The sequence below is a fragment of the Salmo trutta genome, chromosome 15 (genome assembly GCF_901001165.1).
Source record: "Salmo trutta chromosome 15, fSalTru1.1, whole genome shotgun sequence".
Taxonomy (NCBI): domain Eukaryota; kingdom Metazoa; phylum Chordata; class Actinopteri; order Salmoniformes; family Salmonidae; genus Salmo; species Salmo trutta.
In genome coordinates, this window is record NC_042971.1 from 40,051,445 (window position 1) to 40,162,832 (window position 111,388).

Here is a 111,388-nt window from a genome sequence, read left to right on the forward strand (position 1 = left end):
CATTTCTATTTCGAGGTTGGACATTAGCAAGTTAGCATGTAGGGCGCACCTCGTTAGTCAGTATGTGTTACACTTGTGTTGGTTGCCATCGCGTTAGTGGGAAGGTGTTTCACCTGTGCTGGCCTTTAGTTGGCGTGCCCCATTTTATGTTTTCGAGAAAAACAACCCTTTGTCTGAGCTTTGTTTTCTTTTTGCACCACCATTTTGGTTTGTTTTCTGTGAGTTTTTATTTTGCTTGCCTCTTCTTTAGTGGGCGGCTTTTAGGTTTCAGTAGTTGCTAGTCAACTTTCAGTGGACAACCCCATGAGTGTCTTTCAGAACCCTTCCTGTTGAGTTTTGGTTGTATGGTAGAACAATTACAAGATTGTTTTAATACTGTTTATGCATCAAATTAAGTTTGATGTGTACCCTCTCATCTGTGGGACTGGGTTGGGCTTCTGGGGCTTGATGATATAACCTAAAGCCTGCATTCCATAGAATGAGTTGGTTTGAATACTGGGAGGTGCCAGGGAGGAGATGTCTCTGGTGTGGATGGCTGATGGGAGGAATCTTGTCTTAGGTGCCAAACCCTGGTTGTTATACAATTGGAACAGTCTTCACAGTAAATGCTATCTGGCTGGGGGATACTCCTTTCTCACATACAAATCGTAACTTTTTGACCTATTCCAGACATCTGTTGTTTGTCACATATTCAGGAGGATGTGTCTTAACTATAAAATACTGTGGCTCGGTTCTGCTCCTTGAGCTCTTGGCATCACACTTCAGAGTGTGGGATCGACCAGCTTCATTATTGCAATAATTAATCGATATTAAATAAAGATGCTTGTTTGAAGAAAGTCTCTCTCACTTGATTAGAATATTCCACAACATTTGTTAGTCAGTCTTAGTTTCCCCTTCTGTTTGAGTGACATTTTTGGTTTTCTTGCTGGGGAATGTAACCGCACTGGTCCTGTAGTGCTGTAGTATAATTAAAGATAGTGGCTCAATGAAGACATCCCGCTTTTCTTTTCTGCTCCCCAATTTCATGATATCAAATTGGTAGTTAGTCTTGTCCCATTGCTGCAACTCCCATACGGACTCGGGAGAGGCAAAGCTTGAGAGCCATGCGTCCTCCGAAACACGACCCTGCCAAGCCACACTGCTTCTTGACACACTGCTCGCTTAACCCGGAAGCCAGACGCACCAATGTGTCAGAGGGAACGTGGTACAACTGGCGACCGTGTCAGCGTGCATGCACCCGGCCTGCCACCGGAGTCGCAAGATGGGACAAGGACATCCCAGCTGGCCAAACCCTCCCCTAACCCGGACGACGCTGGGCCAATTGTGCACCGCCTCATGGGTCTCCCGGTCGCGGCTTGGAGAACCCGGCTCTGTAGTGATGCCTCCAGCACTGCGATGCAGTGCCTTAGACCACTACGCCACTCAGGAGGCCCACCGCTTAGGCTGTTAAATGTTTGTTTTTAATGGTCACAGTTCTGGTCTGCTTAAAGGGCTACTGCACTTCCTGATTTGGCCTTGTTTTAGATTTGGTTTATTAAGAAATGCTAGCGGCCGTGACTAAATTCAAACGTGAGTTGGTTTCGGGGTGTGGTTTGATGTAGGTGTCTCGTGTGTTTGCAGGTGGGAAAAGTTAGCTAAATTATTGCGCCAATTTGCTTCAGTTGTGGAAGAGTTGGTTAGACTATCCAAAGGCTAACCATCTCCGAGGTTAGTTGGGAACTGTCAATTTACACAATGTAAATGAAAATTTATAGATGCTTTGAGGTTTATTAAGTCATTGAAATTTGGAGCTATTGGGATTTTTATATTGGCCGATGTGCATTGTGTAATTTAATGATGGTCCATAACTAGCCCCATAGAGATCCAAAGTCAACCCACATTTATCACAGGCATTACAATAGGATCTTGTGCAGCTGCACTTCAAATTGATGATTTAAAGCCAATTTATGCTTGATCTGAAAATGTGGTGGAGGCTTCATATGGAGAGTGTGACACAATTGCAGAGGCCAAAACAAGCTCCGTACTGCATTGCCGTGCACCTCTCAAATTTTGTAGTAATATGGAGGGCTCTGCATTGACATGATTGGTTGGAGGGGGTGGGAGGTCCTGTATAAACACACTCACTTCCTTCACAACGGTTTTGTGATGTGCAAAAAGTATGTTTGTTCTAACTTCTGTGGATGTCAGATTGACCATGCAGAGCTTTTTACTTGTGTGCTGCCAGCTGTGGGCTGGATTGAAACAAATCCAATCTTCAGTTACATTGTGATGCAGTCACGATCACAAAACTCTGTTTTGTACAAGACTGACTTTATCACCAAAATTATCCTATTTACACATTGTAGGACATTTTGACAGAATAATAAATGTTTGACTCATACTGTAGATGCCACACCTGGTTTTCTAAATGAGAAGTTGTTTTTTTTAGGGGTAGTTTCTCTTTAAAGGTTGGCTCTTGCACCAATATGAGGGAGGTATTTTACACTGGCCTGGTATTTAAATCCGGGCTCGTCACGTCATCGGGCGAAAGCGGGGAGGGAGGAGCACCCTTCTCAAATCAAACAGTAATCTGCACCAGTTGGTCATGTTGTCAACAAGCATGCTGCATCGTCCAGAATCTCTTTTCCATTAAATAAATGTGAGAATTTAAGCTAGTTTTCATTGGGAAGACAGTGTTTTTATAAAAAAATGTATCCTATTTACTGCATATGCTTAATTACTTTTGTTTTGAGACTACTTTTCTGTCGGACGGAGCAGGCACCTGGATCAAGCCCAGGAGGCAGCCCGGTTCCAAATGAAATGCAATCAAATTTCAGATGATGCAAAACACACACACAGGCGTGATTAATCAAACCCCCTCATTAGCAGCTGGGTCTGGCCTGCTTAGCTAATTGACTGTATATGAACCAATAAAAAAGGAGCGAGTGAGATGTCTCGCTTCGTCTTCCGCCACTGGTATTATCCTGGCCAGGGCGCCAAAAAAATCCTGATTCCACTAATCACCTCACCTCCTTACACCAAACCAATTAGCTGATTAGCTAAGGTCCTGCCCTGACTGCTGATTGGTCACATGAAGTGGTTGTGAGAGTAATGGCATTGTGGCATCTGTCTGTTTGAAGGCTACTTTCTAGAGCTTGGCAGAAGCCCCAGCTGACTCTGGAGAGAAGCTGATAGAGAGAACATCAGGGCTGAGTGAGGACAGCTTGGTGGGCACATTGTAAGATATGAGAACAGAACATAGTGTGTTTCACTCTACAAGTGTGTATATATTGAAAAATATAGATTTTCATAAATGTTAGTTTAAGATAGTTTTTCTACTGTTGAGCCCATATGCCCCCCTCCCTTTAGATTCACATACACTACTTTTAAGGGCACCAAGCCCATACATTTAGATCTGTCTCGAGGTGAGTTAAAACAGATTGCTGTACATTGCCTGGAGTACCACATCATACTGTAGCCTGTGTACTATTATTATTAGTAGTAGTAGTAGTAGTGACAAATAGGAGAGGAACCTTTTTTTAAAATACTTTTTTTTACAACTGACTTCTTTACCTGTCCTCACCTCTCTCACACCGGTGGCTCTGATCATGCCTCAACGCCAGATTATGGTGGACCGGAGGGACCAAGGAAACTAGAGGTCTAAGAAGATGACCCCTATCACTGTGTGTTGTGTACTGTTCACACTGGGGATATTGGCTGTGGGTGCTTACTTCAGTATTTCTCCCCTCCATCTCATGTCTCCAAACCTTTAACTACAATTAAAGTCTGGAGTTTCTCTAAGTCATATTCCTGTTGTAATGTCGCCTGTAGAATTGCACCTTCAGATTCTCTTTTCCCCTTTCATCCTCTCTACCTTTCTCCATTCTATATCTTCCACTCGTCTCCTCCAGTCTGGCATCTTGTCGACAGCAAGTTCTTCTTCTGCTCCCAGTCATTGAAGTTCATCAACGGCGACGGCGTGTTATGGGAAAGCAGACTGCGCCGGTAAAGAGGCTGAGCTCACCTGTGTCCAGCCAAACAGCCAATGCCACCTTCCCAAGCAAAACCAACAGCACCCACTCCACTGTCTGTTTTACCTTCTCTCTATCATCATTCTCTCGTCTCACCATACCTCTGTCTGCCTCTACTTTCCCTTAAAGGGGCAATCTGCAGTTGCTACATACATTTTTGGACTTATAAATGAATGATATATATATATATATATACATACACACACCCATTGATTCTTACATTACATTCTTTATCAATGCCTCGTAAACTGAGTTTAACTGTTGTACCCCATCTGAGCATAATATACTTTGTTGACAAAGATTAAGCTTGTTTTAAGCCAAAGTAAATATACACAAACATATAGTCTTAACATGGTTCAAAATACAATTATGATATCATGGAGGTCAGCCCCATCCCTCAGCTTTTTACTGAAATGGGTGGGGATTTGGCTTTGTTATTGTTTCAACTGCCGATTGCCTCTAACTCATCCTCTTTCTCTCTCTCGGCTCAGTGTGGTTGGTGGAGGGCAAAGTGGACACGTGTCAGGTAAAGCTCCTCCACCATTACACACAGGCCTACAAAACGTCTACCTTCAGTAAGTTTGCTAGACTATCACACTGGCAATGTAGTCATACTTCGCATTGATCTGTCTTCTAATGCCATTTCTTTCACTCTCACTCCCTCTTTCTCTCCCTCTCTCCCAGGGTGACAGTGAGGGTCCCCTCGTGTTCCTATCCAGGTTTTGGCAGCTGGTGGGGGTGGTGAGCTGGGGGGTGGGCTGTGCCCGCCGGGGAACCCTGGGGTCTACTGCAGAGTATGTGATGGATAACAGATACCTCATTGTGTTGCATTCCCACTTTTACAGGTGTCGTTGAAGTTCCTTACCTGATATGATTTGGTTCTCTCTTTTTTTTCCCAGAAGTACTAATGAAAATCCAGTTTCTCTCAGCGGTAACTACTGTAAACTGACTGGTATTCTCTCTCAATGAGCGCTGAGTGGTTCTGGAAAACATTCACACAGTCAAAGGACATACACATGGCACTGACTCACAATACTGACCTGTAAAGTTTTTGTATTGTTATTTTATATTATCTCAGAGATGTAAGTACTGTATGAGTTATGTATTTAAAATGTGTTAAATATTTTATGGTTGATTGATAATGATTTGTCCAATTTTGACAGGCAAAAAAAAAAAAGACAACGTACTGTTGTATTCAAAAGTTTATTGGATTCTTGTGGCTTTTTATAATAAATCAAATTTGAGCGGATATGCATGATGGAGAGATTACATGGGAGGCATCATTTGAGGGAATAGGAGAAATATGGCTGTACATTCATATTAGTTGGAAGAAGAATATGGGACTAAGGGGTCAGTAATGTCTGGGTACATTATAGATTCAAACATTCTGTTGTCTTAAGTGCAATAATGGATGAGGTCACTATTTCCGCTACTACAACTTGGTACAACAAAGTGTTCTCAGAATTTCCAAACCACAAAGATTGAACTTTTGCTTCACCTATCCAGTTTTCAGTACAGTTGTCAAAATAAAGGGAACAAAGAAGACAGTTGGTACTAGGTCATCCAGAGCTGTGTAAGGGCATTTTAACAGAACATGTGAGTCACTTTCACAGTTCGGCTTTGTTTAGAGGTTATACATGTAACATTTCCACCTGCAACTAGTGCCAAATGTCAATGGATAGATATCACAAGAATAAAATCTACTTTTTAGAATGCTGCGTGACGCTGCAAATTAGTTGTGTACAACTTCCTGTATTACGATTGGTTCTCGTTTGTGAGGTTGACAACAATAGCAAGAACATTAGCAGTACAAAACTTATTCGTCCTTGTAACAATCTTTTTTGTATTGTGATAAGGTAAGCTGAACTATGTCATTTTTAAGCAGTCTCCTTAAAAAAAAAACATGATGTAATTCGATTTATGGCTTAAATCTTACATGTTGCTCCTTTAAATTACACTGTATATTGCATAGCTCCATAGGTTCTAACATTCAGGAACCTTTGAAGGTCTTTTCACACATCGCAACAGACCTAAACTAGACATGAGAAAAGACACCACTATGTGCCTTCCAAACATTGACAAAAGGGCCACATACTGTAGTAACAGAAAAAAAGAGGCTAGCTTCCCAGAGTGAGAAGGGGAAGCTTATACATCAGTGCATTACAGGCAAAATAAGTATTCAAATCTGAGCAGCGAGGTCTGCACTATGTACTTCTCCTTTGTACTTAATTGATTGGCCAGAATCTCTTTACAGGTGATTTCACAGGTCTGAACCAGACAGCCTCCGTTTAAAAACAATGAAAACTAGCAGTGCCGCAGCCCAAGGACTGAATACCCTTGCACTATAAGCCTATGTTTCCTCATCTACCCTGGATCAACTCCATTTCCCATATGCCACTTTGATTACTGTTGCTCTTGTCATTTTTATTGCTTAAATTATCACAGTAAAAGGAACTCAAAATGGTTTATTGGAATCCTGCAGTAGCTACAGTATAGTCATGTTGCTGTGATGTCAGGGCAGCTTTAAGAAAGCAAATCCCATTGAGGGAACTGCAGCAGCCTGTCCTACAGTGCGTGGATGTCTTCCTCTCAGTAGTGGTGTTTGTGTTTGCATAGTATCACTGTTATCTTAGGAGAGTATGAATCAGCCAGGGATTCAGTGCCACAAGCTCAAAGCCATGTCCAACCAGAGATAGTACATGTACTACTGTCGATGGCCTAACCATGGTGTCGGTCTGTTCTCATCTAAGACAGCAAAGGTCATTCATTCAACTTTACCCTCATGTTAAATATACATTTAGGTTCATTCACTCACTGCTCCACCGATACAACACATCTGTTTACACACATGTCTAGCACAGCCGAAGAATATACATATCTAAGGTAAAGTGCCCAAAATATCCTCCTGCTATTGCTACAAGCCAGTGCATTTATTTGAAGGGCTATGCTATGGGAACAGCAACACCAGGGGTTGTCCACATTAGAAACAGGTTCAGCAAGTGATTGAGGGAGGTATATTTGTTATGTTTATACAATGACAGATTCAGCAAGTTCCTGGACAATGGACATAGACGTGAACTTCTTCCCTGAACATGGTTTTCCCTCAATTCTGTCACACACTGGAAGTATATTCAAAACAAGACATTCAGTGTGTTAAAAACACCACTATTGTATCTTGACATTGTAGTTCACTAGCAATGGGTTTCCATAGTAACCCAATGACATTCCATTCCTGATCAGATATGGGTTTCTCAGGGTTATCCCAGTCCATTCCTGATCAGATGTGGGTTTCTCAGGGTTATCCCAGTCCATTCCTGATCAGATGTGGGTTTCTCAGGGTTATCCCAGTCCATTCCTGATCAGATGTGGGTTTCTCAGGGTTATCCCAGTCCATTCCTGATCAGATGTGGGTTTCTCAGGGTTATCCCAGTCCATTCCTGATCAGATGTGGGTTTCTCAGGGTTATCCCAGTCCATTCCTGATCAGATGTGGGTTTCTCAGGGTTATCCCAGTCCATTCCTGATCGGATGTGGGTTTCTCAGGGTTATCCCAGTCCATTCCTGATCGGATGTGGGTTTCTCAGGGTTATCCCAGTCCATTCCTGATCAGATGTGGGTTTCTCAGGGTTATCCCAGTCCATTCCTGATCAGATGTGGGTTTCTCAGGGTTATCCCAGTCCATTCCTGATCAGACGTGGGTTTCTCAGGGTTATCCCAGTCCATTCCTGATCAGACGTGGGTTTCTCAGGGTTATCCCAGTCCATTCCTGATCAGACGTGGGTTTCTCAGGGTTATCCCAGTTTGGCAAAATAATTGGGCTGAATATGGGATATTAGTTATGTGTCTATTCTACACTGTCCAGTAAAGATCTGTTCCAGTCTTTCACTCTACCTGCAACTTAACTGCTGCCCCATGCATCTCTTTATGGTATAGTTAGTGGAGGTATCCGTAATGACTGTAGCTGATCGATATCTGTTTTTTGCAGATGGTGAATTTGTGTTGAATCATGAGCCATGAATGAACCATCATAAATTCTGCTGAGTACTTATTGCAGTGTGTAAAAACATGAATGTGTGTGAATGTGCTCTGTACAGCAAAGAGAGATCCATTTGTAAATAACTTACTATAAGAAATGTGGCAGATATTTCTGTTGGGGGGGGGGTTAATGTTCATGCCAGAAGACCCACTTTACCAAATAGTGTGCATAGCCTTGGCACACTGGATGTAGCAGGGGTTGGCATGATATGAGGAGATTTAGATCCAGGTTCAAAGCAGACAGAACTTACCACATTACATGTGGTTAAATCTTGTATTCCCGGAAAAGAACACAAGAGAGAGTACATGTCTATTGTCAAGCATTGTGCCTCTAAATCTGCCCTGGGGTTTCACATGCTTATAAATGCATTAAAAAGGTTATTTGTCTTAAAAGCAGCATTATTAGAGGTTCATTTTTTCTAGGGGGTTGGTTTCAAGGGATTGTCTATAATTTCATTCATCAGCTTGCAGTATTATTCTCTTGCGTTTTTCTGCGTTTGGTAAATGGTTTTGCAGTATTTAGTCTTCCTATCAGCAGAGGAAGATAGAAGCGCTAACAGGCACCAGTGCTTTATATCAAGCAAAGAAAGTGTATTACGTTCTGAACTGGATCCTTTCTCATGTCTCACCACAGCCTCACCCTTTTAAAGACCTTTGTTTCTAAATATTATAAAATAGGCTAAATTAATCACTTTTGGATAGGCAGAGTTAATATCATTGTATTCTATCTAAACAACACTAAACTCAACTCTATGTGAATCAGAGCATTACTGAATCAGCTGAATCTGAAGTGGCAAAATGTCACTGGAAATTGAATTAGACTGTGTGTTTCCACAAAGCACAATATTTGAATTTGTAGACAGTTTCAGTTAAGCCCAGGGTAGTGCGGTTGGTGAAGAGAGGAGCAGGATCCAGCACAGTTTTAACAACATTATTACATTGCGTTATTCCCTGTCTCAAGCGTATATTCAATTAATCTATTTTTCTTTTTTTTATTATCATATGAAAAACAGTCCTAGGTTTAAGATTTTTTTTAAAACAATATATCAACTTAAACATATGGGGGAGGTTTCCCGGACACAGCCTAAGCTTATTGGACTAACAAACACTTTCAATGAAGACTCTCCATCAGACGTGCTTCTCAGTCCAAAAAACCTGCCCAAGAAACCTGCCCATGGAGTCACATGTGTGCATACACATGTTTGTGCATATAAATATATGCATAGATATAACTGTATATTTATATATGGTTGTACATACATGCAAGTACTCTCATTTCTTCTTTGGTGTCGTTGGTTTCGAAGTTTTGGATCCTGAGACATTGTTTGTTTCATCTGCTGAGGAAGATTGTACAAGGCACTCGATCTTTCTGTGGACGGGAAGAGTAGAGGGGAGAGGAGGGTTAAAAGAGACACCTGCGTTTTCTACGTATTTGACATTGTAGCCCGACTTTATTGATGCTTTACTACAGTTTGGACGCACCAAGATGAGCTAAAGGTGTTTCTCTGTGTGGATGGCCAGTTGGCTACTCTCTGTGGCCCTATCGGTCTTACTCACTTCTTCTCCTCGATTTTGAAGAGAACGAAGAGGATGAAGTTCTTCACCAGCATGAAAGTCATCAGCAGGGCGATGGCTCCGCCCACTGCAGAAGCAATTATGATGGTGAGAGTGTTGTCCACCACTCGTACTGCCGAGAAGGAACCAGGAAGAGGAGAAGGTGGAGGCTGATCAGACAAACAGTACCTATCTACAGTGCATCGTCTACAGCACAACACATCTAGACGTTGTGGTCCATATAGTATCCGCCCTGCCCATTGGCAGCACCAGAGGACCTACAGTATATGATCTGCCTGCAGTAAAGCAAAGAGAACGCTAGTTAATACTCACACTCGTCCACCACGACAAGGGTAAAGATAGCGCTGTGGTTCTTGCCCTTCTCTTTGGGGTTGCGTCCGAAGCAGGTGTACTGGCCCTCGTCCTCAAAGGTGATGTTCCAAAGCAGGATAGAGATGTTGTTGTGATCACCGGTGCCGATAAAATCCACCCGATCCCGGTAGATACTCACTGGATGGGGATCCATCCCGTCTAACGGAATCACAGACTCACACACCTGAGAGGACCAGGCAGTCGACAATCATCTGACACTCACAATATCTGACCACAACTCCAATCAACACTCACATTAGAGATATCACTTACTGATGCAGAAAAACCATTGGGTCTTCACCACAAATTAGAACACTTGAAAATATGATCTCCCCACACTGACTTTGAATATCCCTGCCGCTATCTGTGTGAGATCTGGGCAGCTCTGACCCACCTTCTGCATAGTGCCGTTGTCATTGTACTGCCAGTTGAAGTAGAGGTTTTTGATGCCGATACAGCTGGCGTAGGTGCAGGGTAGAAGCACAGTACTGCCGTTCAACGCCTCCAGGAACGGGACCTTCCCTGTGGACATCTCCAGGCCCTGAGCAGACCACACACCTGGGAGGGAGGGGGCAGGGGGAAATTAAAAAGGTAGTACACAATACTACTTAGAATTACAGAAAGGGAAAAGACAACACACACCTGAGTGAGAAATGAAAGTACACAGTCTACTCATGTGGTTTCAACATTTCAATGGATACTGTTTCCAGAATTAAATCCTTCCCGAAATATAATCTATTTTACTTAACAAGTGTATAACAAGCCAGCTCCTCTCTTTTACAATCCTGTCAAATTATGCTGCATTTTGTGTGAGAGAGAGATGTACTCATCCCTGGCCCATTCCCAGGTTACTATAGCTCATCCATTGACATACTGTAGAGCTGTCAAAGAATGAATGATTGATGTCTATTGTAATCCCCTCTACCCCTATCCCTTCTTAACTGATCCTGCCAACTATCAGGGATTTGAAGACTACGGGCTCTATTCAACCTGCATCGCTGAAGGAAATGTAAAAGTAAATTTCCTATTGAGCCGACATCTGCAGCGTTTACCGTGAATGCAGTCCCCGCTAATGAGGGAACATTGCCTTTAAATTTCAATCACGCTGTAACACTGAATAGCAATACGGATTAAATAGAGCCCTACGTCTGACCTAAACTGAGGGTCAATATCATATCTGGTTCTGATGTCTTCCCTTTGACCTTAACCCAGATAGTTGCTGACAGAAGGATAGGAACAGCAATATATAAACAATAACCCATTTTACTAATGAAACATACACTTAGTTTTTTTCAATCGCTAATATGCATTGGTCAAAACTGAAGTCACATTGTCAAAACTCTTCACAGTCAGTGAAACAGAAGTGTATGTGGACCAAACTGTGAATCATTTTCATTGCTTTCACACAAAATGCATTCAATAACCACATTCTCCGAAATCAATGAACTCTTTTCTCAATCATACTCCACCACCTGCAAAACAAAACATTTGCAGCACGTTTTCAAATGCTAACACACTGTTTCCAAAACTGTTAAAAAAACATTCAAAACAGAATGATGGCAAATGTCATGCATTTCTGCAGTAACCAGATTGAAATATATAGAACATCTCAGCAGAATATTTAATCATTCCAAAACACAGCTTATTGCAATTTCAGCTGAAAGTCTACCCAAGTGTCCTGTTTTTAGTCTCATTACCAAAACAGACAAAAGAGGACGGCTTCGGAATGATTTAGTTTGGAAACATGGATCAAGGTAGACAGGTTGGTGGGGAAAGAAGAGTGTCAGGGAGAGGGAGAATGCGTGGAAGACAAAGGAGAGGAAGACCAAGAGCAGTGGTCTCTGATGAGATAAGAGCCACAATTATTGATCATGTTGTTGTAAACCATGGTCTCACTTTGAGAGAGGCCGGTTTAAGGGTGCTGTCAAGCCCTGATCTGTTTCACCTGTCCTTGTGCTTGTCTCTACCCCTTCCAGGTGTCGCCCATCTTCCCCACTTATCCTCTGGATATTTATACCTGTGTTGTCTGTCTGTGCCAGTTCGTCTTGTTTGTCAAGTCAACCAGCGGTTTTGTGTCTTAGTGCCTGCTTTACCCAGTCTCTCTTTTTGTCGCCCTCCTGGTTTTGACCCTTGCCTGTCCTGACTCTGAGCCTGCCTGCCTGACCCTGAGCCTGCCTGCCGACCTGTACCTTTGCTCCACCTCTGGATTATTGACCCCTGCCTTCCTTGACCTGTCGTTTGCCTGCCCCTGTTACAGTAAACATCGTTATTTCACACAGTCTGCACTTGGGTCTTACCTTGATACCTGATAGTACGAACTGGCCATGACTGACCCAGCAGACTTGAACCAGCTCCACAATGCCATCTCCTCCCAAGGAGCCACAATTGGTAGGCACGAGGAGTTGCTTCGCGGTCTGATGGAAGGGTTCCAGACCGTGGCGTAACGTCACAACCTAGCCTTGCTGGAGCAATTCCGTGGGTTGCCTACTAGGCAGCCTACCATGACGGTAACCTCCCAGACCCTCTGTAGCCCGGCTGGTAGCAGCGCCGTCACCCCGGTTTCCCGGGAACCCCACTTACATCCCCCAGAGCGCTACGATGGAGACTCCAGAATCTGTCGGGTCTTTCTCTCCCAGTGTTCCCTCATTTTCGAACTGCAGCCTTCTTCGTTCCCCTCGAAGATAGCGTACATTATTACGCTGATGTCCAGGAGGGCACTCACTTGGGCCAGGGCGGTGTTGGAGCAAGAATCTGCCGTCTGCCTCAGTCTGGAGGTATACGTGGCGGAGGGGAGAAAAGTTTGAGGCTCCGGTGTCCGAAGGGGGGCCGACCGGAAGTTACTCCAGCTTCGGCAGGACACCCTCAGTGTGGCAGACTATGCGGTGGAGTTCCACACGCTAGCAGCAGAGGGTACCTGGAACCCGGAAGCGCTGTTCAACACATTCCTGCCGGCTTATCGGAGGAGGTAAAGGATGACCTGGCAGCTACCGACGAATTTCGACTCACTTATCGCTTTTACAATCCGGATCGATGGTCGGCTACGGGAACATAGGAGGGAGAAGCGGTCCGATTGGGGTCCCAATCACTCACTCAGGGATCCCAACTTGCAGCTGATGAACTCTGGAACTCTTCGGCGTCTACGTCCCTGAGAGGATCCGCGCTTACCCGAGTCCCTTCAAGAGCCTCCGGAGACTGCCGATTCACCTCTTCCCAAGCCGATGCAGCTCGGCAGGGCTGTCTCCAGCCGAACGCATACGCAGACTTGAGACCAGAGTTGTCTGTATTGCGGTACTACCGGTCATTTTGTGTCTACCTGTTCCTTCAAGAGATCTAGCTCATTCGTTGGAGTGAGTACACTGGTGGGTCTTAAAGATAGTTGTTCTTCTCCCCTTACTCGCCCCCCTCTCCATGCCACCCTGCTGTGGGGTGACCAGTCCAAGTCTCTTGTCATGACGTTGCCCTCTTTGGGTTTTCTATGTACCATCCCCCTACCTCCCCCTACTCATGCCCTGTGAGCGAGGTCGTAAATTCCTAAGAAAATGTCCCGCCTCATGGTCACAGTATACAGAGAGAGTGGGTTTCATAGAAAGGACCCAGGAATTCTTCCACCTCACAGGACTGGAGAACCGAACAACATTTATGTTCTGGAGAAGGTATAAAAGATCGGTGAAGAATCCAGCTACGAACTGGTCCGTTTGGTACAATTTTGTGAATCTCATGAGAGACAATATGGCCACATTACCATGGCTCTGTTTATATCATAGCCTCAGTTGTGAGACTTACGTCTAATGGTTGTATAAAATTAATGAATAAGGATAAAGCTATTTGGAATATGTTGGGATGCTTGTAAGATGTTAATGTGAGAGAATTGTATTTTCTGTTTAAAGTTTTACCAAGTCATCGGCACGCCTCCATGAACAGACGGGACCTGGCGTCATGAGACAGCCTTTTTCTGTCATTCCGAATATAACCCCCACCCAGGGTTTCTATCACCAGACCAGCTTACCTCTAGAACAAGAGGGCCAAGGTTTGACCATGCATTCCTCGTTCTGAACTTTAACCATACCATGTGGTTAAACTCTTAGACTATTGATACCGACAGAATAATAACAAGTCTTTGATATTAATTACTAGTCTGCAGCTAGGAATTCGGTATCATTGAACGCGAAGACCGACGAAAACATCTGTCCTATAACGACATTAATGAATGTCACTTTGAAATATCCAATCTAATAGAGAGAGAGAGAGAGAGAGAGAGAGAGAGAGAGAGAGAGAATGCGAGGACAAAACTCTCCAACAGAACCGAACTGTTCAACAAAGATCCCAACGACACACTGAGCGTAAATATATATATTGATTGCAATTGTTCCCGAATGAGTGAGCGTTCATGTGCAAAGGATTAGCATTTCAATTGTTAATATTTATCAACTCTGTAGTGCCTTCTCAGCTGACCCACACTCGCCTTTTGTCTAACACGCCGCCATGCCGGTTTAGGCCACTAGGGCACATTCCTTTATCATTTCTTTGTAACGATACCTACTGTTTGTTATGCATTTCTGTGAATTACTTAGATTAGTAAATAAATGATTTTAAGACAATTGATGTATGGATGACTCATAGCGAAGACTGGGTTCGTGCAGATGACCAACAATTTATGACGTTTGGAATGAGACTGACGAGGTAAATAACACATCATTAATCAGGAGACTAATCGATCAGATATTATAATATCTGAAAGTTATATTAGGTAAATTATAACTTTGTAATTTGAATATTTTCCTTGGTTCCCCGATCTCCTAGTTAATTACAGTTACACGATTAATCAGTTTAATCGTGTAATAATAATTACAGAGAGTTATTTGATAAACATGTCTTCCGTTTTAATGATGCCAAAGACACGACACTCTCCAGGTACTCATCGACTTGGGGGCCGATGTGAGTCTCATGGATGTTACCCTGGCGTCCAAGCTGGGCATCCCCACTCAACCCCTCCATTCCTATGGGTGTTAGAGCGCTGGACGGGTGCTCTATAGGCCGGGTCACCCACCAGACAACTCCCGTCAACCTACGAGTGTCGGGGAACCACAGCGAGATGATCCAATTCCTTCTGGTTGAGTCTCCGCAGGTTCCCGTGGTATTGAGATTCTCTTGGCTCCAACGATACAATCCCTCCATTGACTGGGCTACTGGTGCCATCGTGGGCTGGAGTCCGTCCTGCCACGCACATTACCTGAAGTCAATTTTGCCTGCCCCGGGACGTCTTCCTGGTGGGCTTGGAAATTTCCCCGGACCGCTCCGCAGAGTACCAGAACCTCCGGGAGGGGTTCAGTAAGGCCTGGGCCACTTCGCTTCCGCAGCACCGACCGGTATCCAAGAAGGTCAAGCCTGAGGCGCTGGCACGCCGCTATATTTCCACGGCTACACCCCCAGATGCCAAGACCTTTCCCCCCTGCTCCAAGATCATTAGCCCCTCTGCTGTTCGTCCTCTGTAAGCCCCGTACCCTCTGTATTCTTCCTACCATTTGTGTCTAGAGTCAAAACCTTGTCTGACTGCCCCTTGTTCTCTGTTTCTAGGCCCATCCCTCCCCCCGTGTCATCGATGGCGAGCCAGCGTGCACGGTGAGATGCCTCCTTGACCATGTTGTAAACCATGGTCTCTCTTTGAGAGGTCGGTTTAAGGGTGCTGTCAAACCCTGATCTGTTTCACCTGTCCTTGTGCTTTTCTCCACCCCCTCCAGGTGTCGCCCATCTTCCCCACTTATCCTCTGGGTAGTTATACCTGTGTTTTCTGTCTGTCTGTCTGTGCCAGGTTGTCTTGTTTGTCAACTCAACCAGCATTTTTGTCTCAGCTCCTGCTTCAAATCAAATTTTATTGGTCACATACACATGGTTAGCAGATGTTAATGCGAGTGTAGCGAAATGCTTGTGCTTCTAGTTCCGACCATATCTAACAAGTAATTAACAATTTCACAACAACTACCTTATACACAAGTGTAAAGGAACTAATAAGAATATGTACATATAAATATATGGATGAGCGATGGCCGAACGGCATAGGCAAGATGCAATAGATTGTATAGAGTACAGTATATACATATGAGATGAGTAATGTAGGGTATGTAAACATTATATAAAGTGACACTGTTTAAAGTGACCAGTGATACATTTATTACATACAACTTTTTATTATTAAAGTGGCTAGAGATTTGAGTCAGTATGTTGGCAGCAGCCACTCAATGCTAGTGATGGCTGTTTAACAGTCTGATGGCCTTGAGATAGAAGCTGTTTTTCAGTCTCTCGGTCCCAGCTTTGAGGCACCTATACTGACCTCGCCTTCTGGATGATAACGGGGTGAACAGGCAGTGGCTTGGGTGGTTGTTGTCCTTGATGATCTTTTTGGCCTTCCTGTGACATCGGGTGGTGTAGGTGTCCTGGAGGGCAGGTAGTTTGCCCCCGGTGATGTGTTGTGCAGACCTCACTGCCCTACCAGGCGGTGATACAGCCCGACAGGATGCTCTCGATTGTGCATCTGTAAAAAAGTTTGAGTGTTTTTGGTGACAAGACAAATTTCTTCAGCCTCCTGAGGTTGAAGAGGCGCTGTTGCGCTTTCTTCACCACGCTGTCTGTGTCGGTGGACCATTTCAGTTTGTCCGTGATGTGAACGCAGAGGAACTTATAACTTTCTACCTTCTCAACTACTGTCCCGTCGATGTGGATAGGGGGGTGCTCCCTCTGCTGTTTCCTGAAGTCAACGATCATCTCCTTTTGTTGATGTTGAGTGCAATGTTATTTTCCTGACACCACGCTCCGAGGGCCCTCACCTCCTCCCTGTAGGCCGTCTCGTCGTTGTTGGTAATCAAGCCTACCACTGTAGTGTCGACTGCAAACTTGATGATTGAGTTGGAGGCATGCATGGCCACGCAGTCATGGGTGAACAGGGAGTACAGGGAAGGGCTGAGAACGCACCCTTGTAGGGCCCCAGTGTTGAGGATCAGCGGGGTGGAGATGTTTCCTACCCTATCCACCTGGGGCGACCCGTCACAAAGTCCAGGACCCAGTTGCACAGGGCGGGGTCGAGACCCAGGGCCTCGAGCGTAATGGTGAGTTGAGGGTACTATGGTGTTAAATGCTGAGCTGTAATCGATGAACAGCATTCTTACATTTACATTTAAGTCATTTAGCAGACGCTCTTATCCAGAGCGACTTACAAATTGGTGCATTCACCTTATGATATCCAGTGGAACAACCACTTTACAATAGTGCATCTAAATCTTTTAGGGGGGGGTTTAGAAGGATTACTTTATCCTATCCCAGGTATTCCTTAAAGAGGTGGGGTTTCAGGTGTCTCCTGAAGGTGGTGATTGACTCCGCTGTCCTGGCGTCGTGAGGGAGCTTGTTCCACCATAGGGGTGCCAGAGCAGCGAACAGTTTTGACTGGGCTGAGCGGGAACTGTGCTTCCTCAGAGGTAGGGGGGCCAGCAGACCAGAGGTGGATGAGCGCAGTGCCCTCGTTTGGGTGTAGGGACTGATCAGAGCCTGAAGGTACGGAGGTGCCGTTCCCCTAACGGCTCCGTAGGCAAGCACCATGGTCTTGTAGCGGATGCGAGCTTCAACTGGAAGCCAGTGGAGAGAGCGGAGGAGCGGGGTGACGTGAGAGAACTTGGGAAGGTTGAACACCAGACGGGCTGCGGCGTTCTGGATGAGTTGTAGGGGTTTAATGGCACAGGCAGGGAGCCCAGCCAACAGCGAGTTGCAGTAATCCAGACGGGAGATGACAAGTGCCTGGATTAGGACCTGCGCCGCTTCCTGTGTGAGGCAGGGTCGTACTCTGCGAATGTTGTAGAGCATGAACCTACAGGATCGGGTCACCGCCTTGATGTTAGTGGAGAACGACAGGGTGTTGTCCAGGGTCACGCCAAGGTTCTTAGCACTCTGGGAGGAGGACAATGGAGTTGTCAACCGTGATGGCGAGATCATGGAACGGGCAGTCCTTCCCCGGGAGGAAAAGCAGCTCCGTCTTGCCGAGGTTCAGCTTGAGGTGGTGATCCGTCATCCACACTGATATGTCTGCCAGACATGCAGAGATGCGATTCGCCACCTGGTTATCAGAAGGGGGAAAGGAGAAGATGAATTGTGTGTCGTCTGCATAGCAATGATAGGAGAGACCATGTGAGGAATGACAGAGCCAAGTGACTTGGTGTATAGCGAGAATAGGAGAGGGCCTAGAACAGAGCCCTGGGGGACACCAGTGGTGAGAGCACATGGTGCGGAGACAGATTCTCGCCACGCCACCTGGTAGGAGCGACCTGTCAGGTAGGACGCAATCCAAGCGTGGGCTGCGCCGGAGATGCCCAACTCGGAGAGGGTGGAGAGGAGGATCTGGTGGTTCACAGTATCAAAGGCAGCAGATAGGTCTAGAAGGATGAGAGCAGAGGAGAGAGAGTTAGCTTTAGCAGTGCGGAGAGCCTCCGTGACACAGAGAAGAGCAGTCTCAGTTGAATGACCAGTCTTGAAACCTGACTGATTTGGATCAAGAAGGTCATTCTGAGAGAGATAGCAAGAGAGCTGGCCAAGGACGGCACGTTCAAGAGTTTTGGAGAGAAAAGAAAGAAGGGATACTGGTCTGTAGTTGTTGACATCGGAGGGATCGAGTGTAGGTTTTTTCAGAAGGGGTGCAACTCTCGCTCTCTTGAAGACGGAAGGGACGTAGCCAGCGGTCAAGGATGAGTTGATGAGCGAGGTGAGGTAAGGGAGAAGGTCTCCGGAAATGGTCTGGAGAAGAGAGGAGGGGATAGGGTCAAGCGGGCAGGTTGTTGGGCGGCCGGCCATCACAAGACACGAGATTTCATCTGGAGAGAGAGGGGAGAAAGAGGTCAAAGCACAGGGTAGGGCAGTGTGAGCAGGACCAGCGGTGTCGTTTGACTTAACAAACGAGGATCGGATGTCGTCGACCTTCTTTTCAAAATGGTTGACGAAGTCATCCGCAGAGAGGGAGGAGGGGGGGGGAGGGGAGGAGGATTCAGGAGGGAGGAGAAGGTGGCAAAGAGCTTCCTAGGGTTAGAGGCAGATGCTTGGAATTTAGAGTGGTAGAAAGTGGCTTTAGCAGCAGAAACAGAAGAGGAAAATGTAGAGAGGAGGGAGTGAAAGGATGCCAGGTCCGCAGGGAGGCGAGTTTTCCTCCATTTCCGCTCGGCTGCCCGGAGCCCTGTTCTGTGAGCTCGCAATGAGTCGTCGAGCCACGGAGCAGGATGCGAGGACCGAGCCGGCCTGGAGGATAGGGGACATAGAGAGTCAAAGGATGCAGAAAGGGAGGAGAGGAGGGTTGAGGAGGCAGAATCAGGAGATAGGTTGGAGAAGGTTTGAGCAGAGGGAAGAGATGATAGGATGGAAGAGGAGAGAGTAGCGGGAGAGAGAGAGCGAAGGTTGCGACGGCACAATACCATCCGAGTAGGGGCAGAGTGAGAAGTGTTGGAGGAGAGCGAGAGGGAAAAGGATACAAGGTAGTGGTCGGAGTCTTGGAGGGGAGTTGCAATGAGATTAGTGGAAGAACAGCATCTAGTAAAGATGAGGTCAAGCGTATTGCCTGCCTTGTGAGTAGGGGGGAGGTGAGAGGGTGAGGTCAAAAGAGGAATCAGTCAAAGGTAGACGTGGGGAGGTTAAAGTCACCCAGAACTGTGAGAGGTGAGCCATCCTCAGGAAAGGAACTTATCAAGGCGTCAAGCTCATTGATGAACTCTCCAAGGGAACCTGGAGGGTGATAAATGATAAGGATGTTAAGCTTGAAAGGGCTGGTAACTGTGACAGCATGGAATTCAAAGGAGGCGATAGACAGATGGGTCAGGGGAGAAAGAGAGAATGTCCACTTGGGAGAGATGAGAATTCCAGTGCCACCACCCCGCTGGCCAGATGCTCTCAGGGTATGCGAGAACACGTGGGCAGACGAGGAGAGAGCAGTAGGAGTAGCAGTGTTATCTGTGGTAATCCATGTTTCCGTCAGCGCCAAGAAGTCGAGGGACTGGAGGGTAGCATAGGCTGAGATGAACTCTGGAACAGGAACAATGGTGGCCCTCTTGAAGTATGTGGGAACAGCGGACTGGGATAGGGATTGATTGAATATGTCCGTAAACACACCAAACAGCTGGTCTGCACATGCTCTGAGGACCCGGCTAGGGATGCCGTCTGGGCCGGCAGCCTTGCGATGGTTAACACATTTAAATGTTTCTCACGTTGGCTGTGGTGAAGGAGAGCCCGCAGGTTTTGGTAGCGGGCCGTGTCAGTGGCACTGTATTGTCCTCAAAGCGAGCAAAGAAGTTTAGTTTGTCTGGGAGCAAGACATCGGTGTCCGCAACGGGGCTGGTTTCCTTTTTGTAATCCGTGATTGACTGTAGACCCTGCCACATACTTCTCGTGTCTGAGCCGTTGAATTGCGATTTTACTTTGTCTCTATACTGACGCTTAGCTTGTTTGATTGCCTTGCGGAGGGAATAGCTACACTGTTTGTATTCGGTCATGTTTCTGGTCGCCTTGCCATGATTAAAAGCAGTGGTTCGCGCTTCCAGTTTTGCGCAAATGCTGCCATCAATCCACGGTTTCTGGTTGGGGAAGGTTTTAATAGATGTTGTCTGAGGCTATCCGGAACATATCCCAGTCCACGTGATCGAAGAAATCTTGAAGAGTGGAATCAGATTGGTCGGACCAGCGTTGAACAGACCTGAGTACGGGCGTTTCCTGTTTTAGTTTCTGTCTATAGGCTGGGAGCAACAAAATGGAGTCGTGGTCAGATTTGCCGAATGGAGGGCATTGTATGCTTCGTGGAAGTTAGAGTAGCAATGATCCAGAATTTTGTCAGCCCGGGTCGCGCATTCGATATGCTGATAAAATTTAGGGAGCCTTGTTTTCAGATTAGCCTTGTTAAAATCCCCAGCTACAATAAATGCAGCCTCAGGATATGTGGTTTCCAGTTTACATAGAGTCCAATGAAGTTCTTTCAGGGCCGTCGAGGTGTCTGCTTAGAGTGGATATACACGGCTGTGATTATAATCAAAGAGAATTCTCTTGGTAGATAATGCGGTCGGCATTTGATTGTAAGGAATTCTAAGTCAGGTGAACAAAAGGAATTGAGGTCCTGTATGTTATGATCACACCAAGACTTGTTAATCATAAGGCATACACCCCCGCCCTTCTTCTTACCAGAGAGATGTTTGTTTCTGTCGGCGCGATGCGTGAAGAAACCAGGTAGCTGTACCGACTAACGTATCCTGAGTGAGCTATGTTTCCGTGAAACAGAGAATGTTACAATCTCTGTCTCTCTGGGAGGCAACCCTTGCTCGAATTTCATCTATCTTGTTGTCAAGAGACTGGACATTGGCGAGTAGTATACTCGGGAGCAGTGAGCGATATGCCCGTCTACGGAGCCTGACCAGAAGACCGCTCCGTCTGCGCCATTGTTTTGGATCACCTACTGGGATCCGATCCATTGTCCTTGGTGGTGGTCCAAACAGAGGATCCGCTTCGGGAAAGTCATATTCCTGGTCGGAATGTTGTTAAGTTGACGTTGCTCTTATATCCAATAGTTCCTCCCGGCTGTATGTAATAAGACTTAAGGTTTCCTGGGGTAACAATGTAAGAAATAATACATTAAAAAAAACAATACTGCATAGTTTCCTAAGAACACGAAGTGAGGCGACCATCTCTATCGGTGCCATCACAGTCTGCCCTCCTGCTTTTCCCAGTCTCTCTTTTTTCACCCTCCTGGTTTTGACCCTTGCCTGTCCTGACTCTGAGCCTGCCTGCCTGACCACTCTGCCTGCCCCTGACCCTGCCTGCCGACCTGTACCTTTGCGCCACCTCTGGATTACTGAACTCTGCCTGAGTCTGCCTGCCGTCCTGTACCTTTGCTCCTACTCTGGATTATCGACCCCTGCCTGCCTTGACCTGTCATTTGCCTGCCCCTGTTACAATAAACATTATTATTTCACACAGTCTGCACTTGGGTCTTACCTTGATACCTGATCTGCAGCGTTCAATAGTACGAATTTTCCAGCAAAACAGCAGGTGAGATGTGCATCCTTCAATAATAATTTAACTACATATTACAGTACAACATTTAGAAATATGCTGATTGTTGTGTTTTTCAGTAGGTTCCAAAAGGTTGCCTCCCACAGGAGGGAGAGGCAGAATACTATCAGATGAGCAGGAAATTGCCATTGTTGACATGGTAATTGGCAACGATGCAATAAAACTGCGGGAAATTCGGGACAGAGTGCTGGCAGACAATATCACTTTTGGGAATGTGAATACGGTCAGCACAACGACAATTGCAAGAGTCCTAGAGAAACATAAAATAAGGATGAAGCAGTTGTACACTGTACCCTTTGAGAGAAACAGTGAACGTGTGAAAGAACTCTGGTATCAATATGTCCAGGTAAGATGTCTGTTCAATAACCAAAGAGGGTACATACACAGCTATGCATAATGTAAAGTACTGTAAACCTGTGTAATGGAAATGGAAGTAATGGAGATGGAAGTCAGGCAAACTTCACATGCATTCTTCGTTGTGGATGAAGCTGGATTCAACCTGGCAAAAACATGCTGCAGAGGAATGAAATTTGATTAAACAGATCAACCGTATTTGTCCCAGGCCAGAGAGGAGCTAACATCACAATATGTGCAGCACTATCTGTTACACAAACCACTCATTGGCCCCTACAATACAGAGAGGCTCATTTATTTTCTGGATGACCTGAATAATTGACTTGTGCCAGTGGAGGAAAGAAGGGCAAGAAACTCCCCTACCTTCGTTGTTGTGTGGGATAATGTGGCATTCCACCAAACTGCTGCAGTCAGACTGGTTTACTGCACATCCCAGGATGTCAGTACTATTCCTGCCTCCATACTCCCCCTTCCTAAACCCCATAGAGGAGTTTCTCTGTGTGGAGGTGGAAGGTTAATGACCACCGTCCACATGACCAGATGTCCTTACTGGATGTCATGAATGCGGGGTGTGGAGACACTTCTCCTGAAGACTGCCAGGGTGTGGAGACACTTCTCCTGAAGACTGCCAGGGTGTGGAGACACTTCTCCTGAAGACTGCCAGGGTGTGGAGACACTTCTCCTGAAGACCGCCAGGGTGTGGAGACACTTCTCCTGAAGACCGCCAGGGTGTGGAGACACTTCTCCTGAAGACCGCCAGGGTGTGGAGACACTTCTCCTGAAGACTGCCAGGGTGTGGAGACACTTCTCCTGAAGACCGCCAGGGTGTGGAGACACTTCTCCTGAAGACCGCCAGGGTGTGGAGACACTTCTCCTGAAGACCGCCAGGGTGTGGAGACACTTCTCCTGAAGACCGCCAGGGTGTGGAGACACTTCTCCTGAAGACCGCCAGGGTGTGGAGACACTTCTCCTGAAGACTGCCAGGGTGTGGAGACACTTCTCCTGAAGACCGGCAGGGTGTGGAGACACTTCTCCTGAAGACCGCCAGGGTGTGGAGACACTTCTCCTGAAGACCGCCAGGGTGTGGAGACACTTCTCCTGAAGACTGCCAGGGTTAGATTAGACATTCCAGAAGATACTTTCCAAGATCGCCAGAGAAGACAAGATGTGATGTTGATGAGAACTTGTGGCCAAATGCAGGAGAGAGGGAGAACTAGAACCCTCACAGTACTGTACAATGAGTGATTATACATGTTTTTATTATTATTGCAGCCCTGGAATTTCAGGAATGTTTTTTGTTTCAACTTATTTTTAAGTAAATTACTATATGCAAAGATATAGAAAAAATAAAGGCTATTGACGCAAATTGCGGCATTTCTGATTCATTCTTGTTACATAAACTTTAGTACAGTCAAAGTGAAAATGTGTTATTCTTATTCTATAATGAAATATTGATTTATGTGAAATCATTCAAAGAGAAAAGTTAATTTATGTAATGCTCCGTGTTAGTGTTTTTAAGGTTAGTGTGTTATGAGTGACAATGTATGCTTTCTGAGTGAGAATTGTTGCCAGTTATGGTCGAACAAGCTTTTTTGAGACATGTACAGTATGAAGTGTTTTGAATTTTGGAGGTGAGATTAACTGTTTGGCCAAGATTCATGTTGGTAATGCAGACTGTAGAGTTTTGAAGTGGCTTCAGTATTGACCGACGCTTCTTAGCAATTGAAAAAAAACTGCACGCTTAACTATTGTACAGAAAATGTGCATATTGCAATAAGACAGGACAAGTATATACACTTCCGTACTTTCATTTCGCATACACATCTGCCACAAACGCACGCACGCTGGCACACACAATTCACAGACCACACACACTTAGGTCTGTAGTACTCTTATGGCACAGACCCCCAGTCTAGAGGTAGTGAGAGGGAGGGTGAAAGAGAAGGGGAAAGAAGAGCTATTCCTACATATTACAGATGTAGGATCTTCATTTGATCACCCTGTTGCAGGAGAACTCAAGTTAATGTTACAGTGAAATGCCTTTCTTGCAAGCTCTCAACCCAACAATGTAATACTAAAAATAACATAAGCAGGAAATGTTTAACTTGTGAGGTTTAAAAAAGGCGTCTAAAGTTTGTAATTTCCCCTTTGAAATAAAAGTATCAACCCCTACAAAAATGTCCATTAATTATTATCCACATCATTTACATTTCCTGTTGCTGCAGGATTATTTTCCTGCTATAGAAAACTTGCACAAATTAAGATCCTACATCTGTATGTACAGTTATTGTGTGTGTGTAGTATTTTATTACAGTGTTTGGGATGTTGTGAGGCCATTTAACTCAATGCAGGCTCATTAAACTCAGTAATTAGCAAATTACTTCAGGCTCATCTCCCCTTTAAGGGAATCCAAATAACGCAGGTCCCACCACCTCTTTAACACAATCCAGATAATGCCGACACCAACACTTCTCAAGTGGACCTAAAAATGATGGATGGTTAGTCTGGTTACATGCCATCACTGGGACTATACAGTAATGCTGCTCACATACTTTCCACCTCTGCCCAGTCTGTCCTCTCCTCAAATTCACTAAACAATAGTATTAACTGTCCTGGCTGTCCCTTTCTATCCAATTTTCTCTTGCTCTGTTTGTCCCTTTGCAGCCCCCATTCCTAAACATTTTTCCTCCCTCTCCGTTTTTACATCACACCTCAGCTGTGTGACACATCATCAATAACCGACTCAAGGTCAGGTTTAGACAAGCAGTTTGGGATAATACATGGCTGTAAACTCCAGGGAGGGCTGCACAGGGAGCAAAATGACTCCTTCACTCAGATTCCTTCCCTCTTTTTCTTTCTCTCTCTCTCTCTCACACACACACACACACACACACACACACACACACACACACACACACACACACACACACACACACACACACACACACACTGTCCCAATGCAGCACAGTGATGCTGCAGAAACTCACACACACATCTCAGATTGTTCTGAAATTGTTTCTGTTGTTAGATTAGCATTTTTGCAACATTGTTTTGTTGACATGAGGAATCCAAAGAAATGGCCAAAAGCCATCTCCCACAACCCACGCCAATCCCACCCAAACAAAAATAATATAGTATCAGTTCTCTATGTCTGACAAGTAGTATGGGGCAGCAATATTGAGAATTGTTTCTTCATCCTCTGTAATCTATACCCAATGAATTTGATGTATTTGAAGCTGTTAGGTTTACGTCCCATCCTACATCCTGATATTACTAGGTTTAGATTAGATTATGTTTGCCTCCCGTGTGGCGCAGCGGTCTAAGGCACTGCATCGTAGTGCTTGAGGCATCACTACAGACCCGGATTCGATCCCAGGCTATGTCCAACCGGCTGTGACAGGGAGTTCCATAGGGTGGCGCACAATTGGCCCAGCTTCGTCCGGGTTAGGGGAGGATTTGGCTGGGTGGGCTTTACTTGGCTCATCACGCTCTAGAAACCCTTGTGTGGCAGGAGTTGCAGGCTGACTTCAATCATCAGTTTAACAGTGTTTCCTCCGAAACATTTGTGTGGCTGGCTTCCAGGTGAAGGGGGCGGGTGTTAAGAGGCGAGGTTTAGCGGATCATGTTTCGGAGGACACATGATTCAACATTTGCCTTTCTCGAGCGCGTTGGGGAGTTGCAGCGATTAGACAAGATCGCAATTGGGGAGAAAAAGCAGGTAAAATACAAAAATAATAATAATAACATTAGAGTTTGTTAAGTAGTGACATCTACAGGGACGCAGATGCTCCAGGCTCCAACAGTGCAGGTACTTTAAAACAAATATATATAACTGAAGCATGCTGACACCTTTACAGGATAAGGAAACTAATATGTAATTTTGTAATTTGGGTGAACTATCCCTTTAACATTGAGGGTGGGGGGGAACAGCACCATCTAGTGGTTAGAACCTGATAATATCAGGATGTACACCACCATTCAAAAGTTTGGGGTCACTTAGAAATGTCCTTGTTTTTGAAAAAGCAAATTTTTTGTCTATTAAATTAACATAAAATTGAGCAGAAATACAGTGTAGACATTTTTTATGTTGTAAATGACTATTGTAGCTGGAAACGGCTGGCAGCTTCATTAAATAGTACCCACAAAACACCAGTCTCAACGTCAACAGTGAAGAGGCAACTCTGGGATGCTGGCCTTCTAGGCAGAGTTCCTCTGTCCAGTGTCTGTGTTCTTATGCCCATCTTAATCTTTTCTTTTTTATTGGCCAGTCTGAGATATGGCTTTTTCTTTAAAACTCTGCCTAGAAGGCCAGCATCCCGGAGTTGCCTCTTCGCTGTTGACGTTGAGACTGGTGTTTTGCGGGTACTATTTAACGAAGCTGCCAGTTGAGGACCTGCGAGGCATCTGTTTCTCAAACTAGACACTCTAATGTACTTGTCCTCTTGATCAGTTGTGCACTGTGGCCTCGCACTCCTCTTTCTATTCTGGTTAGAACCAGTTTGCACTGTTCTGTGAAGGCAGTAGTACACAGCGTTGTACGAGATCTAAAGTTTCTTGGCAATTTCTCGCATGGAATAGCCTTAATTTCTCAGAACAAGAAGACTGACGAGTTTCAGAAGAAAGATCTTTGTTTCTGGCCATTTTGAGCCTGTAATTGAACCCACAAATGCTGATGCTCCAGATACTCAACTAGTCTAAAGAAGGCAAGTTTTATTGCTTCTTTAAAATCAGCACAACGGTTCAGCTAACATAACTGCAAACGGGTTTTCTAATGATCAATTAGCCTTTTAAAATAATAAACTTGGAATAGCTAACAACACGCCATTGGAACACAGGAGTGATGGTTGCTGATAATGGGCCACTGTACACCTACTGTAACTTCAATGACTAATTTCTCTGAAGGAGGGGCGGGGCAACAAATTCACTGAACACATTGCCTAGGATGAAGAAACAATACTCAGAGCTGCAGCTCCATACTACTTGTCAGACAGAGAAATTATTACTGTATACTCATTGTTAGGGTGGGATTGGTGTGGGGTGTGGGGGGTCCGTGGCTGGCTTTTGACAATATCTTTAGATTCCTCATGTTTTACTCATTGTTAGAGTAATGTTAGGTACTATATTTATTGAATATTATATGAATCCTATACATTTAAATGGCCAATTTGGATGCAATCAATTAGCTTACATGGTCAGAGTTCAAATTATTTTTAATTAAAATAATGTTGCAGGAATGCTAATCTTATTTGTTTCTAACTACAGAAATTATTTCAGAATAATCAGAGATAGTGGGTGTCATGACTTGCTGAAATGAAATGGAACGACCCACAGGGCAGATGCACCGCTCGCTCTCTCTCTCTCTCTCCACTTTTCATTTCTTTCACTGTTATTTGGTCCGCTCTCCTTTTTCCTCGCTCGTTGTCTTTCTCTGTAACTCTGCATTGTGATTCTGCATCTGGTTTTAAACTAGATACCACAGCCACAAAATCAGATTCCACAGCTTAGTCAAAATTGGCTACAAAAATGTGCTTTTTGGTCTTAATTTAAGGTTATGGTAAGGTTTAAAATCAGATTTTAAAAAGATAAAATTGTAGAAGGAGTTTAGTCATAATTATGACTTTGTGGCTGTGGAAACTAGTGACAACCCTGCATCTGTCTGTCTATATATTTTCTCTGCTGTTTGGTGACCATTGATATATAGTTGTAACTGAAGATAGTGCAGGTTCTACAGGATATGGCCATTAACTTTAATGGAAAAATAACAAGGTAAGAGACAAATCCAGTAAGGTTGACATAATCCAGCAAACACTCAGCCTCATAGCCTCATACCAAATCCCAATCAGAGCCAAACCAGGACATCATACCCCAGGACACTTCACATGGTGATTGTCCCAGAAAAATAAAGGCACCCTAACCCTAGACCCTCCTATGGATTCTGTCAGAAGCAGTCTCCACTGGGTTGCTTATGTAATTACTTTGTTTCCAAACTGTCATTTGTAAGGCTCTCCCTTGTGCTAGGCTTCTAACTGGAACAGTGATGCTCTACTTTCTAACCTACATGTGTCTCTTTCAAGAACAGTTCTATCATGAAACCTCATAGACCTACCTGTACAACTATACCATCCATAGAACCAGAACTGAGCACAAATCATGAACACTATCAACATTTTAGACAAAATTGTTGATCGACTAAGAAAATCGTCTAAACTATGAGCCTACAGTATTTCCTAAATGACCCAGCAATTGTGTGGACATTCAATAGTTTAATTGCAGACACCGAGGCATAATTTGGCTGGAGGGGAGGGACGGGGTGGACTTGTCTTGCAGTCCTGTTGGCTCAGAGCGTGAGAACCTCAGAGCCTGAACCTGAGCCTGACTGAGCCTGGCTGACAGCTCCTGGTCTGTCTAGCTGTTAATACTATGACCATGATATTTCACATAGCAGATGCTGCTGTCTTGATGCCATCCCTCACTTCATCTCAGACCTGTCCCCATTACCCCACTACACGTCCACTGATACCAGCCAACTGCATTGTTACTCTATTAACCTGGGTCTACAGAGGAGCTTCTCATCACACTGAAATGTTGTTAACCGGAATAAAATTGACTCAGAGTTAAAAGCTAAAGAAAAATCAATACAGTAACTCAATGTTGCACAGAAGCTCTTGGTTTTGTGTTTACTGTAAAGGCAAAATAAAATGTGTTAAACTGGTAATGTCTAATATCAATAAAGTACTTACAGTGCATTCAGAAAGTATTCAGCCCCTTGACTTTTTCCACATTTTGTTACCCTTACAGCCTTATTCTAAAATGATTTAAATAGTTTTTTTCCCCTCATCTACCTACACCCAATTCCCCATAATGACAAAGCAAAAACTGTTTTTTAGAATGTTTTGCAAACGTATAAGAAATAAAAATCTGAAATATTACATTTACATAAGTATTCAGACCCCTTACTCAGTACTTTGTTGAAGCACCTTTGGCAGCGATTACAGCCTCGAGTCTTCTTGGGTATGAAGCTACAAGCTTGCCACACCTGTATTTGGGGAGTTTCTCCCATTCTTCACTGCAGATCCTCTCATGCTCTGTCATGTTGGATGGGGAGCTTTGCTGCACAGCTATTTTCAAATACCTCCAGAGATGTTCGATCAGGTTCAAGTCCGGGCTCTGGCTGGGCCACTCAAGGACATTCAGAGACGTGTCCCGAAGCCACTCCTGTGTTGTCTTGGCTGTGTGCTTAGTGTCGTTGTCCTGTTGGAAGGTGAACCTTCGCCCCAGTCCGAGGTCCTGAGCGCTCAGGAGCAGGTTTTCATCAAGGATCTCTGTACTTTGCTCTCTTCATCTTTCCCTCGATTCCAGTCCCTGCCACTGAAAAACATCCTCACAACATGATGCTGCCACCACCATGCTTCACAGTAGGGATGGTGTCGACACAATCCTGTCGTGGAGCTCTACGGACAATTCCTTCAAACTCATGACTTGGTTTTTACTCTGACATGCACTGTCAACTGTGGGACCTCATATAGACAGGTGTGTGCCTTCCCAAATCATGTCCAATCCATTTAATTTACCACAGGTAGACTCCAATCAAGTTGTAGACACATCAAGGAATGCACCGGAGCTCATAGCAAACGGTCTGAATACTTATGTAAATAAGGTATCTGTTTTTTATTTGTAATAGATTTGCACACAAAAAAAATCTGTTTCCGCTTTGTCATTATGGGTTATTGTGTGTAGATGGATGAAGAAAAAAAAATTGATTTAACCCATTTTAGAATAAGGCTGTAACGTTACAAAATGTGGAAAAAGTCAAGGGGTCTGAATACTTCCCGAATGCACTATATATTCTTTTAGTCCTTTTAATTCTTATGAATACTATTGCTATGATAGAATGCTTGTGCAATAGGCTGCCACTGATAGGTCCTGCATAATAATACTCTGGATGACGTATTTAGTGACAAACCTCTGAACTCGGATTCAGGTTATGTACACTGAGATGATAAAAATCACCATTCTATATGGTGACGTATGCTTAGTTATCCATCAAACATACTTCAGCATGCAAACTGACAGCAGTTTCTAGCCACCACACAAATGAAACTGATAACATTTCACCAATCAATCCACACAATGAAAAGCCAACTGCCACAATGTTGCCTACAATTCTGAAGTGAGAGCAAGATTTTAACTGTAATGAGTCTATTCTATGGAACTGGAGAATCTGCAAAATGACATCCGATCGCAAATGCAGTACATGTTTCATAGCACACTACAGGGCAGTTGGGGTTGCGGAATTGGGGAAATTGTTAAAACTTTACTCAACAGAAAGAGAGCGAGGACAACCTGGGAGTGAGAGGTGCAGAGAGGGATTGGATGAAAGAGAAGTGATATATGACTGAGACAGAAAGTCTTACTGAGCAGCAAAGTGATGATCAGGCTGGTCCGGGGCCAGGTGGTGTGTGAGGACAACAGATACTTGGACCTGGGCTCCTCAGGCCCATTCCCCTGAACCTCCATGGCACTATGATCCCGTCCAAAACACCCCCTGCTGTGGGATCCAGCCCAGGGTCCGTTGGGCTGGAGTTATCCCCTCAGAAACTGGTCAGGTCTGTGTAAACCTGAATCCCCCTGGTCTGGTTGTTTGTTGTGCCTGGGCGACTGATCTGGTCCCAACCGAGGCACCACGTCCCACTGTGTTGTTATCCAGTCCTGGTAGCGATGCGTCTGCCTGCCAGCCCCGACACTCCTGTTAAAGACTGTAGGTTAGACAGAGGGCGAGCAGGAGGGGAGAAAGAGGGAGCATGTGTGTGTGTGGGGGGGGGGGGTAAGGGAAGAGGGTACAGACTTAAAAACAAACTCAAGACGAACTAAGTCAATCAGCTATAATCCTTCAGTAAGAGAGCACTCCTAAACTGAGAGAAAGACGAGCAGAAATAGTGAGGATTTAAGAGATAGAGAGAAGAGACACGAGAGAGACAGAGAGAGAGGAAGAGAGGAGAGAGAGAGGAGAGAGTAAAGGGGATGTAAAACAGTGTACGCAGTGTGAGACAGTACTGCACCGTACCTCTTCCTGTGGCTGTGTTCCCTGAGAAGCCGGACCAGCAGGCTGACTACACAGCACAGCTGAGTCAGAACACACGGCAGAGCAGAGGAGCTGAGCCAGGGGAGAATCACTGCGCACAGCCAGTCAGGGTGCAGTCAAGGAGATTCCACCAGCCAGCGATTCCTCTGCAGAGAAAGGCACGATGCAGTCCCAGTCAGAGAGAAAGAGAGAGAGGGAGAGAGAGAGAGCAAGCGAGAAAGAAGAGAGAGGGAGAAGAGAGAGAGCGAGAGAGAAGAGAAAGAAGAGAGAGAGAGAGAGAGAGAGAGAGAGAGAGAAAGAGGAGGGGGGAGAGAATGAGAGAAGAGAGCGAAGAGAGAACAAGATAGAGAATGGACAGGAGGAGCGCTGCTGCAGTAACCCTGGTGGCTGGTGACTGCTGGTTCGGACGGTCCTTTCTCTTCTTCCTGGATAGCAGAGCCCCAGTTTCTTCTTCCCTTTCTTTGCCTGCAAGCCTGCCCCTCTGGCTCGCTCTCAACTTTCCCCTGCACCCTCTCTCTTTGCTCAGTGCCTGCCTGTCCCTCTCTCTTTCTCTCCCTCCCTCCCCCACCCTCTCTCTCTTTCTTAGCCTTCTCCTCCTCTTTACCCCCCTCCCTGTCTGCCTTCCTCTCTCTCTCCCCCCTCCCCTCTCCTGACTGTGAATGCAGACGCAGGCACTTTTGCCATAGTGCTTGTGGAGATCAGAGAAAGTTCTGCAGTGCAGGTTGGAGGGGGTTCTGTAACAGAGCGCCAGGGACACGCCAGCCTCTACGCACTACCTTGTATTTATAAACATCCTGGATGTAGAAATAGATATGACATGTTCTAACATTGATATACGGTATGTGACAATGTCCTGGTAATAAAAAACTATACGTTCGTCAATCACTCCCTTGAGTTACACTGCATAGCTTCAAATCACAGAATTCAGAGTGAGGATGTTTGCTGTTAAATGTGAACATATTTTACTCCCGTTATATCTGACGTCTATACCTGAATAAATGAGGGTGTGTGTTTATCTGCAATGTGAATGTGACTTTGAGAGCTCTCCCACTCTCTCCTCCCTCCCAGTCTCTGTCTGTACTCATCCTTACACTATGACAGAGTTGAGTTTCCTCTGACTGCATTTCTCTCCCCTCCTCTTCCCTGCCTTCTCTCTCCTTCCCAGGTTTTCACATGATGATATGGATATGGTGTTGGTGGTGGGGTCTGGATTAGTTGCTGTCCCCAGCCCTGCCTGGCCAAAGCAGGTCTAACGACAGTGTCATATTCCCCTACATCAGGATAATTAGCATCTATAACCATGAGTACACCATCTGGCAATCAAGGAGCCAGGGAGTATGTGTGAGGGATGGGATGTGTGCCTCAGAAGGTCAAACCGGTGAACATAGTGTCACTGCAGAGTTATGAGAACATTATGCTAACGTATTGTGGCTGGCAGTGCAAAGATGAGACGGTGTGAAAAAACATGGTGCCCCCCCCCCCCAATAATCCTCTCATGTTGACACCCCTGACAATCCTATGATAGATGTACCCAACAGATGCCAATGAGAGAGGACCACTGGTGCCTGACTGAATGTACTTGGGAGTCATTACACTCTAGAAAACTGCTTGCCACTGCGTTCTCCGATTCGATCCTTCCTTTTATCACTGATTAGTCAGCAACTTGTAAAAGTAGAGGGATCACTACATTATTTTCATAAACGTATTACAGAATACCATTACAGCTTTCAGACACCCCCCATTATGTGCTATTAGACTGTCAGGACTTGTTCATTTGTGGCAAACTAAAAATTAAGCAATAAGATAATCTATTCTAAATTATTAAAACCTGAGAATAGCCCTTTATGGAATTAACAAGGTATCGATATTGAGATGTAGAGAGAGAGAGAAGCATTCTTACAACAGTGAGGAGAAATTAGATGAAGCAAAAAACAAAAACCAGGCCACCTGAGCCGGTCTACAGTTACAGTAGAAGAGAAGACACACAGCTAAAGATCAGAGAGAGCTACCCCCCCTCTCTCTTTTATACACATCCTTACTCTGTCTTTTTTCTCTCTCATTCCTTTGCCTGCCCTCTCTCTCTCCCATTATGTTCCTGTACTTTTTGGATTGCAGTGTGGAGAGTCAGTACAAGTCTGGACCTCACAGCTCATGTCAGGAATCAGGAGTGGACCTACAGGTCTCTACTCTTCTACTTCAGCTGCTTGGCTCAATTGGACCTTTCTTATTGTAATTATTAGCTAACCGGATGGGTACCTGACTGACCTTACTTTGAAAATAGTGTCTGGACTTTCAAAAGTAGGCAGCTGCAGGTAATGGCCAGTACTGCATATTTCTGCTTCTGTTGCAATTTAGTTGCATTGTGATCTATTATTCATTAGGAATGTTATTTCCTGCGTCATGAACTATTTATGGAAAGTCTTTAGGAGGGGGTGTGGAGAACTTTTCATTAGCCATCTACACATTTCTCTTTCGGATTAAATATATTAGACACGAGGTACTGTATGTACATGTTTTTTGCCTTTCATCTGTCAGTTAAGTACTTTCTGCTTTTGGTCTAAATCTTCTGCTAAGTGTATGTTCTGAAAAGTTTTCAAGAAGTACTGGGACACTTATCAGTGTGTTGGGACTGGGCCAAGTAGATGTGGTCTAAGGTGCAGTGGATAGAGCAGAGAGATGTGTACTTTAACATTAACTTCATCCCAGTTAAAAGCATGATCAATGCAATAGGAAGTGGAGTGAATTGAAGTGTGTGTGTGTGTGTGTGTGTGTGTGTGTGTGTGTGTGTGTGTGTGTGTGTGTGTGTTCTGCTGTCCGGTCTCCTCCCCAGAGAATAACTGCAGCAGTGCTGGGAACGCTTCCAGAACTGAGAAAAATAAATAATATTTTACTGCAGAAAGAGAAGGGTGCTGCAGATCTCAGCCTGGGTCTACAGTCATCAGATATGCACGCATGCACACACTCACATGCACCACATTTATCACTCATACCGTATAAATTCAACATACTTATTTCACAACCATGCAGCCTCAAGAGGCACTCTCAGTCTAAAACACACACACCCTTGGATGAGTAGGTGTCCTCTGCCGTTACTGCAGCACGGTGTCTGCTCCAGAGGGAGGAGATGAGCACACACTGATTTACTGCAGCCAAAGAGCACGCACAAACACGTATACACTCACATACACACACACCCTCATATATACACATGCACTATTATAAGCACATTCTAGATGCCTACTTACAAATACGAAGTATATCACTTTGGGCTTAGGGCATGCAACTGCAAACCAGGCATTCCATCTTGAGGACACACACACACACATGCACAGCTGCACACGCATAGACTTTAGCATTAGTACCGACAACATTAGCATTACTAGCTAAGTACCTGCAACGTTAACATTAAAGTAAGTGTAAGCCATTAACAGACTGTGACAAGTATGATTCAAGACCCTCACAAGATGAATGCATGACCTAAAGTGTTGCATCAGATCACTGATTCCCTCCTTCCTCCCACTTTTCCTCGCTCCGTCTCTCGCTCCCTCTTCCTCTCTTTGCCCTTTACTCAAGGTCAAGGTCACTGACTAGAATAAATATTCAAAGAATTGTGTCTCATTTGCTTCTACTTTATAAATTATTTAGTTCTCAACAAAAAAACACAAGAACCTACACAGTGTAACTTACAATATCAGGAAAAGCATATTTCACAGTATATCAAGCACATAAGATCTTTAAAAAGTATATTCAGTGTAGACTGATTAAAATACTGTATCTTGATGGCTTCCTGTGTAATGTATTTATAATGATGTATAAATGTATTTCTGAGTGTGTACTGTATGTAAAAGGTAAATCAAAGTTTATGGCAGGGTTGCCCAACTGGCAGCCTGCGAGATGAATTTGGCACACAGTTGGTTTTATTTGCTTGTGGCGTGTAGTCATGGATGCCAAAGGAAGCCAGGTTTCCCTAAAAAAAAATGTACCAAGAAGTAAATAACAAAAAACATATAAAATCATTTGTCTTTCATCTCTCTGTGTTTTCATAATTTTCTTTCACTTCGCAAGAGGCTGATTGTTTCTGACTGGAGAAAGCATCCAAGTGAGCGAAACAGTGCCCCTCTGTCTCTGTATGTTTAGACCATCTATCTGATAATGTTTGGTCATAAAGAGTATGACATTGTTGCCGCCTGTAGTATTTTTTATTACCTTTATTTAACTAGGCAAGTCAGTTAAGAACAAATTCTTATTTTCAATGACAGCCTAGGAACAGTGGGCTAACTGCCTTGTTCAGGGGCAGAACGACAGACTTTTACCTTGTCAGCTCGGGGATTTGATCTTATAAGGGAGTGTCCTTAAAGTTACTGCATCAGCTTAGCCGGTATTTATAGGGTAGTGTTCATAATGTAACCTCATCAGCATAGCAGGTATTTATAGGGTAGTGTTCATAATGTAACCTCATTAGCATAGCAGGTATTTATAGGGTAGTGTTCATAATGTAACCTCATCAGCATAGCAGGTATTTATAGGGTAGTGCTCATAATGTAACCTCATCAGCATAGCAGGTATTTATAGGGTAGTGCTCATAATGTAACCTCATCAGCATAGCAGGTATTTATAGGGTAGTGTTCATAATGTAACCTCATCAGCATAGCAGGTATTTATAGGGTAGTGTTCATAATGTAACCTCATCAGCATAGCAGGTATTTATAAGGGAGTGTTCATAATGTAACCTCATCAGCATAGCAGGTATTTATTTGGTAGCATTTATAGTGTTACCTCTTAAGCATTGAAGGGATCTATCGTAATGTTTATAATGTTACCCTTATCAGCATAGCAGGTATTTATATGATAGTGTCATGTTCTCATTCACATAGCATCACACATTATTATTAGCAAATGTGCTGACTGTCACACACCTATTAACTTCAGCCTATAAGCACGGCACACTAAGGCAACTTCACCATTCTTGCTGATTAACCTATGGGCTCACTCATGCAATAAACACTTTCCTTTCTTTCAACCAATGGGCATAAATCTGGGGGGGTATATGTCAACTCAAACCTTGAGTCCAACACTCTAACCACTAGGCTACCTGCCGCCCCGGGATTGAATACAAGCATTTGGCCTCCCTTGATAAATAAGTACAAAATAATAGCCAATCAGAGTTGAGCAAACAGAGGTTGCTCTCTAGTTTTGTGATGAAATAAAGGTGTGGTTGAATTTTTTCTGCCACTGTGTCTTATTGTCTAAGCCTTAGGCCTATATATCACGGTCGCAATAAGGTATATGAATTAACAGGTTATAGAGCAAACAACGCAATTATCACAACACAGAGTGTAATAAAGTAGGGCATTTTTTTCTTGGCTTCCCCAGTGATTTTACCCACGCACCGCTACTGATTTTTTTGAAACATTTGAATTTTTTGGAATTTATTGTTGGACATAAAATACTGTAAAATAAATCAGAAATCAGCTCCAAGTGATTATAATTTTGGAAATCTGTTCTCAAGTATTCCCACGCATAATAGAGATGCAAGTGATCGTATGCAAATGTAAGCAAGGTTTAAAATTATTATATTTTAGAGAAATATATTTGTTTAGGGTTCTTGCGGTCAATTTGCGGTCTACAAATGATTTGTAATTATGTTCCGGCCCCCCGACCATCCACCCAAGAACAAAATCGGCCCGCGGCTGAATCTACTTGATGATCCCTGGTTTATGGTGTTGTGTGAATAGAATCTTCTATTCCACCCCCAGTGTGTGAAGTGTCTACTGAATCAGAGTGAGTATCAATTGGCGACAGCCTTTATTTCAGCTCAACAAAGGCCTGCAGTCACAGAGCCAGTAGCAGGTCCTCATGTCACTGGGCTAGTCCAAGACACACTTACCCAGCTTTTCTCCACATTCCTCGCCATTACACAACACCTGCTTGCTGACACAACCAAGCCTGGCCTGAACCCAGTTTGTTGATGCGGTTGTCTCTACAACAGGAAAGCTACACACATAAAAGATGTGTACAGTAAACAGTAAACATTATACTTCTGGTGGTGTTTAAAATGGCACGCAACATGACACAAGGGGGCGCCCTCTTTCAGAAAACTGATCATTATCGACAGTGTACAGGTCTCCATCACTACATTAACACACCCACTGCCTTGAATGTTTATATGCCTTAAAATCCTGCACCATACTGCAGGAAGTGACATTGCTCAATCCGTCTCCAAGGTTAACAGTAGTGTAGCGTGTCATTGTTGCCATTCATTATTGTGTTTTCTGGTTTAGGAAGTTAGATCTGAGTGAATGAGTGACACACAGTCAGGTAGGATTCTGTGGGTGGAAGGTGACATGGTGTGGGGCAATGATAGGCAGCCAATGTTCTGAAGTGATAGGATCAACCATGGCTTATACTCCCTTTGTATCACTGTCATCTCTCCCTTTAATGCTTAGTCTGTCTTTAATGCCCCAATTTCTATACTGTATCTATCTTGTTAAAACAAATGTATGTTACGAAAGTTCAATGAAGAAGGCTGGTCTGAATGGCTTGTCACTAGTAAAAATAATAATTCACATTGCTTCCTAACTCATCAGCATAGCAGGTATTTATAAGGGAGTGTTCATAATGTAACCTCATCAGCATAGCAGGTATTTATAGGGTAGTGTTCATAATGTAACCTCATCAGCATAGCAGGTATTTATAAGGGAGTGTTCATAATGTAACCTCATCAGCATAGCAGGTATTTATAGGGTAGTGTTCATAATGTAACCTCATCAGCATAGCAGGTATTTATTTGGTAGCATTTATAGTGTTACCTCTTAAGCATTGAAGGGATTTATTGTAATGTTTATAATGTTACCCTTATCAGCATAGCAGGTATTTATATGATAGTGTCATGTTCTCATTCACATAGCATCACACATTATTATTAGCAAATGTGCTGACTGTCACACACCTATTCACTTCAGCCTATAAGCACGGCACACTAAGGCAACTTCACCATTCTTGCTGATTAACCTATGGGCTCACTCATGCAATAAACACTTTCCTTTCTTTCAACCAATGGGCATAAATCTAGGGGGGTATATGTCAACTCAAACCTTGAGTCTCCCACTTGTTTTGCAGCAACAATCTTCCAACGACCTTCCACCTCCACCAACTGAAGGCCCGTAATCAGATCCCCGTTCTCCCAGTGGGGGAGGCAACCAGTCATCAGCATCTGGCTCTGAGGCGCACTTCTCAGAGACGAGGCCTACCCCAAACTATTCAATAAAATTCCATATTGTATTTATTCCGTCTCTGTTGTCATTCAGTTAAGCCTGTGCTTAATTGTACTTCATAGTCTTACAGGCAAGTCTGATTTACACCGTATATATACACTGAACAAAAATATAAAGCACGTGAAATGTTGGTCCTGTTTCATGAGTTGAAATAAAAGACCCCGAACTTTTCCATACACACAAAAGGCTTATTTCTTTCAAATTTTGTGTGCAAATTTGTTTACATTCCTGTTTTCTCCATTGCCAAGATAACCCATCCACCTGACAGGTGTTGCATATCAAGAAGCTGATTAAACAGCATGATTATTACACAGGTGCACCTTGTGCTGGGAACAATAAAAGGCCACTCGAAAATTGTGCAGTTTTGTCACACAACACAATGCTACAGATATCTCATGTTTTGAAGGAGCATGCAATTGGCATGTTTACTGCAGGAATGTCCACCAGAGCTGTTGCCAGATAATTTAATGTTAATTTCCTTACTATAAGCCGCCTCCAACATCATTTTAGAGAATTTGGCAGTACGTCAAACTGGCCTAACAAACGCAGATGGTGTGTATGGTGTCGTGTGGGCGAGCGGTTTTCTGAGTGCCCCATGGTGGCAGTGGGGTTGTGGTATGGGCAGGCATAAGCTAAGGACAACGAACCCAATTGCATTTCATCGATTGCAATTAGAATTCATAAAAATACCGTGACGAGATCCTGAGGCCCAATGTGAGGCCCATCTTTTGTGACCAACAAATACATATCTGTATTCCCAGTCATGTGAAATCCATAGATTAGGGCCAAATTCATTTATTTCAATTGACCAATTTCCTTATATGAACTGTAACTCCGTAAAATCTATGAAATTGTTGCATGTTGCGTTTATATTTGGTGCAAATAATACAATTAAAAATATACATTATTGAAAATGTTAGTAAATAAAATAAATCTCTACCTTATAAGATGAAATGTGTTTACATGTACATGTATGATATACATCTATAGGCCTGATCACCAATGATGATGAGACAGCCTATAGGGAGGAGGTCAGTGACCTAGCAGTGTGGTGCCAGGACAACAACCTTTCCCTCAACATCAGCAAGACAAAGGAGCTGCTCGTGGACTACAGGAAACGAAGCACGAGCACGCCCCTATCCACATCGATGGGGCTGTAGTGGAGCGGGTCAAGAGCTTCAAGTTTCTCGATGTCCACATCACTAAGGAATTAACATGGTCCACACACACAAACGCAGTCGTGTTTGGGCCAGTGACATCTTCATGTTTCTCCTAAACTGAAAGCCATACTTGTGTGTACTGTAGGAGTGAGCGGCAGGCTCCACTGGGTAGGACCATATGACCATCTCTCAAACACTGTTAGGAGTGTTCGCTCTCTCTCTCTCAGCACAGTGGGATATAACATGGCCATCACAGTCACAATCCATGTCTATGTGCATCAGATGAGGAAGATTCAAACATAATACAGCCTTGACCTCCAGTGTCATTCAGAATCACATAGCTCTTCCAGTCTCATCAGTAGGTGAAGACGCATGATCGATTTAACCACCAAAATCAATAGCTACGTCATTATGATGAAAATAAAAGGATCGAGTACTATACACTCATTGATCCTGACAATACTGATATTTGGTCTAATTGTGGCCAATAAAAGCTTTACTGCTAACATTCCACCCTCTTTGCTCGAGGCTTTTCCAGCCCTATCTATACCTAGCTTAGTCATCCTCTACACACACACACACACAAACACACACACACACACACACACACACACACACACACACACACAATAGTGTATTGATTTGGACAGCAGCGAGGGTCCTGCATTGATGTACCAGATTTCCATAGGCAGAGTAAGAAAGAGGGGGAAACCTTTGAGACCACAACACCCATGATCCTCAGCATGGACCCAGAAAGAGACAGATGGAACGGCTTCCTTCAATGGACACATCAGATCACAAAAACTACATAACACATGGAAAACAGGCTTCTTGGAATTGTGGGGTTCTTCTTCTGCATTCAAAGGTGTATGACAGTTACTTTTTATGTCCAGCAGTAATAGGCAGTCATTTATACTGTCATTGTTGCAGGAAGCAGGAGTGGGTTAGTCACTGAAAGCTCCTGGCCCAGGAAAGCTTCCACCAGCCCTATTGCCCTTTCCCTTACCTTGAGCTTAGCCCTTAGCCACCCCTAGTACAGGGCTTCCACCAGCACTAGCCCTTACCGTAGCCTACCCCAGATACCACAGGTTTAAAAAAAATTAAAAAGGGTTTCACTGACTAAATTCACAACAGGACCTTAATCATAAAACACACTCACAAATCTGCTGCCAGATACACATACATTCATTTGGGAATAATGCAAATGTATGGGCCATTAGCTCAGTTATAATGTTGATTATTCAAGTGTTAAAATAATTCTGTAAATTAATTTAGAACAAATGGCTACCAAACCAAATGTAAAGAAACAGATGACACCACACCAAGAGACTGCTGCTGGTGTCATTTCAGCCATATCTAATAAGAGTAGTCATCATACTACATAGTCAAAATACAATCACATAGTAGGATTTGGCGGTACGCCGTATATACAATCACATAGTAGGATTTGGCGGTACGCCGTATATACCGTATCCCGGGGTATTTCGAAACAACATCAGTATGGTTTCCCAATACTGTCAATAATGTTTTTTGTTTTTATACATTTGAATATTAGTACTTTTTAAATAAATAGCTGCAGTCAACTTGTGCACTAGGTAATAGATAAAGCAGACCGCGCATTATGAAGCTTACCAGTACTAGTTCCCAAAACAGCTGTTTGAGCAAGTAGTGTTTGTTTACAAAGATAGACAATGAGCACAATGGGAGCTTCATGAGGTGAGTCACCCCGACAGTGCAACTTAAGTGAGGGGATCAAGTTACAGCTGTTTGCCAGCTATGCATCTTATAACTATTAAGTTAATTTATTTGGTACATCTAAGATGGTTATCTCCAGCTGGGTTCTACTACTTTACTAATGCCAGCTAAGTGGCTAACATTAGCTTGCAAGATCAAGCTTCTTGGTAACAGCAGCAGACACGATCCCGTCCTGAAATAAGATCCCTGCTGTCTAATTTATTTTGTGCATGCTGCGTTTCGAGATGCTTGCATAACTTTAGGAGCTGGGTTGTTAATAGTAAAATGTTCACAAGCGTTCGTTAGCATTTACCTAGCATCCGCTATGGGGATTCCTCAGTACTTTTTTGCATTTTGTTAGCATTCTAGTGATGTTTTTTTTGGAGGGGGGGGCGTTACATCCTAGGATGGCACAGGCACAGTGAACCCAATCACATAGTTGTCTGTAAAAAACATTAAGTGCATAAAACAGTACCTGACAACTAGTGGAATGTACAGAGATCCCTAATACTCATAGTGAGGGAGGGTAGAAGAAGGGACACCGAACAAAAAAAAGCATTAGTCCCTCCCAAATTGTGGTCCTGGACTGGCCAGCCCCTCCAGTCAGAGACCAGTCTGTCCAGACAGAACACCTCCCCACACCAGTCAGCAGAGGTAGGGAGGGAGACACACCCCATCACCACACTGTAGGGTCCTTACGCTCCTTCTCACTGGCCTTCAGCTTTTTCTCCTGTAGGATGTTGGCCTGCAACTCTCTCTCCTGCAGCTCTCTGGTTTCCTGCAGTTTGCTCCCCTGCAGCTCCATGTCTGTCTTGGCATGGCGGTTGCAGTACTTGTACACCATGAAGAGACCCAGCAGCACCAGGACTATGGCGATGGTTCCCCCGATGGCTGCAGCCAGGATGCCTATATCTGAGATGGAGACTGGAAGGAGCAGCACAGCCAGCACACACACACAAACAACAATACATTAGTCCATGTTAAGGTTTCTATGCAACACACCAGTGTGAGTGAATGACTGACTGACCTTTGTGGACAACCCTGAGGGTGACCTCTCCGTTGATGCCGTGGACGTCGGGCAGGTTGCGGACCTGGCAGGTGTAGGTGCCGTTGAAGGTGAAGGGGACTTCATGCAGGCTGATGGAGGCGTCCTGTCTCATGATGTCCCCTGACCACACTGCATGGCCCTTAAACCGCCCCTCTGTAGGGGGGTACGCCGTCTCCTGGTAGTAAAACACCTGACACACACACACACACACACACACACACACACACACACACACACACACACACACACACACACACAGTTATGCGCTGCTCTAAAATGTTGATGTTTTACATAATACTCTGCTCAAAAAAGCCTCCATGTCCATCCAGTAGCCAAGCTGGTTTACGACGCTAACCCAGTCTCCCTCCTAATTCAGACACCTTCCTTGTATGGCAAGTGTTAGTTCTGCTTCCAGTGTGGAAAGGTCACCCACCGACTCCTCAGCTCCCTGGCTCAGGGGACGGAAGTTCCAGGAGACAGCCACAGAGGAGTGGGACACTGGGTGTTTGGACTTAAAGGTGCACTTCAATCTCACTTCTGTCCCGTTCAACGCCTCCACTTCATTGGATGTGAAAATCTCCATTCCAACGACTCGCAGCACACCTGACACACAGAGTAGACCCAATGAGACACGTAAGCACAGCTATATACACTACATTATATACACAATAACCCTGAGAGTAGCATGAGCCAGCACCTTATCAAAGTCCTTACAGAACTTTTAGAGCACACTATTAAAGACAGAAAACTGTATTTCACAGCCTCATGTGTACACATGATGACCATGAGAAGGTTGATAGCGGTTTTAGCAACAACCGTGTCTGTTTACACATCTTCAGTCTAAACTCGGTCCGCTCTCTTCAGTAAACGCAGCCTCGACTTCCAAAAAGTCAAGTGGTTCGTTGACTACACTTTTCAAATCCCTGGAGCTATAGCGTAGCCCAGTACTACGTGTACCCTCCCTCAAACGCTTCAACCTGTACTCAGTCAAACCCTTCAAGCATGTTCTCTCCTACAGTACTTTGTGCGGTCCAGTGTGGACCGACCACCATAGAGCTGAGCTAGAGTTATAAATCACAACCGAGTCAAACACAAACTGAATTTATATATAAAAACTATCAAATTAGAAAGCAGGTGGAGTGGCCCTGTATTGATTCACTCAGCATTAAGTCTTCACAGGTCCAACAGACCCGAAATTCAGAGATTCGGCCCGGGTTGGGTACGGGTCCTAAATTCAGACTTTTGTCTCTGATCTGGGTTGGGTCAAATATAATTTCCATGGGTCTTAATTTACTATTAAAATTGCCTACTGGACCCGATTGGACTCGTCCTCCGTTAATGGAATGTGTGTGAGGTGATGAGAACTGCGCAAGCTTGTTATCTGTGTCAGCAATTTGCAACTCAATAAAACGTATATCTTATGTCCAGCTGAAACTGGTTCTGGCTGCTCACCTAACATGTGCCTGCTGCTGAGGAGGGAGAGAGAGCGAGTGAAAGGAGCCTTGGCTACTGTTGATTGAGAAGATGGCAGCATTTTTTATTGAATTAAAACAAAAGTAAGAGGAGAAAGGGTATAGTGAAAAGAAAACTCGGAGACAAGTTTTACTTGTATTGTTTTTTAAATGTAATATTTAATTTGATATTTTATAAACAATACAAAACATACACATGACATCATACAAATATCAACTACGTCACACCTGCCCAGACCCACTAGCACCCCCCATCTCCAGCGTCCACATCACTGTACGCCACATGGCCTCAAACTGTACCATTTTGTTGTTTCTCTCCGTAGCCCACACACTTTCAATTTTTAGATAAAGCATTTGGCTTTTCCATTGTGTGAATGACGGAGGATTGGTTGATTCACAGTTAAGTATATATATATATATATACATGTTGTTTTTAGATGATTGACGAGATAAGCATCGTCCAACCCATCAGGTATCTCACTTCACCCTCATATGCCAGGTCTTGAAATGCATACAGGCGGATTAAAAGTCAATTGACATTGTAAAAATGTAACAACAATATTTCCTTCTGACAGCCAACTTTATAACTCCGCTCATAACTTTTGGACTTTATAACATTCCCTGACGGCATGGATTATTGAGTCCTTATTAGTTTTACAGTTTTCATATTGTAGTAGACAAAGATGAGAAGACCGTTGGCATGGCCAAATGGACCGCGTGCAACTCACTATTAAGGTTAGAAGCAATTGAACTTATTTTCGTATTCATTATAATGATTATTATTAGAGGTCGACCGATTAAAATCGGCATGGCCGATTAATTAGGCCCATTTCAAGTTTTCATAACAAAACGGTATTCTGCATTTTTGGACGCTGATTATGGCCGATTACATTGCACTCCACAAGGAGACCGCGTGGCAGGCTGACCACCTGTTACGCGAGTGCAGCAAGTAGCCAAGGTAAGTTGCTAGCTAGCATTAAACTTATCTTATAAAGAAAACAAACATAACTTTAACTAGTTTAACTAGCTTGTCCTGCGTTGCAAATAATCAATGCGGTGCCTGTTAATTTGTCATCGAATCACAGCCTACTTTGCCAAATGGGTGATTTAACAAGCGCATTCGCAAAAAAAAGCACTGTTGTTGCACCAATGTACCTAACCATAAACATCAATGCCTTTCTTAAAATCAATACACAAGTATATATTTTAAAATCTGCATATTTAGTTAAAAGAAATTAATGTTAGCAGGCAATATTAACTAGGGAAATTGTGTCAATTCTCTTGCGTTATGTGCAAGCAGAGTCAGGGTATATGCAGCACTTTGGGTCGCCTGGCTCGTTGCGAACTGTGTGAAAACCATTTCTTCCTAACAAAGACCGTAATTAATTTGCCAGAATTTTACATAATTATGACATAACATTGAAGGTTGTGCAATGTAACACCAATATTTAGACGGATGCCACCCGTTAGATAAAATATGGAATGGTTCCGTATTTCACTGAAAAAATAAACGTTTTGTTTTCAAAATGATAGTTTCCGGATTTGACCATATTTTTTTTATTTTTTTTTAACCTTTATTTAACCAGGAAGGGCTCATTGAGATTTAAAATCTCTTTTTCAAGAGCGTCCTGGCCAAGATAGGCAGCGCCAAGTCATTACAAAAATTACAGACAAACAACATGAAAAACTACAAGTAATCTAGTAAAAACCATAGAATTAACAAAGAATATAACAAAATCAAAAACAGCAAATTAAAAACATTGACATGTCAGGGAATCAGTCTCAAGATCATTCATCAGTGATTTAAAAATACCAATCGGGACAAGTTCTTCCAGTTTAAAAGTATTTTGTAAGGCGTTCCAAGACGATGGCGTAGAGTACATAAAAGCCCTTTTACCAAATTCAGTTCGGACATTTGGAACAGTTAGCAAGATAAAGTCCCGCGAACGAAGAGAGTACCCACCACATTTCTGAACAATAAAAATGCCCAAATAAAAAGGTAGTAAACCCAAAATGGCTTTGTAAATAAAAGTGTACCAGTGACTGAGCCTACGAGTGACTAGAGAAGGCCAGCCAACCCTGGTATACAAAGTGCAGTGGTGCGTAAGGGTTTTGCAATTTAAAATAAATCTCAAAGTGCCATGGTAAAGGGTGTCAATTGATCTCAAACACTGAGCGGAAGCATTCATATATAAAATATCCCCATAGTCTAGTAAAGGCATAAATGTAGCTGATACTAGCCTCCTTCTGGCTTCAAAAGAAAAACAAGCCTTATTCCTAAAATAAAATCCTAATTTCAGCTTCAATTTTTTTGTAAGTTGTTGAATATGCATTTTAAAAGAGAGGCCATCATCAATCAAAATTCCAAGATATTTATATGAGGTTACAACCTCAATCTCCTTGCCCTGACAGGTAGTAATAGGTGAAAGGTTCAGAGGTCTATTTCTTGCTTTAGAAAACACCAGTAGTTTAGTTTTGTCAGTATTGAGGATAAGCTTCAATTGAGACAAGGTATGTTGAACAGTATTAAAAGCAGTTTGCAAGTTCTGGAAAGCTTTTGTAAGAGATGAAGCACAACAGTAAATAACAGTATCATCAGCATAAAAATGAAGTTGTGCATTTTGGACATTTTTGTCTAAATTATTTATATAGTGAATAAGAGAGGACCAAGTACAGAGCCTTGGGGCACACCATTTAAGACAGACAATTTAACAGACCTAAGCCTATCAAATTGAGTGCACTGAGTTCTATCAGACAGATAGTTAACAAACCATGCAACTGCATGCTCAAAGACCTACACTCGACAATCTCTGCCTTAGTATAGCATGATCAACTGTATCAAAAGCCTTAGAGAGATCAATAAAAAGTGAGACACAATGCTGTTTTTTGTCAAGAGCTTCAGTGATATCATTTAAAACCTTCATGGCTGCTGTAATTGTGCTATGCTTCTTCCTGAAACCCGATTGGTACATTGATAAAATAGAGTTAGTATATAAAAACTCTTTTAGCTGGTCACTCACAAGGGTTTCAAGTATTTTCACCAGGGGTGACAGCTTTGAGATTGGCCTATAATTATTTCAAATAGTTGGATCTCCCCCTTTTAAAAGTGGCAGCACAAATGCTGATTTCCAGATATTAATGACCTAAGGCTAGTATTTGTGTGTTTATTAGATTGTAAATAAGTCTATGATTTGATATAACAGTCTAACTGAGCAGTGGTAGGCAGCAGCAGGCTCGTAAGCATTCATTCAAACAGCACTTTCCTGAGTTTGCCAGCAGCTCTTCACAATGCTTGAAACACAGCGCTATTTATGACTTCAAGCCTATCAACTCCCGAGATTAGGCTGGCAATACTATAGTGCCTATAAGAACATCCAATAGTCAAAGGTATATGAAATGCAAATGGGATAGCGAGAAATAGTCCTATGATAACTACAACCTAAAACTTCTAAACTGGGAATATTGAAGACTCATGTTAAAAGGAACCCCCAGCTTTCATATGTTCTCATGTTCTGAGCAAGGAACTTAAACATTAGCTTTTTTACATGGCACATGTTGCACTTTTACTTTCTTCTCCAACACTGTGTTTTTGATATTTTAAACCAAATTGAACATGTTTCATTATTTATTTGAGACTAAACTAATTTTTATTTATGTATTATATTAAGTTAAAATAAAGTGTTCATTCAGTATTGTTGTAATTGTCATTATTACAAATAAATATAAAAATATATAAAAATCAGCCAATTAATTGGTATCGTCTTTTTTTGGTCCTCCAATAATCAGTATCGGCGTTGAAAAATCATAAAATCGTTCGACCTCTATGATAATTGTTGGCCAACTTAAAATATGCAACAAGTGTTTTGTTTCATTGTTTTAAGCCATTTTCTTCCACCCACTAATGTTGTGTTTGGCACAATATAGGGCTACTAGCACTCAAACCATAAAAATGTAAAACCAAAGAGCGAGTGAGATGCAAAAAACTTACACTGAACAAATATATAAAACACAACATTCAATAATTGAAGATTTTACTGAGTTACAGTTCATATAAAAGGAAATCAGTCAATTTAAATAATGAATTAGGCCCTAATCTATGGATTTCACATGACTAGGAATACAGATATGCAACTGTTGGTAACAGATACCCAATTATTTATTTTTTTAAGTAGGGGGGAGTGGATCAGAAAACCAGTCAGTATCTGGTGTGACCACCAATTGCCTCACGCTACACAAAACATCTCCTTCGCATAGAGTTAATCAGGCTGTTGATTGTGGCCTTTGGAATGTTGTCTCACTCATCAATGGCTGTGCGAAGTTGCTGGATATTGGCGGGAACTGGAACATGCTGTTGTACACGTCGATCCAGAGCATCCCAAACATGCTCAATTGGTGACCCCTTGACTTTTTCCACATTTTGTTACGTTACTGCCTTATTCTATAAATCATTTAATCGTTTTCCCCTAATCAATCAACACACAATAGACAAAGCAAAAACAGTTGAGATTTCTGCAAATTCATAAAAAATTCAAAACGGAAATATCACATTTATATAAGCATTCAGACCCTTTACACAGTACTTTGTTGAAGCATCTTTCGCAGCAATTACAGCCTTGAGTCTTCTTGGGTATGACACTACAGCTTGGCACACATATATTTGGGGAGTTTCTGCCATTCTTCTCTGCAGATCCTCTCAAGCTTTGTCAGGTTGGATGGAGAGTGTCGCTGCACAACTATTTTCAGGTCTCTCAAGGACATTCAGAGACTTGTCCCGAAGCCACTCCTGCGTTGTCTTGGCTGTGTGCTTAGGATTGTTGTCCTATTGGAAGGTGAACCTTCACCCCAGTCTAAGGTCCTGAGCACTCTGGAGCAGGTTTTCATCAAGGATCTCTCTGTACTTTGCTAGATCCTCCCAGTCCCTGCCACTGGAAAAACATCCCCACAGCATGATGCTGCCACCCCATGCTTCACCGTAGGGATGGTGCCAGGTTTCCTCCAGATGTGACGCTTGGCATTCAGGTCAAAGAGTTCAATCTTGGTTTCATCAGACCAGAGAATCTTGTTTCAACCAATATTCTTTTTGTAATTTGTTTCAGGCAGATTTTAAGGGCACGTAACTGTGGATCATTTGGCCAATAGGACTATCGCTCGTTTATTTATGGCACTGACAGCGCCCAGTCGGAGGTGTCTTTCGCTCTCTCTACTCTTTGATCTAAACTGGTCACCCAGACCAGAACCAGCACTAGTCTGTTTGGGTCTTTTTCCCCACGTGCCTTTTCGGAACGGGTCTGACTGTCCTCGGGTCCACTCGCAACAGACCTTTATATTTGGCAGTCTCTCTGTGTGTGTGTCTCTGTCTGGTTAACGATACCGGCAGGTGGCTGGTTAATGATTGTAGGTGTTCAGTCCAGAGGTCCACGTATGAGAGCCTGAACAAGCAAGGGAGTATAAAAAGATTCTGATAAAAGGTATAAAAAAAAACATCAAGCGTTCTGGCAAACATGAAAATCTTCCATCTGTACCCATTGGCACCACTCTGAAGCGTAGATTAGATTTATCTCCTTCAGGAGTTCGGTGTCCAGGCACGGAGGACGGCAGGGTAGGGGCTCGAGACAAACAGGGATTAATACCAGCCATGAGCATTCCTTTTTCCTTCATGCTCTGTCTCATTTCCCTGATAGCCCTGTGTTATGGATTAAAACAGTCAGTCCCTCTAAATCAGCATCCAGGTAATTCCTATCCATCCTGTCATGTCCATGGGCAGACAAGCAAAAGATCAGTAAAAAAACACTGTAGAAAGTATCTGAGCTGAGGGAACCATCCTGGCAAATCGCTGTGTTGTAAGAAACTACATTCACTACCCTAGAGTAGACATGACAGCACTAAATCAATCAACCCGATGGCTGAGCTGCACTTCCCCAGACAGACTTCAGAAAGGCCCCTCTCTGCGCTCACTGATTGGATGGAATTCATGTGATGACAGATGTGTTGTATTATACAAACTAGAGCAGGAACACAGTACTTTGAGTACAGGGAGGAGAGATAGTCCTCCCATGTCCTTGAAAGTATAACCCACATAAACAAAACAGAGACATTTACAGAACGGATGCTTTCAAATAAACACTGGGTGTGATCCACTAACCTTTGGCTGAGTTGTTTCAAGGCAGAGCTAGTCAGAGTCAGATCCAAAGAATAAATACAATCTGCAGCACTAAAGACACTCCCCTGCTTCATGATATCAGACATCCAGATAAAGCCCTCTCAAACACAGAGATATAGGGCGTATTACACACAACGGATAGGTACACAGTATAGACTTTCATATTCATACATCAATACCATGAGAAGAATATTCAGTATTTTCACACACTCAATGGTAGCAGAAAATAATAAAACAGTGATACTACTGGCTGTTGTTTTCACAACCTGATAGAGAACTAAATCATTCCTGGAGTAACCTGTCCTTCCATATCAATCTAACAATTATCCAAGAGGACAATAACTTATGATCACTATGAGCTTTGGCCTGGTCAACCTGAGAAACATGTCAGAAATGTCAATATATACTGCATGTCCAAGCTATTCTATAATGATAAAGTATAAATCAAGAGTAGGCTACTCATTATCAAGATTATGGAAATTAGATTGGGGTTCTGGTCACCTGACCTGTAGCCATCTGAGCCTGACAGTGGCAGAGACGGGACCAAGTCACTATTATTCGAGTCACAAGCAAGTCTCAAGTCACAAGGTCAGAGTTCTCAAGTCGAGTCCCAAGTAGAACGGGTCAAGACTCGAGTCCAAGTCGTGCATTCTATCAGCAAGTCAAATCGAGACATAAGTTAAGTCAAGACTCAAGTAAAAATAAAATCGATACATGCAACGACTTGTTCAACTACAAATCTTTGTTTATGTATTGAGACAGCCTTTTCGTAATTTTGTCTACAACACATTTTGATTAGCATTTGTAATTGTAAAACTTGTAGCAGTCGTAAGGGCATAGAATCAGCAGAAGGCAAGGCAGGTTGACGTGCTCAGAGAGTAGATTTATTTACAGGTCTTGGTGATCCAATGGTGAAAGCGCCATTTCATACGAAAAGGCAATTTCCACATCCATTGTTACATTGGTACATTCATCTTAACCAGACTTAATGATTATTAATGATGTTTCAACACAATGCATACATGGAACAATACATTCTCTTATTCAATGTTCTGACTCCAAAGCGAAGGGTGCAGGCCACGAAGCCTATTTCTATGGGCACAGAGGTGCGCGTGCTCCTATTACGCACAACGAGAATAAGAGGCACGGAACTCCGACATAACCGAGGAAATATGAACAAAAGGAAACCATATATTGAATTAAATAAACAGAACTTCTACCCCATGAATCTTGTGAACGGTCATGTGCGCAATAAACATTGCGTCCACTCAGAGGGAACGAAATGGTTGGCAAAATGAAAATATACTGCTCAAAAAAATAAAGGGAACATTTAAACAACACATCCTAGATCTGAACGAAAGAAATAATCTTATTAAATACTTTTTTCTTTACATAGATGAATGTGCTGACAACAAAATCACACAAAAATGATCAATGGAAATCCAATTTAACAAACCATGGAGGTCTGGATTTGGAGTCACACTCAAAATTAAAGTGGAAAACCACACTACAGGCTGATCCAACTTTGATGTAATGTCCTTAAAACAAGCCAAAATGAGGCTCAGTAGTGTGTGAGGCCTCCACGTGCCTGTATGACCTCCCTACAACGCCTGGGCATGCTCCTGATGAGGTGGCGGATGGTCTCCTGAGGGATCTCCTCCCAGACCTGGACTAAAGCATCCGCCAACTCCTGCACAGTCTGTGGTGCAACGTGGCGTTGGTGGATGGAGCGAGACATGATGTCCCAGATGTGCTCAATTGGATTCAGGTCTGGGGAACGGGCGGGCCAGTCCATAGCATCAATGCCTTCCTCTTGCAGGAACTGCTGACACACTCCAGCCACATGAGGTCTAGCATTGTCTTGCATTAGGAGGAACCCAGGGCCAACCGCACCAGCATATGGTCTCACAAGGGGTCTGAGGATCTCATCTCTGTACCTAATGGCAGTCAGGCTACCTCTGGCGAGCACATGGAGGGCTGTGCTGCCCCCCAAAGAAATGCCACCCCACGACTGACCCACCACCAAACCGGTCATGCTGGAGGATGTTGCAGGCAGAACATTCTCCACGGCGTCTCCAGACTCTGTCACGTCTGTCATGTGCTCAGTGTGAACCTGCTTTCATCTGTGAAGAGCACAGGGCGCCAGTGGCGAATTTGCCAATCTTGGTGTTCTCTGGCAAATGCCAAACGTCCTGCACGGTGTTGGGCTGTAAGCACAACCCCCACCTGTGGACGTCGGGCCCTCATACCACCCTCATGGAGTCTGTTTCTGACCGTTCGAGCAGACACATGCACATTTGTGGCCTGCTGGAGGTCATTTTGCAGGGCTCTGGCAGTGCTTCTCCTGCTCCTCCTTGCACAAAGGCGGAGGTGGGCGGTCCTGCTGCTGGGTTGTTGCCCTCCTACGGCCTCCTCCACGTCTCCTGATGTACTGGCCTGTCTCCTGGTAGCGCCTCCATGCTCTGGACACTACGCTGACAGACACAGCAAACCTTCTTGCCACAGCTCGCATTGATGTGCCATCCTGGATGAGCTGCACTACCTGAGCCACTTGTGTGGGTTGTAGACTCCGTCTCATGCTACCACTAGAGTGAAAGCACCGCCAGCATTCAAAAGTGACCAAAACATCAGCCAGGAAGCATAGGAACTGAGAAGTGGTCTGTGGTCCCCACCTGCAGAACCATTCCTTTATTGGGGGTGTCTTGCTAATTGCCTATAATTTCCACCTGTTGTCTATTCCATTTACACAACAGCATGTGAAATTTATTGTCAATCAGTGTTGCTTCCTAAGTGGACAGTGTGATTTCACAGAAGTGTGATTGACTTGGAGTTACATTGTGTTGTTTAAGTGTTCCCTTTATGTTTTTGAACAGTGTATATTGTAGGCCTATCAAACATGAAATGTCTTCATGTTGTAATAAACGGTACCGGGATGGAATGAAACACTAGCAATTATTTTAGTATTAGATATAGATTTACCACACAGGGCCAATGAATTTAAACATGTGAAAGCAAGAGCAAACATTTCAACAAGAGAAAAAAAAACTCAATTTGCCGGTGTTTGGACAGCGGCGCCTATGCTGAGTCTTTGCCACAGTAATTACTCATTTTAAACAAATTCCAAATGAAAGCTTCATAAGTAAATCATCAATTTCAAGCAATTGTTACATACCAAAATACCAATAGGCCTATGCTAGTATTTGTGCCCCACTGCCGATGAGCTTGCAAAGTAAACAGTTAATATTCTTGATCACCAAACAATTTTTAGAGCTGCATATTTATTTATTATGGCAATCCTCTCTACCTATAATTTGACATTCTTCCTCTATGGATTATTGGCGATCACACAGGTATTTGCTCTTTATCAAAAAACAACAGGACCAACTGACTTTATTTTTCTCCATTCACCCAGTGGGTCAGACGCTGGGCACCAACCACATCACAAATTCTCTTCAGGTATTGAACCTGAACATATCCGTCGTTACCCCTGAGATGACTCCTTTAAATGGGTGCTCTACTCCGAAGTTCAAAACACAAAACTTCTGTCCGGATTATTTTGAGGCTCACTGCAATCTTCCTCTGTTCTTCAGAAATACAATTAATCAAAATAAGCCCACTCCTGGTCACTGACTGACTCCACTTTTCCCAGCGCATACATCACTATTTGACACCTCAAACGGGTTTCCCACATTCATCCTTACTCAAACGCATCTCGACAAAAAGCGATTCATTATCATTCATACACGTATCCTCCACTCCAGTTTTAGACAATGTCCTTTTTGTTCCAGCTTTCGCTACTACTGTTGTAGTGTCAGAACACTCGACTTCACCAACTTTGCTCCAAACTGAGCATCCACTTCCGCCATCTTTTCCAAATTTCAACCGGAATCTCCAACATCCCTCATAATTTGATGTTCGCGCTGCACCCAATCCTACAGCTGTACAGCAAATCAGCAATCCGTTCGCTCACCCGGCCTTTGTTGATTGATAGTTTGCTTGTCAAATCAGAGTGCGGAGTGTGCGTTGCACTAGCCAATCTGTTGCAGGTTTTTTTTCTCCAAGGGCGATGCTGAGGCTACCGTCTCTGGCTGCGTGTAGAGTGAAAGGTGCTGCATGCATGGTCAATCCGACATTTGCAGTGGCCTTACAGAATTTACTGTGATAGAGCCTATGCCGAAGTCAGAGCATTCATACTTCTTGCTCTTCACGGAGTAGAGCTGTTGTGAAGGAAGTTGTCAACGAAGTGAGTTTGTATTTATACAGGACCTACCGCCCCCACCGATCGTCAACCAATCATGTCAATGCAGAGCTATACGGAGCCCTCTGCATTGTTAGAAAATTTGAGAGGCGGGCGATGCGGTAAGGAGCTTGATTTGGATTTGGCCTCTGCAAGCCTCCGAAGGCCCCGCAATTGCGTCACACCCTCCATATGGAGCCTCCAACCACATTTTCGGATCAAGTATAAGGTACTAGGTAACTATCCCCCTGTAATTCAGATTAAGACCACAAGATGTCACCAAATTATTTCACAAACACTTTCCCTGGCTGCCACCCCAGCTAGCACAGTGGATCTGGGCCGATTCCGGCTGAGAGTTGGGGCACTAGGCTGAGAGTCAGACTCGGCCGACGTCATGTGGCCCGAGTCTGGGCCGCCTTAAGCAGTATTACTTATGGCTAGGATGCGGGGATTGAGCTCGGGCCGATTCCGATGTGAGTTATCTTACCCAAATGTATTACTTGGGTCTTGGGCCGATTGGGGCTACTCTCTGGCAGATGATTACACGGATTTATAACATTTCATTATTTATTTAGTTTTCCATATTTTGTCATTGTTTCTGTGATTTCTTTTACACAGCATTTTATGTCATATAGCCAGCTATGTTTTTAAGAGAGAGCTTTTCAATTGGCATCTCTCCCCCTGTTTTCAGTCACTGGATTAGGTGTGAGCAGTGCAGGAGGTAGGCTAATGAGTTGTGCTCCAATTTGACTGGGAATAGCTTTATTTGTGACCTACGTACAAATTAGAATCGTGCAATAAATCCCATTTTATTTGTCATGTGCCAAATACAACAGGTGTAGACCTTACCGTGAAATTCTTACTTACAAGCCATTAACCAACAACGCAGTTAAGAAAATATTTACTAAATAAACTAAAGTAAAACAATTTTTTAAAGCAACAATAATTCCGTACCGGTACTGAATCACTATACGGGGGTACAGATTAGTCAAGGTACGTAGGTATGGGTAAAGTGACTATGCATAGGTAATAAACAGCGAGTTGCAGCAGTGTAATAGTCCCGGTGGCCATTTTATTAATTGTTCAGCAGTCTTATGGCTTGGGGGTAGAAGCTGTTTGGACCTAGACTTGGCACTCCGGTACCGCTTGCCGTGCGGTAGCAGAGAGAACAGTCTATAACTTCAGTGAATGGAGTGACAATTTTTTGGGCCTTCCTCCGACACCGCCTAGTTAGTATATAGGTTCTGGATTGCAGGAAGCTTGGCCCCAGTGATGTACTACGTACTACCCTCTGTAGCACCTCACAGTAGGATGCCGAGCAGTTGCCATACCAGGCGGTGATGCAACCGGTAAGGATGATCTCGATGGTGCAGCTGTAGAACTTTTTGAGTATCTGCGGAGCCATGCCAAATCTTTTCAGTCTCCTGATGTGGAAAAGGCGTTGTCATGCCCACTTCACAACTTTGTTGGTGTGTTTGGACCATGATAGTTTGTTGGTGATGTGGACACCAAGGAACTTGAAACTCTCGACCCGCTCCACTACAGCCCCGTCGATGTGAATGGGGGCATGTTGGGCACACCCTCAGCAAAGCATAAGACAGTTGCCACATCAATGTTACACTGAATTAATGAGTTAAGTAATTAAAATGTTATATTCCATTCCAATATTATATTCCAATTCATCTTTTTTGAATTAATTATAAAACAACTATTTAAAACCTTTTGCTCCTGAATGTCATTTTAAAGACTACTGGGATATAAAATCTGGCATTATTCAAATAATATTTAGTGCAATTATACATAATGGATATTATGGAAAAGGAACAACAAAGAAAAGATCAAAGAAAATGTATGTGCAGGTGATTTAAAGAGGGACTTTGTATCAAATCTCCTCATAGTTTGGATATTAATGTGCAACACCATTTCCCCCAATATGTTATTTAAATAATTAAAATAAGACAACTAGACTTAGCTTTTAAGTATTACTTACTAAAGTTACCCCGGTACTTAAAAAAACACCCCTTTTCTAAAAGCAACATTTCATGAAATGACAAAAAAAGTGTAAACTGTAGCCATTTATTTCCCTTTGTAGTTTATTCGCCTTAACATGACCTTCATCCCATATATATTCTTTCCAAACGTTGCTTTGTGTCAGAAATTAGACTGTGTTCTTATAGGGGGTTAAGGGGATAGTTACTTCCTAGTACCCTGAATTGGCTTTAATCCACAAGACTCTGTGCCACAAAACGAGTGACAAAGCATTACAAAACCTGGCAAGATCATTTCAAGTCTCAAGTCAAAGTCAAGTCATTTTATTTTCTATTAAGTGGAGTCTCAAGTCATCAAATGTGTGACTCGGGTCCACAACTGGACAGTGGTGTCAATGTGATTCGTGAGCAAGAAGACTGCTGGAGCCTCTGATCAATGTTTTGACTGAATAATAATAGGCCTAAGTGTTCATGTAAAACTATAAATTATCAACAATATTCGTTTGATTTACTTGATCATACAGAATAGCGACTAAATGCCATAGGACTGAACACATAAATTAATGAAGTAACTTCGAACTCACCTGGCACTGCGAATAAACCCATAAACGCGAGGAACTGTTGCCATGTCCGATACATTTGATTGTCAGTTTGTCCAGGCCTCAAATACACTGACAAACTTTCAACGAGTTACTAGAAACCTTCAAAAGTGAACGTTTTAAGGATAATTCAGGCGAATACCTCAACAGGTTTTTGATAAAGAGTCCTAGCTCTAGGACTCGGAAGTTTGAAACGCAAAGGCTGTGTGTGCACTCGGGCTGTAGGCGGAGTCAGCATTACGCACCTTTTTCCTTTGACCGACTGGTGGGAGGCGCACGCTGTTGTAAAACATGTTTGAGTAAAACCTGTTTTTGTCCCCCCAAAACGGTGCAAAGTATTAATACTGCTGGCCTACCTTTACTTTTATCCAAGACTTGATGCAATTAGGATATGTCAAAACTGTCTACTGCTGCTCAAACGTCTTTGTTTTCTTAAAAAAATAGGCTACTGAGGCAAAATCATCTTGAACATTTTCCGTTTTCTTCCCCCGTCATTTGCGCAGAGGCATTAAGCATAGCCTACCTATGCTGCCCTACAAAGTGAAACAGAAAAATGGCTTCAAAGTTGTTTTGCTAGCCAGCCAAATATATTGTAGGTAGATCATTGATAATGCGCTGATGTATCATCTTATTATGTAGTCATTTGTATTCATATCAATCATAACCACTGATTTGACCTATGACCCATAAAATGCAGATACTGCAATCTGCCTTTGAATGACCTTAAACAACTACACTGAACAAAAATATAAACTCAACATGTAAAGTGTTGGTCGAAAAAAAGCACAAAAAGCTTATTTCTTAAACATTTTGTGAACAAATGTGTTTACCTCCCTGTTACTAAGTATTTCTCCATTGCCAAGATATTCTATCCACCTGACAAGTGTGGCATATCAAGAAACCGATGACCATTACACAGGTGCACCTTGTTCTGGGGACAATAAAAGGCCACTCTAAAACGTACAGTTTTGTCACACAACACAATGCCACGGATGTCTCAAGTTATGAGGGAGCGTGCAATTGGCATGCTGACTGCAGGAATGTCCACCAGAGCTGTTGCCAGATAATTGAATGTTAATTTCTCTACCATAAGCCGCCTCCAACGTCATTTTAGACAATATGGCAGTATGTCCAACCGGCCTCACAACCACAGACTACGTGTATGGCGTCGTGTGGGCGAGTGGTTTGCAGATTGTGGCGGTGGGGTTATGGTATGGGCAGGCATAAGCTACGGACAATGAACATTTTATCGATGGCAATTTGAATACATAGAAATACTGTGACAAGATCCTGAGGCCCATTGTGAGACCCATTTTTTAAGGTACTGTATCTGTGACCAACAGATGCATATCTGTATTCACAGTCATGTGAAATCCATAGATTAGGGCTTAAAGATTTCTTTCAATTGACTGATTTCCTCATATGAACTGTATATCAGTAAAGTCTTTGAAATTGTTGCTTGTTGCGCTTATATTTTTGTTTAGTATATATGGGTAATGCAAAGGCAAAGTGCAGTATTTACAATCTAAACGTATTTCCCCAGCTTGTTGTTATTCTGTTAGATGGAAACAGTTTGAGAGTTCTAACTACATTCCAACTGTATTTAATGGTTTTATGTAGTAATGTTTTCATGTTTTGAATGATGTATTGTAGTAGAAACCCTCAAACATGTATACTGTAGTTAGACCTAAAGTGTATTTGGAAAGTTTTCAGACCCCTTCACTTTTTCCACATTTTGTTACATTACAGCCATGTTCTAAAATGGATTAAATCGATTTTTTCCCTCACCAATCTACACACAATATCCCATGATGACAAAGCAAAAACAGTTTGTTTTTTTTGTGGGGGAAAAAGAAAAAAGAAATCAGTCACATTTACATAAGTATTCAGACCCTTTACTCAGTACTATTTTGAAGCACCTTTGGCAGCGATTACAGCCTCGAGTCTTCTTGGTTATGATGCTGCAAGCTTGATACACCTGTATTTGGGGAGTTTCTCCCATTCTTCTCTGCAGATCCTCTCAAGCTCTGTCGGGTTGGATGGTGCGCAGCTATTTTCAGGTCTCTCCAGAGATGTTCGATTTGGTTCAAGTCCAGGCTCTGGCTGGGCCACTCAAGGACATTCAGAGACTTGTCCCGATGCCACTCCTGCGTTGTCTTGGCTGTGTGCTTAGGGTCGTTGTCCTGTTGGAAGGTGAACCTTCACCCAAGTCTTAGGTCCTGAGCCCTCTGGAACAGGTTTTCATTAAGCTCTTTGCTCTGTTCATCTTTCCCTAGATCCTGACTAGTCTCCCAGTCCTTATCTCTGAAAAACAACCCCACAGCATGATGCTGCCACCACCATGCTTCACCGTAGGTTTCTTCCAGACGTGATGCTTGGCATTCCTGCCAAAGATTTCAATCTTGGTTTCATCAGACCAAAGAATCCTTTAGGTGCCTTTTGGCAAACTCCAAGCGGGCTGTCATGTGCTGTTTACTGTGGAGTGGCTTCTGTCTGGCCACTCTACCATAATGACCTGATTGATGGAGGGCTACAGAGATGGTTGTCCTTCTGGAAGGTTCTGCCATCTCCACTGAGGAACTCTAGAGCTCTGTCAGAGTGACCATCGGGTTCTTGGTCACCTCCCTGACCAAGGCCCTTCACCCCCGATTGCTCAGTTTGGCCAGGCGGCCAGCTCTAGGAACAGTCTTGGTGGTTCCAAACTTCTTCCAATGTAGAATGATGGAGGCCACTGTGTTCTGGGGACCTTCAATGCTGCAGAATGTTTTTGGTACCCTTCCCGAGAAGTGCCTTGACACAATCCTGTCTTGGAGCTTTACGGACAATTCCTTCAACCTCATGGCTTGGTTTCTGCTCTGACATGCACTGTCAAATGTGGGACCTTATGTAGTCCGATGTGTGCCTTTCCAAATCATGTCCAATCAATTGAATTTACGACAAGTGGGTTCCAATGAAGTTGTAGAAACATCTCAAGAATGATCAATGGAAAAAGGATGCACCTGAGCTCAATTTCAAGTCTCATAGCAAAGGGTCTGAATACTTATGTAAATAAGGTATTTCTGTTTAAAAATATATATATATAAATTTGCAAACATTTCTAAAAAGCGGTATTCACTTTGTCATGGGATATTGTGTGTAGACTGATGAGGTAAAAAACATTGAATCAATTTTAGAATAAGGCTGTAATGAAACACAATGTGGAAAAAATCAAGGGGTCTGAATACTTTCCGAATGCACTGTATATGCCATTGTAGACTGCCATTTGATACAATAAAGATGTTGAAATGACGATATCACTGGAGTTATTGCAAATAAATTTGTACTAGTTGTGTAGCCTACCTGGAGCTGGCAAACCAATGTAATAAATAGCCTATAAGTTTATTGTCGTAGTAGCCTTGTGTTATTATGCAATTAATAACGGCCATGTTTAAGAAATTAAATTGGAAATTCTCAAAGCTCTATTGCAATTGCCGATCAGTTGTTAGAATGTATTAGATTGATGATAACAGTAGTCAGATTAGGCTACAGGTAAAACAAATTTTAAAAAAATCAACAATGGTTGTTGTTGACTAGCATATTCAGTTATATACAGTACCAGTCAAAAGTTTGGACACACCTACTCATTCAAGGGTTTTTCTTTATTTTTACTATTTTCTACATTATAAAATAATAGTGAAGACATCAAAACTATGAAATAACACGTATGGAATCATGTAGTAGGAAAATAAGTGTTCAACAAATCAAAATATATTTTATATTTGAGATTCTTCAAAGTAGCAACCCTTTGCCTTGGTGATAGCTTTGCACACTCTTGGTATTCTCTCAACCAGCTTTATGAGTTAGTCACCTGGAATGCATTTCAAGTAACAAGTGTGCCTTGTTAAATGTTAATTTGTGGAATTTCTTTCCTTCTTAATGCGTTTGAGCCAATCAGTTGTGTTGTGACAAGGTACTTTAAGACATGAAGGTCAGTCAATCCGGAAAAGTTTCTCAAGTGCAGTCATAAAAAACATCAAGAGCTATGATGAAACTGGCTCTCATGAGGACCGCCACAGGAAAGGAAGACCCAGAGTTACCTCTGCTGCAGAGGATAAGTTCATTAGAGTTACCAGCCTCAGAAATTGCAGCCAAAATAAATAGTTCACAGAGTTCAAGTAACAGACACATCTCAACATCAACTGTTCAGAGGAGACTGTGTGAATTAGGCCTTCGTCGTCGAATTGCTGCAAATAAACCACTACTAAAGGACACCAATAAGAAGAAGGGACTTGCTTGGGCCAAGAAACACGAGCAATGGACATTAGACCAGTGGAAATCCAAATTGAGATTTTTGGTTCCAACCGCCATCTTTGTGAGACGCAGAGTAGGTGAACTGATCCGCATGTGTGGTTCCCATCGCGAAGCATGGAGGAGGTGTGATGGTGTGGGGATGCTTTGCTGGTGACACTGTCAGTGATTTATTTAGAATTCAAGGCACATTTAACCAGCATGGCTACCACAGAACTTTGCAGCGATACGTCATCCCATCTGGTTTGCGCTTAGTGGGATTATCATTTGTTTTTCAACAGGACAATGACCCAAAACACACCTCCGGTCTGTGTAAGGGCTATTTGACCAAGAAGGAGAGTGATGGAGTGCTGCATCAGATGACCTGGCCTCCACAATCACCCAACCTCAACCCAATTGAGATGGTTTGGGATGAGTTTGACTGCAGAGTGAATGAAAAGCAGGCAACAAGTGGTCAGCATATGTGGGAACTCCTTCAAGACTGTTGGAAAAGCATTCCTCATGAAGTTGGCTGACAGAATGCCAAGAGTGTGCAAAGCTGTCATCAAGGCAAAGGGTGGCTACTTTGAAGAATCTCAAATCTAAAATATATTTTGATTTGTTTAACACTTTTTTTGGTTACTACATGATTCCATATGTGATATTTCATAGTTTTGATGTCTTCACTGTAAATCTACAATGTAGAAAATAGTAAAAATAAAGAAAAACCCTTGAATGAGTAGGTGTGTCCAAACTTTTGACTAGTACTGTACATAGTATTAATATTTTATTCAGTGATTGAAATGATGACCCCATCCTCAGTAGCCTATTCTAGCAGGCTATTGGGAAACACAACCACTTCTTACCGCTTAATCGCATCGCTATTCATATTGTATAAATTAGTCTGTCAATTTGAACTAAGCAAGCTGCTAAGTCGTTCAGTTTACATCTTGCCTACATCTTGTCTAGGCTACTGTAGACTATCTGAAATGAAATGCAGGCCTATTAGGGGCTATTGGCTACCTGCTTTTAAGCAAACCATGGTAAAATTGAATTACAATCATAAACCCAAATTTTAGTCTGTAGCCAAAGCCTATTGAAATGATGAGTCAATCTCGTAAATGGGCCATTTGTAGTTTTAACATTTGGAACATAATAACAGCACAATTGCCAGAAAATAGCCTAACATTAGTTTTTTACAGTGGGGGAAAAAGTATTTGATCCCCTGCTGATTTTGTACGATTGCCCAGTGACAAAGAAAGGATCGGTCTATAATTGTAATGGTAGGTTTATTTGAACAGTGAGAGACAGAATAACAAAAAAATATGTGCTTGACAGCAGTATCCAGATCCATCGGATGTGGTGATCACAATATAGTAGCCATATCTAGTAAAATCAAAGTTCCAAAGGATGGGCCTAATAAAGTGTAGAGGTCATACAATAAGTTTTGTAGGGATTCTTATGTTGTCGATGAAAATAATATTTGTTGGTCTGTGGTGTGTAATGAGGAGGAAACAGACCGTGCACTTGACACATTTATAAAATTGCTTATTCCAGTTACTAATAAGCATACACGCATTAAGAATATGACTGTAAAAACTGTTAAATCCCCGTTGGTTGATGAGGAATTGAAAAATTGTATGGTTGAGATGGATGAGGCAAAAGGAATGGCAAATAAGTCTGGCTGCAAAACCAATTGGCAAATGTACTGCAAATTGAGAAATCATGTGACTAAACTGAATAAAAAAAATATACTACACTATCAAACAAAGATAAATTATATAAAGAATGATAGTAAAAAGATTTGAAGCACCTTCAATTAAATTTTGGGAAAAAAGGCAAATTCAGTTCCATCATTCATTGAATCAGATGACTCATTCATCACAAAACCGACTGATATTGCTAACTTCTTTAATAATTTTTTCATTGGCAAGATTAGCAAACTTAGGCATGACATGCCAGCAACATACGCTGACACTACACATCCAAGTATATCTGACCAAATTATGAAAGACAAGTATTGTAATTTTGAATTCCGTATAGTGAGTGTGGAAGAGGTGAAAAAATGATTGTTGTCTATCAACAATGACAAGCCAATGGGGTCTGACAACTTGGATGGAAAATCACTGAGAATAATAGCGGACGATATTGACACTCCTATTTCCCATATTTTCAAAGTAAGCATTCTAGAAAGTGTGTGCCCTCAGGCTTGGAGGGAAGCAAAAGTCACCTAAGTAAAGCCCCCTTTACTGGCTCAAATAGTCGACCAATCAGCCTGTTACCAACGCTTAGTAAAGTTTTTGAAAAAATTGTGTTTGACCAGATACAATGCTATTTTACAGTAAACAAATTGACAACAGACTTTCAGCACGTTTATAGGGTAGGACATTCAACAAGCACAGCACTTACACAAATGACTGATGATTGGCTGAGAGAAATTGATGATAAAACATTTGTGGGGGGGGGGGGGTTTGTTAGACTTCAGTGTGGCTTTTGACATTATCGATCATAGTCTGCTGCTGGAAAAACAAATGTGTTCTGGCTTTACACCCCTTCCTATATTGTGGAAAAAGAGTTACCTGCCTAACAGAACACAGAGGGTGTTATTTTAGGGAAGCCTCTCCCACAAAATCCAGGTAGAATCAGGAATTCCCCAGGGCAGCAGTCTAGGTCCCATCCTTTTTTCAATCTTTACTAACGACATGCCCCTGGCTTTGAGTAAAGCCAGAGTTTCTATGTATACGGATGACTCAAAAATATACACGTCAGCTATTACAGCGACTGAAATGACTGAAACACTTAACAAAGAGCATTATCAACAAGGCAGATCTTACAGGCTCTAGTTTTGTCGCACCTGGACTACTGTTCAATCGTGTGGTCAGGTGCCACAAAGTGGGACTTAGGAAAATTGCAATTGGCTCAGAACAGGGTAGCACAGCTGGCCCTTGGATGTACCAGTGAGCAAACATTAAAAATATGCATGTCAATCTCTCCTGTCTCAAAGAGATTGACTTCGTCACTACTTGTATTTGTGAGAGGTACTCTCATGTTTAAAGCACCAAGCTGTCTGTTTTTATTTTACCAGGCAAGTCAGTTAAGAACAAATTCTTATTTTCAGTGACTCCCTAGAAACAACTGCCTTGTTCAGGGGCAGAACAACAGATTTTTACCTTGTCAGCTTGGGGATTCGATCTTGCAACCTTTCGGTTACTAGTTCAACGCTCTAACCACTAGGCTACCTGCCACACCAGCACACAGATCAGACACCCATGCATGCCCCACAAGACATGCCACCAGAGGTCTATTCACAGTCCCCAAGTCCAGAACAGATGATGGGAGGTGCACAGTACTACATAGAATCATAACTACATGGAACTCTGTTCCACATCAGGTAACTCATGCAAGCAGTATAATCAGATTTAAAAAACAGATAAAAATACACCTTATGGAACAGCGGGGACTGTGAAACAACACAAACATAGGCACAGACACATGCATACACACACGATAACATACGCACTATACCCACACGTACACATAGATTTTGTGTTGTAGATAATGTGGTAGTGGAATAGGGGCCTAAGTGTAAAATCTGTTATGAATGTATTGTAATGTTTTTAAAATTGCCTTAATTTTGTCGGACCCCAGGAAGAGTAGCTGCTGCCTTGACACCAGCTAATTGGGATCCATAATAAATACAAATACATGCGCAAAGGGGATTTATTTACAATTATAAACTGGGTGGTTGGAGCCCTGACTGGGTGGTTCGAGCCCCACCCCTTAGCATTTGCCATATACCACACCCCCTTCAGGCCTTATTGCTTAATTATAAACCTGGTTCGAGCCCTGAATGCTGATTGGCTGAAAGCCGTAGTATATCAGAACATATAGCACAGGTATGACAAAACATTACTTTTTACTGTTGGAATTACTTTGGTAACCAGTTTATTATAGCAATAAGGAATCCCGGTGTTTGCGGTATATGGCCAATATCCCATGGCTAACGTCTGCGTTGGCCATATACCATACCCCCTAAATGATCTAGCGAGCTTAATATGGGTGAACTATCTTTTATCTTGCCACATATTGAAATACCTTTATTACGTCATGTTATAGCTTGCAATAATTAATATTTTGAGGAAACACGAATTTTCGTCGTGAGAAGTCGTTAGAAGTTACTCTGATATTCCTTCTTAATTGGATCGATAACTTATGGGGAAAAGTTGTATTTGTATAAATATGGTTACTCATCTCTTGCTGTGAAAAAAAATGTGGCTAGTTTCAGGTCTTTTGTGCACATTTTCTGTCGTAATTGGGCTAGAAATTTTAGCTTGACCTGGCAACCCTGCTGGAGAGAGAAAGAGAGGGAGCAAAAAAAGGAAACGTCGGATGCTGAAGAGCGGGAGGTTGGGTCGATTCGACCGATAAGTTTCACATTTAGAGCAATCACTGAGACATTTATTTTGCAGATAGTTGATTGTTAGAGTAACAGAGAAGCTATATCGTAGTTCTTTATTGACAGGAAACGAGGAGCTAATTTATTAGGGTGAGTTGCTAGCCAGCTAACGTTAGCTTGCTAGCATCCAAGCGCGAGAGCAGAATCTGCACCGACGCACTAACATCATTGGATGCAAAACATCGGAGCCGTGCAGCCTCCGTGCGCGAGGAAATATTCTGGTTATATTGACAAGAACTAGCCATCATCGGAAGCTTCCAGGTACAAGGGGTAGGGTACGGCGGTTTCACGGGCTGACTGACTCGCGGGCTTGCCTTGTGTGTTGGTCGGGAGAGACAACAGCGACAGTCCGCAGTTATTAACGCTGCTTCTTGGGTCGTCTAGCATGGCCCTTTCATAATTTCATCATTCAAACTCAAATTAAGCTTGCTGAACTGCTAGCGCCAAGTACAGTGGGTTGTTGTTATCAGTAGATACGATGTGTGCGAAATTCCAGCCCTTTCGCTTCATTGCCCTCAGTGTTGACATTAGATTCTCCCCACCATCGCACACCTGGCTGTCTGTGAGGCCTCCCAGCAGGCAATGTTGTCTCTCACCACCCACTGTGCACAAACCGAAAGCTAGAAGCTAGCCTCAACAACTTTCTGTCAATAAAAACCTACCAGGTGTTATTCTCCAGGACATATTAATGGACATATTATTTTTTATTGTGTGTGTGTTGTAACGTTAATTCCTCTGTGATGTGTGTGATAGGATGAGTGGCGATGAGATGAACCCAGCAGCAGTGGCCCAGGCAGTGGAGGATATACAGGGAGACGACCGCTGGATGTCCCAGGTTAGTCGACCCTACTGCCTCTGTCTAACTACACCATACTGTCCTGTCAGTGACTGACCCGAAGGACTCTGACTCTGTGAAACCTAAGGTCACTGATTCATTGTAATACGTGTGTGTGTACAAAACACAGAGAGAACCTAACATGGATGGAACAGAGAATCATGTCCATCTTAAATTCAATCTCCATCTCCACCAGTATGTAACAAATCAAATTGTAGTTGTTACATGCGCCAAATACAACGGGTGTAGACTTAACTGTGAAATGCTTGCTTACTAGCCCTTCCCAACAATGCAGAGTTAAAAAAATAATAATGAAAATAAATATAGTAACACAAGGAATAAAATACACAAGAATGGAGCTACACTATATATACAAAAGTATGTGGATACCACTTCAAATTATTGGATTAGGCTATTGTAGCCACACCTGTTGCAGACAGGTGTTTAAAATCGAGCACACAACCATGCAATCTCCATAGAGAAACATTGGCAGTAGAACGTCCTTACTGAAGTGCTCAGTGACTGAACGTGGCACCGTCATAGGATGCCACCTTTCCAACAAGTCAGTTTTCAAATTTCTGCTCAACTAGAACTGCCCCGGTCAACTGTATGTGCTGTTATTGTGAAGTGAAAACGTATAGGAGCAACAATGGCTCAGCCGTGAAGTGGTAGGCCACAAAAGCTCACAGAACGGGACTGCCGAGTGCTGAAGCACATAGTGCGTAAAAATCGTCTGTCCTCGGTTGCCACACTCACTACCGAGATCCCAACATTCTCTGGAAGCAACGTCAGCACAAGAACTGTTCGTCTGGAGCTTCATGAAATGGGTTTCCATGGCCGAGCAGCCGCACACAAGCCTAAGATCACCATGCGCAATGCCAAGCACCGGCTGGAGTGATGTAAATCTTGCCACCATTGGACTCTGGAGCAGTGAAAACGTGTTCTCTGGACTGATGAACCACACTTCACCATCTGGCAGTCCGACGGACAGATCTGGGTTTGGCGGATGCCAGGAAAATGCTACCTGCCCCAATGCATAGTGCCAACTGTAAAGTTTAGTGGAAGAGGAATAATGGTTTGGGGCTGTTTCTTCATGGTTCGGGCTAGGCCCCTTAGTTCAAGGGAAGGGAAATCTTACCGCTAAAGCATACAATGACATTCTAGATGTTTCTGTGCTTACAAAGCGAGGTCCATACAGAAATGGTTTGTCAAGATTGGTGTGGAAGAACTTGACTGGCCTGCACAGAGCCCTGACCTCAACCCCATCGAACACCTTTGGGATGAATTGGAAGGCAGACTGCGAGCTAGGCCTAATCGCCCAATGCTCTTGTGGCTGAATGGAAGCAAGTCCCCGCAGCAATGTTCCAACATCTAATGGAAAGCCTTCCTAGAATAGTGGACCAACTCCAATGCCCATGATTTTGGAATGAGATGTTGGATGAGCAGGTATCCATATACTTTTGGTCATGTAGTGTGTATATACAGGGAGTACTAGTAACACGAGGAATAAAATGCACAAGAACGGAGCTATATACAGGGAGTTGCAGTACCAGATCAATGTGCAGAGGTATGAGGTATATATGTACATCAAGGCAGGGTAAAGTGACTAGGCATCAGGATAGATAATAATACGATTAAAATAAAGAACTGAATAGGAGCAGCATATGATGAGTGTCAAAGTGTGTGTGGGTCATTCTCATTAAACCATGTCTGTGATGAATTCAGATACAGTGCCTTCAGAAAGGCCTAAATTCAACATTTTATTAAATACTTTTTTTCCCTCATCCATCTACACACAATTCCCCATAATGGCGAAGTGAAAACCAGTTTTTAGAAATGCTAGCAAATTTATTGAAAATTAAATGCAGAAATACAATATCTCATTTACATAAGTATTCACCTGAGTCGATATAAGAGCTAAGAGCTTTGCACACCTAGATTGTACAACATTTGCCCATTATTCTTTTCAAAATGTTACATGCTCTGTCAAATTGGTTGTTGATCATTGCTAAACAACCATTTCTCAAGTCTTGCCATAGATTTTTCAAGCAGATTTAAGTCAAAACTGTAACTCGGCCACTCAGGAACATTCACTGTCTTCTTGGTAAGCAGCTCCAGTGTAAATTTGGCCTTGTGTTTTAGGTTATTGTCCTCCTGAAAGGTGAATTAATCTCCCAGTGTCTAGTGGAAAGCAGACTGAACCAGGTTTTCCTCTAGGAGTTTGCCTGTGCTTAACTCCATTCCATTTATTTTTATCCTGAAAAACTACCCAGTCCTTAACGATTACAAGCATACCCATAACATGATGCAGCCACCACTCTGCTTGAACATTTGGAGAGTGGTAATCAGTAGTGTGTTGTATTGGATTTTCCCCAAACATAACACTTTGTATTCGGGACAAAAAGTTACTTGCTTTACCACATTTTTTGCAGGTTTACTTTAGTGCCTTGTTTTATTTTTTACCCATCTACCAATAGGTTACCTTCTTTGCGAGGCATTGGAAAACCTCCCTGGTCTTTGTGGTTCGATCTGTGTTTGAAATTCACTGCTCGACTGAGGGACCTTACAATTATCTGTATGTGTGGGGTACAGATATGAGCCAGTCCTTCAAAAATCATGTTCAACAGTCCATGCAATTTATTATGTGACTTGTTAAGCACATTTCTACTCTTATTTAGGCTTGCCATTACAAAGGGGTTGAATAATTATTGACTCAAGACATTTAAGCTTTTCAAATTGTATTAATTTGTAAAAAAAAACAACAAAAAAAACATTCAACTTTGACATTATGGGGTATTGTGTGTAGGCCAGTGACGACAAATCTCAATTTAATACATTTTCAATTCAGGCTGGGGGTGTGAATACTTTCTAAAGGGACTCGTAAATCATTTACTTTCATTTTAAGGCTCACTATGCTTGGTTTCTGGCTCTTTAATCTGTTTTGGGCTTAAATCTTAAGTGTAAAAAATGTCAATAATAATCTCATTACCGTAACACATTCGGGTCCAAGGACTTTACATGCGTTTAATTGCTAAAAAATAACGGTAACGCTTTACTTGACACACAGCGTCATAACACGTTATGACACGGTAATAACCATGTCATATGTCATAACAGCTGACATAACTGTCATTAGACATATATTTAGACCTGTTGTGATATATGTTGCATTATTTTGTGGCTGACTATGACACCTTTTATAAATGTCAAAACCTACACAAGGCAAAACATTCCATTACACCATAGCCTACTTGTCAACAGTATGTTTATGTTATATTACATTTTCAGAAATTGACCATATTAAATGGTCATGGCAATTGTGCACACATTGATGTCAGACATGCACCTACCCCAATGCTCTGTTTCTGATGACTGGGATGAATGTAGGAACAGATTTCAGCGGCAGGACTGATGACTGACATAAGGGCATGTAGCTGATAGGCCTATCTAGTTTATAAGATTATTATGGTCGTAATGCTTCTTGACTGTGTTATAAAGTGTATTTTCTTAGTCGTAAGTGACACAGAATGGTCATAATGCCTTATGATATTCGTCATAAAGTGTATTTTCTACAAGTTATTTAAAATATGATGAAAAAATTGTAAGGAATTCATTACAACAACAACAAAGGACTTAAAAAACTTTCAAAGGAAAGTTCTTGGCAGGGAAAAAATAAATGTGAATAAACGTGGGTTTTGACACGCTTATGTCATAACCAGCCATAAAATAACACAATATATGTCACAACAGGGGTCATGACAGTGTTATAACCATAGGTTATAACCTGTCATAATATGTTAGCTGTTATGACATATGACATGGTTATGTCCGTGTCATAGTGTTTTTACGCTGGGTGTCAAGTAAAGTGTTACCAAAATAACTAACATATATTTAATTAAAACCTATGAAATATTGTTTAAAGTGCTACATATTCAAAGACAGTTATCATTTCTAGGTATTCCCATTACAAACTAGTCATATTTTAGACAAAACATGTCTGAGCACGTGTTTCACATTACCGTAGTATTTCTTAATGTTCCTGTACAAAGTACAGTGTTTTTGTGTATTTATTTTGACCCATAATGCATTACTAAGAAGAGAAGATCAAACATGGCTATAAAGTAAGCTGGTCTCTTTTATTATGTTTAAATTTGATAATTGTCCTCTTACACCCCATTTAGGCATTTTAGATGACCATTACCATAACTGTGTAATACTTTGAGCAATATTATTGATTTAACTATTTACCATATAATAGATTAGAAAGAGCATGAATAGATTTTTTGTGGTGCAGATTTTTCCCAGACCGAAAAAATGGTCTCCTGGTGTGGTTTAAGCATTGTTAGCACATTCGATTTTGTTGTTTTTCTTTTAGAAAAGTGATTTTTAAGAGGGGAAACCTGGAGGAAAAGAATCTGACCAACCACCACCCCTGCCCCTTCCATGACCATTTTGTGTCCCACCACTGCAAAAAATAAAATATAGGGGAAACACTTTGTTTTTTAAAGGCACATTACACTTAAAAATCTAAATTTTATCTGATGTTTTCAGAACTCAAAAGTGGTCTTCGGTCAACAAATGTCCCCATCCTAGACCATCTGTTTTGTAGAGTCAGCTCAGCTGTATGCAAACAATTCAAAATGAATGGAAAAGTTGAGCACCAAATAATTTCCTGATTTGTGGTGGTTATCTTTTCCACTGAAGACTAAACTTCTTGTTGTTATATTAGATTGTAAACTTTCATGGTCAAAGCATATTGATTATATTGTTGTAAAGCTGTGGAGAGGTTTGTCTGTGATAAAGAGATGATCTGCTTTTTTAACATCACATGCAACCAAAAAGTCCTGCAAGCTCTGGTTTTGTTGCATCTTGACTATTGCCCAGTTGTATGGTCATGTGTGGCAAAAAAGGACAGAGAATGCTGCAGCTGGCCCAGAACAGAGCAACACGTCTGGCCCTCAAATGTACACGGAGGGCCAATGTCAATAACATGCAGGTCAGACTCTCCTGGTTCAGAGTGGAGGAGAGATTGACTGCGTCACTGCTGGTCTTTGTAAGAAGTATTGACATGCTGAAAGTACAGAATTGTTTCTTCAGCCAGTTAACACACAGCTCAAAACCTATACATATCCTATAAGACACGCAATCGGGGTCTCTTCTCACTTCGGAACAGAGGCTGGGAGACGCACAGTACTGTATAGAGCAATGACTACATGGACTTCTCTTCCAACTCAGGCAAGCAATACAATCTCTTTTTTTTTTTTAAAGAAGAAAAAAGAAAACACCTCAAGGAACAATGAGACACCCACACATTATTTGTAGTATTATTAATTTATTTTTCTTTATTTTCTAGTTCTTATTACTTTTTAAAATAGTCATATTGTTCTTTAGTCCTAGTGTTAGTTAAAATGTGTGTTCCTGTCCATTAGTGTTCTGTATTTGTCATGTTTTGGGTGGACCCCGAGAAGAATAGCTGCTGCTTCTTCAACAGCTAATGGGGTTCCGAATAAAAGCAATACAAACCATTTTGAGACATATAGTATGATGTTCTAATTGTTGGCATGCGATTTAGATTCTTCTTGAGATTACCCTACTTTTGAGGTCTGAAAGCAACTGACAAACTTTGATATAAATTGTGTTAAGGGGACATTACACTCAAATTCCAACATTAATTCTCATTATGAATAGAAGATGATGCCGAAATTACATTACTGGGAGCTTGCAGTGCATTCGGAAAGTTCAGACCCTTCCCTTTTTCCACATTTTGTTATGTTACAGCCTTATTCTAAAATGGATGGAGTATTTTTTTCCCCATCCATCTACACACAATGCCCCATAATGACAAAGCAAAAACAGGTTTTTAGAAATGTTTGCAATTGTCTTAAAAATAATAAACAGAAGTACCTTATTTGCGTAAGTATTCAAACCCTTTGCTATGAGACTCGAAATTGAGCTCAGGTACGTCCTATTTCCATTGATCATCCTTGAGATGTTTCTACAACTTGATTGAAGTCCACCTGTGGTAAATTCAATTAATTGGACACGACTTGGAAATGCAAACACCTGTCTATATAAGGTCCCACATGTCAGAGCAAAAAGCCTTGAGTCTTCTTGGGTATGTGGTCGAAGGAATTGTCTGTAGAGCTCAGAGACAGGATTGTGTCGAGGCACAGATCTGGGGACGGGTAACATCAAATGTCTGCTGCATTGAAGGTCCCCAAGAACACAGTGGCCTCCATCATTCTTAAATGGAAGTTTGAAACCACCAAGACTCTTCCTAGAGCTGGACTCTTAGACCATGAGAAACTAGATTCTCTGATCTGATGAAACCAAGATTGAACTCTTTGGCCTGAATGCCAAGCGTCACGTCTGGAGGAAACCTGGCACCATCCCCATGTTGAAGCTTAGTGGCAGCATCATGTGTGGATGTTTTTCAGCGGCAGGGACTGGGAGACTAGTCAGGATCGAGGGAAAGATGAACGGAGCAAAGTACAGAAAGATCCTTGACGAAAACCTGCTCCAGAGCACTCAGGACCTCAGACTGGGGCGAAGGTTCACCTTCCAACTGGACAACGACCCTAAGCACACAGCCAAGACAATGCAGGAGTGGCTTCGAAACAAGTCTCAATGTCCTTGAGTGGCCCAGCCAAAGACCGGACTTGAACTCGATCGAACATCTCTGGAGAGACCTGAAAATAGCTGTGCAGCGACGCTCCCCATCCAACCTGACAGAGCTTGAAAGGATCTGCAGAGAAGACTGGGAGAATTCCCAAATACAGGTGTGCCAAGCTTGTAGTGTCATACCCAAGAAGACTCGAGGCTGTAATCACTGCCTAAGGTGCTTAAACAAAGTACTGAGTAAAGGGTCTGAATACTTATGTAAATGTGACATTTCTTTTTTTAATTTGTAATACATTTGCAAAAATGTCTAAACCTGTATTTGCTCATTATGGGGTATTGTGTGTAGATTGAGGGGGTGGAAAAATATTTAATCAATTTTAGAATAAGGCTGTAATGTAACAATGTGGGAAAAAATCATGGGGTCTGAATACTTTCCGAATGCGCTGTATATAGAGAGTGTGCAACTTTTTATAGCCTACAGTTTACTCACTGTTCGTCAGCACCTCTACTAACTTTTTTGGGATGTGCGCCAGCTCATGCTTTTCACAAGATAAATACACATCCCATGCCATTGATTGTGTAGAGCCAGTTGTATGCCTCAACACCATCATTTCCAGATCTTATTTGGTGCCTATCTTTTTCATTAATTTATTTTATATTTTTTTTCATAATGGGTGTATTTACACAGTGAATGGCCTGGGATGTGGACTTAAAGGGATAGTCCACACAAATTACAAAATGGCATATTAGTTTCCCTACTCTGTAAGCGGTCTATGAACGAGATAAGACAGCAATCTATGCTTGTATTTTGTTTACCTGATCACTGTCTCCAACTTTGTAGCATTTATAGCACAAAACCAATGTAAGTTAATATCCATGATATTAGAATTTTTCGCATTTCATTTCCATATCTTAAAGTAACTTTTATTGAGCTATGCAATGCTTTTTTTTTTTTACACTTTGGGATGATTTGGATATGGAGCGTGAAAATGCTTATGTCGGGGATATCCAGTGGCAATGGTTTTGTGCTATAAATGCTAAACAAAACCAAAGCATAGTTTGCTATCTTACCTTGTCCATCAACTGCTTACAGGGTTAGGAAACCAATTTACCAGTGTAATTTTTTAATTTGGGTGAACTATCCCCATAAGACTTTTGAGGTATGTAAACATCTGACAAACGTAACATGTTTGAGTGTAATGCTCCTTGTAATGCTCCTTTCGGGGTTGTTTAATAATAAACAGAACAATCTGATAATAAAAATAAGTTTAGATTAAAGACTGGCAGATAAGGAAAGAAAGCTTCAAAAGCTAGGGTGGAGAAGCATAAAGAGCAACTGTACAGAAATTCAGAGCTGCTTGAGGAGTACAGAAGAAAGGAAAGAGAGGTTGCAGATGAGTGTTATTGATGACTCACTTGTCTTTACAGAAAGGTTTGCTAACAGTGCACTTGACATTGATTTTAGATCTGTGTTTTAACCAGGGCTCTAATAAAAAATTATAATTGGTAGCACTGTTTTTCATTGGTAGAAAAGTTAGGAGCACCACATTCAATTTAGAAGTAGCAGAAAAATAGATTTTTAAGATATAGCCTACAGTACCTACTTACTTTTGAAGTACATCTCCTGAAGAAGATATACATTTCCTTTCTTTCTGTGCCACCAAATGTTTGCATATACTGATAAAGTTACCAGGTTGTTAGTAGGCTTGCATGATATGGGCTAAAACAAATATTGCGATTTAACTTGCGCTATAGATTCTAACAGTTCACCCAAATGTTTTGGATCATAGAAATAGAATGATTATTCAAACAGCAAATGGAAAAGCCAGGTAGGAGTTATGACAGGGTATGAATCAAAGTGTTGGTTGGTGTCTCCCACGGGACCCTAATCGTATTTGAATAGCATTTAGACAAAGATTCAGAACATTAATCAATCACATTTATTTATAAAGCCCTTTTTACATCAGCCGATGTCACAAAGTGCTGTACAGAAACCCAGCCTAAAACCCCAAACAGCAAGCAATGCAGATGTAGAAGCACGGTGGCTAGGAAAAACTCAGAAAGACCAGAACCCTAGAGAGGAACCAGGCTCTGAGGGGTGGCCAGTCCTCTTCTGGCTGTGCCGGGTGCGTTGCACAAACAACATGCTGATCTACACCACCACTGGTAGCAACCTGTATTAGAGCTGTTTGCTTTGCCCTAGCTGGTGCATTTAGCTAGCCAGCTAACTAAACTCAGCAAAAAAAGAAACGGCCCTTTTTCAGGACTCTGTCTTTCAAAGATAATTCGTAAAAATCCAAATAACTTCACAGATCTTCATTGTAAAGGGCTTGTTCAATGAACCATAAACAATTAATGAACATGCACCTGTGGAACGGTCGTTAAGACACTAACAGCTTACAGACAGTAGGCAATTAAGGTCACAGTTATGAAAACTTAGGACACTAAAGAGGCCTTTCTACTGACTGAAAAATACCAAAATAAATATGCCCAGGGTCCTTGCTCATCTGCGTGAACGTGGCTTAGGCATGCTGCAAGGAGGCATGAGGACTGCAGATGTGGCCAGAGCAATAAATTACAATGTCCGTATTGTGAGACGCCTAAGACAGCGCTACAGGGAGACAGGATGGACAGTTGATCGTCCTCGCAGTGGCAGACCACGTGTAACAACACCTGCACAGGATCGGTACATCCGAACATCATATCCTGCAGGACAGGTACAGGATGGCAACAACTGCCCGAGTTACATCAGGAACGCACAATCCCTCCATCAGTGCTCAGACTGTCCGCAATAGGCTGAGAGAGGCTGGACTGAGGGCTTGTTGTAAGGCAGGTCCTCACCAGACATCACCGGCAACAACATCGCCTATGGGCACAAACCCACCGTTGTTGGACCAGAGAGTACTGGCAAAAAGTGCTCTTCACTGATGAGTCGTGGTTTTGTCTGACCAGGGGTGATGGTCAGATTCGCATTCATCGTCGAAGGAATGAGCGTTACACTGAGGCCTGTGCTCTGGAGCGGGATCGATTTGGAGGTGGAGGGTCCCGTCATGGTCTGGGGCGGTGTGTCACAGCATCATCGGACTGAGCTTGTTGTCATTGCAGGCAATCTCAACACTGTGCGTTACAGGGAAGACATCCTCCTCCCTCATGTGGTACCCTTCCTGCAGGCTCATCCTGACATGACCCTCCAGCATGACAATGCCACCAGCCATACTGCTCGTTCTGTGCGTGTTTTCCTGCAAGACAGGAATGTCAATGTTCTGCCTTGGCCAGCGAAGAGCCCGTATCTCAATCCCATTGAGCACGTCTGGGACCTGTTGGATCGGAGGGTGAGGGCTAGAGCCATTCCCCCCCCAGAAATGTCCAGGAACTTGCAGGGGCCTTGGTGAAAGAGTGGGCTAACATCTCACAGCAAGAACTGGCAAATCTGGTGCAGTCCATGAGGAGGAGATGCACTGCCGTACTTACTGGAGCTGGTAGCCACACCAGATACTGACTGTTACTTTTGATTTTGAACCCCCCCCTCCCCTTTGTTCAGGGACACATTATTCAATTTCTGTTCGTCACGTCTGTGGAACTTGTTCAGTTTACGTCTGTTGTTGAATCTTATGTTCATACAAATATTTACACATGTTAAGTTTGCTGAAAATAAACGCAGTTGACAGTGAGAGGACTTCTTTTTTTGCTGAGTTTAGATAGTGATTAGCATTTGTGATTAGCATTATTTTAGGCACTGGTTATAACACTGTAGTTAGCCTACACTAGTAACACTGTAATCATGTTATTGCATTGTAATTGCATACTAATGGAGTTTAGCTGTTTATTACACAAGGAATAGGAAGGGAGTGGCTAGAGAGTGGCTATCATGACATTTAATTTGATTAATTTCTATATTTCACAGGTACAAAAAACAAAAGAGAAATGGACTTAAGTCTGTGGCAGACTTAACTCCTAAAGAACACAGAAAAAATGTGAAGTACTGGGAGGGGGGCGAGTAGAGCTGGGCAGTGGTGTGTAGTTAATTATTAATTTGTTTTTAATGCTTCAGATGGTTAATATGGTTCAAAATTTTATTTTTTGCTCATGATGAAGTACCGTTTGTTCATTACCGTAATTCGGTCTCATCTACCGTAACATGGATCTCATTACCGAAATGCACCCTCAATGATAAAATATTCCTAGAATAATATTACAGAATTAAACATATTTGAGATGTCCATAACATTTAAATTACATTTAGCTCTTTATGTGTATGTACTTTTGAAATATTAATAATAGTTTAAAACAGAAATAATTTATAAAAATCCAGGTTATGAACATGTCACATGTTACGGTAATGAGAACTGATTAAAATGAAAATATACTTAAATCAAAATGACCTTTTTTTTGAAAATCTTAGGCAATTAAAAAATTTGCTACATTTTCACCTTGCCATGGGTTTTTTTCAAACTTTACACGAGTTACGGTGATGAGATTTCTTTTGTGCATGGTCTTAGAAAATGTGTAAAAAATATTTGAAATCTGAACAGTTAATTAATTTAACATAGATAATCATTTGAGATGGTATTTTATCCATTACAAAATAAAGTGTTTTTCCTTTGAATTTTCAAAATGTACAAAGTTCGTGAGAATCACCCACGTGTGTTTGAGTTGTCGGTAGAGATCTTCACGGATTCACCTGTACGCGAATACCCGATCCTGTACCCGAATTCTAAATAATGTTGCGGGTCTCGGTCGGTTCTGATATGATTGTCATGGGTCTCGGATATGTGTAATTTTGAGAGCGAGAGACGTTTGTTGCTGCTCTTGCTTTTCACGATAGTGGAGGGTGGCGTGTGGAAATTGTTCTTGTTGGGCGGCCAATCATAAGTCATCAAAGCAGCAATAGGTTACAGTCATAGAGCTCCTGTTTGGCAAAAGTTAGGAGATATCTAAACAATGGAAGATGGAATTAAAAGTGAAAGGAGAAGGATCGGGTACAACGACCAAGAGCCAACTGGTAGGCTGCTACTAATATTCTGAATGGAGTTATTTGTAACTGTAGGACGGGAAAGCGCATGCACTGCAGCCTCAATTAGCCTAGCTAGCTAACATTAGCTAGCGTAACTAGCTTCTCCCGGTTTGACTCAGTCAAGACGGGTACTACGTTAACATATTTTATGATAAATAACTTAGCTATGGCAGCTATTAGTCTACTATAGCACGAGTCTACTTGGTCGGTTCCTGTCTCTCCCTCCCTGTCACTCGTTCACAGTACGGCCCCTCCCCCGGCTGCTAGAGTGGCACCTCTCTCCTCCTTGCGCTTTATCAGCTCGGGTAGCTTAAAAAATGACTTTTCTGAAGCTTCCCTCACTCCGACCGGATCTGGATCCGACCAGGTCTATACGAAATAGGTCTAGTTTTTCTCTGGTCCATTCGAAGCGGGTCTCTATATATAAAACAATTATTTATGCATATCGGGTCTGGGTGGGGCAGCCCCAGGTCCATTTCAGAAGGGGTTCAACTTTTTGAACCCGTGAAGACCTCTAGTTGTCTGTGTGTAAAAGCCAATTCCTGCTTAATCCAAAATGTGGTCGGAGGCTCCGTATTGAGGCTATGATGCAATTGCGGAGCCTCTGGAGGCATGCAGAGGCCAAATTGAGCCGTAACGCATCACCGTGCGCCTCCCAAATTTTGTAACAATGCGGAGGGCTCCACATTGACATGATTGTTTGATGGTAGGTGGGGGCGGGAGGTCCTGTATAAACACACTCACTTCCTTGACAACAGCTCTGCTCAACACCTCTGCCTTGCTCCACGAAGCATGAATGCCCTAACTTCTGAGGCCGTATCACATGCAGCGCCTTTTAGGCTTGGGAGATACTTATTTTCCGCCATAATTTGCAAATAAATTCATTAAAAATCCTACAATGTGATTTTCTGGTTTTTTTTCTCATTTTGTCTGTCATAGTTGACGTGGACCTATGATGAAAATTACAGGCCTCTCTCATCTTTTTAAGTGGGATAACTTGCACAATTGGTGGCTGACTAAATACTTTTTTGCCCCAAGGTGTATATATATATATATATATATATATAATGGTTATAAGATATCTAGCTAATAAACATCACATGGAGCATGCTGCACAGCAGTTGTGCACACGTGTGCTTGTAAACGAGCACCAGGTGACGTGACTGGGGGGACTACCAGAGGTATTGACATGTTGAATGCACCGAGCTGTCTAAACTACTGGCACACAGCTCGGACACCCATGCATACCCCACAAGTCATGCCACAAGAGGTCTCTTCACAGTTCCCAAGTCCAGAACAGACTATGGGAGGCACACAGTACAACGTAGAGCCATGACTACATGGAACTCTATTCCACATCAAGTAACTCATGCCTGCAGTAAAATTTGATTTAAAAAAACAGATAAATGCCTTATGGAACAGCGGGGACTGTGAAGCAACACAAAGATTGGCACAGACACATGCATACACACCCACACACACACGATAACATACGCACTATACATACACATGAATTTACTACTGTAGATATGTGGTAGGGGGAGAGTATGGGCCTGAGGGCACACCCTGTGTTGTGAAATCTGAATGTATTGTAATGTTTTTAAAATTGTATAAACTGCCTTAATTTTGCTGGACCCCAGGAAGAGTATCCATAATAAGTAATAAAAAATACCAGTAAGTTCATAATGAAAATTATATGAAATTAAGAATGCAGTCTTCTTTATCTCCAAACGAATTGCACAAGTTGACTGCAGGGATTTACTTAAGTAGTTACAAATATTGAAATGTATTAAAATAAATTGTTTCAATGGTATTGAAAAACCATACCGTGGCTTTTTCCAAATTCCCCTGTATATATAAGGTATACCGCCCAGTCTTATGACTTGGGGGTAGAAGCTGTCTCTGAGTCTGTTGGTCCGGGAGCCGATGCTTCGGTACCAATTTCCAGACGGTAGCAGAGTTTACCAAGTGGTGGTGCAGCCAGTCAAGATGCTCTCGATGGGGCAGCTGTATAACTTTTTGGCTGTAGAGTGTCTGCCTGGGGATGACGTGTTGTGTTTCTGCAGCACACGCGGTTTGTTCAGGAGTGTAAGGATGCAGAGCCAGAGGTGCTGTTTATTGGAGACTCCATGGTACAGCTAATACAGCAGTACGAGGTGAGAGAGGACAGATGCCTGTGTATACAACATACTTTGTGTGTGTGTGTGTGTGTGTCAGGGTTTCCGTTAGCTGGTAACAGCTGGCTTTTGGCCCCCCAAAAATATAAATGAAAAGGCGATAAATACAATTTGGTGCTGGCCAATTGTCCGCAAGAATAAAAATATTCCATTGCAAAATAACACATTTTAGCCTATTCATTGATTGATCCCAGTCAATGTAGCGTGAGAGCTGCTGCTACAGCTCATCAAACAGCTAGCTGTTGGTTGCTACTGGGGTGAAACCTGCCCAATCATTGACCTACAATTCTTAATGCAATCGCATGTTAAAAAAGATGGCCAAGATTAAAAAGAGCTACTTTTTATTTCTCAACTGGTAATTAAAGCGAGTTTCCCATTTGCCATTCAAGTGCATAAGCAACTAGGCAAGCCTCAGCAGGTCACACACCACTTTGCAATGAGCTGGAGTCAGTAGGCGTATCCATTTTGAAAATGTATACCTAATTGTTTAAAACCTGAATGTTTTACTGCATATAATGAGGCATGTCTTACCTTGCTTCAAAGTAGCTTAGCCAAAATCCAACCAAACGTGCAGGCAGTTATTTATAGACTTCCATATGCCATTGAAACCAGTAGCCTATTTCTCTCATCTTCTAGTTGATTTCAAATCCAATTTCTTTCATTGTCCAGTAGCCAAATGCACAATCCTAGTCATATTAGCAACTCATGCTAGTTCTTGCATCTTTTTTTTTTTTTACCTTTATTTAACTAGGCAAGTCGGTTAAGAACAAATTCTTATTTTCAATGACGGCCTAGGAACAGTGGGTTAACTGCCTTGTTCAGGGGCAGAACGACAGATTTGTACCTTGTCAGCTCAGGGATTTGATCTTGCAACCTTTCGGTTACTAGTCTAACGCTCTAACCACCTTTAGATCTCCCCTCTTTCAAAATTTGTAATGGATGTTTTAATCTGTCTCATGAAACCACTCAAATGTGCGGTGCGCTTTTGACAATGTTTTCCCGCTAATTGCATTAGGGAAACAACAGTCGCGTGTAGCCTACTGCCATGTGCGCATTTCTGCGCTTATAATGTGAAGAAATAATAGTTTACCAACATTTGAAACTAAACATTCTGATCTGTTGCATGATCCTCATTGCGTTTACATTTTTTTGACTGTTGCCTAGGCCTACAGGTTGTATGAATTTGGGATCTATCGTCCCACAACTTTCCCAGTGTGTGTTTAGAATAGGCTATTTCTTTCTTGCACAGAACAACAAGCTGACCAATAGAATTGGTCAACTTTTCTACTATAGGGCATAGTAGATTGGCATAGGCTAGTGATTTTGCTGTTCGGAAAAGTAAATATGGACATCTTCAAATTGTGCATTCGGTAAGGACGCCATTGCATCCTTGAGTTTTATGTTCTGTTAAGATTAATTACCATGAACTAAATGTGATTTCTGTCATTCTGAGCACTGTGGGTGGATACCCTAATCCGGTTATGCACCCAATGCATATGGGTCTGGTACATTTCTTAAATGTCTGTTAAATTAGAATGCTGCAGGTCAACTGTCCAGCACCACAACGGAAACCCTGGTGTGTGTGTGTGTGTGTGTGTAATACATGTTGCTGTGCATTATATCAGTTATAGTACTCTGTGTGTGTGGACCTATGTGCATGTGTTAGTTGTTTACCTTTTGCTATGACACTGGTATTTTACACTAATCCTTGTCCTGGATCTCAACCTGCTACATCACTCACTCTACAGATCTGGCGGGAGCTCTTCTCTCCTCTGCACGCGCTCAACTTTGGCATCGGGGGAGACACCACCTGTAATGTGCTGTGGAGGCTGCAGAATGGAGAACTGGATAACATTGGGCCTAAGGTGAGACTCAAACAGGTCAGCACAGGCTCTGAGAGAGGAAAGGGCACAGCACAGGTGGACAGTTGTGGTCCTGGAGTGCTTTTCATCCAGATCAGAACTAGGACATCTGATTAAACTAATCAATACCTCGTTGCTCCCCTCCAGGTGACAGTGGTGTGGGTAGGAACCAACAATCATGAGCATTCGGCAGAGCAAGTTGCAGGGGGAATCCTTGCCATTGCACAACTGCTCACCTCCCGTCTTCCTAAGACTAAGGTTGTTGTTCTGGTAAGTGAAAGTTTGTGTTATTTGTGTACAGTGGAGTGTACCATTATGCAATCTCATACAGGGTTTGCATTCAGAAAGTGTAATTGTCCCTTTGGTAATTTGGTTTGCTTTATCGCCTCAGTGTCAATACTGTACTATATGAGCCAGACCTGGGTTCCGATACTATTTCAAATATCTCAATTACTTTCACATACTGTACATACAAAGTAAGTATTCAGATATATTTTATTTAAATTACAAGTAGTTGAATATTTTAATGTATTTGGAAATACACTTTGAAAGTATTTTAAAATATGGAGTGATTTCATTGCCAACAGAGATTGTATTTGAATTCCATCATTTTGAATTTGTGTTAGGATATTGAATTGGGATGTAATATTTTTTTAATTGAATCGTTGATTTCATGATTTGAAACTGAATTGAGTGAATACAGTGTTTTACACATGCACATGGAGTAGCCAGCCAAATACAGTGCATTCAGAAAGTATTCAGACCCCTTGGCTTTTTCCACATTGTTACGTTACAGCCTTATTCTAAAATGTATTCATGTATTTTTTTCCTCATCAATCTACACACAATACCTGATACAAATGTATAAATACATTTTAAAAACTGAAATAGTACATTTATATAAGTATTCAGACCCTTTAACTCAGTACTTTGAAGCACCTTTGTCAGCGATTACAGCCGTGAGTATGACGCTACACGCTTGGCACACCTGTTTTTGGGGAGTTTCTCCCATTCTCTGCAGATCCTTTCAAGCTCTGTCAAGTTAGTTGGGGAGCATCGCTGCACAGCTATTTTCAGGTCTCTCCAGAGATGTTCGATCGGGTTCAAGTGGCTGGGCCACTCTAGAACATTCAGAGACTTGTCTCGAAGCCACTCCTGCGTTGTCTTGGCTGTGTGCTTAGGGTCGTTGTCCTGTTGGAAGGTGATTCTTTGCCTCAGTCTGAGGTCCTGAGCGCTCAGGTTCAGGTTTTCATCAAGGATCTCTCTGTACTTTGCTCCGTTCATCTATCCCTCGATCCTGACTAGTCTCCCAGTCCCTGCCACTGAAAAACATCCCCACAGCATGTTACTGCCACCACCATGCTTCACCTTAGGGATGGTGCCAGGTTTCCTCCAGACATGATGCTTGGCATTCAGACCAAAGAGTTCAATCCTGTCTATGAGCTCTACGGACAATTCCTTCTACGTCATGGCTTGGCTTTTGCTCTGACATGCACTGTCAACTGTGGGTCCTTATATAGACAGGTGTGTGCCTTTGCAAATCATGTCCAATCAATTGAATTTACCACAGGTGGACTCCAATCAAGTTGTAGAAACATCTCAATGATGATCAATGGAAACTGGATGCACCTGAGCTCAATTTTGAGTCTCATAGCAAAGGGTCTGAATTCTTATGTAAATAAGGTATATCTGTTTTTAATCTTGTATACATTTTCAAAAGTTTCTACAAACCTGTTTTCACTTCGTCATTATGGGGTATTGTGTGTAGATTGATGAGGGAAAACATTTATTTAATACATTTTAGGATAAGACTGTAACCTACCAAAATGTGGAAAAAGTCAAGGGGTCTGAATACTTTTCGGATGCACCGTAGAAAAAATAGTGAGTGAAGACATTTTTTGCCAACAATCTGTGTTTTGGTGGCCTTTGGCACATTCTAATGCCTTGATTCCGTTCAGAAATTATTATTGTGTTTACAGTTACTGAAAATGTATGAATTCAGTGTATTATTAGTCATTTTGGATATTGTCTAGGCAAAGACCTATATGATCATGAGAACATTAAACCTGTCTTCTCTTGAGATGAATGTATTTTCCTGCAAGATATGAATTGGCACCATGTCACGTTCACTATCTTCAAACTCCCGATCATAAATAAACCAAGGCGCATCGTGCATGGAATTCCACATCTTTTAATGAAGATGAAACTCACCAAAACAGAAGAAAAACGAAACGTGACGTTCTGGGCTGCTCACAGGCAGCTACACAAAAACAAGATCCCACAAACACAGGTGGGAAAAGGGCTGCCTAAGTATGATTCCCAATCAGAGACAACGCTAGACAGCTGCCTCTGATTAGGAACCATACTCGGCCAAAAACAAAGAAATAAACAACATAGAATGCCCACCCCACATCACACCCTGACCTAACCAAATAGAGAAATAAAACGGCTCTCTAAGGTCAGGGCGTGACACACCATTATGTTTGTTTTTTTAAATTATATATTTTATTAAAACAGAAAAATTAAGTAAATAGCTCAAATGATCTTGATATATAAATTAAAGATACAATTTTAAATCAAACTAGTTGTGTGATGGACACTTTTTTTCATATTATGAAATGAATGTATTTTCCTGCAAGATATGAATTGGCACCATGTCACGTTCACCAGATGTTCTGGGTCCATACATGTTAACCTAGAGCAGGGATGATTTAGCAATTGTATAACTAATGTAATGCCATTCTACTTATTTTGCTATGGGGCGGAAAGGAAAATGAGATGTTTTACAGTTATTTTATTTTAGTTCTACACATTTTGCCATAGGGTGGATGGATTTGCAGTTTTTAATATGATATACAATGGGGGAAAGAAGTATTTGATCCCTTGCTGATTTTGTACGTTTGCCCACTTACAAAGAAATGATCAGTCTATAATTTTAATGGTAGGTTTATTTGAACAGTGAGAGACAGAATAACAACAAAAAAATCTAGAAAACGCATGTCAAAAATTTTATAAAATGATTTGCATTTTAATGAGGGAAATAAGTATTTGACCCCTCTGCAAAACATGACTTAGTACTTGGTGGCAAAACCATTGTTGGCAATCACAGAGGTCAGACGTTTCTTGTAGTTGGCCACCAAGTTTGCACACATCTCAGGAGGGATTTTGTCCCACTCCTCTTTGCAGATCTTCTCCAAGTCATTAAGGTTTCGAGGCTGACGTTTGGCAACTCGAACCTTCAGCTCCCTCCACAGATTTTCTATGGGATTAAGGTCTGGAGACTGGCTAGGCCACTCCAGGACCTTAATGTGCTTCTTCTTGAGCCACTCCTTTGTGGCCTTGGCCGTGTGTTTTGGGTCATTGTCATGCTAGAATATCCATCCCCGACCCATTTTCAATGCCCTGGCTGAGGGAAGGATGTTCTCACCCAAGATTTGACGGTACATGGCCCCGTCCATCGTCCCTTTGATGCGGTGAAGTTGTCCTGTCCCCTAAGCAGAAAAACACCCCCAAAGCATAATGTTTCCACCTCCATGTTTGACGGTGGAGATGGTGTTCTTGGGGTCATAGGCAGCATTCCTCCTCCTCCAAACACGGCGAGTTGAGTTGATGCCAAAGAGCTCCATTTTGGTCTCATCTGACCACAACACTTTCACCAGTTGTCCTTGAATCATTCAGATGTTCATTGGCAAACATCAGACGGGCATGTATATGTATTCTTGAGCAGGGGGACCTTGCGGTCGCTGCAGGATTTCAGTCCTTCACGGTGTAGTGTGTTACCAATTGTTTTCTTGGTGACTATGGTCCCAGCTGCCTTGAGATCATTGACAAGATCCTCCCGTGTAGTTCTGGGCTGATTCCTCACCGTTCTCATGATCATTGCAACCCCACAAGGTGAGATCTTGCATGGAGCCCCAAATGCACCAAATGTTGTCACCTTCTCACCAAGCTGCTTGGTGATGGTCTTGTAGCCCATTCCAACCTTGTGTAGGTCTACAATCTTGTCCCTGACATCCTTGGAGACTTCTTTGGTCTTGGCCATGGTGGAGAGTTTGGAATCTGATTGATTGACTGCTTCTGTGGACAGGTGTCTTTTTTACAGGTAACAAGCTGTGGTTAGGAGCACTCCCTTTAAGAGTGTGCTCCTAACCTCAGCTCGTTACCTGTATAAAAGACTCCTGGGAGCCAGAAATCTTTCTGATTGAGAGGGGGTCAAATACTTATTTCCCTCATTAAAATGCAAATCAATTTATAACATTTTTGACATGCGTTTTTCTGGATATTTTTGTTGTTATTCTGTCTCTCACTGTTCAAATAAACCTACCATTAAAATTATAATACTTTTTTTAAAAAATACTTTTTCCCCCCACTGTATGACTGAGACTAACAAACAAAATCAATGGGGGCCCCACTGCTGGTAATTTGACCATGATAACAAGTTTAGATATTTGGCTGCTAAACTAATTTAGCAATCTAAAAAATGGAGGGGAATTGATCTGTGGCCCTTCAAAGGGGTGTGGACTGCCAGTTGCCCATCCCTGCCGTGGAGTCTAAGGGCCCGGGGCTGGGTTTCTACGAAGCTAAGATATGGAGTTGTTTTAACATGGTCATACCAAGGATCATTTAGCTATTTGATTTTGACCCCTGTATTTATTTAACCATTTGTATGCTTCTTAAATTATAGATCATTGTCCATCCAAATACCAAGGTATTTGTATGCAGGGACATGTTCTATTACAGAACCATTCAAGGAGTGAAGATGTAACCCAACTGAGATACTTTTATGAGACTTTGACAGTTTCTTCAACACAATACCATGATCAATATGTATGATAGGCCTTAGACAGATCTATAAACAAAGCAGCACAACTCATTTTAGCATTCAATGCATTGACAAGGTCATTCACAACTAATGTGGTGGCTGTAATAGTGCTATTCCATGGTTTAAACCCTGATTGGTTTACATTTAAAATACATTTCTCAGTCACAAAGCTGCACATTTACCAACGACTCAAGAATCTTCGCTAGACAAGAAAGCCTAGAAATTGTTCGGTAATTGTCAAGATGATTACTATCACCACCCTTATGGAGTGGCAACACATAGGCAGATTACCATACTTTAGTCTTCAGGAATTATTCCTGAGGCAGCAATGAAGGTTGCTGCACATTTTAGCAGACCAGGTTCCAAATGATCGGCCCCTTTTAGATGTATTAATGTCTAATACTAGCAAGGCATCAAGGACTTCCTTAACAGAGAATTGTCTGAAAGAATACCCCAGATCAACATTTACAGTATCAATCAACAAATTATCTCCATTAATATGCAAACTACACTTAATGTGAGTTGGCTTAGAAACTGAGTAAAAAATATAGCCCACAGAAATAAAATGGTGATTAAATGCATTAATTACATCAATTTTATCAGTAATGGTGCTAGACCCACTCCAATTCGCATACCTCCCCAACATATCCACAGATGACGCAATCTCTATTGCACTCCACACTGCCCTTTCCCACCTGGACAAAAGGAACACCTACGTGAGAATTCTGTTCATTGACTAGAGCTCAGCGTTCAACACCATAGTGTCCTCAAAGCTCATCACTCAGCTAAGGTCCCTGGGACTAAACACCTCCCTCTGCAACTGGATCCTGGACTTCCTTACGAGCTACCCCCAGGTGGTAATGGTAGGCAACAACACATCTGCCACACTGATCCTCAACACAGGGGCCCTCAGGGGTGCGTGCTTAGTCCCCTCCTGTACTCCCTGTTCACCCACGACTGCATGGCCAAACACGACTCCAACACCATCATTAAGTTTGCAACGGTGGTAGGCCTGATCACCGACAACGATGAGACCGCCTATAGGAAGGAGGTCAGAGACCTAGCAGTGTGGTGCCAGGACAACAACCTCTCCCTCATCAAGACAAAGGAGATGATCGTGGACTACAGGAAAAGGAGGGCCAAGCACGCCCATATTCTCCTCGACGGGGGTGTAGTGAAGCAGGTTGAGAGCTTCAAGTTCCTTGGTATCCACATCACCAACAAACTATCATGGTCCAAACACACCAAGACAGTCGTGAAGAGGGCACGACAACACCTATTCCCCCCCAGGAGACTAAAAAGATTTGGCATGGGTCTTTAGATCCTCAAAAAGTTATACAGCTGCACCATCGAGAGCAACTGATTCAAAGGGGTTGGGTTAAATGGAAGACACATTTCAGTTGATTGAATTCAGTTGTACAACTGACTAGGTATCCCCCTTTTCCTTTCCTGACTAGTTGCATCATCGCCTGGTATGGCAACTGCTCGGCATTCGACCGCAAGGCGTTACAGAGGGTAGTGCGTATGGCCCTGTACATCACTGGGGCCAAGCTTCCTGGACTTCAATACCAGGTGGTGTCAGAGGAAGGCCATCCTAATTATAGACTGTTCTCTCTGCTACCGCACGGCAAGCAGTACCGGAACTCCAAGTCTAGGTCCAAAAGGCTCCTTAACAGCTTCTAACCCCAAGCCATAAGACTGCTGAACAGCTAATCAAATGGCTACCCGGACTATTTGCATTGACCTGCCCTCGCCCACTTTTTTTTTACGCTGCTGCTACTCGCTGTTTATTATTTATGCATAGTCACTTTACCCCAACCTTCAGTATCAATGAAAAGTTTCGACACTGTCACGACTTCCACCGAAGGTGGTTCCTCTCCTTGTTAGGGCGGTGCTCGGCGGTCGGCGTCGCCAGCCTACTAGCCATCACCGATCCATTTTTCTTTTTCTGTTTGTTTTGTCTTTGGTTCATTCACACCTGGTTTTCATTTGCTTTAATTTCTGTGTGTATATTTACCCGTTTCCCACTTAGGTTTGTGCGGGATTATTTTCATGTAGCTCGTTGAGGTTTTCCTCAGTTTATTCACGTGTGTACAGTGTTTGTAGGATATGTAAGGAGCGTTGTTTTTTCCTCCTTCAGTGAATGAATGTTTGTTCCTATGTCTTGGGCGTTTATTGGTATTGTACCTGACTCATTTTTGGACTTGCCTATTAAAGACGCTACTTTGACATCTCTGCTCTCCTGCGCTTGACTACCTTAACTACCTCAAGTACAAAGTTGCTAAAGACACACCAACTCATTCCAGGGTTTTTATTAATTTTACTGTTTTGTACATTGTAGAATAATAGTGAAGACATCAAAACTAAAAATGGAACACACGGAATCATGTAGTAACACATGGAATCATGTAGTAACGACAACAGTGTTAAACCATTTTAAAATATATTTTATATTTGGGATTCTTCAAGTAGCCACCATTTGCTTTGATGACAGCTTTGCACACTCATGGCATTCTCTCAACCAGCTTCACGAGGTAGTCACCTGGAATGCATTTCAATTACCAGGTGTGCCTTGTTAAGTTGTTGTTGTTGTTCATTTGTGGAATTTCTTTCCTTCTTAATGCGTTTGAGCCAATCAGTTGTGTTGTGACAAGGTAGCGGTGGTATACAGAAGATAGCCCTGTTGGGTAAAAGACCAAGTCCATATTATGGCAAGAACAGCTCAACTAAGCAAAGAGAAATGACAGTCCATCATTACTTTTTAAGAAATGAAGGTCAGTCAATACGGAAAATGTCAAGAACTTTGAACGATTCTTCAAGTGCAGAAACCATCAAGCGTTATGATGAAACTGGCTCTCATGAGGACCGCCACAGGAAAAGAAGACACAGAGTTACCTCTGCTGCAGAGGATAAGTTCATTAGAGTTACCAGCCTCAGAAATTTAAGCCCAAATAATGCTTCACAGAGTTCAAGTAACAGACACATCTCAACGTCAACTGTTCAGAGGAGACTGTGTGAATCAGGCCTTCATGGTAGAATTGCTGCAAAGAAACCACTACTAAAGGACACCAATAAGGGCCAAGAAACACATGCAATGGACATTAGACCGGAGTCCAAATTTGAGATTTTTGGTTCCAACCGTGTCTTTGTGTAGGTGAATGGATGATCCCTGCATCTGTGGTTCCCACCATGAAGCATGGAGGAGGAGTGATGGTGCGGGGGGGCTTTGCTGATGACACTGTCAGTGATTTATTTAGTATTCAAGGCACTCTTAACCAGCATGGCTACCACAGAATTCTGCCGCAATAAGCTATCCCATCTGGTTTGTGCTTAGTCCCACTATCATTTGTTTTTCAACACACCTCCAGGCTGTGTAAGGGATATTTGACCAAGAAGGAAGTGATGGAGTGCTGCGTCAGATGACCTGGCCTCCACAGTCACCTGACCTCAACCCAATTGAGATGGTTTGGGATAAGTTGGACCGCAGAGTCAAGGAAAAGCAGCCAACAAGTGGTCAGCATATGTGGGAACTCCTTCAAGACTGTTGGAAAAGCATTCCAGGTGAAGTTGGTTGAGAGAATGCCAAGAGTGTGCAAAGCTGTCATCAAGAATATAAAATGTATTTTGATTTAACAATTGTTTGGTTACTACATGATTCCATATCTGTTATTTCATAGTTAGAAAAACCCTTGAATGAGTAGGTGTCCAAACTTTTGACTGGTACTGTACATGTACATATTACCTCAATTACCTCGACTAACCTGTACCCCTGCACATCGACTCAGTACCTTTTATCCCCTGGATATATTGCCTCGTTATTGTTATTTTATTGTGTAACTTTTTTGAAACTTTTAGTTTATTTAGTAAATATAAACTCTTATTTTTCTTAACTGCATTGTTGGTTAAGGGCTTGTAAGTAAGCATTTAACTTGTAAGGTTGTATTTGGCGCATGTGACATAACATTTGATTTGATTTGAGAGATTAATTTGATGGGGAAGAGAAGAAGAGCTACAACCCTTTAGAGATGAATGCTTTTCCAGGACTTGGCCAGATTCCCTGCACAATCAGTGCGTTAACAAAATAATCTGATTTTGCTTTTCTAACTAGTTTTACACAGATTTCTCAATCTCCTAAATGATTGCCAATCTGGGCTTGAGTCTGTAAAGCTAGTTTTGGCCCAGACAGTATCTCTATTATGAATGTAGAACTTTGTCTAGCTCCAGTGTTTAAGGGAATATGCTTATCGACAATAAACATTTTGTTGAACCTTTATTTAACTAGGCAAGTCAGTTAAGAACAAATTCTTATTTACAATGACAGCCTAACGGGGAACAGTGGGTTAACTGCCTTGTTCAGGGGCAGCACGACAGATTTTTACCTTGTCAGCTCGGGGATTTGATCCAGCAACCTTTCAGTTACACGCCCAGTGCTCTAACCACTAGGCTACCTGCCGACCAAAATATTCAAGACATTTTGAGAAGTTTTTTAGATCCAGCTCTGGATCATGAATAGATGAGATACAGTCAATGTCACTACATTTGAAGATCATGTAAAAAGGCCTGTTCATTGACATTTTTTAAATTCCTCTTTCTGATAAAACATGTTTGGATCTAGGTATTCGCACATCCCTGATACATACAATTATTAATTAACTGGGTCAGATTTAATTTAACACAAAAATCCTATAAACAATCAGAGTCAAGGTTTCCACAGGCAAAGTCCCAACGATTAACACTTCAGAGACTGAAAAGGAGTCCATTAGGTCAGTGAGTTCTATTAGCACACATTTCTTAGCAGAGGGTGGATGGTAAACTCCCATGATTGTTATTGTAGAGTTACTTCCTAATTGGAGACTTAAGGCCAAACATTCTAATTGCTTTGGGATGGTGACAGACTTTAACATTGAACAGAAAGGTGATATTTTACATACATGTCTACACTGCCCCCTTTACCCTTTCTATCTGCCATACATACTCTGTAACCATCAATAGCAATCTCAGAATCCATTTCTTTCTAAGTTACCCATGTTTCTGACAATATTTTTTTTTCTTCTGGATTAGTGTGAAAGGCCCAGATCGTAATATTTTCTATTTTAGACAATAGGCTACGTATGTTTAAGTGCATAATTTTCTAACTTTTACGGTCTTTGTATTCCAGTGGTTTATCAATACAAGCCAGGTCATTACATATTGGATTTGTGGTTTCAGACCTAACAGAAGATTTAAAGGAAATGGGCACAAGATTGCTATATACAACACCTCTATGCTTGTGAGCACATGCAGTATGATAGCTAGATACAAGCCTGTTGATAGCATCGGAGGGGCTAATAGTGGTCTCCCTATTGTAGCTAACAGAACTATTTGTGGAATTTAGGTCAACAATCAAAAGATAACTGTCATCTAACCTATTGACAAAACCAGTAGTTTCAACATTGGAACTTACAGCCATTGCAGGGAGGTAAATTAACAGGCACAGGATAACTATTTACAACACACTCATCAGTATTGAGAACAGAAGCCAGCACCCCAGAGTCGCCTCTTTACTGTTGACGTTGAGACTGGTGTTTTGCGGGTACAATTTAATGAAGCTGCCAGTTGAGGACTTGTGAGGCGTCTGTTTCTCAAACTACTGTAGACACTAATGTGCTTGCTCAGTTGTGCACTGGGGCTTCCCACTCCTCTTTCTATTCTGGTTAGAGGCAGTTTGCGCTGTTCTTTGAAGGGAGTAGTACACAGCGTTGTATGAGATCTTCAGTTTCTTGGCAATTTCTCGCATGGAATAGCCTTCATTTCTCAGAACAAGAATAGACCGACGAGTTTCAGAAGAAAGTCCTTTCTTTCTGGCCATTTTGAGCCTGTAAACGAACCCACAAATGCTGATGCTCCAGATACTCAACTAGTCTAAAGAAGCACAACAGTTTTCAGCTGTGCTAACATAATTGCAAAAGGGTTTATTAATGATCAATTAGCCTTTTAAAATGATAAACTTGGATTAGCTAACACAACGTGCCATTAGAACACAGGAGTGATGGTTGATGATAATGGGCCTCTGTATGCCTATGTAGATATTCCATAAAAAATCTGTTGTTTCCAGCTACAATAGTCATTTACAACATTAACAGTGTCTACACTGTATTTCTGATCAATTTGATGTTATTTTAATGGATGAAAAAATCTTTCAAAAACAAGGACATTTCTAAGTGACCCCAAACTTTTGAACGGTAGTGTACATGGAAAAAGAGTAAAAAAATAAATCAAAAGGAAGTATGTTTTGAAGTGTCTCCTCAACTCCTAAACGTACTCACTGTCAACTGTGTTTATTTTCAGCAAACTTAACATGTGTAAATATTTGTATGAACATAACACGATTCAACAACTGAGACATAAACTGAACAAGTTCCACAGACATGTGACTAACAGAAATTGAATAATGTGTCCCTGAACAAAGGGGGGGGGGTCAAAAGTAACAGTCAGTATCTGGTTTGGCCACCAGCTGCATTAAGTACTACAGTGCATCTCCTCATGGACTGCACCAGATTTGCCAGTTCTTGCTGTGAGATGTTACCCCACTCTTCCACCAAGGCACTTGCAAGTTCCCGGATATTTCTGGGGGGAATGGCCCTAGCCCTCACATCCAACAGGTCCCAGACGTGCTCAATGGGATTGAGATCCGGGCTCTTCGCTGGCCATGGAAGAACACTGACATTCCTGTCTTGCAGGAAATCACGCACAAAACGGGCAGTATGGCTGGTGGCATTGTCATGCTGGAGGGTCATGTCAGGATGAGCCTGCAGGAAGGGTACCACATGAGGGAGGAGGATGTATTCCCTGTAACGCACAGTGTTGAGATTGCCTGCAATGACAACAAGCTCAGTCCGATGATGCTGTGACACACCGCCCCAGACCATGACGGGACCCTCCACCTCCAAATCGATCCCGTTCCAGAGTACAGGCCTCGGTGTAACGCTCATTCCTTCGACGATGAACGCAAATCCGACCATCACCCCTGGTGAGACAAAACTGCGACTCGTCAGTGAAGGGCACTTTTTGCCAGTCCTGTCTGGTCCAGCGACGGTGGGTTTGTGCCCACCGTGATGTCTGGTGAGGACCTGCCTTACAACAGGCCTACAAGCCTTAGTCCAGCCTCTCTCAGCCTATTGCGGACAGTCTGAGCACTGATGGAGGGATTGTGCTTTCCTGGTGTAACTCGGGCAGTTGTTGTTGCCATCCTGTACCTGTCCCGCAGGTGTGATGTTCGGATGTACCGATCCTGTGCAGGTGTTGTTACACGTGGTCTGCCACTGTAGCGCTGTCTCCCTGTAGCGCTGTCTTAGGCGTCTCACAGTACGGACATTGCAATTTATTGCCCTGGCCACATCTGCAATCCTCATGCCTCCTTGCAGCATGCCAAAGGCACGTTCACGCAGATGAGCAAGGACCCTGGGCATCTTTCTTTTGGTGTTTTTCAGAGTCAGTAGAAAGGCTTCTTTTAGTGTCCTAAGTTTTCATAACTGTGACCTTTAATTGCCTAATAATCGATGAATAGGGTCCTGCAAGCTGTTAGTATCTTAACGACCATTCCACAGGTGCATGTTCATTAATTGTTTATGGTTCATTGAACAAGCCCTTTACAATGAAGATCTGTGAAGTTTTATTTGGATTTTTACAAATTATCCTGAAAAGGTACATTTCTTTTTTTGCTGAGTTTATATCTGAGAGATATGAGATTTTTTTTATAGTGGAATTACGCGTCTACCTTGACGTGGAAATGCTCGATTCACTTACATACATTTTTCGTCCAGATACCGGGTTACCTTCAGACGAGTCCTGTGACACTTGTGGGTGTCGTAGAGTAAAACAAAGAATACAATCGTGTTCGTGGGAGTCATATTAGTGTGTAGCCCAACCATTTGGACGCTACAGAGAGATATTGGCACAACAGCGTTAGACTTCTGATGCGAGTCCCATGATGGTTTTGTGAGTATAGCTCAGTAGGCTACTGACGAGTCACTCACTTTGACATGACTGTCAGGCAAGTCTTAATGGACTAAATACTTAAAATATAATTGAGGTCTTTAGTTTACTTGTCCCAATGCGATACCATGGATATATAACTACATTAAATGATTTCTGAATGGCAAGGATATATGAGATTAACTTTATTCAGTCAGTTCAACACCTTTTATAAACTAGTCAAGCTTGCTGTTTGTCAATCAAAGCACAGTAGCGGCCCTGCTACGCTACAGCCATCATTCATCCGGCGTTGCCATCAGACGTCAGCCGTTGAGGGAATGCTTCCTTTGAAATCAATGAAAGATACTGCCCGTGTTGCGCCCGCGTTGCATCACGTTCGACATCCAAGCTCAAGAATTGGTTGAAGTAAAGAATCTACTAGCTAGCAGAAACTCCAGCTAGCTACATTGTAAACATAGTCAATGTAAACAAAACAAAAGCAACGTGTAATTAGATTTAAGAGTACTTCCAAAAAACTGGATCAAAGCTGTTGTACATATGCATAATCGATGAATATGGTTCAGTAGGGAAAAATAGAGTAAAGATGCTCTTCCACTGTGCTCTGTTTTGCAGGTAGAATGTCATATTAACACACTGTTGACAAAGCAACACTTATAGTGGAGCTGAAGTGTAAGCCTATGCGCCACCACTCCGTGGCTACATATGAAACACGCAAAAAAAAATATGTATGTGCAAGAAAACAATCGGCTAGGTGGATTTCAACTCATCGTTATCACATTATATGGGACTTGCAAATTGACTCACAGGGACAATGAAGGAGCATCATGCTGTCTCCCTCCATTTGGGCTCCCGAGTGGCACTGCATCTCAATGCAAGATGCGTCACCACAGACCCTGGTTCGATTCCAGTCTGTATCACAACTGGCCATGATTGGGAGTCCCATTGACTTACGCACAATTGGCCCAGCGTCGTCCGGGTTAGGGTTTGGCCGGGGTGGGCTGTCATTGTAAATAAGAATTTGTTCTTAAAACTGATTTTTTTGAATTTCTGCCTAAATGACATACCCAAATCTAACTGCCTGTAGCTCAGGCCCTGAAGCAAGCATATGCATATTCTTCGTACCGTTCTAAAGGAAACATTTGAAGTTTGTGGAAATGTGAATTGAATGTAGGAGAATATTACACAATAGATCTGGTAGAAGAAAATACAAAGAAAAAAACAACCAGTGTTTTTCTACCACCATCTCTGAAATGCAAGCGAAAGGTCATAGTTATAGCCAACACTAATTCCGATAGTGTCCACAAGATGGCAGCAGTGTATGTGCAAAGTTTCAGATGGATAACTTGGAGTATGACTGATCCTCAAGCCTTTTAGTGTGAAGTCCCCAAGTACATTTGGGCAAATCGTGAAGGAGACATTCGCATTCATATTCAATTTTTCTGCAAGAATATTGTCAAATCTGTATACTTGGACTTTGATTTAGCTTTCCAAGTATTAGTAGCCATATTATAGAAGTTCAACATTTGCAAAACAACCAGTTTTCATAACTTCATAACTCTGAATATCCTTATAAGTTTTGTCCAAAATGAAAAGGCATGCTGTCATACAAGGCTAGAAGCTACATTTTACGACATATACATGGTTTTACTCCCATAAAGCCCAGCTCATTGGCTATCTAGCTAGCTTTGTTTGACTCCGATTGGTGCTTATTTGACAAAGACACAGTCGTTCAAGTGATGGCCGCCCGTGTCATCGGCGTGCCATGAAGGCGTCGCTCTCTGACCAAATATGGTGTTCTGTAGGATATACTACACCCCTAATGAAATAGTGAAGTCACGTTACCTTCTAGGATCTCTGAGGAATAGATACGAACGTGATTTGACTCGTTGAAACAACGTTTAGGGTGAGATTTTCAGATTCCTTTCTTTGCTAATTGAACGAGTGGAAATACAAAATCGATCGTGCGTGATATATGGACCTTTTTAGAATATGAAGAAGGATTTTATCTAACAAAACGACACTTCATGTTATCTCTGGGACCCTTTGGATGATAAATCAGAGCAAGATTCCAGAATGAAAGTACACATTTCACCTTCGGAGGTGAATTTATCAAACCTATCACGGTGAAAAAACGATTTTGTTGTTAGGAGCTCTCCTCAAACAATAGCATGGCATTGTTTCGCAGTAATAGCTGTAAATTGGACAGTGTAGTTATATTAACAAGAATTTAAGCTTTCAGCCGATGTAAGACACTTCTATGTACCGACATTTGTTGTTACTCTAAAATCTGCGATCTTGACATAACTCGCTGAAAGATTTACAACTGTCCCGACAACGGGACGCCGATCCTTACGTTTTTTTAACTGACTTGTCTAGTTAAATATAGGTTAAATAAAATGTAAATAAATAAAAAATATGAATGTTTGCTGTAGGTTATTGAGGCAATACAAACATAATGTGACTAAAATGAAAGGGTATTTAGTTGACTAAAATGGCCCACAGTTTTCCTAATTTCGACAATAACTAGACTAAATCCTTATTCAAATGGTAAAAATGTGACTAAGATTTAATGATATTTTTGCCAAAATGACTAAGACTAGACTAAATCAACAAAAAAAACAGTGCCAAAATTAACACTGATCTGAATGCATCTGAGAAGTTGAATATATTAAACTTTGATCAACTTGAAATTATAGTTTGTTAACTTGATACACAGACAATGAATGCAATATATACCATATTGAAACAGAATATTTTAATATTGAATTACATTTATTTTGAATTTTAAAATTGAATGCAATATTCAATCAATTCAGTTTCAAATAATGAAAAAGTTCAATTTATTAATTCAATGATTCAATTTGTGCATTACAAATTCAAAAATATTAAATAAAAATGCAATATCCTAATACAACTTCAGAATGATGGAATTCAAATACAATTTCAAGTAAAAGTACTTTTTTTTATTGTGTTTTTAAAAATACTCAAATACACAGAGAATATTTTTTTAGTTTTTTTAAATAACAGTTACTTAAATACACGTGTATTTGAACCCAGGTCTGATATGATCATGTATATGAGGATGCATGCATTTACAGATGTGTCCTTAGCTCCCAGTAGTAACTAACCCCTCCTGTCTGTCCGTTTCAGGGTCTGTTGGCACGGGGCGAGTGGCCCAACCCGCTGCGGGAGAAGAACGTGGCGGTGAACAGCTTCCTGCGTTCCTGGCTGCCACGGCTGGGCCAGACCCAGTTCCTGGATGTGGGGGCGGGCTTCGTGCACTCTGACGGGACCATCTCCACCCGGGACATGTTTGACTTCCTGCACCTGACAGCGTCGGGCTACCGGGCCATCGCCAAGCCCCTCATTGACCTGCTGCTGCAGATACTGGAGGAGACGCCTGAGGAGAAGAGGGCCTCGCTGGTCTGAGGGCCATGACCCAGGGGCCACACACCCACACAGCCAGGGGCATGCCTCACTCATTCACTCTGCTGGGGAGTAGCTGGAATTTGCCTAAAACCACTCATCCAGGATCTGGTCCTAGATCTGTCCTAGATCTGATCTGTTCCTAGATCTGATCTGGTCCTAGATATATCCTAGATCTGATTTGGTCCTAGGTCTGTTGTTAGGGGCAAGATCTGTGGCAACTTCTACCTCTACAGGGAACGGGGGAGGGGGGGGTAGTCAGGGGTGAGGCATGCTCCTGTCTATTGAGATGGGGTCAGATCAAGATGTTACTTGCTGGGCCAAGCAGAGAGAATGGGCACTCATATGAGTGGAACTGGAACTGCAGGAGAGGAGGGGGAGTGCATGGGTTCATGTGCATGTGTGCAGGGAGACAGAGTTGACGGTGTGGAGAAGTGAAAGAGAGAGAGACAACAATACTTCCAGAGACATCGTACACGCTGTAGCAGCAACAGAGGATAGAGAGAGATCGGACACCTGCACAAGCTGTATAGAGAGGCTAATGGTAAACATGCATAGACTCTGAGAGAAGAGAGACACACACACACACAGACACTGTAGTAGACTCTAAAATGTCAGCTTTGCCAATTGAAATGTAAATTAGCTTCCTACTTGGGCACAGCTTAACAGCACAGTAATAAACACTCCTATACGTTCCCTCTCAGAAATCCGTTTGAGTTGGCTCCATATGCCCTAGTCTAAACCAACAGCTCTTTAAAAGCTCTAAACCGCCATCCGAGTACCAACTGTAATCTTCTCTCCTCCCTCCCTCACTCTGTGTCGTGGGAGGATAGTCCAGCTATCCTCCCATACCTGCCTTCTGCCACCCACACACACACACACACACACACACATCGGCTCTCTCTCCCTTTCTTACACATAGGAAACTACACTCTCTCCTACAGACTCCAATACCTGCTTACTCTGTCTCTCGCCTACTCTTCATTTCTGTCCCTATTTTGTCTCGTTGTGTGTAGTATACAGAACTCCGACCCATCCCTGTCCACACTACCACCTGCCTCCTAACATATGACATTGTCGCAGGACGTCTTAAACAGTAGCATCATGATAAAGCTACTGACATAGAATTACATAGATTTAATAGTCTACTACTACACTAAAACCCAACCACAGGTCACAACCCTGTTTTGTCTCTTCCTGGTGCAGTTGAACTGAAGTGGTTTCTGAGGTCCTCTTGCTCTCATGTTACTAGCTACCATCTTTAAGGAAATGTAGCTTTTTTTTTACATCCAAATCTCTGTTTTGATGTAAATGGCAAATTTATAGAAGGGTTCAAACCCTTTTTTTTTTCTTTTTTTTTTTTTTTGCGATTTCACTTGATTTTGAGAAACTTACCCCAGCCATAATTTCCTCGTCCTCGTTGTGCAGTACTGGAGCTCTGAACAAATGCTCCAAAAACACCCAAATACGTCCTTTTATAAACGGAAACGCTCTCAGTATAGTGATGCAGGTCTTTTGAACTTTATGTGCAACTTTATATTCCATTTTGTGCAACTCAAGCCGTCAAGCCCCTATCCAGCTGTTTCATTCTCCATGTAGCCTGCTGCTAGAATGGGCGGAGAGATATCACTCGAGTTGTCTGTTTCATGTGTACAACATCTAAAGACCTGCATCACTATACTGGGAGCTTTTCTGTTTCTTAAAGGATGTATTTGGGTGTTTTTGGAGCCTTTGTTCATGTTTTTTTGGAGCCCCCGTAATGTACAACGAGGATAAGGAAGTGAATCGCTGGTTGGGGTAAGTTTCTCAAAAACAAGTGAAATCACCAAGTGTCTGGACATGCCATATACATTAAAAAAAAATGATTTGGTTGTAAAAAGCTAAATTGTCCTTTAAGCTCTACACGTATTCTTCTTGTGCTGTGTGTGTGTGCGCGCGTGCGTGTGTGTGTGTGTGTGAACCTTCAACACTGGCTTGGGTGAGAAGTGTGTACAGTATGTGTCGCTTATGGTTGTATGACTGTTTAGAAGTGACCCATTTGTATATAATACATATATGTGAAGCTTGGATAGATGGCCTTGTATTGCGGATGTGGTAGTGTTTGTAAGATAATTAACGTTAGTGAGTATCTGTATTTGGTGCAAACTGCGCTATATTTGGCTTATTCTCACATGCTTAAGTGTTCCAATAAAGGACCATGAATGTACATAATTTGTGGTGTTGCTTCATTTCACTTGATTTTAATGTGGTAAGTGTGAAGAAAGGCTAGCTAATCACAAACCTTGATGATAACCTATCTGTGATTCAGTCACTGCATTACTAACTTGCGGGAGTCCCATTTAACCTCTATTCCCAAACTGGGGTACGACAAATTAAAATGTGATTCACATTCAAACAGTCCATTTAGATTTTCCAACAGGGCTATACATTTTGGGTGATTTTTCTTTTTTTCTCGCCCGAGTAGCCTCGTTTCACTGCCAAAAATGAAATGAAACCGTCTAGTGACACAATGTCAAATACAGGTAGCCTAATCAAATAATTAACATCCAATCACATTAACCGTTACTCCCTCGGGAATTCCACAAACGGTCCGTATTTAGCCAAACGTAGCTGCAGCTCATTCCGTTTGCTAGAAAATAAATAAATGGTTTGGAAAAGTAAGGCCGCGTCCATAGAGACACATCAGCTCTACTGGTAGTACTACTACGACCAGCAGTACTACACCTGCACCTGTCGACGACACAAGTTGTTCTGCTTCCACGAGCACATCCAATGCTAGCATCAGTAATTCTACATTTGTTGCTAGCCCAGCGAGCATGGACACTGACAGTTGTGAATCTAATGCAGCCGAAGAGCTACTGCCCCCTTACCAGGGAAAGCCCCGAACAACAGACAGGGGCGTTGGACCATCGAATAGGCGCAAATATGATGAGAACTACATTGATTTGGGGTTCACTTATATTGGGAGTAGTGCCTTTCCTCAGCCACAGTGTGTTATATGTGCAAAAGTACTATCTCACAACTCTATGAATCCTTCACTCTTGTGCAGACATTTAGAAACAAAACATGCCAATTTGAAAAATAAGCCACCAGAGTTTTTTTGAGTGAGAATTAAGACAACTTTCGAGTAGTAAGACGTATAAAAGCAACAGATACCATTAATAAGAAGGGGCTAGAAGCTTCTTATATGGTGAGCTACCGAGTGGCTATTACAGGAAAGCCCCATACTATTGTGGAGGACTTAATTCTTCCTGCTGCCGCGGATATGGCTGGGACAATGCTGCGGGATAAGGCCAAAAAAATTACACAGACAATGCCTTCATCAAACAACACTTTCACGACGCATCAGTGACATGGTAGGAGATGTTTTGAAACAATTACTGCTTTGCATACAAGCCAGTGAATTCTATGCGTTACAGCTGGATGAGTCAACAGATGTGGCGGGCCTGGCACATGTCCGTTACGTTTATGGGGGGGTCAATTAAGGAAGACATCCTCTTCTGGACAACAGGAGAGGATGTTTTTTAAGTCCTGGACAGCTTTGTGACATCAAATGGACTTTGGTGGTCAAGATGTGTTGGTATCTGTACTGATGGCGCAAAAGCCATGACAGGGAGACATAGTGGAGTGGTAATGCGCGTGCAAGCAGTTGCTCCCGACACCACTTGGGTACACTGCAACATCCATCGAAAGGCCCTTGCTGCCAAGGGAATGCCTGACAGCTTGAAAGACGTTTTGGACACTGCAGTGAAAATGGTTAACTTTGTTAAAGCACCTGAACTCTTGTGTATTTTCTGCATTATGCAATGATATGGGCAGCGACCATGTAACGCTTTAACATACAGAAGTGTGCTGGTTATCAAGAGGCAAAGTATTGACACATTTTTTGAATTGAGAGACGGGCTTAAAGTTGACTTGCTATTTACATGAAGGTTACATTTAATTATCACTTGTCTGACTGCTTGCATGATGACGAGTTTCTCACACGACTGGCCTATCTGGGTGACTGCCTGAATGATCTGAATCTAGGATTTACAGGGACTCTGCAACTATATTCAACGTGCAGGACACTGTCTGCAATAACGAGGACAACACACAAGTCTTTCCATCATTGAACTCAAACTTACAGATAATGTCAAATGTGATATAGCAAAGCACCTGCGTGAGCTGGGTGTGCAATTACGCAGGTACTTTCCCGAAACGGACGACACTAACAACTCGATTCGTTATCCCTTTCATGCCCTGCCTCCAGTCCACTTACCGATATCTGAACAAGAGAGCCTCATTGAAATTGTAACAAGCGGTTCTGTGAAAATTTAATTTAATCAGAAGCCACTGCCAGATTTCTGGATAGGGCTGCGCTCAGAGTATCCTGCCTTGGCAAATCGCGCTGTTAAGACACTGATGCCCTTTGCAACCACGTACCTATGTGAGAGTGGATTCTCGGCCCTCCCTAGCATGAAAACTAAATACAGGCACCGACTGTGTGTGGAAAATGAATTAAGACTGAGACTCTCCCCAATACAACCCAATATTGCAGAGTTATATGCATCCTTTCAAGCACACCCTTCTCATTAACCTTCACCCCAGTCTGAGGTCCTGAGCGCTCTGGAGCAGGTTTTCATCAAGGATCTCTCTGTACTTTTCTCCGTTCGTCTTTCTCTTGATCCTGACTAGTCTCCCAGTCCCTGCCGCTGAAAAACTTCCCCACAGCATGATGCTGCCACCACCATGCTTCACCGTTTCATCAGACCACAGAATCTTGTTTCTCTTGGTCTGAGAGTCCTTTAGGTGGCTTTTGTCAAACTCCAAGCGGGCTGTCATGTGCCTTTTACTGAGGAGTAGCTTCTGTCTGGCCACTACCTTAAAGGCCTGACTGGTAGAGTGCTGCAGAGATGGTTATCCTTCTGGAAGGTTCTCCCATCTCCACAGAGGAACTCTGGAGCTCTGTCAGAATGACCATCGGGTTTTTGGTCACCTCCCTGACCAAGGCTCTTCTCCCCCGATTGCTCAGTTTGGCCGGGCGGACAGTTCTAGGAAGAGTCTTGGTGGTTCCAAACTTCTTCCATTTAAGAATGACGGAGGCCACTGTGTTCTTGAGGACATTCAATGCTGCAGAAATGTTTTGGTACCCTTCCCCAGTACTGTGCCTTCACACAATCCTGTCTGGGAGCTCTACGGACAATTCCTCTGACCTCATGGCTTGGTTTTTGCTCTGACATGCACTGTCAACTGTGGGAGCTTATATAGACAGGACATGAATTGGAAAGGCACATACCTATCGATTGAATATACCACAGGTGGACTCCAATCAAGTTGTAGAAACATTTCAATGATAATCAATGGAAACAGGATGCACCTGAGCTCAATTTCGAGTCTCCAAGCAAAGGGTCTGAACACTTATGTAAATAAGGCATCTGTTTTTTTTATTTTTATGAATTAGCAAAAATGTCTAAAAACCTGTTTTCGCTTTGTCATTATGGGGCATTGTGTGTAGATTGATGAGGGAATTAAAATAAAATGTTTTAGAATAAGGCTGTAACGTAACAAAATGTGGGAAATGTCAAGGGACCTGAATACTTTCCAAATGCACTGTATATATATTTGTTGATGTTGTTGGGGGAAACAAACTCAATATAATTTAAAATGACTAAAACCAAATTGAAACTGTGTAGAAATTATAATGGACCTACATGCATACAGTTCATTGACTGTGTCCAGCTCGCTAATAATCACGTAATGAAAGCTAGATAGTCAGGGAGCATCGAGATTTTTTTTTTTAAACGATAGAGAACTCTTTTTTTGCTAATTTTGACAGCAAGGAAATGTTTTATAAATTCAGTGCGGCCCTCCGGACGTCGTTGAAGAACGAATGTGGCACCCTGGGCAAAATTTGTTTGATACCCCTGCTGTATATGGATCTAACTAATATTGTTTATCATGACGTCCAACACTGGGGCATGTTTAGTGATATTGAATATATCCAGTTACATACGTAAAGTATATCAGTATTAATGTATACAATTTATGTACTAAGATTTCGCGTGCCACAAACAACACATAGATAAGTGTCATCTGCCGTTCCAGAAAAATGTTAATACTTTGACATTCAGAGGATTGATAGTAACTCCAGTACATAACATCAGGCAAACCCAGTAACCCATGTATGTACAGTACCAGTCAAAAGTTTGGACACACCTACTCATTCAAGGGTTTTTCTTTATTTTTACTATTTTCTACATTGTAAAATAATAGTAAAGACATCAAAACTATGAAATAACACATAGGGAATCATGTAGTAACCAAAAAAGTATTGAACAAATCAAAATATATTTTATATTTCAGATTCTTCAAAGTAGCTACCCTTTGCCTTGATGACAGCTTTGCACACTCTTGGCATTCTCTCAACAAGCTTCATGAGGTAGTCACCTGGAATGCATTTCAATTAACAGGTGTGCCTTGTTAAAATGTAATGTGTGGAATTTCTTTCCTTCTTAATGCGTTTGAGCCAATCAGTTGTGTTGTGACAAGGTAGCGGTGGTATACAGAAGATAGCCCTGTTGGGTAAAAGACCAAGTCCATATTATGGCAAGAACAGCTCAAATAAGCAAAGAGAAACGACAGTCCATCATTACTTTAAAACTTCTTCAGGATTAGGGGGTCCCCTGTGGGACGGTTGAGCTAACGTAGGCTGATGCAATTAGCATGAGGTTGTAAGTAACAATAACATTTCCCAGGACATAGACATATCTGATATTGGCAGAAAGCTTAAATTCTTGTTAATCTAACTGCACTGTCCAATTTACAGTAGTTATTACAGTGAAAGAATACCATGCTATTGCTTGAGGAGAGCACAGTTTTGAACATGAAAAGTTATTAATAAACAAATTAGGCACATTTGGTACCAAGAATATGCATATCCTTGCTTTAGGGCCTGAGCTACAGGCAGTTAGATTTGGGTATGTCATTTTAGGAGAAAATTGAAAAAAAGGGGCCGATCCTTATTAAGACATGAAGGTCAGTTATTATGGAACATTTTGAAAGTTTGAAAGCTTATTCAAGTGCAGTCGCAAAAACCATCAAGCGCTATGATGAAACTGGCTCTCATGAGGACTGCCACAGGAAAGGAAGACCCAGAGTTACCTCTGCTGCAGAGGATAAGTTAATTAGAGTTACCGGCCTCAGAAATTGCAGCCCAAATAAATGCTTCACAGAGTTCAAGTAACAGACACATCTCAACGTCAACTGTTCAGAGGAGACTACGTGAATCAGGCCTTCATGGTCGAATTTCTACAAAGAAACAACTACTAAAAGAACACCAATAAGAAGAAGAGACTTGCTTTGGCCAAGAAACACGAGCAATGGACATTAGACCGGTGGAAATCTGTCCTTTGGTCTGATGAGTCCAAAATGAGATTTTTGGTTCCAGCCGCTGTGTCTTTGTGAGACATGGAGTAGGTGAACGGATGATCTCAGCATGTGTAGTCCTCACCGTGAAGCTTTGCTATACGGTCGTGGCCAAAAGTTGAGAATGACACAAATATAAATTTTCCAAAAGTCTGCTGCCTCAGTGTCTTTAGATATTTTTGTCAGATGTTACAATGGAATACTGAAGTATAATTACAATAATTTCTTAAGTGTCAAAGGCTTTTATTGGCAATTACATGAAGTTGATGCAAAGAGTCAATATTTTGCAGTGTTGACCCTTCTTTTTCAAGACCTCTGCAATCCGCCCTGGCATGCTGTCAATTAACTTTTGGGCCACATCCTGACTGATGGCAGCCCATTCTTGCATAATCAATGCTTAGAGTTTGTCAGAATTTGTGGGTTTCTGTTTGTCCACCCGCCTCTTGAGGATTGACCACAAGTTCTCAATGGGATTAAGGTCTGGGGAGTTTCCTGGCCATGGACCCAAAATATCGATGTTTTGTTCCCCGAGCCACTTAGTTATCACTTTTGCCTTATGGCAAGGTGCTCCATCATGCTGGAAAAGGCATTGTTCGTCACCAAACTGTTCCTGGATGGTTGGGAGGAGTTGCTCTCGGAGGATGTGTTGGTACCATTCTTTATTCATGGCTGTGTTCTTAGGCAAAATTGTGAGTGAGCCCACTCCCTTGGCTGAGAAGCAACCCCACACATGAATGGTCTCAGGATGCTTTACTGTTGGCATTACACAGGACTGATGGTAGCGCTCACCTTGTCTTCTCCGGACAAGCTTTTTTCCGGATGCCCCAAACAATCGGAAAGGGGATTCATCAGAGAAAATGACTTTACCCCAGTCTTCAGCAGTCCAATCCCTGTACCTTTTGCAGAATATCAGTCTGTCACTGATGTTTTTCCTGGAGAGAAGTGGCTTCTTTGCTGCACTTCTTGACACCAGGCCATCCTCCAAAAGTCTTCGCCTCACTGTGCGTGCAGATGCACTCACAACTGCCTGCTGCCATTCTTGAGCTAGCTCTGTACTGGTGGTGCCCAGATCCCGCAGCTGAATCAACTTTAGGAGACGGTCCTGGTGCTTGCTGGACTTTCTTGGGCGCCCTGAAGCCTTCTTCACAACAATTGAACCGCTCTCCTTGAAGTTCTTGATGATCCGATAAATGGTTGATTTAGGTGCAATCTTACTGGCAGCAATATCCTTGCCTGTGAAGCCCTTTTTGTGCAAAGCAATGATGATGGCACGTGTTTCCTTGCAGGTAACCATGGCTGACAGAGGAAGAACAATGATTCCAAGCACCACCCTCCTTTTGAAGCTTCCAGTCTATTCGAACTCAATCAGCATGACAGAGTGATCTCAAGCCTTGTCCTCGTCAACCATCACACCTGTGTTAACGAGAGAATCACTGACATGATGTCAGCTGGTCCTTTTGTGGCATGGCTGAAATGCAGTGGAAATGTTTTTGGGGGATTCAGTTTATTTTCATGGCAAAGTGGGACTTTTCAATTAATTGCAATTCATCTGATCACTCTTCATAACATTCTGGAGTATATTCAAATTGCCATCATTCAAACTGAGGCAGCAGCCATCATTCAAACTGAGGCAGCAGAAAATTAATATTTGTGTCATTCTCAAAACTTTTGGCCACGACTGTACACCATCCCATCTGGTTTGCGCTTAGTGGGACTATAATTTGTTTTTCAACAGGACAACGATCCAACACACCTCCAGGCTGTGTAAGAGCTATTTGACCAAGAAGGAGAGAGATGGAGTGCTGCATCAGATGACATGGCTTCCACAATCACCCGACCTCAACCCAATTGAGATGAGTTGGACCGCAGAATGAAGGAAAAGCAGCCAACAAGTGCTCAGCATATATGGGAACTCCTTCAAGACTGTTGGAAAAGCATTCCAGGTGAAGCTGGTTGAGAGAATTCCAAGAGTGTGCAATGCTGTCATCAAGGCAAAGGTGGCTACTTTGAAGAATCTAAAATATATATTTTTTGGTTACGACATGATTCCATGTGTTATTTCATAGTTTATGTCTTCACTATTATTCTACAATGTAGAAAATAGTAAAACACTTGAATAAGTAGGTGTCCAAACTTATATTTGTCTATTTGCTCATCTAACTGTACTTTGTAAAAAAAAAAAGAATCTCTTTGTTTCTGACCCTTGAACTTGCTCCTCCAGGTGAGTTGTAAGGGGGGAGGTCCATGTCTGAGACAGCACACACACACCTGCTCAGAGACCTATAAAAGCTGCCTGGTGCTGTGCATCGGCCTCACTTAAAGAGCAGCACCACTCCCAGGTAACAGACAGCCAGCCTCACTGAGACTCTCGAAGGGAGGTATGGGGCGTATAAAGAAAGCATAGGATATAGCCAACATTGGTAAATGGAGGAATTGAATGACCAAGCGTAAAGTTGCTGAAAGACAGCAGATATTATTATTGAAACTAGGTTCTTGGAAAGAAATGTAAGAAATAAATGTTTGCCATTTGAAATATGGATCATATTCATCAAAAGTAATTTAAAGGTTATTATTGTGTTGAACAGTGGCATTTTGTACCTTAAAGTTTGAGTATGAATGTTTGGTGTTAGATTCAAATGTTTTTGGTTGTGTGAAACATTGAATGTTAAGTTGCTTGCTTCTCAATATTTTTATCTGACCCATCCCCCTCTCCCTTTCTATCTCATCTCCTCTCACAGTCCCTCACCATACAGTTTGTCGCTCTTGCACTGACTCTCTTGTTGGCAGTAGGTCAGTATTAGCTCTAATGTTATATGACATAGTACATTGTTTTGTGTAGAGGCCTGAACTCTATAGCTAGCCTAGGTCTGATGTGGTTGTTCCCCCACCAGGCTCCCAGGCCAGAGCCCTGCAGAACAATTCCCCCTCCCAGATGGAGCACATCAAGGCTGCTGCCATGGTGTACGTCACTCATGTGAAGATCCCTGGACCACTTGGATAGAACCAAATATGCCGAGTACAAGTAAGAGACAAAAATATCTCCACTCATAGTTAACTTCTATCAGATTATTCTGTCTTCATGTTCTCTTCCCTACAACCCCTCATCCTTCTTTCCATAATAGCAATGGATTGCTCTGGTCTCCCTCATTTTACCCTCCACCTCTCTGTACCCCCAGGATGAAGCTGTCCAAGAGCTTCGACAAGCTGCATGAGTATGCCCAGACTGCTTCCCAGACCCTGGCCCCCTACGGCGATGCCTTCAGCACCCAGTTCCTTGATGCCACCGAGCAGGTGTTGAAAAAAATGTCCAGGAACTTGCAGGTGCCTTGGTGGAAGAGTGGGGTAACATCTCACAGCAAGAACTGGCAAATCAGATGCAGTCCATGAAGAGATGCACTGTAGTACTTAATGCAGCTGGTGGCCACACCAGATACTGACTGTTACTTTTGATTTTGACCCCACCCCCCTTTGTTCAGGGACACATTATTCCATTTCTGTTCATCACATGTCTGTGGAACTTGTTCAGTTTATGTCTCAGTTGTTGAATCTGATGTTCATACAAATATTTACACATGTTAAGTTTGCTGAAAATAAACACAGTTGACAGTGAGAGGATGTTTCTTTTTTTGCTGAGTTCCTAACATCTTGCTCTCTACTCCAGAGATGACGTCTTGTCAGTAAAATGGATAAGGTCTCCAAAATACTGCGGTGATGGTTTTCCTTCATCTTTTATCACAGATGGTAATTAAACATGTTTATTGTCAGGTTAATACAACAGTCCAAATAGTTAATGCCATCTCTCTTCTCCATACAGTTCAAGTCGGAAGTTTACATACACTTAGATTGGAGTCATTAAAACTCATTTTTCAACCACTCCACAAATTTCTTGTTAACAAACTATAGTTTTGGCAAGTCGCTAAGGACATCTACTTTGTGCATGACACAAGTAATTTTTCCAACAATTGTTTACAGACAGATTTCACTTATAATTCACTGTATCACAATTCCAGTGGGTCAGAAGTTTACATACACTAAATTGACTGTGCCTTTAAACAGCTTGGAAAATTCCATAAAATTATGTCATGGCTTTAAAAGCTTCTGATAGGCTAATTGACATCATTTGAGTCAATTAGAGGTGTACCTGTGGATGTATTTCAAGGCCTACCTTCAAACTCACTACCTCTTTGCTTGACATCATGGGAAAATCAAAAGAAATCAGCCAAGACCTCAGAAAATAAATTGTAGACCTCCACAAGTCTGGTTCATCCTTGGGAGCAATTTCCAAATGCCTGAAGGCACCACGTTCATCTGTACAAACAATAGTACACAAGTATAAACACCATGGGACCGCGCAGCCGTCATACCGCTCAGGAAGGAGATGCGTTCTGTCTCATAGAGATGAACGTACTTTGGTGCGAAAAGTGCAAATCATTCCCATAACAACAGCAAAGGACCTTGTGAAGATGCTGGAGGAAACAGGTACTAAAGTATTTATATCCACAGTAAAACAAGTCCTATATCGACATAATCTGAAAGGCCGCTCAGCAAGGAAGAAGCCACTGCTCCAAAACCGCCATAGAAAAAGCCAGACTACGGTTTGCAACTGCACATGGGGACAAAGATCATACTTTTTGGATAAATGCCCTCTGGTCTGATGAAACAAAAATAGAACTGTTTGGCCATAATGACCATCGTTATGTTTGGAGGAAAAAGGGGGATGCTTGCAGACGAAGAACACCATCCCAACCGTGAAGCACGGGGGTGGCAGCATCATGTTGTGGGGGTACTTTGCTGCAGGAGGGACTGGTGCATTTCCCAAAATAGATGGCTTCATGAGGAAGGAAAATTATGTGGATATATTGAAGCAACATCTCAAGACATCAGTCAGGAAGTTAAAGCTTGGTCGCAAATGGGTCTTCCAAATGGACAATGACCCCAAGCATACTTCCAAAGTTGTGGCAAAATGGCTTAAGGACAACAAAGTCAAGGTATTGGAGTGGCCATCACAAAGCCCTGACCTCAAACCTATAGAAAATTTGTGGGCAGAACTGAAAAAGTGTGTGCGAGCAAGGAGGCCTACAAACCTGACTGCGTTACACCAGCTCTGTCAGGAGGAATGGGACAAAATGGGACATTTCACATTCTTAAAATAAAGTGGTGATCCTAACTGACCTAAGACAGGGAGTTTTTACTAGGATTAAATGTCAGGAATTGTGAAAAACAGTTTAAATGTATTTGGCTAAGGTGTATGTAAACTTCCAACTTCAACTGTAAGTATTTCAACATTCTGCTCATTCAAATTGGCCAGTTTTAAGTTCAATGAGTCATACTTCAGTGTGACTTTTAATAAGGCACTTAACATAACTCTAGTG

The 111,388-nt window shown here is 42.4% G+C and overlaps 3 protein-coding genes, 1 long non-coding RNA gene and 1 pseudogene across 6 annotated transcripts; 2 read left to right on the forward strand and 3 right to left on the reverse strand.

Moving 5' to 3' along the window:
* Nucleotides 1-5,194: 5,194 nt before the first annotated feature.
* On the reverse strand, nucleotides 5,195-32,018 carry LOC115149018 (sodium channel subunit beta-4). The gene is made up of 6 exons (XM_029691472.1): nucleotides 31,467-32,018; nucleotides 30,817-31,148; nucleotides 10,365-10,528; nucleotides 9,932-10,154; nucleotides 9,602-9,731; nucleotides 5,195-9,413 (listed from the first exon to the last, which is right to left on the reverse strand). The coding sequence occupies exons 2-6, from the start codon at nucleotides 30,917-30,919 to the stop codon at nucleotides 9,317-9,319; spliced, it is 717 nt and encodes a 238-aa protein (XP_029547332.1). The 5' UTR covers nucleotides 30,920-31,148; nucleotides 31,467-32,018; the 3' UTR covers nucleotides 5,195-9,316.
* A 5,248-nt stretch (nucleotides 32,019-37,266) lies between these two features.
* Nucleotides 37,267-38,959, reverse strand: LOC115149019 (uncharacterized). The gene is made up of 2 exons (XR_003866777.1): nucleotides 38,156-38,959; nucleotides 37,267-38,063 (listed from the first exon to the last, which is right to left on the reverse strand). It is a non-coding gene; the product is annotated as an uncharacterized LOC115149019 (long non-coding RNA).
* A 2,126-nt stretch (nucleotides 38,960-41,085) lies between these two features.
* Nucleotides 41,086-57,380, reverse strand: LOC115149020 (myelin protein zero-like protein 2). The gene is made up of 4 exons (XM_029691473.1): nucleotides 57,142-57,380; nucleotides 43,134-43,303; nucleotides 42,680-42,890; nucleotides 41,086-42,576 (listed from the first exon to the last, which is right to left on the reverse strand). Exons 1-4 carry the CDS (start codon nucleotides 57,194-57,196, stop codon nucleotides 42,329-42,331), a joined length of 684 nt encoding a protein of 227 aa, XP_029547333.1. The 5' UTR covers nucleotides 57,197-57,380; the 3' UTR covers nucleotides 41,086-42,328.
* An 8,145-nt stretch (nucleotides 57,381-65,525) lies between these two features.
* Nucleotides 65,526-100,815, forward strand: LOC115149021 (platelet-activating factor acetylhydrolase IB subunit beta). Of its 3 annotated transcripts, XM_029691475.1 has the most exons (6): nucleotides 65,534-66,139; nucleotides 66,632-66,713; nucleotides 80,415-80,504; nucleotides 82,274-82,390; nucleotides 82,535-82,657; nucleotides 98,334-100,815. In XM_029691475.1, exons 2-6 carry the CDS (start codon nucleotides 66,633-66,635, stop codon nucleotides 98,610-98,612), a joined length of 690 nt encoding a protein of 229 aa, XP_029547335.1. In that variant the 5' UTR covers nucleotides 65,534-66,139; nucleotide 66,632; the 3' UTR covers nucleotides 98,613-100,815. The 3 variants fall into 3 exon arrangements, with proteins under 3 accessions (XP_029547337.1, XP_029547335.1, XP_029547336.1); XM_029691477.1 differs by lacking the exon at nucleotides 80,415-80,504 and having other exon boundaries at nucleotides 65,526-66,139; XM_029691476.1 differs by lacking the exons at nucleotides 65,534-66,139; nucleotides 66,632-66,713 and adding an exon at nucleotides 70,513-71,948.
* Nucleotides 100,816-105,620: 4,805 nt separating this feature from the next.
* On the forward strand, nucleotides 105,621-109,683 carry LOC115148303 (apolipoprotein A-I-like; annotated as a pseudogene).
* Nucleotides 109,684-111,388: the final 1,705 nt, after the last annotated feature.

Coding starts and splice junctions, on each gene's coding strand:
- LOC115149018 (XM_029691472.1), bottom strand. CDS start 30,919: ATGGAGGTTCAGGGGAATGGGCCTGAGGAGCCCAGGTCCAAGTATCTG. Junction 10,155..10,364: donor ACAACGGCACTATGCAGAAG/GTGGGTCAGAGC, acceptor TGGTCCTCTCAG/GTGTGTGAGTCTGTGATTCC. Junction 9,732..9,931: donor CCTTGTCGTGGTGGACGAGT/GTGAGTATTAAC, acceptor CCTTCTCGGCAG/TACGAGTGGTGGACAACACT.
- LOC115149020 (XM_029691473.1), bottom strand. CDS start 57,196: ATGTATCGGACATGGCAACAGTTCCTCGCGTTTATGGGTTTATTCGCA. Junction 43,304..57,141: donor GGGTTTATTCGCAGTGCCAG/GTGAGTTCGAAG, acceptor TCTGTGTGTCAG/GTGTGCTGCGAGTCGTTGGA. Junction 42,577..42,679: donor CCTCAGGGTTGTCCACAAAG/GTCAGTCAGTCA, acceptor TGCTCCTTCCAG/TCTCCATCTCAGATATAGGC.
- LOC115149021 (XM_029691475.1), top strand. CDS start 66,633: ATGAGTGGCGATGAGATGAACCCAGCAGCAGTGGCCCAGGCAGTGGAG. Junction 66,714..80,414: donor ACGACCGCTGGATGTCCCAG/GTTAGTCGACCC, acceptor GTGTTTCTGCAG/CACACGCGGTTTGTTCAGGA. Junction 82,658..98,333: donor AGACTAAGGTTGTTGTTCTG/GTAAGTGAAAGT, acceptor TGTCCGTTTCAG/GGTCTGTTGGCACGGGGCGA.